The 144,179-nt window shown below is 39.9% G+C and overlaps 1 protein-coding gene and 1 non-coding gene across 3 annotated transcripts; one reads left to right on the forward strand and one right to left on the reverse strand.

Moving 5' to 3' along the window:
• The first annotated feature begins 4,727 nt into the window (after positions 1 to 4,727).
• On the forward strand, positions 4,728 to 4,802 carry Trnas-cga (transfer RNA serine (anticodon CGA)). Its single transcript has one exon. It is a non-coding gene; the product is annotated as a tRNA-Ser (tRNA).
• An 8,312-nt stretch (positions 4,803 to 13,114) lies between these two features.
• Positions 13,115 to 108,730, reverse strand: LOC126355220 (protein turtle homolog A). 2 transcript variants are annotated; one of them, XM_050005481.1, is made up of 6 exons: positions 108,553 to 108,730; positions 108,109 to 108,408; positions 97,635 to 97,828; positions 81,453 to 81,582; positions 62,700 to 62,843; positions 13,115 to 23,707 (listed from the first exon to the last, which is right to left on the reverse strand). In XM_050005481.1, exons 1-6 carry the CDS (start codon positions 108,602 to 108,604, stop codon positions 23,538 to 23,540), a joined length of 990 nt encoding a protein of 329 aa, XP_049861438.1. In that variant the 5' UTR covers positions 108,605 to 108,730; the 3' UTR covers positions 13,115 to 23,537. The 2 variants fall into 2 exon arrangements, with proteins under 2 accessions (XP_049861438.1, XP_049861446.1); XM_050005489.1 differs by lacking the exon at positions 13,115 to 23,707 and adding an exon at positions 41,966 to 44,775 and having other exon boundaries at positions 108,553 to 108,729.
• Between the last annotated feature and the right edge of the window lie 35,449 nt (positions 108,731 to 144,179).

The raw sequence follows: 144,179 nt of genomic DNA on the forward strand, positions 1-144,179 counted from the left end.
GGGCACACAGTTTTAATCTGCCAGGAAGTTTCATATCAACGCACAATCCGGTGCAGAGTGAAAATCTCATTCTGGAAACATCCCCCAGGCTGTGGCTAAGCCATGTCCCCGCAATATTCTTTCTTTCAGGAGTGCTAGGTCTGCAAGTTTCGCAGGAGAGATTCTGTACAGTTTGGAAGGTTGGAGACGGATACTGGCAGAAGTAAAGCTGTGAGTACCAGGCGTGGGGCGTGCTTCAGTACCTCAGATGGTAGAGCACTTGCCCGCAAAAGGCAAAGGTACCGAGTTCGAGTCTCGGTCAGGCACACAAATTTAATCTGCCAGGAAGTTTCATATCGGTGCACACTCTGCTGCAGAGTGAAAATCTCATTCTGGAAACATCCCCCAGGCTGTGGCTAAGCCATGTCTCCGCAATATCCTTTCTTTCAGGAGTGCTAGTTATGCAAGATTCGCAGGGGAGCTTCTGTAATGTTTGGAAGGTAGGAGACGGATACTGGCAGAAGTAAAGCTGTGAGTAACGGGCGTGAGCCGTGCTTCGGTAGCTCAGATGGTAGAGCACTTGCCCGTGAAATGCAATTGTGCCGAGTTCGAGTCTCGGTCGGGCACACAGTTTTAATCTGCCAGGAAGTTTCATATCAACGCACAATCCGCTGCAGAGTGAAAATCTCATTCTGGAAACATCCCCCAGGCTGTGGCTAAGCCATGTCTCCGCAATATCCTTTCTTTCAGGAGTACTAGATCTGCAAGTTTCGCAGGAGAGATTCTGTACAGTTTGGAAGGTAGGAGACGGATACTGGCAGAAGTAAAGCTGTTAGTACCGGGCGTGAGTCGTGCTTCGGTAGCTCAGATGGTAGAGCACTTGCCCGCGAAAGGCAAAGTTCCCGAGTTCGCGTCTCGGCGGGCACACAAATTTAATCTGCCAGGTAGTTTCATATCGGCTCACACTCCGCTGCAGAGTAAAAATCTCATTCTGGAAACATTCCCAGGCTGTTGCTAAGCCATGTCTCCGCAATATCCTTTCTTTCAGGAGTGCTAGTTCTGCAAGTTTCGCAGGAGAGCTTCCGTAAAGTTTGGAAGGTAGGAGACAGATACTGGCAGAAGTAAAGCTGTGAGTACCGGGCGTGAGTCGTGCTTTGGTAGCTTAGATGGTTGATCACTTGACTGCGAAAGGCAAAGGTCCCGAGTTCGAGTCTCGGTCGGGCACACAGTTTTAATCTGCCAGGAAGTTTCATATCAGCGCACACTCCGCTGCAGAGTGAAAATCTCATTCTGGAAACATCCCCCAGGCTGTGACTAAGCCATGTCTCCGCTATATCGTTTCTTTCAGGAGTGCCAGTTCTGCAATATTCGCAGGGGAGCTTCTGTAAAGTTTGGAAGGTAGGAGACGGATACTGGCAGAAGTAAAGCTGTGAGTACTGGGCGTGAGTCGTGCTTCGGTGGCTCAGATGGTAGAGCACTTGCCCGCGAAAGGCAAAGTTCCCGAGTTCAAGTCTCGGTCGGGAACACAAATTTAATCTGCCAGGAAGTTTCACATCAGCGCACACTCCGCTGCAGAGTGAAAATCTCATTCTGGAAACATCCCCCAGGCTGTGGCTAAGCCATGTCTCCGCAATATCCTTTCTTTCAGGAGTGCTAGGTTTGCAAGTTTCGCAGGAGAGATTCTGTACAGTTTGGAAGGTAGGAGACAGATACTGGCAGAAGTAAAGCTGTGAGTACCAGGCGTGAGGCGTGCTTCAGTAGCTCAGATGGTAGAGCACTTGCCCGCGAAAGGCAAAGCTCCCGAGTTCGAGTCTCGGTCAGGCACACAAATTTAATCTGCCAGGAAGTTTCATATCAACGCACAATCCGCTGCAGAGTGAAAATCTCATTCTGGAAACATCCCCCAGGCTGTGGCTAATCCATGTCTCCGCAATATCCTTTCTTTCAGGAGTGCTAGTTCTGCAAGTTTCGCAGGAGAGCTTCTGTAAAGTTTGGAAGGTAGGAGATGGATACTGGCAGAAGTAAAGCTGTGAGTACCGGTCGTGAGTCGTGCTTCGGTAGCTCAGATGGTAGATCACTTGACTGCGAAAGGCAAAGGTCCCGAGTTCGAGTCTCGGTCGGGCTCACAGTTTTAATCTGCCAGGAAGTTTCATATCAGCCCACACTCCGCTGCAGAGTGAAAATCTCATTCTGGAAACATCCCCCAGGCTGTGGCTAAGCCATGTCTCCGCAATATCCTTTCTTTCAGGAGTGCTAGTTATGCAAGATTCGCAGGGGAGCTTCTGTAATGTTTGGAAGGTAGGAGACGGATACTGGCAGAAGTAAAGCTGTGAGTAACGGGCGTGAGCCGTGCTTCGGTAGCTAAGATGGAAGAGCACTTGCCCGTGAAATGCAATTGGGCCGAGTTCGAGTCTCGGTCGGGCACATAGTTTTAATCTGCCAGGAAGTTTCATATCAACGCACAATCCGCTGCAGAGTGAAAATCTCATTCTGGAAACATCCCCCAGGCTGTGGCTAAGCCATATCTCCGCAATATCCTTTCTTTCAGGAGTGCTAGATCTGCAAGTTTCGCAGGAGAGATTCTGTACAGTTTGGAAGGTAGGAGACGGATGCTGGCAGAAGTAAAGCTGTTAGTACCGGGCGTGAGTCGTGCTTCGGTAGCTCAGATGGTAGAGCACTTGCCCGCGAAAGGCAAAGTTCCCGAGTTCGAGTCTCGGCGGGCACACAAATTTAATCTGCCAGGTAGTTTCATATCAGCGCACACTCCGCTGCAGAATGAAAATCTCATTCTGGAAACATTCCCAGGCTGTTGCTAAGCCATGTCTCCGCAATATCCTTTCTTTCAGGAGTGCTAGTTCTGCAAGTTTCGCAGGAGAGCTTCCGTAAAGTTTGGAAGGTAGGAGACAGATACTGGCAGAAGTAAAGCTGTGAGTACCGGGCGTGAGTCGTGCTTTGGTAGCTTAGATGGTTGATCACTTGACTGCGAAAGGCAAAGGTCCCGAGTTCGAGTCTCGGTCGGGCACACAGTTTTAATCTGCCAGGAAGTTTCATATCAGCGCACACTCCGCTGCAGAGTGAAAATCTCATTCTGGAAACATCCCCCAGGCTGTGGCTAAGCCATATCTCCGCAATATCGTTTCTTTCAGGAGTGCCAGTTCTGCAATATTCGCAGGGGAGCTTCTGTACAGTTTGGAAGGTAGGAGACGGATACTGGCAGAAGTAAAGCTGTGAGTACCGGGCGTGAGTCGTGCTTCGGTGGCTCAGATGGTAGAGCACTTGCCCGCGAAAGGCAAAGTTCCCGAGTTCAAGTCTCGGTCGGGCACACAAATTTAATCTGCCAGGAAGTTTCACATCAGCGCACACTCCGCTGCAGAGTGAAAATCTCATTCTGGAAACATCCCCCAGGCTGTGGCTAAGCCATGTCTCCGCAATATCCTTTCTTTCAGGAGTGCTAGGTCTGCAAGTTTCGCAGGAGAGATTCTGTACAGTTTGGAAGGTAGGAGACAGATACTGGCAGAAGTAAAGCTGTGAGTACCAGGCGTGAGGCGTGCTTCAGTAGCTCAGATGGTAGAGCACTTGCCCGCGAAAGGCAAAGGTCCCGAGTTCGAGTCTCGGTCAGGCACACAAATTTAATCTGCCAGGAAGTTTCATATCAACGCACAATCCGCTGCAGAGTGAAAATCTCATTCTGGAAACATCCCCCAGGCTGTGGCTAAGCCATGTCTCCGCAATATTCTTTCTTTCAGGAGTGCTAGTTCTGCAAGTTTCGCAGGAGAGATTCTGTACAGTTTTTAAGGTAGGAGACGGATACTGGCAGAAGTAAAGCTGTGAGTACCAGGCGTGAGTCGTGCTTCAGTAGCTCAGATGGTAGAGCACTTGCCCGCGAAAGGCAAAAGTCCTGAGTTCGAGTCTCGGTCGGGCACACAAATTTAAACTGCCAGGAAGTTTCATATTAGCCCACACTCCGCTGCAGAGTGAAAATCTCATTCTGGAAACATCCCCCAGGCTGTGGCTAAGCCATGTCTCCGCAATATCCTTTCTTTCTGGAGTGCGAGGTCTGCAATATTCGCAGGGGAACTTCTGTAAAGTTTGGAAGGTAGGAGATGGGTACTGGCAGAAGTAAAGCTGTGAGTACTTGGCGTGAGTCGTGCTTCGGTAGATCAGATGGTATAGCACTTGCCTGCGAAAGGCAAAGGTGCCGTGTTCGAGTCTCGGTCGGGCACACAAATTTAATCTGCCAGGATGTTTCACATCAGCGCACACTCCGCTGCAGAGTGAAAATCTCATTCTGGAAACATCCCCCAGGCTGTGGCTAAGCCATGTCTCCGCAATATCCTTTCTTTCAGGAGTGCTAGTTATGCAAGATTCGCAGGGGAGCTTCTGTAAAGTTTGGAAGGTAGGAGACGGATACTGGCAGAAGTAAAGCTGTGAGTACCGGGCGTGAGTCGTGCTTCGGTAGCTCAGATTGTAGAGCACTTGCCCGCGAAAGGCAATGGTCCCGAGTTCGAGTCTCGGTCGGGCACACAGTTTTAATCTGTCAGGAAGTTTCATATCAGCACACACTCCGCTGCAGAGTGAAAATCTCATTCTGGAAACATCCCCCAGGCTGTGGCTAAGCCATGTCTCCGCAATATCATTTCTTTCAGGAGTGCTAGTTCTGCAAATTTCGCAGGAGAGATTCTGTACAGTTTGGAAGGTAGGAGACAGATACTGGCGGAAATAAAGCTGTGAGTACCGGGTGTGAGTCGTGCTTCGGTAGCTCAGATGGTAGAGCACTTGCCCTCGAAAGGCAATGGTCCCGAGTTCGAGTCTCGGTTGGGCACACAGTTTTAATCGGCCAGGAAGTTTCATATCAGCGCACACTCCACTGCAGAGTGAAAATCTCATTCTGGCAGTTCCTTATTGTTTCAAAGGAAATATAGGATGTTGAGACAAATCAGACCTATGAGACAGGTGATCAACCCTACAAGTGTTAACTTACTGCACAATGTTTACTCCATTTGTTAAAGTATTTTATGTGGATAGTCAAACTAAAATGATAATTTTATGCTCACATTTGTGAAAGCAGAAATATGCACAATATGCGCTGCATTCACTTGGTCAGCCGGTGCATTGTGCCAGTGCCAGTGGCAGCTGTAGGTCGAGGAAGCTCTCAAGTATAAACTGTTTTGATCCTGACACAGCTATGAGCTCTTTGAGGATAGTTTTGCTATACTGGTAGGTTAGAAAGTGAAGAAAATTATCCTTTAAGTTCTATCAGACTGATGCCTTTAGCAGATAGCCAAAATGAGGTTTAAAACATAAAGGAATGTGCCACTCTAACTTGTGAATTTGTGCCTACATTGTGCAATAATTATCACTATAGCACAAGCGGATATAGTGTTGTACACCTTGGGCAGAACACATCATTTCCTCCAGATACTTCTGCATCCTACAGTGTTGCCATATTGTGCAAATGGCTGGACTTAGATTTCATAGAGCAGCCAGTTTTATTGGTGGCTTAAGGGAACAATTCAGACTTAATCTCTGTGGCAGCGAGGTTTTACATCTAAGACTGTATATTGAAACCTGAGAAGAATTCCAGGAATATATTTTTTTATTTTTAACAGGGAATTTTAATGAAGTATGCTGTTGAAGCAGAACTTAGAAGTTGACTGCTGTGTAAATGCGGCCTGTAGCTCCATGATAGAAGTTAATGACAACACAAAGTTTATAGTATAGAGTGAAGTCTATAGATTACAATAATGGAGTCATTGTTATTGATATCTTCAGTCTGAGGAATGGTTTGGTGCCGCTAACCCCGTTAGTACATCCTATGCAAACCATTTCCTCACTGCATAACCACTGCACCCTACATACGCTCGAACCTGCTTACCATACTCAAGCCTTGGTCTCACTCTACCATTAATACTCTCTATATTACCCTCTGTAAACAAACTGACAGTACATTCACATATCATTGTGTGTCCTATCGGTGAATCTCTTTAAGTCAAATTGTGCCTCATCTTCATTTTTTTCTCAATTCATCTCAGCATCTCTTCATTGGTTATTTGATATACCCATCTATTCATCGGCATAAACCTGTAAGATTATGTTTAAAAAGCTTCTGTTCTCTTCTTGTCTTAACTGTTTATTGTCCACATCTCACTTCTGGACAATGTTACGGTCCAGACAAATACTTTCAGAAAACATTTCTTAACTCTTTAATGAATTTCTCTTTTTCAAAAATGCCTTTCTTCTTATTTTCAGTCTTCATTTTATATCCTCCCTCCTTAGGCCACTGTGTTATCTTACTACCCATGTAGAAAAATTCAGCTGCCAATGTAAGTAACCCATTCCCTAACATGATTCCCTTGTCACAGCATGACTTAAATGTACTGCATTCCATTACCCTTATTTTACTTTTGGCTATGTTAATATTATAACCTGTTTTTAAGACACTATGTATTCTGTTAAAGTGATTGTTCAAGTCTTTTTCCCTCTTCAGAGTATTAAGTCATCAGCCAACCTCAAAGTTTTTATTTTCTCTTCATGGACCTTAATTGTTTTTCCAAATTTCTTCTTGGTTTTCTTTATTGCTTTATGAATATACTGACTAAAAATGATCAGGGATACACTGCAACCCTGCCTCATTCCCTTCTCAACTGCAGCTTTCCTCTAACATCCTCTGACTCTCAGAATTCTAGTCTAGTTTTTGTACAACTTGTGAATACATTTTCACTCCCTGTATTTTATTCCTGTTATCTTCAAAGTGAGTATTCCTTTGTCAAAAGCTTTCTCTATATCTACAAATACTATAAATGTTGATTTGCCTTTTTTCAATCTATCTTCTGAGGTACAACAGTGTGGCGACCATTGATCACAAGAAACATCATTATTGTACATTGTATTGGTGATTGTTATTCCTTTGTCATTCACCTAAAGAAAGCAAATTACCACAATGGTGACCCCATACTTGTTTTCACATATTATATCAGTGACTGAGTGTTATGTGCATGCTATGAACAATGTGCCATAAATCATACAACACAATGAACCCTGTGTTCTCTTATTTTGTTTCGCCTGCAGACTGTGAATCTCTAGTGCAGCATCGACCTCATGTCACTTTTAAAATGGAACAGGAACATTTCGTTCCTAATCCAACACAACTGGGGCTTCTAACCTATCAAGAGTCACAATGGTGCAAACCAAGTGCATTGTCTGCAGTATTTCCACAAGATCACACTAGCCTTGGCACTTCACGTTTTACAAACTGCTGAACACGCATGTTTTGGACCAGATACATGAATTGGAGTGGCAATCATTACAACAAAAGTGTTTTTCATTGCGAAGGAATCTTCTCATGAAATTTCAATCACCAGTTTTCTTCTCCAATTGTGAAACCATTCTATTGGCACCCACCTACATAGGGAGAAAAGATCAGCATGATAAAATAAGAGAAATCAGAGCTCCCACAGTAAAATGTAAGTGCTCATTTTTCCCTTTGTGCTGTTCGAGACTGGAACGGTAGAGAGACAGCTTGAAGGTGATTCACTTAACCCTCTGCCAGGCACTTTATTGTGAACAGTAGAGTAATCACGTAGATGTAGATATTACCAACTACTGTGTGGATAATATGCATCACAGTCGGAGCTCAGTGGCCACCAGACAGGAAGTTTTTACGCACAACATATAACTCAAGATATGAATGAACACATTCACTGTTCACGTATATTACATCTCTGCTGTTATCACCTTTCACAGCCACATATTTACCTCCCGCAACAACCTGTGCCTTCCACATCTTGTACTCTTGTTCTCCTAATCCCCCCCCCCCCCCCCCCCTCTCCCCCAGTGAGCTTGAGCAACACACCATATTGCATTCTCACAATGAATAAAAGTACTCCAACAATGCATTCAATGACCATGGTCATCACCTGCTGCTTCGGTGAATCATGCTCCCACACCTACTGTGTAATGCATCTCACGTGGTCACCTTCCCACAAAGACATTGGGTGATGCTGCTCACTCAGTCAAGAGTTTGATCTCAGTATCCAGTCTTCCTCAGAGTCTCAGGGGGCAACAATTCAACTTTCTCCAATTCTGGCAGATTTCCTACATTGCCCACCCTTGTTGAAAGACAAGACTCGGACCTAGTTCACCCTGGTTCTTTAGAGTCCAAGCTATGCCTTTCAAACAAGGTTTATGGCATTCTTCAACATAGGCATCTGCTCGCCAAACCTGATGAGTGCATGGAGACCAGGGTTGGTACTACCAGCTACCAGCCCCCCCCCCCCCCCCCACCCCAGCCTCCCCCTCCGCCTCTCTCCATCTGACCCAGCTGGCAGAGGATGCATAAGAGCAAGTACGGCACTACAAGAAGACACTCAACCACCTGACACCAAAATTTGTGTAATACCTACACCTACCGCTGGACATTCCCGAGCATTGCTGTGTCCTCTTCTGAGCACTCAGTTGACTCATCATGCAATCCAACAGACATCGTGCAGGGAGCACAAAGTACCCCTACATCCTATGTATGGCCTCTGCTGATTCCACACTACCTTTGATGATGCTGTGCAGAACTGCTGACCTCCCTGCACATTCCCTAACTCTGCCAGTGGACCTGTTTAGGCACCCTGGTTCACTAAGCCTCCACAGTGTGCCTTACGAAAAAGTTTCTATGTGGTGGATTAAACAGGAGGCATAAGATTTCTTATGAATACAGGTGCAGAGGCTAGGGTCATTCCTTTTGTGTTAGCCCTGGCTCGCTCATCACCAACCAAGCTAACCTTATGTGAGGCTAACAACTCTTGTATTATTGTTCTTGGAACTGCAGAGCTTCAGGTACATCTGATACCAATCTTCATTTTTTATGGACTATCCACATCACAGATGTGGATAAACCTGTGCTGGGTATAAACTTCCTTAAACATTCAAGTTATCACCTAATATTCAGTCAGCTTCATTGCTCCACACCTCCAGCTCCCTAGTCTTGGGCTCATTTGGCTCTACTCCCTATACCCCACATAAGGATACCCCCCAACATCGCTCTCTTTCTCTCTGAATGCTCCAATCTAACAGCCTAAGTCACTGCATCATTGTTTAAGCTTATGCTCGAGCAGTCTGCTTCCAACACTCTACGAGTGCACAACACCCAGGCTTCACTAGCTGATCGATGCAGCACCCATGCAAATGGCTCAAGCTCACCACACTCTGCATATGCTTTCAGCTGAGCATTCATCACGCCCTGACAACACTTCAGCAGCTATGCCCACACTTCTCTGGTGTCAATTCCAACACAGGACTCCAAGGTCGATAACACTTTGTTCCCCAGTGATTCCTCCTAAGGCACCCACTCCCCTAAGACCAACAAAGCTGTTACTATGCAGGTTCACACGAGGCACGCATTGGTACCATTACTAATGGTACTTGTCACAGAATCAGTACTATGTAGGGAGTTGCCACATCAGTCCCAAAAAATTGCACCATGCTAAATTAACTGTTTCTGAACTACTTGACATGGGCATTATTTGCCCGTGAGATAGCAATTGGTCTTCCTCCATGCACCTCACCCAGAAGAAAGATAGTTCATTTCGTCTGTGTGGATCTACAGGGTTATGAACTTTTGCACTATTATGCAGACAATTATCTAATCCTAGACATTCATGACTTTTCCCAACTGCTCTATAGTGCATGTGTGTTCAGTGTACTTGATTGTCGTGAAGCTCACCACCAAAACCCCATGTTCAAGGATGACATCCCCATGACTGCTCTAATTACCCCTTTTGGACATTCTGAGTGCTGTTTCATGTCATAGGTCTAAGAAATGTGGTACAGACTTGGCAGCAGTTTACTGATTCTTTATTTTTCAACCTCCATTCACATATGACTATTTGGATGACATCCTGATTTTTCCTCCTCCACCAAGGAACACAAACAGCATTTGGCACTAGACCAGGACACAATCCAGAACAGTCATGTCGAAATTAACCACTGGAAAACTCAACTGTCTTGCACTGGTGCAACTTTTCTTGAAGGTACAATATTGTCCATCCAACATCCGATTGCAGCAAGTTTATCTGTAACTTCCCTCTACCAGCAGACTACCATGAATTGCAAAGATTCCTAGACATTATAGACTTCTACCATAATCACCTCCTTCACGGTCTCTCCATTTAGTTAATGCTCACTGATGCTTTGATTTCTAAAAACACTTTGAGTATGAGGAAAGTTCATTGGACTGATGATATGATCCAAGCATTTGAGTCCTTCAAGTCTGCCCTCACCCACATCGTCACACTGCACATGTGACTTACGATGCCCGCATTTTTATCACTGCTGACACAAGCGATATGTTGATAGGCGCACTTTTGCAACAGCATATTGGCGATACTACTGCACTTCTCCGATTTTTCTCTGAAAAACTTTCTTCTACACAGCGCAAGTGGTTTAAGTTCGAGTGCGAACTCCTCGCAGCCTATGAGGTGATCAGACATTTTTGTGATGACATTTAAGGGCATGGGTTTACTGTCTTTACCAACCATTGGCCCCTTGCAGATGTCATCAGTAACCTGGGCAAAGATGTCCCTCCCCAATGCCTGTGGCACATTGATGTAACTAGCCAGTATATGCAATATAGGCAGTTCTGACAATGTTGCCACCGATTAACTGTCCAGGTTTAACATTATTATGTTCCACATTGAATTGGAGCAGTTGGTCTGCCTGCAAACCAATGAAATCAAGTTGTCAGACATGCTAAAGGACACAAAATGCATACTGACTGTCGAGCCATGCCAACTACCTGGCTCAGCCAACCCCACAGCATCCAACAGTTCAACAGGAACTCTCTGACCAGTGGTACCTCCCCCACTCCAATGAGCAGTTATCAACTCCCTACTCTCTCTTGTTCATCAAGGCACCAAGGCCACTGCTAAGCTGGTTATCAAACAATTTGTCTGGGTGTGGGGTTAAGAACGGCTGTTGCAAATGGACACAGACCTGTGTACCTAGCCAGAGAAATAAAGTAAGACAACACATAAAGCGGCAGTTTAGCCTCTCCAAAGGATGCCTACATCATGTACACATTGCTACTGTTGGCTCCCTCCCTTACTCCCCTAGGGATTTGATATATAATCTCAATCACTTACCAGGTCATGAGGTGGGTAGAAGCCGTTCCTCATTTCTGATATTACTGGTGATTTGGTTGCCTGTGCCTTTGTCAACTCCTGGATTTTTCATTTTGGTGGCCCTTCTTCTGTAACCATCACACAGTGCTGCAAATTCGAATTCTCACCGTTTGCCAAACTTTGAGGACTGTGCAGTGTTGTTAACTTCAACATCACTGCCTAGCGCCTACACAACAAAGGTCTCGCAGAGTATTGGCACTACACCCTTAACACTGAACTCATGCATTATGGTGGTTTCTGGTGAGAAGCCTCCAGGGCATGAGTGCCTCCAACGAAGAGGACTTTAAAAGTGTCACTTGCCAACATCCTCTACAGTGAACCACATATGCTCTCAGCTGAATTTGTCAAACACTCGTACCTCCAAAACGAGGACAAGCTTCCCACTCTAGTCATTCGTGAACATATTTCACACGTCCATACTCCTCCGCTGCAACCACATTTCTTTCCATGAGTCTTCATTGGTAAAGATCTCACATCCTTCAGTTATGTTATGCTTTGTGACCACTCTGTCCGTGCATCTCTGCAGCCTCCAGAATCAGGACATCACAAAGTCCTCGACTGAGGACAGAACACACTGGACATTACACTAACCAGCAAATGCTAAACAGTCTCAATAACCAGGTGTCTTCTTTTGACTTGTGCCTTTCAGTGTTCTGTCAAAATACTGTCACTGTGACGTCTCCCGTCTCATACTCTTCTACTTCCTATCCCCTTTCTGTAATTCTGAGGTCAAGTTTCTTTCCTTTGTGTATCCATTCAATAGATTCCTTCCAATTTTCAACCTCCCCTTCTTTGCTTAGTACTAGTGTACTATACACACTATACCAATATAGTTGCTTCTATTTTCTTAAAGGATTTCTTTAACTTTTCCTATCTGCAATATCTATCTTTGCCAGTGTTATGCTTGCTTCTATAGATTTGTGTTTCTCCTCTAGCCATTTCCTATCTGTTAATTTGAGATGTCTTCATTTCCTTTTTGTCTGCTTCATTTCTATGTTTTCTTCTTTCATCAATTAGATTTAATAGTTCGAGTGTCAGCCAAGGATTTAAACTGGGCCTTGTCTTTTTGATCCTCTGTTACCTTCAATACTTCACCTTTCAAAGCTACCCACTCATCTTATATTGCTCTCCCCTGTTTCATTCAGTAGTTGTCTCACACTCCTTTTGAAAGTATCAACAACTTCTCATTCTTTCAAGCTACCATGGTCTCATCTCCTTAATTTTGTATGCCTCTGTAATTTATCTCCTTAATTTTGTATGCCTCTGTAATTTTCTCAGTCTTAACTACAGTTCATAACCAATAAATTATGGACAGAGTCCACGTTTGATTCTGGAAATACTTTGCAGTTATAGACCTGGTTTATAAAGGCAACCGTGTACCATCAGACAAGAATCCACTGTATCCACCTATTCATTTCTCAACAAATTCTTTTAGCTATTTACTTGATTAAGGGATCTAAGACTGTTGACTAATGTTAAAAGGCCAATCAGTAAATCATTAACCATAGATTCATCAGGCTTCTCCATAGATACCCAACTGTGATGTGTGCATGTTACAGCTGTGTGTATCGCTGATGCATGCAAGTCAACCAGCAGTGAAAAGGGCCATATTTCGTGGGGGGTAATTTTTATTACATTGTTGGAATTGCAGTTATATTAAAGGGTAGCTCGTGTCTTTCAGTATGAACGTCACATTATCATCATAGTTTCAACCCATGGAGAACAGTATCTTTATCAAAGTCTATTTTGCAACTGGAGTGAATCCTCCAAAATGTGTTGCCACTTTTGATTTCTTTGCTCTTTTAAAAGTAACGAAAGAAATTGACAAATCTACTTCACTATATGGAAGAGATCATCCAAAGTCACTGAATTGACAATACTTTGCATTCATTTTACTTTTACATACAAATAATTTATTTATCTCACATGATATTTTCTTCAAAATATAAGGGACCAGTAAAAAGGCAAACATTTGAAAATTTTATTATAATGTTGCAAAATTTAAGACATTGCCATTACAAAATATGTTACATCGGCAATATTCTTTTTTTTTTTGAAAAACATACCATTGCATATCACTGATATGATGATTATATAATCCAATGCAAATGAAGAACACGCATTTACATTCAAACATGCCTCTCAAAGCTCTCATTCACAATATTACCGTAAGTGTGCGCTGTAAAACCATTACAGAATTATTACCTATAACAAGAACAAAAGTTGTGCCACAGAATAACCTTAGTTCTTCATGACAGGTGAAGGTTCTGGAGTTGTTAAGGGAAGTTACGCGTGGGTACAGAAACACCAAACCACAAAAGACAAACTGCTTCATAATTGAAAGAACTGCTAAAAATCAATGGCAAATACAACAAATTGTGAACCAGAGATAAGATTTAGTACATTATCTCAGCCTTTCACTTGGTGACATCATTATTCTTTTTCTTTACAAAAGAAGGAAAATATTGCTCCATAAGCCAGCTTTACATTTGGTTTTCGGTGTAGCTACAAAAGTTACCAAATAATTTTCAATTATACACAAAAACCTGGCATATTTTTTACATTTACCAAAATGACTGAAGAAATGTTATTACATGCACTTTTGTTGCAGTATCTAAATCGAGTGCCAAGCCAGTACTGACCCTTTTAGTTTTCACTCATTTGAACTAAGGACAATGTTTCCAAGAATGTTTTGTTACACAGCCTGAATTTTTGTATGGTGTGGCACTAAAATTTATCCTAAAGTGTAGTATAAAGATGAGGAGCACCTAAACAGATATCAGGACAGTGTGGAACATCTGCCTATAAAGATCAACAAACAAGTTATTGACTAACAAAGAAGGTGTTGTTATGATATTACAAGTGATAATATGAAGAATGACCACACACAAAACTATTCAGCCTCATAACACACCTAGTGGCTAGTTTAAGGCCCAGGTGGCATAAGTCGCAGCTTAGGGCACCAAGCTGAGAGGGGCACCAGAGATGCCAAAACTGTAAGATTTCTACACAGGAAATGCCACAATTAGTAGTGACCACTTGAGGGGCTGTGTTGAGAGGGGTGTCATAGTGCAAGATTTTTATACAGTGTGTATCACAATTAGTAGTGAAAACTGATGCAGGGGAAAGTAAGTGAAGGTAAAAGGGGGGGGGGGGGGGGGGCAAATGATTTGTCACTTGTGTGGAAAAAATGTTCTCGAACTGGCCCTGAACACACCAGTAGTGAAACTGAATGCAAGATGTAAGTCTCACCAGCCAATAAAGTGGATCTCACAACACAAAGTAATAAAGCACAACAAAAATGGAGAACAATGGCTGAACAAAAAAGATTGAACGAATGAGGGTTACCATGACCATATGGAGACAATAACCAGTGGATAGGCAAATAGACAAGGAACTTAACACAATACAGCTGTTTAAGAATTCTTTTTTTCTTCTGAGCAACAATATATGCATGTCTTTGTGCTTTGTAGAAGAGTGTAAATACATATACTGACATAATGGGTTCAGATTCTTGTTTATGTCCAACAATGAACATCTTCACTGAAAGGTAAGTAGTTTTCTGCACACAAGGCAAAATATTTCAGAGCATGGTATACCAGCAACAACAGGGTGAAGAACTTCTCATTTCTAGTGAAGCTAAAACTGTCATATATAAAACTGAGCTAACAAAGAATGGAGCAGGTAAGTCAATGTAATAATAACAGTAACAATAATAATGACTTGGTGCTCAATTCCTCTTCTTGTACTCAATGTCCTCTTTCTGAACATCGTTAGAAAACTACCTTGTTAGCAGAAATATGTTAATGTGAGTTCTTTGTTCACCCAAACATTATTGAAGCTCATACAAATTTCAAAGATTGTTCTGTGGCAACAAAGTAAAGACATATTGTCCAATTTATGAAGAACTTGGGAAAATCAATATAGAAACACAGAAAATAAAGTGTGAAATATGCTTGACCTGTGAAAAATGAAAATGCACATTCTGCAAAGGTTTCACATCACAAAAAGCACTTTAAGAGAATTAAAAACAGTTTTGTCATTAACCTGTTTGTATTAATAGATATAGTTTGCTTTAAATCCTTGTTTTAGTACTCAACAAAAAACACACACTTTTGTACAAAATTTCTATGCATTGAACTGACACAACACCACAAACTGTGTTTTCTTCTGAACTCACATTCCCCACCAACACACACACACACACACACACACACACACACACACACACACGCACACACACACACACACACACACACTTTTCAATGACACACAAAAACATGTTAAACAACAATATTAACTTCATGCAAACGGTAATGATGAAACATGGTATAAAAAAGTACAAATTTGTTTACATTCACTTAGAAGTATATATGGGAAATCACAACCATATAAATACTTAGCTACGTCATGTCTGCATTTTCATAAACATCAATTTCAGTGAGAAAGATTACAATTGAACATTAAAAAACATAACAAAAACATCTTTGATAACATTTAAAACAGTATACACAAAATATCACGATATTTAAAGCTAAACAGAACTGTCTTTGGTCAAATGATAAATCTTACAATAGTGCATTCTCCTATGTGTTTTTAGAGCATAAAATGACATGCATTTGCTAATAAATATCTTCCCATTGGCCATCAGTTATATGAAGCAGAAAGAGACATGGTACCAGAGATTCAAATTCGTGTATTTAATTATTCCTGACTGCATTTATAGACATACAAGCAGATGCATAGATTTTTGCAGTACTCTTTGAATCAGTTAAGGAATAAAATATAACATTATAATTTTATTGCTGTAACAGTCTTATGAGAAAACACATATCTTTTTTTTAAAATGTAATGAACAATAATACAGTGAGCACTAATTTTTGTTTTGTTTTAGAAAGGTAGCTGGAATTTAAGATCTACACATAAAATGAGACGGAAATTCTCTGACTGAATGATGTATAACAAAGACTACTGAAGGAAATTTACTGAAAATACAGTTTCTGCAATTGATCATAAAAAGGATACTTCTCAATTTCTTTTCATATTTCTGAAATAATAATAAATTATTAAATTTTGGAAGATTTTCAAGCAAGCACATTTTCAACTTTCATGCTATTCAACTGCTTCAGCATTAGAAGCAAGCAAAGCTTTCATTACAGCAGTTACACACAATTCCATTTACAAAATTCATTTACTAGCCTAGTATTTATACCTAAGTATAACTAGTAAAACTTACTAAAAAAAAAATCACCAAACCGAATATGGGGAACGTATTCCTATGAAGATGAACTCAGGCAAATAATGTACAGTCTTCTGTTACCTACTTTGATAGATACATTATATTCCCTTAACATAGAGTTAACTATTAGTTTACCTTACAAAGTTCACAAATACAGCAATAGACATTCATAACACACTAAAGCTGAAGTTCACTCATACAAACATTATATACTTCATTGTGCTTGAAGCTTATTCACTATGGTTAATATGTAGGCACTGGGCATTACCGTCAACAAATTGGTAATAAATGAAAATTACCTTTAGATTAAGACATGCTCCTTTCTTTACATCAAATGTAAAAAATATCACACTCAGTCAGTTTTATTATTTGATTCTTGACTGGCTTCATGCTACAATGCCCATTTCTGAATATTTGTGTGCATGAAGGTTAGTTTTAGTTATATATAGAGCAGTGTTGTTTTGGATTATATCGCATATATGGCTTACAACAACAACTATGGTAACCATTCAGTAGAAGGCCTGATTATGAAAATGAATTGCTACTCTCACAACGTGCAAATGAGCAGAATGCATTTAGTGAACAAATATTTTTAACTAACTCAAAATGCAAGATATGTTGTTCTACATTCTGAATGTTAACTTGTATAAAGATGCATCTTGCACCCATAGTACAGTAGTACACACATGTATGAAACAGTAGGCAAAAGCTTCTTGAATAATTTTTAATGAGATTATAATTATTATTGTTGTTGTTTTACAGATCTGTTACTTAAAATAAGTATTGTGCATTAACTGGGCATTTTTCCACCGTTTATGTTCCAGATTAATGCAGATACAAAAAACCAGAGTTTTTGCTATTGCAGATATGGATGAAAAAAAAAAAGAGGGAGAAGAAATGGGTAAAAGTTATGAATAGTGTCGGCTCAGAGGTTACAAGAGAGGTGTGAGAATTGTATGCACAAAAACCAGCCACTCCTGATTTTGAATGCTTGTAATATCTCTCACTCATTCAAGTCAAGATATTTAGTGGTATGCACAATTCAACAGTGCAAGCAAACAACACAATTATAATGTTCACTTATTTTAATTATTTGTGTATTTTCTGGACATTTATCCAAATGCAATAAACATAATCACCCTGTCAGACTCAGAAAATCTGCCATGTTCTTCAGGATGAAAAATGAAGACACACTCACATACAACAAAAATTTCCCCAGTTAATTCTGGTACTTTCAAGATGTGCATGTATGTCAGAAGATTAAAAGCATAAACAGATCAGGAATTGCTCACTGCATAATAATTAGAGAGCATGTTACAGTACACAAGGATCTGAGGAAAGACGAATCCGCAATGAAACAACAAGAAGTAAAGATTATTCATAAAATGGAATTCAGAATAGTGGTAGTTGCTTCACCAAATAATAGGCGAGCTTTGAGAGAGGAATATCTGCTTCGGCAACTGATCACAACACACAAATATGGATATTTTGAAATTTTCCCTTACATTTCTCATAATATAATCTTGTCACAATCTGTGTCCACAGACACTATGTATGTTTTATGTGCTGCTTGACAAACTGTTGATTGCCAATTTATGCACATTGCAGAAATGCAGCATTTGATGTATTTCACTGTGAGAACATTACGGAAGAAGGAGCAGGCATTAACAACTAATGCCTTACCTGGCTATCCACTAATACTGTTCCACCTGTATCAGCCAGCCATAATGAAGATAACAAGAAAAATCAACAAAAAAACCAACATGAATTATGGCAGACACATCTAGTCAACAAATAGTGTGACAAAAAAGTCAAATGGCTCTGAATGGGAATCACTGCACCTAACATGCAATGCCCTAAAAATTAATGATCGTGTCTCCAGTAAAATTATCAAAATTATGCTGATGTCTCCAGACTTTTTAATTACAAATGTATCTGTGAGTAATAGACTTCCTGGAATGTTGGACTTGGATATGGACATTTCAAACCACTGCAGCCAACAGTGACAGAACAATATCTTTGGTGATAAGCAATGCAACTTGAAATTCATGGACCTAGTGGAGCAGTTAAGTCTCTACACACGTCACGGAAAACTGCTGTGAAAGTTTCATAATGGCAGTTTTCCTCTTAGGAAACTACTATTTTACACATCATTAACACTAATTTTTCTTTAAAACAATATACAAGTTGATTATAGGTCTTTTTCTGTACTAACAACTCCTAACATCCTATCTTCTGGTCTTTCTTTATTTCTCGGGTAAGAATCATATGTCCAAAAATTTAAAAATCAGCAAGGTAAATGTCCTTGTTATATATGTTTGGAATATTTTGTTGATAATTACAACAATTTACTGCATACTCTTATTTGAAGTTTTCACATGTGTTTTTCAAGTTCATACCTCATTCTTATTGTAGCCTGTACTATTATCTACACTTTTCATGGGCATTCAGAAGTAAAAAAAAGTACATCTGATATACCTAAACAATAATCTTAATTTGTTAGTGCCAGTACCAATGATAACAGTCTCAAACTACAAGAAGTATTTAATTTTAAATGAAAACTTGTCAAATTAATTGCTAACAGCAACACAACAGAAAAGCCTGCCAAAATTATTTTTTACTTTTGTTTTAAAAAGACTGTAATTGTATGGTTATTCACCATTTTCTTTTAAATTGCAGAAATATAGTAATACAGTAATTACAAATGCAGCAGATCCTACTAAAAAAAGACTTCTTCCACTAAAAAAAAAGGAAATAAATCAGAACAGTAAAATTTAACTACAGGTGACACCGGATGTAGCATGCAAACAGCCTTGAAAGAGAATCTAATATAATGACCAGGCCCACCATGCATCCTCTTCGGTACAAAGAGAAAAATTGAAGGATACAACTGATACATTTAAAATGAAGCATAGAGAAACGAAAAAGTGGCATTCCATGTATACTTATCAAAAGCTTGTCTGAGTCTCAAGTTTGCAGGTTTCTTACTGTGTCACTTGGAAAATGGACGTTATAAAATGAAAGCTGCATATGTGACAAGTGGAATCTATTATTGATAAAATACAACAGTCATAATGGGCAGAGCAAACTCTGTCAGTCTCACATGCACCAAGTAGTATGCAATGTAAAACTGAGAAGTGAGACACACACAGACATAAACAGTTGACAGAGAAGCACTCAATGTAACTGGTAATTATTCTGTTTTCTAAACACACTTTTGCTCTTCAGTTTAGACAGTGATGATGTATTCCTAAATGAATTGTTTATTAATGTTTCATTTTGATATTTGCTCCTTTGACATGGACTGCATAAATATACAGTTTTTAATCCCAACAGTCACTTTCAGGAAACTTTACATGAATAATAAGGAAGGCAACAGCAAAAACTGGAAGCTAACTGAAATGTGGCCACAGTTTTGTCCAAACCTTTATTTACTCATTATCTGAAATTAATATTTTTGACATTTATTGTGTGCAAGTATGTAGGCAGAAGAAATATTGTGCTTATTAATGGACATGATTTGTACTTTAAAAAATATGAAGCTATTCAGGTACTATTAATATTTCACAGTACATAATAAAACTGTTTCTTAATTGCAAACAAAAATGGAAAAAACAGAAGGATAAGTTACATGTTTTGAAAAGAAAGAAAAACCACTAAACCATGGATTAGGCAGGACTGTGTGCAATGAATAATTCAGTCAAAATAGTGTAAAATATGAAATTATCATTGTTACTTTTGATTGTTTCTCACGTCTAGTATCTCTCTTATTTCAGGGAATATACACATTTTCTTTCAGCTCTTCCTGTCCACCTTCAGTGCTTCTATTACTTGCCTCGATTAATCAATTTAAAAAAAAACAACACTGAAAAAACTAAAAAAAGCTAGAAACTGAGCCATATTATCCAACGATTCCAATTTTGGCAGCTGAAAAGGAGAAGACACTCCTCTGCAGCAGTTAGTATTAGTATTCAACTGTTATTTTTGTTCCAAATAGTATTAGTATGGTAAACATTATGTAGATTCTTCCTTTTAGAGATTCAGTGCCTCCAGATCTCTTCTCTTTTCTCTCTCTCTGCTCAAATAACAATATGCTGGAATAGTGTGTGGAAAAGGTTCACATGAAATAACTAAGAACTATAAGCACCAGTGTAAAGCACCTACATAGAAATTTAAAAAAAAAATCTTATAACAGCACAATCCTTCTTTGTATGAGAAAGCTTACTGCTTGGTTATAACTAGATAAATTAGAATTACAACAGTAACTGTGGTTTCAGTAAAAAAAAAAAAAAAAAAAAAAAAAAACTCACAGATAGCTTGATATTAAGAAGCACTGTGGAAAAGTATCAGAAAATAGAAGAAGTAATATAAATAAAAAGCAGGAGAAGAGTTATTTTTTGATTACTTACACATAATAGATGATAACCTGCCAGAGATGCAGATCATCGAGTAATACAATGTAAAATAAGAAGCAGAAGGAAATGAAAATGTTAAAACTAGAAAGATTTCAAAGCTGAAATGAGACAGGAATGTGATGAAGAAATAGAGAAGAGGGGAGAAAATATGAAAGATAAATGGAAACCATAATACTACAAATAAGAAGGAAGTGAAGGCAGAATTTTAGAAAAAGCACCAAATATGATTAAAGGAAGGTGAATACTGTATTAGATGAACTACAAAGAGAGAAAAAATAACTCTGCAAGAACTTTATATGCTCTAAGTGAAAGTAGAGAATGATTCTATGTCAACTAATGACAGAGATGGGAAACATCAGGTAACTCTGGCAGTACTGACACAACACCAGTGATTTAGTATGTAGATATAAAAGAAAACAAAAAGTAGCAATTTACTGTTCTGCTAAAGCAGATGCTAACTTTTTTAATCCTTTGACATAGATAATGCTCAATATCATATTTTCTATCCATTTTGATGTTCAAGTGTAATATATCAGGTACAGCACACTTCTCAACTTTCAACAACTGCTGCAATATATGTGCACCCTATATTATTTCATTGCTATTAATATTATATTTTATAGCTCTTCTCGTTCACACTTGCATCAGCCTACATCTCTCATTGCTTAACTACTGCCTGCTCATGAGAACCTAGTCAAACATTTGACATGTCTAATGCTAATCAATAATGCACAACCAACATTTAAAAGGGCTGTAAATTTTCTTATCCCTGTAGCAACTGCCCTGCTCTCATTCAGTCTTTTAATCAAAATGATTATTTGTTTTTACTCCCAGTGTCATATAGCCAGAAACTAATCCACTACTGACACAAAGTGCAACTTTTTTTGCCAATCACAATCTAATCACAAGCTAATGTCTGACACTAAGTCGCTAAACACACACAGCACATGTATTTTATAATTACTAAACAATTTTGCAAACTAATTTCTAGTTACATACATTTCATTTCACAAATTATGGGTAACAGGCACTAATACAGTTATCACACGACAGACAGCTTCACAAAAGCCAATTTTCACATGAAATTCAAATCTCCTTTTTTCAGAATAAAATAGCCGTTTATCTTAATTATGCAGGATTTCAACAAGAACATCAACATGTAGGTTGGGAGGATAAATGTGTACTATAACTGAATGCCTTGTGTGCAAGTACACAATATTACACAGCAGAATCTAGCACACACTCATTTCTATGTCATATAAAAGTACGGATGTGTTACACACTATGCATAAAAAACAGGGATCTTTGTAACAGTGCTAGCTAGCTACATTTCAACTGGTGATACACATTGATGGTAAGGAACCGTTCATACATATAAATGTTCTGATTCAAGGCACCTATTAATAACATTCAATTGAAAGCACTACTGAATGTGTCACGGAGATCAGTACTTATGTGGTATGACTACGTAAAAATACTTTTTTTTTTATAAAATACCATGTCAGAGAACAGAAAGACACCACTCCTAGCATAAACTTTGAACTGATCAGGACCCTTCAATGTTACACACCAATGACCCTCCCATTTCCCCCTCCCAAACATGCCAAGGAACATAAATGCCATTTACTGATGAATTTAGCTCAACTGATGCTCCATTTATCTAATACTTGTTTATTAGCTCACCCTGTCAAGATCTCGTGGCGCTCTCCTCAATTACACACAATATTCCAGAAACTCGTATCTGGTGAACACATGTAAAATATTTTGCTGTCATGTACAAAGATGTAAAAATTATGAAATATCATTGGTATGAAACAATAACAACTAAAAACACAATAACAGTACAAGAGGCAATAAATGCACAAATATTAGGACACACAAATTGGAAGATGGACTATATGTCTAAGTGCAAATTGCATTATATCACAACCACATTCTAGATCACAACACAATAAGTTTTCCAAAGACAACCATATGAGTGCGAGTACAATTGAGAACACAGATTATATGTGACAGCAGTGTGCATCAACACTGCTTTATACTTGTTACAATAGCAAATTTTAGAGTTAAATACCTAAGATTACTCATTCCAAATACACATTAAGTGAAAAATACGGAGCGTTATACATTTTTCTTGCCACAATTGACTTTTTCTGAATGCCACACTGCCCCCCCCCCCCCCCCCAAAAAGGAACAGAACATAAGAATAGTCTTACAACAATTCTTTGATAATCTGCCTTTTTAAGGCACACTGCACTGTTGCAAAACCTTACAGAAAATGGTAAAGAAATATTAATTTTCAATGCGTGATAAAAAGCTTTTCAACACAGTACTTACACCCAAACTTTGCACTAGTCTAAGGTTTTTTTTTGGACCATTTAATAAAGACAACAGAAGATCTGGTATTTTACACATGGTCTGATCATTAGCAGGCACATATGACAGATTATATTTCACTTTTGCTGGAATTTCTTCCAGAACTTTCAACATTACTGTAAACCTTTATTACAAAATTTAGAGTAATGCAGCTGCCAGTACGGGCCATTCAGTGTAAACACTTTCAAAACAGTTATGAGAATCAAATCTTAATGACAACCAAGTCTCCCTGAATGGCAACACAATTTTGAGCCAATATAATATACCTGATATAATTTTCATTAAATTTCAGTGTGAGTCACTTCACAGAACTTTTCATTCTGAGAGGACAGAGAAAACTGTTGAAAGTCAATGCTACTATCAAACCCTTATGGGACGTACAATGGTGTTATTATTTATTCTTGTCGTAGCTTGATTATTGGAATTTTCATCAGGCTCTATTTCTTCCGTCCGGGCATCACCGTCATAAAATCCTGGATTAAGTATGATGTTTGGTACCAGCTCTATTATTTCTTGCTCGTCTCGATGAACTGAAACATTTATTTACCCAAAACATAATGACTATTTATAATTATCACTGTTATATCTACAAGCATGTGTTTGTAAAATAAAAATACACACTCCAATATTCAGATGACAATAGAATGTATTGTTGACACAGTTCACTATACCTGCCATATGTAAAAACATCAGCTGGTGCTGATAAACTGTCTTAAAGGGGAAAATGCTGTACTACATGAACAATATAACTTGGCATACTGTGTGGAGGATGCTGTGAACGGGGCAACTGGCAGAGTCTGTTAACAGCTGCTCTCACCACCCCTGTGTGGGGTGCCAAATTGCATTCTGCATGTTGTAGGTAGTCAGTTTCATGTTTAATAAATTATAATTGAGACTGAAGAGGATAATTTTTTACCAGCAACTGAAACAAGCCAACTTAAACGACACACACATTTAAAAAAGGACTGAATTTTTGAGTCTAGATTTTTAAACAACTAATCCCCTATGAGAGAGGGAAGCATATGATAATGAGAAATACAGGGATACCATGAAGGGAAAAACTCAGTTTCCACCTTGCCTTATGAGATTTACATGTAGGCTGGAATAATAAGCTAAAATGGTAAAGATTAATTTTAACACAAAAGCCCATAATATGACTGACATTACATAAGAGAAACAAGATCAAGTAATATTTACCAAATATTATTTTTTATCTTTTCATACCTTTTGTTACACACTTGTCACTCCTAATTTCTTGTTTTCTTTTAAATGAATTTCCATTATTTACAAAACAAATATAATTTAAAAAATATCTTTCTTTTGTGACATGTTTTTCATTTATAATTTTAATACTTCCTTTCTCAGCAAATAAGCACACAGTAAAACCCTTGATGAGACTTCTTCAAAACCCTATATTAAATGTTACATCTAAGTCTAGTATATGTTATTACCAATATATTACTATTATTTAGGTAAGAAATTATATAATTTTGTCAGATTTATGTTTCTTCTGTAATTATGTCTCAAAAGTATGAAAGGAAGGGTGGTTAGAGTAGAGAAATCTATCAAAACATAATTTCAGTTGTGTACAGAAAGGGAAGGATTTTGGCCATGGTCTTGTTATCATGCTGATTGCCATGTCCAAAATGTGAAAACTGGTCCCATAAGGTGCATGGAGTCATTCTTATGTTTTATTGATTACTTTGTTTGTGATCAATATGTATAACCAAAATTAAATAAGAATTATTTTAAGAGGTAAATGAGACCAGCTAATTATTTCATGCTTTGCACATGGCATAGAAATTTTTGGTTAAAGCCCAACTCATTGTCAACAATCAGTAACCAGCATGCATTATTTCAAGCATGTTCAATTATACTGCCCATTTTTTGTTATATCTGGATTAGTAAAAGTTCATGGTGCATTGTATATGATTTACATTTTATTATCAGCTACAATTATATTCTTCTATATTACAGCTAAAAATTTAGCAAACTTAGTAACTAACAACACTAAAATAGAGTGAAAAACAAGAAATTAGGACAGGACAAGTTACAAGTGAAATTTCAAATGATAGAAGTATTTACAGACCTATCAAGAAAAATAAACAAGTGGAAATCATGTTTGTTCAGCTCCTTATCATTAATAATGGTTTAAAACAAAATAAATACCCAAATTATTATAAACTTAACACAATGGATTTTTTATCTTCAAAAGGCTGGAATCTAATATCTACACAAAGCACTTTCTAGCAACTTTAAACTGTGTCGATTCTCTATTTATATCGAAGGAAAATCCTAGCATGAAAAATAATGAATACAAGACAGAACAACTGGCTGTCACTTACCTTCATGAGGCAAAGTGTTTAATACTGCCAATGGATATGCATAAAATTAAAAGAAATGGCATTATCCTAGATTTTGGAACTATGAATTCTTCCCTAAGGAAAGAGGGTGGGGTAGAGTGAGTAATGTAAGAAATGAAAGGCAAGTCATTCTGATCCCAGGACGAGAAGGACCAACCTGTAGTGTAGTTTATAACAATATAAGAGAATTACAATAAAATGGTCCAATTTTGGAATACCAGCTGGATTTTTGCATAAACAATGTTCCCCTACTACCAAAAAAACCTTTATCAGCGTCATTGTGATACATATTTTACATTAAATTCCTAAAATAAAATTATATTTCTGAATTCTCAGGACAGAAATGCTAGTGATCAATTACTGAAGCATTTGTAATAAACTACCAGGGTCTGAAGCATGCCCAAACAGCGGTAAAGCTCACACAATACTACAGAAAGGTAGCTAAAACCTGAAATTGGCAGCAGTGAGATTTTTGAGCTAAATATATATATATACTGATAGGCTAGACCAATGGGAAATGGAAGGATGTAATAGTGGCAATAGACTCATATCCACCACGACAGAAAACAGAAGCCAACCGCAAAATTGTTTGGGGAAGAGTCAGCAACACAGGTAGATACAATGTGCGAATGTCAAAATTGCAGATATTGAGATAACCGGTTGCGGAATTGAAAAGTAGCTACAATCACTAGCTTCAGGACCACATGAGATACCTGTCGGATTCTATAAGAATTATGCAAAAGAACTTGCTCCCCTTCTAGCAGTAATTTATCGAAGTTCGCTTGAGCAACAAAATGTATCGTAATGACTGGAAAAAAGGGCTGGTCATTCCCATTTTTAAGAAAGGCCATAAGACAGAATCCCACAATTATAGACCTATATCGTTTAATATCAATCGGTTGTAGAATTATGGTTGGTTGCTTTAAAAGAGGGGGAAGGGACCAAACTATGAGGTCATCGGTCCTTGTTCTGAAGCAAACAATGCCACAAGGGTGAGAATAAGACAATGAGACAACACAAAACAGAATGAAAGGAAAAACCACAACGACTGAAGGGCAACAAAAACTTAAATGGACAAAAGGGGACAAGAAAACCACAAAGAAGCAAGAAACAGGTAGAAGAGGTCTCACACACACACACACACACACACACACACACACACAGACACACACACACAATCTATCCACACATATACAGACGGTCTGCTTGTGTCGCACGTTGAAACAACTTTGGAAGACCGAATTCAGTATTCAGGCTTCTCTCTGTTATCTTCCATTTCGGTGCTGGTGTGGTCGCTGAGAGAATGAATAGATGATTTTGACCCACTTACTAATTTTAGATATAGCCAAAATCTCTTAGGGTTTTTGCTCAGGTTGGTTGACAACAACTTACTTTTAAAATCATTGAATAGTTCTCTCATTGCTCTCCTTACACTCATTTTTGCTTTGTTCAGCTTTTGTTTGTCAGATAGTTTTTTACTTTTCTTGAATCTGAGATGAAGTGCTCTTTGTTTACATAGCACTTCTCTAAAACGGCTATTAAACCACGATGGATCTTTCCCGTCCCTTAAAATCTTACTAGGAACATACTTGTCTAGGGCATATTGAACGATACCTTTGAATTTTTTCAATTCGTTCTCCACATCTTTGCCCTCATCACCAAATATTTGATGCTGACTGCTGAGATATTCTGAAATTTGTATCCTGTCACCCTTGCTGAGCAAATATATCTTCCTACCTTTCTTAACATTCCTTGTAGGACATGTCGTCATAGATGCTGTCACAGCCTTATGATCGCTGATACCTTCCTCTACGGTAACTGATTCGATAAGTTCATGTCTGTTTGTTGCCAGAAGGTGTAAGACGTTACGCTCACGAGTTGGTTCTCTAATTATCTGCTCAAGGTAATTTTCGGAAAAGTCATCCGGAACAATACCGCAGAATTCCCTGTCATTGGCACCAGTTTTGATGGCATAACACTTCCAATCTATACCTGGCAAGTTGAAGTCACTCCCTATTACAATGGTATGACCAGGAAAATTGCTAATGATATTCTGCAAGTTCTGCCTGAAATCCTCTACAACTACAGGTCCTGATGCAGGTGGTTTATAAAAGCATCTGATCACCATTTTTGATCGTTCTTTGATACTTAACGGGCCTGCCTGTCAGCAAGGAGAAGGTAATTTGGATGCAACGTTTGCAACATAACTGAAGAGCAATTGTACACACCTAATGTGCAATGGAGGGTCTCCGGCCTCCACCAGGATGCTGGTCAAAAAACTTGTCCCAAAAGTTCCTGTCACTAGGCGAACGCCACAGTGGTGCACTGGGTCGAGTAAACACAATGCTGAGGGTGCTATCGAACCATAAACCTGACTCCCATACATAGTCGAGGTGGGATTGAACAAGGGCTCTGTAGAGCTGCAGCAGTGTAGAGCGATCTGCACCCCAGTTGGTGTTGCTCAGGCAGTGGAGGGCATTGAGGTACTGTCAGCACTTCTGCTTAAGCTGAGAAGGTGAGGAAGCCAAGTCAATTGGGCATCGAAAACCAGTCCTAAGAATCGATGTGTCTCCACTACAGTGAGTGGATCATCAGAGATGAAGTTCTGGTTCCAGATGAATGGTACGATGCCGCAGACGTGCATAATACGCGACTTTGCGGCCGAAAACTGGAAACTGTGGGCAAGAGCCCATGACTGCGCCTTGTGGATGGCTCCCTCCCTCTAGGTGCCGCTCAGCAACACCAGTACTGGTGGAGCAGTACGAAATGTAGGAAACATCTGCATACAGAAAAGGTGAGACGGACAGCCCTACAGCTGTTGCTAGACCACTAATGGCCACTAAAAATAGAGATACACTCAATACGGAGCCCTGCGGGAACCCATCCTACTGGATATGGGGCAAACTATGGAAGGCACCAACTTGAACACAGAAAGTATGAAGGGACAGGGAATTTCGGATCAAAATTGGGAGCGAGCCTTGGAGACCCCACTCGTATAATGTGGCAAGGATATGATGTCACCAGGTCATGTCATACGCTTTTCATAAATCAAAAAAGACGGCAACCAGGTGTTGGCATCATGGAAAAGCTATTCGGGTGGCAGACTCGAGGAACACAAGATTATCAGAAGTAGAGGTACCCTGGCAGAAGCCATCTTGACATGGAGCCAGTAGCCCCATGACTCCAGGACCCATCCCAACCGCCGACACACCATACGTTCCAGCAGCTTACAAAGAACATTGGTGAGGCTGATGGTCCAATAGCTATCCACATCAAGCGGGATTTTACCAGGATAAGCACCAGAATGATGGTGCTCTGCCGCCAATGCGATGGAAAGATGCCACTGCACCAGATTCGATTGAAGACGACGAGGAGATGTCACTTGTAGTCAGATGAGGGAAGTTTAATCATCTGATTGTGGATCTGATCTGGAACACGAGCTGTGTTGTGGCAATGTGCAAGGGCACTGAGGAGCTCCCACTCTGTAAATGGGGCATTATAGGGTTCACTGTGGCATGGAGTGAACGAGAGAACTTTCCTTTCCATCCGCCATTTGAGGGTTCAAAAGGCTGGGGGGTAGTTCTCTGATGCAGAGGCTCAAGCGAAGTGCTCAGAAATCGCATTTGCGTCAGTAGACAACACGCCATTGATGTTAATGCCAGGGATACCTGTTGGGGTCTGGTAACCAAAAAGACATCTGATCTTTGTCCAGACTTGGGAAGGTAACATATGGCATCCAATGGTCAAAACATTTCTCTCCCAACACTCCTGTTTCCATATTTTGATAAGCTAGCAAATGCAGGCACAGAGTTGCTTAAAGACTATGAGGTGCTCCAGGGAAGGGTGCCGCTATAGAGCTCGCCAACACTCTGTAATTACCTCAGCGACTTCCAGTGACCAACAAGAGACCACCTTTCACTGGAGGCACTATAAAAAGCAAGGGATCACGTTTTCTGGCACATTAACGATTGTTGTAGTCACCTGCTCAGCCATCATATCGATGTCACCATGTGGGGGAGAGTCAACAGTGGCCAGAGATGTGCAAGTTTCCCAGTCTGCCTTGTTTAAAGCCCACCAGGGCAAGCGTCCATGGGCCTGAAGCAGGGCAGTGACAGGAAGATGGGGAAGTGGTCACTACAACACAGGTCGTCATGTGCTCTCCAGTGGATAGATGGGGGAAATCCTGGGCTGCGAATGGATAAATCAATGGCCGAGTAACTACCACGAGCCACACTGAAATGTGTGGTGGCCCCAATATTTAAGAGGCAGAGGTCAAGCTGATACAGTAAAGTTCGACATCACTGCCTCGGCCAGTAAGCACGGTGCCAGCCCACAAGGGGTTATGGGTGTTAAAATCTCCCAAAAGTAGGAAAGGTTTAGGGAGTTGATCAATCAGAGCAGCTAATACATTCAGTTATACTGCACCACCTGGAGGAAGATATACACTGCAGACAGCTATTTCCTGCGCCATCCTTATTCTGACAGCCACAGGTTCGAAAGGGGTTTGAAGGGGCGCAGGTTCACTACAGACTGAGTTTAAGACATAAATGCAAACTCCACCTGACACACGATTATAGTCACTAGTTCCTGTAATATCCCTTATAGCCACGAAGGGCAGGGGTAAGCACTGCCAGGAACCAGGTTTCCTGGAGAGCAATGCAGAAAGCAGGTGTAAAGCTTAACAGTTGCCATAGTTCAGCCAGGCGGTGGAAGAAACTGCCGCAATTCCACTGGAGGATGACATCGTGAGATGGGACGCCATTAAACATTCAATGAGGCAGTTTATGCCTCAGGGTCACCTGCTACCACCGACTTATTACCTGAGCTGTCTATATCCATTGTGTCTGACGGTCTGCTGGATCTAGGTCCTCATCGGATGCCAGAATTTCCACCTCATCCCCAAACGCAGAGCTTATATGTAGTGGTGCCACCGCAATTTCCTTGGTCTTAGTGGTCTTCTTTTTGGCCTTTTCTCACTGCTCCTTGGGTTTCTTTGGCTGGGAGGGCTTCACTGATTCAGTCTCCAGGATTGAGGAGGATCATGAAGCCCTACAACCAGCTGCTTTTGGGCACTTCAGTCACTGGCAGGTATCATCTTTCCCTCTAGCAGAAACCTGGGAAGGCAGTGACCAAAGGGATCCCTTCCTGGCGAGAGGTGCCAAAGAAGACTGACGCTTCTCTGGATGAGAAGTGGGGACTTTTGTCCCCTATGGTTGGGGAGGGGGGGGGGCAGGGCAGGGGGGGGGGGGGAGCAGTGCTCCCAAAGCATGTGGTGTGGGCACAATGTGGGAGGGGGGGGGATTGACCCCCACCATCAAGGGGGCAGGTGTAACCTTCTGTCACAGAGCTGACCAGAAATTGCGAAGCTGATGGGGCTACAACCGTTCTTGTAGCGGTGGTCATAGCCACAGGATATAGGCGCTCATATTTTCTCTTAGCCTCAGTGTGGGGCAGTTGATCCAGGGTCTTGTATTCCATGGTTTTCCTATCTTTCTGTAAAATCATGCAGTCTGGTGAGCAAGGGGAATGATGCTCTCCACAGTATTGGGTGTCACCCTCGAAGGCCAAGATGACGGCAATGGTGGCAACCTTATTATACCTCGGACCCCAATGGATGCGCCACACGAAATGAACATCTCGCTGCTCTAAACTGGCGTGCAGATTGTCATCAGACTGCAAAAGAAGCTCTGTGGAATATAATACCCTGGACCATATTTAAACTATGTGGCATGATTGTAAAAGAAACATCTCCAAACTTGTTACAAGTGAGCAAAGCCTGTGACTGGGCAGAGGATGTCGATTTTATCAAGACTGCCCCAGAGTGTGTTTTGGACAAGCCGTCCACCTCAGGAGTCCCCATCAGTTCTCGTTCATACAAGGTACCGGGGTGGATAAGGTTAATGGCCATCCTTAGTCTGAAGTTCCTCCCATGATGTGGCCAGGGAGGGGAATGATTTAGGGTCATACTTTCCTGCATTGTACTGAGACTGCTGGTATCTGATCACCAGCAAGTGATGATGTGGTATGCTTCATCGCGTGTCATCTGCCCTGATGTCACCCACTCCCACCAGAGCCGCCCCCCCCCCCCCCCCACAGGTGCCACCTAGCTACAGCAAAAACAAACTGGCAGGATGGCCTTTGCCAAGAGTCCCGATGCCCCAGGGTGACAGGCATCTACTCCTTCATACATGGGGAGTTAAAGGCACAGGCATCAGCAGAGCAAACCCTATGTTGTCAGGAGGCTACAACCAACAGGGTACATGGCAGCCCCACCACAACAGACTGGCTACTGTGCTGGATATGAGGTGCAATGAAGTCCATGATCATCGTTGGTGCATAAAGTGACACTGCATAGTGCGTGGTGGAAAATGCACCCAGGAAGGTGTCCTCGCCCAAGAGATGGAGAGTGAGCTGGACTGCAGTGCAACGATGAGAAAGTGGAACAATGGACACAATGCACTATGTAAAGTGCCCTTCCCCAATTGGCTCGCTCTTCAGCAAAATTTTGAAAATGGAGGTCAAACCCTACAGTGGACCATCACATAAAGGCCTAAATGTCTGAGACTTCTGTTAGTCGCCCCTTACGACAGGCAGGAATACCTTGGGCCTATTCTAATTCCGAGAACCACAGGGGTATAGAATTATGGAACATGTTTTAGGCTCAAGAATTGTGTATGACATTCTTCGAAAATGAACATCTCCTCTATAAAAATCAATATGGATTACGCAAACAGTGATCCTCTGAAACTCAGCTCACTCTGTTCCTCCATGACATCCACAGTGCAGTAGACAACGGCGCTCAGGTTGTTGCCCTGTTCCTCAATTTCAGTAAGGTATTTGACACCATCCCGCACTGCCGTTTAATGAGAAAAATATAAGCTTAGGGAGTATTGGAACAGATCTGTGATTAGATCAGTGACTTTCTTGCAGACAGAACTCAACACGTCACTCTCAACAGAACTAAATCGACAGATGTAAAGTTAATATCCGGAGTACCACAGGGAAGTGTGATAGGACTGTTGCTGTTTACAATATATATAAATGATCTGGTAGAAAGCATCAGATGCTCTTTAAGGATATTCACAGATGATGCAGTTGTTTATACCAAAGTAGCAATGCCAGAAGATAGTAAGAATTTACAGAACGACCTGCAGAGAATTGATGAATTGTGCAGACTCTGGCAGTTGACCCTGACCATAAATAAATGTAACATACTGCGCATTCATAGGAAAAGAAATCCACAACTATACAGCTACACTATTGATGACAAACAACCGGAAACAGCATCTGCCATAAAATATCTAGGCGTAACTACCCAGAGCGACCTAAGTGGAATGACCATATAAAACAGATAGTGGGTAAGGCAGACACCAGACTCAGATTCATCAGAAGAATCTTAAGGAAATGTAACTTATCCACGAAAGAAGTGGCTTAAAAGGCACTTGTTCACCCGATTCTTGAGTCTTGTCTATCTATCTGGGACCCCTATCAGGTAGGACTGATAGAGGAGATAGAGAAGATCTAATGAAGAGCGGCATGTTTCATCATGGGATCATTTAGTTGGCAAGAGAGCATTACAGAGATGCTAAATGAACTCCACTGACAGACATTACAAGAGAGACATTGTGTATCATGAAGAGATTTACTAGTGAAGAAATTTTTGGGGCGGCACTTCTCAGGAGTCAGACAACTTATTACTTCCCCCCACATACATCTTGCATATTGACCACGAGGAGAAAATTCGAGGAATTAGAGCCAATACAGAGGCTTACTGGCAATCATTCTTCCCACGCACTATTTGCGAGTGGAACAGGATTGGAGGGATCAGATAGTGGAACCAAAAGTAACCTCCACCACATAGAATTAGGTGGCTTGCAGTGTATGATGTAGCTGTAGATGTAGATTACCAAAGCACAAACAACATCTTAAACAAAGAGGACAATTTACATGCTCAGTTAATTGCATAAAGAGGCAGTAGTGTCATGTTTCAAGGAAGAACTAAAAACCTTTAGCTCTGGACATGAGCACGTAGGGGGACCAAAGCTCAACCTTGAAAAACAGCTGACCAAGTACTGGATAAATACGTACCCAGTAGCATAGTTCATGGTGATAGGGATAATCGATATACAGTCTATGGAAAGAAACTCCTAATGAATCTGCACAAATGGTGTAAAACAATGGTTAGATAAAAAGATGCTACACAAAAGAATTTAAATGTCAGAAGAGTACTGTGTGATGCCTTCAACAACTTTCATAGCAGACACTTTTGGAAGACCTCTCACAAACCCCTAACCAATTCTGGTCATATGTAAAGGCTGTCAGCGCAATCAAAGTTAGAGTCCAGACACTCATGGGCGACACAAGAACTTGAACTGTGGGCAAAAAAACAAAATTTGAAGTGCTGAAATGTGATACAAAATATTCCTTTATGAAGGAAAATATAGGAGTACAGCCCTAGTCTAATTCTCACACCACTGTCAAGATGAATCACATGTCGGCAATATTGAGCAACAGTTGAAATCACAAATTTTAAACAGTGTTCCAGGGCCCAATAGCATCCCTATTAGAATCTATACTGAATTTGCAACAAGGATAGCACCTTCTTTGACCATAACAGACTGTAGATCCCTCAAATTAAAACTGTGCTCCCACATTTACAAGAAAGCACACGTCACACCTGTCTGTACAAGGTTGTGGAGGGGATAGTAGATAAGTTTTTGATAAGGAACTCGTGTGGAAAAGTACTGTTTGGATATCAAATAAGTTTGAATAACTTTAAATCTCCCCCTTCATGGTACGCACAACATGGAAACAATAAGCTCTGACCTGCAGGCTCTACATGACATGCTCCTACTCACTGGACAAGGTGAATCTGCAACACATGCTTTCATGCACATTTCCACAAAACCCTGTGCACATTTGTGGAGCACCACAATTAATCCTCTCCACATGGGAAGCTTGGTCTGCTTGTGTCTGTGTATGTGCGGATGGATGGGTGTGTGTGCGCGCGAGTGTACACCTGTCCTTTTTTCCCCCTAAGGTAAGTCTTTCCGCTCCCGGGATTGGAATGACTCCTTACCCTCTCCCTTAAAACCCACATCCTTTCGTCTTTCCCTCTCCTTCCCTCTTTCTTGAAGAAGCAACCGTCGCTTGCGAAAGCCAGAAATTCTGTGTGTGTGTTTGTGTGTTTTATTTATTGTGCCTGTCTACCGGCGCTTTCCCGCTTGGTAAGTCTTGGAATCTTTGTTTTAATTGTCTGCTGCACATATGGTGCAGGTAGTTATACTAGGTGTTGGCTGTTTTCTATTACAGTGTGACATGAGTGTTTTGCTGCACTCCTGCATTGTTAGTGACATAAGATGTTCACCTAGAAGTTCTGTAAAGGAAAGAACACTTTTCATTTACAAAAAATCATCCAAAGGCACACCAAGCCTTACATGTCCTTCAGTGTTTTGGAGGACAAAAATTCTGCTATAATGGGAGAATCAACAAACTTTGATCCATTTTTATTTTATGAATAGTTCAGGATAACGAAATGAGGTTCTGTCACATGATAAAAGGCAGAGGGGCATATACTTTTGCTATACAGGTACTACTCTTAATGCTTGTGTCAACTGAGATACTGAAATAAGTGTGGTTTTTTTAATAGCCGGATGTACTTTCTTATGGCATTTGGTACATGAGTACCATGGTATAACACTTGTTAATCTTGGAATTGGAATTTTGTCACAAAAATATCAAAGAAATGATGCTCTCACATACCAGGCTCCTATTATTTACTTGTTTGTCTAAATCTTTTCAGTTTAAAATGAGCATCTACACTCACTTAAAATAGCTTTCCTAAGCATCTTCCGATACACTACAAGTTAGCTCACAGTCCATTTACAACAATCATAGTTGACTCTGTAGCCACACTGTATAAAGTTCATTTACCTTAGAGGCATCGGTCTATCTTCTTGCTGTATAAAACAATGAAGCTTAGCATGAAACAGAGTTTACCCAGCAATAACTGATTCCTACTGCCTTGCCTTTTAATTTAACACACTTTTTGGATATTTCCACAAAATAATGAATGTTATATCATTGTATTTACCTTTTCAGGAGCTTCTGAATGATGTTAAAAAGTATACTGCACCATTTCAGAAAAGGTATACTTGTTTTAATATTTTAATTGACACAAAAGTTACAAATATTAAACACACAACATATTTATATTTCACCCTGCCTACTTTCATTTTCCAAAATTCTTCTTTCATTCCCTTGAACCATTCATAAAATAAAAGGGGTGCAAGTCTTAGGTTGTTCAGCTTGCATACATTGTCATCAGTACTGCTGTTCTCTTTATGTCTAGCTATCATACCATATTAAGGAGAATTCAGTTCTGGCACTGCAGCAGTTAAAAAGTTGTTTCTAAATTACAATGATCTGAGGAAATAGAAATGCAATTTCTTGGATCATATCAAATCAGATGATGAAACATTTGAAGGTTGCCATCACAAACTTAAGCCTATGCAACACTCACATAACAACAAAAAATTACAAACTAACCTCACTACAGAGAACTATAGCAACCATTTTTTGAGTCAGGAAATAACTTCTCAATGAGGACACATTAGCAATTTGAATAGCTTCTATAATATGCATCAATAGCCGTATCACAATTCTGAAGTCAAACACTGAGGTGTGTTATTACACAAACTTAACTGGATGACAAAATTTGTGTGTATTCCACTCACGGCGAAACAGTCCTTTGAGTTAGAAGTTTTCTGAAACAACTATTGTGCACTATAGCTCTGGCACTGATTAAGTTTTAGTAGTTACTTATTTCAGTGCCTGAAACTACACCTGGATAAAAAATGTGTGGGAGGTAATGGTGGACAGTGGGGGCGGGTAACATTGGCAGGCAGCAATAAAGGTCACAGGATTCTAATAAACTGGCTGAAGAAGCACATAGTTCAATGATGCTGAAATAAACATTATCAGTGACGATAACATGGAAAGATAACTTAATGTATGCAAAAGTTAATATGAAAATATAAGGGCTTCTGGAATATTTTGGGCTGTTTCTACTTTTGTATTCTGGATAACCCCTTTGCTTGACATCAGGACAATACTCTACACTACCATTCACCAAGGTGTCAAAGTACAACTTTAGTCTTCAGCATTTTTTTCTCACAAAGTAAATAATTTCTGTTACCAGTTGTGGTTACTGTTTGATTTTGGCAAGCACAATGCCTTTCTAAAATATATTTTCATTTTCTAAAGGTTTATGTAAGTTTACAAAGAAGAATACAGTGTTCCACTTCCCACCACAAACTACTACTACTACTACTACTACTACTACTGCCACCACTCTTATCATAAATAATCTCTTATTCACAAAGTTTAATGCCTATTTGTGACTAATTTAAATGGATGGTCAAGTCAATTTAATGTAATTTTCAGAAATAACAGACAGCAAACTTCTAATTATCTTGGTGCAGATTATTCAGCTTGTGAATTATTCATCTATTTTTCATTTTTTTTAAAAAAAGGGAGAGGGAATGGGAGAGGGAGAGGGAGAGAGAAGGAAAAAAAGGGGGTGGGGTAGTAATAAAACCAAAGTCTGATATAGTATCTTATAAATACAGTAGTGGATATCAGTACAAAGGCATGGTTTTTTGCAGGAAAATTAACTTTGTTGGTTGGAATAGCTATGCACAATCTGTATGCAACAGTATGAAATCCAGTATGACAATATGTGGAGTCAAATGGTATTGAATTGGTGTCAGTAGTACAGCGTGTAACAAGACATCAACAATTCAGGTGGTAGAAGATGGAGCTCAGTATAAAGACAGTCAGCTCTGTTAGGTGTTAATGTGCGTATACATGCCTTTAATGCAGACAGGAAACAGACACCATTAGTGACAGTGAATGTTGTGCACATAAACCATGATTGTGACAATTCCGTGCAGAAAACAATCATCATGGTGATGAAAAAGAAAAAATTAATACATACAAGGAAACAGGACTGTCTAATCATCTAATTGCCAAGAAAAAGAACTGATCAAGTACACTGTTTGATAATTTTGTCAGACTGAGCACGCCATGTGGACAGAATGGAAAATGTGGGCAAAGTAGAAAACTGTCTGAGGCATAGAAAGGGTTACTTTTGCACAAATCAAGAGCCACAAACCATTATTCTTCTCAACTTGTTGCTGATTTACAGTTACCTGTAACTGCCAGACATGTACAACAAATTTTGCCACATGACACAAGAAACAAGTGCAGAAACCCACATTAAAACCCAAATATAAACAGGCTAGATTAAAGTTTACTGAAAAACATATGTCATGAACTTCAGAATGGGATAAAGTGATGTTCAATGATGAGAAGACATTTAATTTAGAGATGGCCAGGATGGATTTCAATATTATTGGATTTTTTCAAAGAACAGAGCAGCAGGTAAGAATGAGGAGTAATTTAAATGTGAAAGTGTCATGATTTTGGCAGCCTGCTGCGCTAAAGATAAATCACGCATTGCTTGGCTGAACACTAGAGTGAACTCTATGTACAACGAAATGCAGAAACAGGATTGATTAGAATGTATGAGTATCCAGGGGATAAAAGTTTAATGTTTTAACATGGTGAAGCATCTGTGTATGGTTCTATTAAACCAAAAAGTGGTTTGAATGTAAAGGTATAGATGTCTTGCCCTGGTGTGCACATAGCTTAGACTTGAAGCTCAATACACTTGAAAGGCATGTTTATTGTAATGAAAGGTAATTTGAGGCTGTGCATGAGCTGAAAAGAGCGATATACGAAGAGTGGGCGACAATCTCACTGCTAAAACTATACACCCTAATGAAATCTATGCCAAAGAGGATTTTTGAGGTAATTAGGAGGTTTCTTTTGAGGCAATTAGGAGGTTTGACAATGTAATAACAATGAAATAACACAACTGGACACTGAGTCCCTTATACGAATTCCCAACCAGGAGACCCAAATTCCTTATATTATTATTGTTATGAAAGAAACTTTTTAGTTCTGTTACAGCTGTTAATGTCTTATATATATCTACTACTTTCATAGTAAATTTGATACATATAAGCTTCAGACATTGTACTATTGTTTTCATGGAACCCCACCTTTACACTGATTTCCACTACTACAGTTCTTTAGTTTATAATAAAAATTTCTGGATGTGAAGACACAGATGAGAAAAACATACTTGAGTGATTTAACAGCAATACCTGTGAACTGGGATGAGAGCAACAAAGAGGCACAATATAGGGAACAAAATGCATTTGGTACAGAAAGGCAGCAAAGATGAGGTGACTAAGGAACCTTTTATTAGGCACACCAAAGCACTGAAATTCATTAATCTGTTATTAGAGTATGCACAAAAATTTCTTCTAAATGTACTAATTTTTTGACTCTCAGGAGAATGATAACCTTTGTCAGGAAAAACAAGTGAAGCAAGACAGAAGAAAATACACAGTTATTTTCTGAATGTGAACTGCAAGTGAGTTAAAAAACGAATTACAGTGTGTCTTAAGTGTCTTTTTGTAAATAAGACATCAGTTTCCTGTGTGTAATGCATAAATAATGCAGTGGGCTTTCAAATATGATATTTAACACATTTTATACATATAGGAAAAAGCACGCTGCAGTAAGAACATAGTATTTGGGATTATCTGTGTTTTTCAATTATTTGTGAAGTCTCAGTTTTGTATTAACCCAGATATTCAGGAGCTTGCTATATTTGTGAGTAAAGAAGCACAATAGTTAGTGTGCAGTTAGAGGGTTAGGGTTCAATGTGCTGTTGGCAATGAGGTCACCAGAGATAAGACAAACACTCAGAGGGCAAGAAAATCAGCCCTCTTCTTTTCGAAGGAACTATTCTGACATTCACTGTAATCAATTTAGGGAAACCACGAGAAAACCTGAATCTGGATGCACACAGAGAGATTTGAACCTTGATTCCCCCAAATGCAAGTCCAGTACCCAACTCCCATGCCATTATTCTCCAAAGTAGAAGTAAGTATAACAAACTCATTAAAATTGGCTTCATAAATAGTAAGCACTAATGACAATTACAGTCTTAACTACCATGTCATTACAATCCTTGAATAGTATTTTCCTCAAACAATATATTGGATACTTCATTAAACAGCTTTACAACTATCTAACTATATATAAATGAATTGTGGAGATTAATAAAGATTGTTATCATGCATTTTTACAACAAAATACACCACATTTTCTCACAGATAATAGAATTGTACCAATTCATAGTACCAAAAAGTGATGGTTTTTATATTGTTCTATAATAGATGCTTTTACCAATTCTAAACAGATTTACTGTGCATTTTCATATGAAGAAACAAATTCTGCATATTCAATGGGATTTTTGAACCCTGTATGGCAGAGATCATCTCAGTAGGCATTTCTTTTAAATGTGATACAGATACAACAGAAAAAGGCCTTTTGTAGTTGACATTGCTTGGCAATGCCAACTGTAACTATTTCATTTAAAGGGCTATAATGTTTGTAATATAAGCAATTTTGTGTTTGCCTTGTTGACCTCACTGATGCAGATGACGATAATAGAAGGCAAAGGGTGAAACTCAGTGCTGGTACTTAGCCTACTCCTCCCAAATAGCTCGAAAGAAGGCATTGAGATTAATATCCTGACCCAGAAGGCTGATCATCAATAGTGTTACTTGCCTTTATCCTATGAGATGCTGTGAAGAGGTTTGGAATCTAACTCAAGCAACTGGCATAACATGAGGTGACAAGGAATTTTACACCACTACCATCTCACCCCCCCCCCTCCCCCACACTGTCCAAAAGATGGAGGTCAGAAATTTTTACATAATCAGGTTTTTAACAGGCTGCCTCTGAGTCAAGTTACACCACAGAAGTGTGAATTATCAACATAATTATGATAATGGAAATTCTTGGGTGGAATATAAATTATGAAATGAGTGAAACTAACAATTCACTGTACAGTTGAGTTGTTGTGTGGGCACGTAAGAAGACTGAAAATACTGTTAAGCTTTCGAAGGAAGCTCATTTTGAGAGTTAGCTACTACAGAATACACAGCCACGCACACAGACTGAGTCCTGTCCAGCTGCAGTGCCAGGGCAATATAGTCGATCAGGACGATGAAGGTGTGCAGTTGTATATATGTATGTGTATGTGTATACTGTGTGTGCTGAGGGAATTGGGTTAGAAAATGAGACACTATAAGTACTTGGTGAGTTTTGCTTTCCGGACAGAAAAATAACTGGTGATTGTCAAAGCAAGATGATACAAAATGAAGGCCTGACCAGAGCAAGAAAAATAAATATTAAAAGGAGGAATCTGTTGAATCTAATATAAACTGATGTGTTAGGAATTACTTTCTGAAAATATTCATCTGAACTTACAACTGAATGAAAATGACTTGAACGAATGATCAACAGTTCAGACACAAGGAGAATAGATTTTCAAATGTGGTGCTAAGAAAATGCTGAAGATTAGATGGATACATCGAGTAATTAATGGTGGGATATTGAACCAAATTGCGGAAAAAAAGATTTAAGGCACAACATAACTTAAACAAGGGATTGGTTAATACAGCATTAGGGAATCATCAGTTTGGTAATGGAGGGAAGTACAGAGAGTAAAAACTGTAAAGCATGATCAAGCAATGAATACAGTAAGTAGGTTCAAATGGATGTAGGTTGCAGTAGTTATGCAAACAAGAAGAGGCCTGTCTTGGGACTGAAGACCACTGCAGCAAACTGTTTACTAGTTAGCTCTGAGGGAGGAAATAGTCCCAAAGCTTTGAAATATTTTCAGTCTCATTTATATCTATTGACCATTCAACACCTAAACTACACAGCGAGTTGTTACTTTTACACTTACCAGTCATCAATCAAATTTGTGGAAGTGAGAGTGTTGGATGATGTCACAGAACAAGTGAGGCAAAGATATGTTTGAAATTGTACAAAATCAACATGGAAAGCCACTCCTGAATTGGGTAGTTTTCATTTGGCTATTCTGCAGATAGTGAGGAAATGTCTTCTTAAACTGTACAGATTTCCACAAGTGCAAGAACTGGATAACACTGATAAAGTAGCCAACAAGGAGATTAAATTGAAATGTTAAGTTGGTTGAAGACAAGGAAATTTGATACATTGAACAAATAAAGCTTATATAGCAATTAAGTGGTTAAAATCTTATTTGTGTGCATGAATAATAGGATTTAATTAGCACTTCAACTATCACTGCCCTGTTAACAACCTATATTCACAATCATTAGCTATTGTCTTTCCAATAAGTTTGTATTCGTCAATCAAGTGAGAATATCTGTGCACACTTAAACATACAGTCTTCAGCAATGGAATGGGAAATAAAGGAGTGTGTTCTGGGTCATTAAAATAAAATAATAAAACTCAGAAATGAAAAAATAATATATTTACTTAATAAAGAAAACAAGAAATATACAACATGATCATAAACTGGTTACTGAACCAAAAGAATCTGTGACACTCTGCAGCTACTACAGTAAAGTCTCTATAACAGACAATTCTTTAAAGCTTATTTTATATTCTGGAATTACTCCAGCACCATTTAGGAGCACATTTCATGTATTTCTATAATAAACTATTTAAATAGCGTAAATATTTAGCTGTACCCTTACATCACTGTCACGGAAGACTGCATTAGTTTCTGTCCTGAACATATATCAACAGAGAAAGTCAGCACTAAAGGCAACGGTGCATCAGGACGGAATATTCAATACTGTTTTGCATGATTTGTGTACAAGATCAATATTTACATATGTTCTGAAGATGCCAGTGAAAGCTGAACATCTCTTTTACTATACAACTCTGATAAATACCAACTAAGTATTTTTGCACGCTTTTTCATCAATCACCTTCAATCTACACAAGATGAACACACTCACAGTGACACACTACATGACATACTTTCACAACAAAGCATCAATAGCTGTATCTTTAAAGGGGATGACACAGGATGATTTGTCACATCTTGATGATATAAGGCAAGGAAAAATCTGACAAAAGGCGTGAGATTCTACTTTTAAAGCTTATACAAATGAACATGCAATGATATTCAGAGCACCACTCTGAAAGTCACATTCAAATCACCAAAACACAAGTACAAAGGAAAATTCAATTCCTGGGAAACTGTGGTATTCAAAAACCAATGTAGCCTGTCACTCAGCTGAGGAATGAAATTGAATAATGAGCAATGTAAGTTAGTATTGGCAGGTTCCATATCTGATTCTATCAAACTATTTGCTTTACTTACTGATAGTGAAAGCGAAATGCTGATTAAAATATGAACCAAAAAACAATGTTGCTACGTATTAACTACTCAACTCACTCAATGATATTTTTTAATACTGAATGTTGTATATTTAAATATTCCACAAATCACACACAAGACGGTGAAAGAACAAGCAATACTAATAAGCATAACTTTAAAAATGTCTGCTGATTGTACGTTTCAGAAAATAAAATACAGTTGAAGTGAACAAAAATAATACATACAGATACAGTTTTTGGTGCCTATTATTGCTGCAGATGTAAAACAAACAAAATGCCAGAATTTCTGGACAAGTGATACAATGAAAAACAAAAAGTTTAACTTAAATCACATCACATACAGTGATAAGGTTATATTAAATAGATGGGGCCAAGCCAGAAGACAACATTTAAGTATAACAGAGATTAACAGAACAAAAAGCTCTCTGTTAGGCAAAAATGAAAGTTTCAAAATATGTACAAAATACCAGCAATCAAGAGAGTGGCATAAAAGACAAGTGAACCACAAAACAGGGAAAACTTTTAGAAGCAAATAATATACTACAATTTGGTGTTCAAATTGATCATAAACAAATATGGTTCAGCAAAAGGCAACAACTACAATTAGATTATGAAATTTTCGGCCTGAAAAACATAAACAAAAGAATGAAACTTATATATTCTTTACCAAAACATCACAACCACCTCCCACCCCCCCTGCACCCCTCCCCATGATAGCAGAAAAACAGCAACAAAATGATTAAGTTAATCCTGCTTATGTGTTATAGGGCTGAAAGAATGAAGAGCAATGTGTATGTAGTCAAAGCTGGCGAGAAGAAAAACAAGAGTCTGAAATCCTAATCAAACAGACAAAGGAAGAAATAGTAAATGAAAGGGGGGACACCTCTTCCACTTCCGGAAATGAAATACCTGGCTTCAAAAGTATGGAATGTCGTCTTACTATTGGCCTTCTTGTCATATTCAATTTGGTAAGTGATCATGTCTGATATGTCACTTTACAGTCTTATATCACATGACAGCAGATAACTAGCAAAATATAAGCTGCCAAAAATTCATTAATTTTGAGAGAACTCTGTGATGGCACAACATTAACAGCAATAATGGTGGTATGAATGAATAGAAAAGAACATTATCACATTACTGACAAAATATGTGGGGCTTTGGATTCAGTTTTACACTATATAACACTTAACAGCTGGCAATGTATATGATACGGAGGCCATTCAGGAAAACAACAGAAAAACACAATATGCAAACGAAACATAATTATGAACACAGCATATTTTTGAGCAGCATACTAAATACAGCAGACCAAAAAATAACAATTTACACGGTGTGATACTTCAACATAAACACTACGAAAGTATAATACCAAATAATTCACTTTCTTTAAATTTAGCTGTCATTACAATCTCAGTCAAATATACAATAACAAAACTAGCAAAACACTTATTATATTCAGACTTACTACATATGTCTACTCTGAAAAAGGAACAAGCATGAAAGAAGCAGGAGACCACCCCATGTAGGCAAAACAGGTACATTTCTTCAGTGATCTTTTCACAACTAACAAGACAACACACAAAATATTGTGTGTTTTGAAATTGAAGTTGAATAAAGTAGTGAGAGAATGTAAATTAACATGATTGTTTACATTTTTAAGGCTATTAGTCACACTAATTACACCAGGACATGCTCAAATCTGTCTACAGAAGCACGAGCCTCAAACTACAACAGTGCAAGAAACTATAAACACAATAATTACATAACTACAATAACAAAATATATTATAACTATAACATTTCTTTGGAATGGAAAAATGTTGGCTACATGTGTACATTCATCTTGCGAGCTGTTGAATCAGAGAGCACTTTCAGTTATCTCTTGTTTAGAAGGTGGTTGCCGATTGGCTGAAATATTCAGGCATTACACATTTCATTCAGAAAATATTAACAAGTCTCTTACAACTTGCAATAATTGGAAATCAATGCCAATAGGTGAAGTTTTAAGAAGTTAGCAGTGCAACATGCAACACAAAATGTTTTCTGCCTTATCAAATGATACAAATATTAACGTGATCTTTCAAAATGTATTGGCTAGATCGAAATAAAAGTATTTACCAAATTCATATTTTTAATATTGATTAGATACTTAAATTATATTTTAATAGTAATGAGATTTTTAATAAGCCAGACATTTTTGACCACAAATTGACACGCACACACACACACACACACACACACACACACACACACAAAATTCTGAAGAGTATAAACAATGGTCAGAAATTATTTCAGGGTTGTTAGCCTGTGCAGTAATTCCAAAAAGAGAGTTCAAATTTTATCTATAAATTAGTGTGAATTTAGAAAGCATCACCCATGCAAAACACAGTTTGCCCTTTTCACATGCAATATCCTGTGAAGATTGGATGCAGATCAATAGGCAGACTGTCCCTCGACACATAAAAAGCTCCAAGCATATGGCACTGTTTTGAAAATACACAAATGGCTCAAATTTTTTTTTAGCCACAGAACCCAGTACTTTACTCTGGATGGCAAAAGTAATAGAGACAAAAATTTTCTCCGGAATGTCCCATGGAAGCAAAACCACATAGCTTAAGGACACCTGTGCACTGCTTACAAACAGCGTGGTGGGTCATAACAGCAGCAAACAACTAGTATTGTGTAGCATTATGCTGAGCCAGGGAATACATGAATGTTACACAGTGACTGTTTTTGAATTATTTTATGTTATTCATGTGATGTGCCAGGTCAAATTTGTGCTCATAACAGACAAAATGCCTTCCATATGTTGTGCGACCAGGTGTACAGGAAATTCCTCACCATGAATGAAACTGGAAGTTTTTTTCATTTCCAAAGAAAGAAACAACTATTCAAAAAATGGGAACAAGCTAGCCCAAGGGAAAGTTCAACTAGTAGCAGAACAACAACAGTAAGTTATATACATTACTACATGATTATACTGCTGTATAACAAATAATGTGAAGCATGATCTTCAATTTACACATAACTTACTACTTACTGTGTTACTGTTTTGGTATTATTATTATTATTATTATTATTATTATTATTATTGCATAATGGGATATCAAAACTGAATAGTCTGTGTGAAATGTGTCCACAGCTCTAGGTAAACTCTATATACAGATTTAATACCTGCTCATTTGAAATTTTTATTTTCCATCAACTTTTCAATATGTTGTCATTGCATTCATAGCAGTTAGAGGACACTAAATGCCAATTTATAGTTGGGCTATGCACGTAACACTTGTCTACAAATTTTAGCTTACAACATTTTATTATTTCCTGTTCCATATCAGTGGTTTGCTTGCTGTGAAGTGAAGTCTGGTACGAAACAAAAGTGCACAAATGTGCGATTTGGTATGTTCTGTGTCGTGTTTAGAGAGATGCTTTTTTTTTTTATCAAATTCGAACACTACCTATGTGGGCTTATTACTATGTCAACTGAGCTACTTGTAGAAATTTAAACAAGGCATCAATTCAAGGGAGTTGGCAAGAGTAGAGGTTGTTCTCTCTACTTGAGCAAAGCTGGAAGCTGTAGAATTGATCCCAAGACAAAGAGACAGAAACTTGAAGAGGAAAATATTCAGGCAGTTGTTCAGTAGTCTGTAGGAGGCGGAAATGTATTTGGAAGGTCAATTCTTTCTACATCTACATATATACCCCGCTAGCCACCAAGCGGTGTTTGGCGGAGGGCACAATTTGCACCAAAGTCATATTCTCCCCCCCCCCCATTCCACGCGCGGATCGCGCAGGGGAAAAATGACTGTCTGAACGCCTCAGTACAACCTCTAATTTCTCTTATCTTTGAATGGTGATCATTGTGCGATTTGAAAGTTGGTGGTAATAATATATGCTCTACATCCTCGGTGAAGCTTGGATTTCTGAATTTAGTGAGCAGCCCCTTCTGTTTAGTGAGCCATCTATCTGCAAGTGTGTCACACTTCAAACTTTCTATGAGATTTGTAACACTTTCGCGATGGCTAAATGTACCAGTCATGAATCTTGCCGCTCTTGTTTGGATCTTCTCAACCTCTTGAATCAGACCCAACTGGTAAGAGTCCCTTACATACGAACAATACTCTAAGACTGGACGAACTAACATATTGTGAGCTATTTCCTTTGTTGAAGGACTGCATTGCTTCAGGATTCTATCAATAAACTGCAATCTTGAGTTCGCCTTACCTGTTACTTGTGTAATCTGATCATTCCATTTGAGATCATTTCAAATAGTCACACAGAGATAACTGCCAGTCATGACACCACACATTTATTTTCTGCAAATCCTTACTGATTTGTTCACAACTTTCATGTGGTACTACTTTCCTGTAGACTACAACATCATCGGCAAACAGTCTAATGCCGCTGTCAGTAACATCAACCAGATCGTTCATTAAGTTGCTGTCTGAGTAAAAGGAACAATTTTCAATGATAAAACTACCTGATTTCAGGGATATTATTACAAAACCTACATCTGTATGGTTTGCTAACATTCAAATAGTTCCTGTTGCTGTGATAAAATATTCTGTTCTTGTTAGTAAAACTCTTTATGTGTCAGTATTTGTTTGACCAAGAAAACAAACAGGGTAAGCCTAAACGGGGATAAATTTTTACCAAGGGTGTCAAGCATGGGTGAATTAGGTAATGTGTTAGACTGTGTGGAAAAAGTTGATATGGACATGAATGCACTAAATGATATTGAGCAAATTTTGAGTTTTGTATGTGAGATTCTTCAGACACTTGTTTTATCTGAGTACAGAAAGAGCAAAAACATACACTTTCTCATTAAACTGTTGAAATTACTATAATCAAAGAAACTTTCACACACTCCACCATACGTGATATTTTATTGTTTATCTTGCAGTACTTCTCAATGTGGTTATACATTTATCAGAGATTCATGTTTTTTGTAGGCCCTCTTCTATCAACAATTCAAAGAGTGTTCTGGTATTATTTGGACCCCCAGAAGGAGCAATGTGAAAATCATTTTTTGCCATATATAAGAGATAAATGTAAATTTCTTAAACTGGATGAATATCATGTCAACCTTCTACAAGATGAAATATATCTAAAGGAATATTTTGACTACAAAGGAGAAAGTGTTGTCTGTATGGTTAATGATGAATGTTTGACAGCAAATGCAGAATATGTTTTCATGATTAACAGTATACTGAGGAATTTTAAATATGTTGTTCATATCTTACTAGCCTAGAAATTAAAAGGTGATAATTTATACCAATGAATAAAAGAATAAAGAATAATACTGTGTCTTGTAGAGACAGGATTCAAAGTATTGTCTGTAATTTCAGATAATAATTCTGATAAGGGAAAGGCACTATCATAATTTTTAAATCCACCTTCAGTTTCTCAAGTACATAACCATCCTAAATATTCAGCATGTGACTTTTTTTTAACTTACTGAGTGAACATTATGAACTGCATCTTGTATAACTGTTTAAAGGACAAATAAAGAAGAAGAAAAAAATTCCTGTATGAACAATGTAGGAAAAGATAGATTGCTACTGACAGTGAAGAAGACACATTAAGTTGCAGACAGGCACAATTAAAACACACTTACATAAAGCTTTTGGTCAGAGCCTTCATCAACTAAAGAGGAACCCTCACTATTCATACACACTAGCAAGCACACCTCATGCACACATGACCAACAACTCCAGCATCTCAGGCTGGCCTGAGGTGCTGGATGATCTTCACGGTGTATGAATGGTGAGTGTTCCTCTTTTGTTGATGAAGGCAGTGACAAAGTTTTATGTAAGTGTCTTAATTGTGCCTGTCTGCAACTTAATGTGTCTTCTTTATGGTAAGTAGTAATCTATCTTTTCCTACATCATTGGTACTCCTACCTGGAATTTCAACTGTTTAATTCCTGTGTGATCTATCCCACATTTCAGAAAAGTGATTCTCATATGCATTATGCCTGTTTTGACACCTCACTGAAGTTAGATGACTTTGAATATGAAAAACTGGCAACATACTGTTATGGTCTAATTTTGAAAGTAATAGGACCAAATAACTTCTAAAAACAAGCTGCTAAACTAGTTCTGCAAGTTTTTGATGATATCACAGCTAATGCCCTTCAAATACTAGGCCCAAAACACTCCTTATCTCATGGTGTAGAAACAGAATATTACATTAGTTTGTCTGTAAAATGGTAGAAAATAATAAATGTGAAAACACCATTAAAATGTAACAGATTAAATGATGCATTCATGGGCCCTTTAAACCAATGTACAGCAGCTGAATTCAAGTATGCATAACTTAAAGGAACAATTGAATGGCTAAATAGATGGTAAAAAATAAACATCCGACATCCTTAGGGCTCATTGGCTCATTAACAAAAGAAACTTGTTCAGCATTAATGCAAACAACAAAGGGTTTTATAAAATTTTCTAAATATTGCATTATTGAGTTGCAGTTTCCCTACTTTCTTCTGGAAAGTTTCAAAGTAATTTGCTAAGGGAGAGATTCATAAATGATGGGCAGTTATGTGGAGGTCAGCAAAATGTATAAGGCATATATATCAGGTAGAGCAGAAGCTTTACTTACAGTTTGTAACTAGGCTAAATTTAAAATCAACAGTTTTCGACAAGATTAGTATACAATCCATAAAAGATATTTTGTCACATGTATCAAATAATGACACTAAGAATTCTTCTATATGATAAAATAGAAGTTAATTCATCATAAATTAGTAAAAAGTGAAAATTTGGCTATTCTTACATACATAGAAGGCTACTGTTGCTATTTTGTTTTGACACACACAAACTGTGAGTTTTGAAAAGATATTTTGCTGTTAGATAACATTTTAGATGACCTCACATTGTATTCTCTAATACAGAATGCAAGTAGAAAAAAACTAATTCCTTGTTCTCAAATTATCAGTGTGGATGTCCTCTTATCTGATTTAAGAAATTGTCTGATAAAAAAGTGGTTCAAATGGCTCTGAGCACTATGGGACTCAACTGCTGTGGTCATCAGTTCCCTAGAACTTAGAACTACTTAAACCTAACTAACCTAAGGACATCACACACATCCATGCCCGAGGCAGGATTCGAACCTGAGACCGTAGCAGTTGCACGGTTCCGGACTGCGCGCCTAGAACCGCGAGACCACCTAGGCCGGCAATTGTGTGATAAGTTTGAAAAGTTTCTTAAAGTACCAAACCAAAAAGAACTCATTTCAAACCTGACTTGGGATTCAGTTTTAATGAATGAACTGCTTTGGGAAAGGAATGTGGTAGTCACAGTGGCCAAGATATTTGCAAAAACGTAATATGGATTTCTACCTACGTATTTCTTAACAAGTAAATGATGAAGATGAAAAATCAAAGCACTGTAAAGGATGCTGTCCCTAGGAAGAAAAACATATCAGCAAAATTAAGTGAAGGCTGAATTGAACTTTTTATTATATACAGTACACTGTATTTATATTGTGGAATGAGGATTGCAATATGCACCACATATATATAACTTATAATAATATATTCATTACTGCTCTGTATTCCTCATAGTTGCTATGATAAACAAAGCTATTATGCAAAAAAGATTCTTTACTATTTTGATTATTAAACAAGCTAGTTATTGTATAGTAAAGAACATGTGCATAGGCCTAATTAAGTCATCTGTTGCTTTATATGTTCTGGATTTTCGGTGTTGAAACAGGTGTTTGCTTTAGTTTGTGTATGAAATAATTGATATTAGACTCATTTAATTGAAATAGTTATGTATGTCACTAGAAATATATTATTTAGTCAGAAAAAAGCATTTGTAGAAATGACTACCAGCAGAAACTGCTCTTGGGTGTGAAAGGAGGGGGCGCAAGCAAGTCTTGTATGACTACTCTTGGTAGGATGGCAGCTCAAAGCACAGGCTTTCTCAGTCTAGATGGCATTGATGGAAGTGTGATAGGACCCCTTTTGTTCTCCATGTCTATAAACGATCTGTCTTTATGTACATGAACTATCTGTCAGATTAGGTAGGCAGCAATCTTTAAGACTGCTTGCTTGTGATGCTGTTGTGTAAAAAAAAATGCTGACTGAATGACCGTAGGGATATTCAAGGTGACTTGGAGGGGGTTGGGTTCGTTGGGGGAAGAGACCAAACAGCGAGGTCATCGGTCTCATCGGATTAGGGAAGGGTGTGGAAGGAAGTCGGCTGTGCCCTTTCAAAGGAACCATCCCAGCATTTGCCCGGAGCGATTTAGGGAAATCACGGAAAACCTAAATCAGAGTGGCTGGACGCAAGATGACTTGGACAAAATTTCTATTTTGTGTAATGATTGACAGCTTGTATAACATGTGAATAAATGGAAGTTTATGTGGATTAACATAAGTTAATGTGAATGGATGGGAGGTACATTCCTGTAATGCTTGAAAACATTGTTAATGATAACCTGCTTGACTCAGCCACCTCAATTAAGTACCTAGATTCAACATTGTGGCGTTGAGCAGACTAAAAGCCATTTCCTTCAGTATTCCTCATCGCCACCAATCATCTGCACATTGCAAGACTTTATGAGAGCTACACCAAATGCACTTGCAGTGTCCAATTTTTGGTCTTCTTTTGTGTAAAATTATGTCAAATATATATACACACACACACACACTTTTGACATGATAATAAATAAACTGCAAAATGACATGACATGCAATGAGCACATAGCATTAGTTTAAGGAAAATAAATGGCAGACTGGTTTATTGGGTGAATCCTGCACCTACACAGGTACCACAGACAGAGCACTTGTTTGAGTACTGCATAAGAGTTACAGATCACCACTGGGCAATTTTGTTACCACAAGAGTGTTGTGCAAATGTTCTGTGATCTTGGATGGGAATCCTGGGAGGGACAAAGACAATATTTTTGTGACACTCTATTGATTTTAGAAAACCAGCATTTGCAATAGACTGCACAATGATTCTACTATCTCCAATGTTCATCTCATGTAATGACAGTATGAACAAAGTAAGGGAGATTAGTACTCTTATGTGGGCATGAAGGTAGTTATTTTTTCTCTCACTCCATTAGTGAGTGGAACAGGAAAGGAAATGACTAGGATTTTAAAAAGTACCACTGCCACACACTGCACACTGATTTGGTGTGTGTGTGTGTGTGTGTGTGTGTGTGTGTGTGTGTGTGTGTGTGTGTGTGTGTGTGTGTGATCAACTGAAGGTATAACACACAGTGATGGGAATGTCACCCCCACTAATGGCTAGGACACTTCCATCAGTGGAGTGCATGCGCTCTACCAAGACACAAATGAGGGAACTGGCCTCAGAAAAGTTTCATATGTTCTTTTACATTCCCACTGGTAGCTTACACGCTGAATCAAACTTTTCTGACATTGTAAAAACAAACACAACTTCCTTTATAGTTAGGATGTAGAGTACATTGTGAAACCAGTTTCAGTATGCAGAGGATGTCTTTTTTATGTGTACAACACTGACATGTCTCCAATATGCTAGTACGTGTGGTGTAGTGTCATGATCATGTTGGAGATGATGACAGAAGGGAGAGGGTGAAACCTGGTGCCAGCACATAGCCTCTCCTTGCAAACAGCATAAAGGGGCCACCAAGCTTAACAGCACTAGCCAACGGACGGATCACCATCAGCAGTATCACATGTCCTCACTTCATGAGACAATTGCGGAAAGGTTTGGAACTTAATCAAAGATATTGGCACAAAAACTGGTGTTCAAGAACCATATGCCACCACCTCTGCTTCCCTTTCATCTATCAACAGGATTCTAACCAGCTGACATCCAAGTCAAGCACTACCACACAAGCGTGCTTTAGCGATCTTGGTGGTGGTGGTGGTTAGTGTTTAACGTCCCGTCGACAACGAGGTCTTTAGAGACGGAGCGCAAGCTCGGGTTAGGGAAGGATTGGGAAGGAAATCGGCCGTGCCCTTTCAAAGGAACCATCCCGGCATTTGCCTGAAACGATTTAGGGAAATCACGGAAAACCTAAATCAGGATGGCCGGAGACGGGATTGAACCGTCGTCCTCCCGAATACGAGTCCAGTGTGCTAACCACTGCGCCACCTCGCTCGGTAGCGATCTTGGTTATGGAGGCAGGTGATACTGAGCTGAGAAGTCCTTGAACGATTTAAATTTTGTAATCAGTGTTCCATCATCTGAAAACACCAAAAAAACCATCTGAGACTGTCTGAATGTTTCAACATGGCAGGCTCCGTACCCTATTTTTTGATACTTCATAATTCCTGAGCCTGAACTAAATCCAATAAGGGAAAGAATACAGTGAAGATCGGTTGCCCAATTGTTCTTGAAAATGGTAGAGCAATGCCTCTGACATAAAACTGTGACCAGTTTTTGAACAATTACAATTTTTCCTCACGCAAACATGCGCAAAGGATCAAGGGAAGTTTATCAATGTATGTGTCTACAAATAAACCCCTGGTGTACGCTTGAGTGACGATTCACACAAAGATAACAACATGTATTTCAAGGAGGATAAGCAGACAGATGCAGCCATGGAGTTTTACATAAATTCAGATGCTACCTAAGTGGAAATATCTCTCAGACATGAGAGCAATGAACATTTATTTCACAAGATAGTGAAGTACAATTTGTTTCTACACTGTCATCTTCTGGCATTTGATACAAACAGAAGACACGAGTCTTTTTTGTTTTCTGTCATTTTTTAGTCGCTTCTACATTCCTTAGATGTGTTTTGGCTAATGCAACTACATGAGAGGCTCTTTTATTGTGCCACATTTGTTTCATTTCCTTTCATTTCTGGAGCCCGTAATACACATTTGTTTTGTATATAATAAATGTATTATGTAATAATTACAGATTTGTCACATGATTTGTGGTCTTACTAATGCTGTCCTGGAGATGCACTTAGATGTTATGTGTACCTAGGATGTCTGATTTTCAGCATTTTATAACATGGTGACTTAGCACTTTACACTGCTCACTGTATTTTGGTTTGGGTTTTTTACTGTTTGTAGTTTAGCCAATGTTGTTCTGTGTTTTCTCTTTCATCTTTTTTTTGTGTTGTGGTGTCATGCCTGTCTGTAGTTTAATATTGTGTGTGTGTGTGTGTGTGTGTGTGTGTGTGTGTGTGTGTGTGTGTGTGTGTTGGGGGGGGGGCGCACGCATAAGAGCGCACTTTTCTTTATTGTTATTTAGTCTTGGTGTGTTCTATATCCTTCCCCCTTTTTTTTGGTGGCTAACATTATCAATGAGTTGTTACTTATATTGATTTGGTCATTTATTACTTTCTTGTTCGCAGTACATACAACATACAGAACAGCAAGACCCATAACTTGACTAACAAAAAGAAATGGTACACTTTCACACACAAAGAGCCCTTGCAACAACAAAAAACTATAATGTAATACCAAACCTACGATTATTATGTAACAAATTATTATCTACAAAAACAAACATGTATTACATTTAACAAATTAAATGAAAAATCTGGAAAGAGCAGCAGCTTCCAGAAGGTTGCACATCGGCACTAATACATATCCTACACACAAGCAAAGCAGTAAGACGGAACCTGGGAACTACAGGGGAATTTCTTTAACACCTGTGGTGTATAAGGTATTCTCAAAAGCACTGCTAAATAGAGTGGAAGAACAACTAAATCCACAGATTGATGAGTACCAAGGAGGCTTCAGAAAGGAGAGATCATGTGCATAACAGATCCTGAATCTAAAACTGATAGTCACTTATCAAAAACAGAGGAGTAAAAAGTTTGTGCTTACATTCACAGACTTCAAGAAAGCCTATGATTCTGTAGACAGACACACACTGTTCCAAATTTTAGGGGAGATGAGTTTTGATAGAAAATCTAGTGAACTGGTTAAACAAACCCTAAGCAGCACAACACCCAAGGTCAAGTTCAGAGGATAGCTGTCGGGGGCCTTTAAAATTACAATCGGGGTGAGACAGGGAGACGGACTCTCCCTCTGCTCTTTAATTGTGTCATTGATAAGGTGATCAGAGAGTAGTGACAAGGAATGAAAGGAATGTGTGGAATACAACTGGGGTGTAAGACTAAAGGAATACGGGTAAATTGTCTAGCATTCACAGATGACATTGTGATCTTGTCCGAATTACTAGAAGAGGCTGTTAACCAAACCTCAAAACTGCAGATACATGTAGCCAATGCAGACCTACAGATCTCTATTGAGAAGATACAATATATGACAAACATCATGGCAGCTCCTAAATGGATGACAACAGAAGGAGGGAAACTTCAGAAGGTGGAGAGATTCAAATGCCTTGGAGAATGGATAAACATTGGAATGACCGAAAAAGAATCAATGGGAGCATGAATAAACAAGATGAACTTAGCTTATAAACTATCAACACCTATAATAAGAAGAATATTTCAATAAATGCAAAATTGAAACATTACCAAATAGTGATCCACCCTGAAGCTCTATATGCAGCAGAAACTCTCAACTTAGCAAGAACCGGAGTGATCAAGAGGCTAAAACTGATAGAATGAAAGATTCTCAGGATATCGAAGAACAGAAGATGGTCAATTTAGAAACCGAGCCAACCAGGAACTGTATACTAAGACAGAAAAAAATCCTGACATCATCAGAAAAGGAGCATGTTCTTCAGACACATCCTCTGAATGGACCAGGTGAGGTTAACATGGTGAATCGCACAATTTCTAATGAACAAGAAAACCAAAGTACGATGGATCCAAGAGATCTGGAAGAAATGAGAAGACACGAATGAGATACACAACAGGGTGATTTTTAAATAAAAAATTCAGGCCTTCAAAGCTTTCAAGCACAGAACAAGACCCAGAACAAAATCATCTTCAACAGAAGAATGAAGAAGTTTGCAAATAATGAGAATGAAAGAATATTGGGAAATAAGAAAGACCAGAAGAAAGGAAGCTGAAGTGAATTACGTAGTCCTAAGATGGCCAAAATGAAAGAAGAAGAAGAAGAAGAAGAAGAAGAAGAAGAAGAAGAAGATGATGATGATGATGATGATGATGATGACGAAACATGTATCGCAGACCACTGAAGATGCTTCACAAATAAGAATAAGTAGAATGTGTATGGCACAATAAAAAGCCTTCCATTTAGCTGCATCAGACAAACTACCTCACAAGATTATATGAGAGTAATCCATAAGGTAACAACCTACACTCCATGCTTACTGTGCAGTGTGATATCAGGCTTCTACACATAGTCAAACTCAACCTCAGCATCTTGCCTCAGTGATATGTGAGTGCCAGTCAAACAAATTATTATTGTGTATTCTGTAACTGTTTAAAATGAACTGTGCAACACAAATTATTTCCAAATGTGAGGTTAGAGATTTATTTGATTTTTGAATGCTCTGAAATTGAAACCTGCAGGAATTTACTGTCAACTGTAGGGAGTGGTGACACAGTAGAAATGTGAGAAATTGGTGTTAAATGTTCAACAATGGGTGAAACTCACCCAGATCTGTGTCAAGAATCATAGCTGACTTGAAGATTCAAATACAGAAAAAACCTGTGAAACACGATGTGTTGCCCTAGAGCAACAACACATTTTTCCCCAAACATTTTTGCAACTGGTGATACTGTATACTAACACATAGGCCCATAGGAAAGTTTTTGCCTGACTAGTTCCCCTGCAACTGAGAATTCGTGCATCACTGATATTTTTTATGTGGTATGAAGCAGATGCAAATGCCCTTCTTTATCAAAAAGTTACTAGAAATAAGACATGGGTATCTCACTTTATCACAGATATCAAGCATTAACCACTCAAGTGGCATCATCCCTCATCACAGAAAAAAACTGTGAAAATGCAAACAAACTTAAAAAACAAAACAATACAATGGTTTTTTTTAGGATCTTAATGGTTTTCTCAAGGTCAATTTAATGCCAAGAATCAACAAAACATACTGAATACAGAACTCAATGAAAGACATACACTGTTTTCATTCAGGAGCACAAAACCATCTAAGGCATTATCACAGTTTGGTAAAATGTATTCTGCTCCAAAACACAAGTGTCAGGTGATACATAACTGCATACATCAGGCATACTATAACACACTATCCAATTATTATACTTATTATTTCTGTAAATAATATTAAAAATTCATTTTTCTTTTGTCATTTTACTTAGAAATTTGTATTTGTTTTTGAACATTTGTGAACTTTCTTGAAATCAAGTGTAGTGTTAATTATATATAAACAAAATCATATATATATTAAAAACAAAGATTCCAAGACTTACCAAGCGGGAAAGCGCCGGCAAACAGGCACAATGGAAAAAAAAAAAAAAAAAAAAAAAAAAAAAAAAAAAAAAAAAAAAACACACACACACACACACACACACACACACACACAGAGAGAGAGAGAGAGAGAGAGAGAGAGAGAGAGAGAGAGAGAGAGAATTACTAGCTTTCGCAATCGATGGTTGCTTCTTCAGGAAAGAGGGAAGGAGAGGGAAAGACGAAAGGATAAGGGTTTTAAGGGAGAGGGTAAGGAGTCATTCCAATCCCGGGGGCGGAAAGACTTCCTTCCCTTAGGGGGAAAAAAGGACAGGTGTACACTCGCGCACACACACACACACACATATCCATCCGCACACACACAGACACAAGCAGACATATTTAAAGGCAAAGAGTAAGGGCAGAGATGGCAGTCATGGCGGAAGTACAGAGGCAAAGAAGTTGTTGAAAGACAGGTGAGGTATGAGCGGCGGCAACTTGAAATTAGCGGAGGTTGAGGCCTGGCGGATATCGAGAAGGGAGGATATACTGAAGGGCGAGTTCCCATCTCCGGAGTTCAGATAGGTTGGTATTGGTGGGAAGTATCCAGATAACTAGGACGGTTTAACACTGTGCCAAGATGTGCTGGCCGTGCACCAAGGCATGTTTAGCCACAGGGTGATCCTCATTACCAATAAACACTGTCTGCCTGTGTCCATTCATGCGAATGGACAGTTTGTTGCTGGTCATTCCCACATAGAAAGCATCACAGTGTAGGCAGGTCAGTTGGTAAATCACGTGGGTGCTTTCACACGTGGCTCTCCCTTTGATCGGGTACACCTTCCGGGTTACAGGACTGGAGTAGGTGGTGGTGGGAGGGTGCATAGGACAGGTTTTACACCGGGGGCGGTTGCAAGGGTAGGAGCCAGAGGATAGGGAAGGTGGTTTGGGGATTTCATAGGGATGAACAAAGAGGTTACGAAGGTTAGGTGGATGGCGGAAAGACACTCTTGGTGGAGTGGGGAGGATTTCATGAAGGATGGATCTCATTTCGGGGCAGGATTTTAGGAAGTCGTATCCCTGCTGGAGAGCCACATTCAGAGTCTGATCCAGTCCCGGGAAGTATCCTGTCACAAGTGGGGCACTTTTGGGGTTCTTCTGTGAGAGGTTCTGGGTTTGAGGGGATGAGGAAGTGGCTCTGGTTATCTTCTTCTGTACCAGGTCGGGAGGGTAGATGCGGGATGCGAAAGCTGTTTTCAGGTTGTTGGTGTAATGGTCGAGGGATTCAGGACTGGAGCAGATTTGTTTGCCACAAAGGCCTAGGCTGTAGGGAAGGGACTGTTTGATATGGAATGCGTGGCAGCTGTCATAATGGAGGTACTGTTGCTTGTTGGTGGGTTTGATGAGGACGGATGTGTGAAGCTAGCCATTGGACAGATGGAGGTCAACGTCAAGGAAAGTGGCATGGGATTTGGAGTAGGACCAGGTGAATCTGATGGAACCAAAGGAGTTGAGGTTGGAGAGAAAATTCTGGAGTTGTTCTTCACTGTGAGTCCAGATCATGAAGATGTCATCAATAAATCTGTACCAAACTTTGGGCTGGCAGGCTCTGCCTACGTAGATCAACACCGTCAACCCATTACATGCAGTCTCTCATCCTTCATCAAAGACACCAACCACTTTCTCGAACGCCTGGAATCCATACCCAGTTTGTTACCCCCGGAAACCATCCTTGTAACCATTGATGCCACTTCCCTATACACAAATGTCCCGCACGTCCAGGGCCTCACTGCAATGGAGCACTTCCTTTCACGCCAATCACCTGCCACCCTACCCAAAACCTCTTTCCTCGTCACCTTAGCCAGCTTCATCCTGACCCACAACTTCTTCACTTTTGAAGGCCAGACATACCAACAATTAAAGGGAACAGCCATGGGTACCAGGAAGGCCCCCTCGTATGCCAACCTATTTATGGGTCGCTTAGAGGAAGCCTTCTTGGTTACCCAAGCCTGCCAACCCAAAGTTTGGTACAGATTTACTGATGACATCTTCATGATCTGGACTCACAGTGAAGAACAACTCCAGAATTTCCTCTCCAACCTCAACTCCTTTGGTTCCATCAGATTCACCTGGTCCTACTCCAAATCCCATGCCACTTTCCTTGACGTTGACCTCCATCTGTCCAATGGCCAGCTTCACACATCCGTCCTCATCAAACCCACCAACAAGCAACAGTACCTCCATTATGACAGCTGCCACGCATTCCATATCAAACGGTCCCTTCCCTACAGCCTAGGCCTTTGTGGCAAACAAATCTGCTCCAGTCTTGAATCCCTCGACCATTACACCAACAACCTGAAAACAGCTTTCGCATCCCGCATCTACCCTCCCGACCTGGTACAGAAGAAGGTAACCAGAGCCACTTCCTCATCCCCTCAAACCCAGAACCTCTCACAGAAGAACCCCAAAAGTGCCCCACTTGTGACAGGATACTTCCCGGGACTGGATCAGACTTTGGATGTGGCTCTCCAGCAGGGATACGACTTCCTAAAATCCTGCCCCGAAATGAGATCCATCCTTCATGAAATCCTCCTCACTCCACCAAGAGTGTCTTTCCGCCATCCGCCTAACCTTTGTAACCTCTTGGTTCATCCCTATGAAATCCCCAAACCACCTTCCCTACCCTCTGGCTCCTACCCTTGCAACCGCCCCCGGTGTAAAACCTGTCCTATGCACCCTCCCACCACCACCTACTCCAGTCCTGTAACCCGGAAGGTGTACCCGATCAAAGGGAGAGCCACGTGTGAAAGCACCCACGTGATTTACCAACTGACCTGCCTACACTGTGATGCTTTCTATGTGGGAATGACCAGCAACAAACTGTCCATTCGCATGAATGGACACAGGCAGACAGTGTTTATTGGTAATGAGGATCACCCTGTGGCTAAACATGCCTTGGTGCACGGCCAGCACATCTTGGTACAGTGTTACACCGTCCGAGTTATCTGGATACTTCCCACCAACACCAACCTATCCGAACTCCGGAGATGGGAACTCGCCCTTCAGTATATCCTCTCTTCTCGATATCCGCCAGGCCTCAACCTCCGCTAATTTCAAGTTGCCGCCGCTCATACCTCACCTGTCTTTCAACAACTTCTTTGCCTCTGTACTTCCGCCATGACTGCCATCTCTGCCCTTACTCTTTGCCTTTAAATATGTCTGCTTGTGTCTGTGTGTGTGCGGATGGATATGTGTGTGTGTGCGCGAGTGTACACCTGTCCTTTTTTCCCCCTAAGGGAAGGAAGTCTTTCCGCTCCCGGGATTGGAATGACTCCTTACCCTCTCCCTTAAAACCCTTATCCTTTCGTCTTTCCCTCTCCTTCCCTCTTTCCTGAAGAAGCAACCATCGGTTGCGAAAGCTAGTAATTCTGTGTGTGTGTTTGTGTGTTTTATTTATTGTTCCTATCTACTGGCGCTTTCCCACTTGGTAAGTCTTGGAATCTTTGTTTTTAATATTTTGTCACTTATAAACAATTTAAAGTGATGAAACATGAAAATCTAGGTATACCATAATAAACTACTTACTTCTGTAGGTGAATGGCATTTTTTCATAGTTTTATACTGAATGCAGCATGACATGTGGCAATTTAAACAGAACACTGCTTGGCAGTATAAAAACTGTATGACATTTTTAGCAATCACTACTCAAAATGGTTGACAGTAAAAGTGTTATGCCTTCAGGGAAAAGAACAAGGCAGAGCATTCTAATACGTACAAGAAAAACAAAAAGGCCTGGGACAGAGTGTTGCAACACTTCTGTAGTAACAGGCAGGGTATTTGATCTACAGTTATTTATGGTAACAACTTGTTTCCTAGCTATGAGACACTATTGATACATTATCCTTGATGCCATATTTTTCAAATTTAGATTTAGGAAATCATGTGAGACAGTTCAAATGCTGTACTTAGATCCAGGAGCACAGTACAGGCAAAAGAATGGCATTCCAAACATTCCACAACATCTGTAACCAGAGATTTTAGAGCTTCAGTGGTGGACAGACCAAGCCTAGAGCTGTATAGCACAGAAGATATTAGCAGATTGTTCGTAATGTGTAGCTTCAAAGTAGTTGTTTCATGCAGTAGTCTATGACAACAGATACAACAGAAATGAGGGAGACTGGCCTATAGCTGTCAGGACTGTTTCTATCTCCCTTATTTTAAACTGGGGCAACAATTGTAAATTTTAAGACACCAGGGAATTTACCAGCTTGAAGCATGCAGTTTATAAAGTAAGTCAGAGGAAACATTTAATTACACGTTTTAGGATGTAATTTGAGAAGCTATAGATATCTTCACTATGTGAGTTACCTTGTTTAGATACAGTTTGGTATACAATCTGGCAATTACTCTGAGTCTACTTGAAAGTAATGTGTCTCAAATCAGGTGCACCTATATTGCCCAAAGTACCTTCAGAACTGTTATCATCTGTTGCTGATGTAGTAGATTCTCCATGACTTGCACCGCTTATGAAGAAGTTATTTAGCACATCAGGTGAGACTGGAGTCACTTGCTTCATTATGAGTTTCCCTACTATGAAGTTTAGTAACTTCCAGGCTCTTTGCATTTCCTGCTATTTGCATTTCTGTCCTCTGTGTGATTATTATTATTCTACCCTATATCTCTGTTTCATAACACAATTGCCAGCTTTTGTCATAGCGTACAAGGCAAAAAGCTTACCTCTTAGTTCTTTTAGATAGGGGAGTAGTTATTCTTACTTGTGGGCAACATTTACTGAGTAAGTTACAGAGACTATCAATAAACATATCAAAGATAGGGCCAATGTTGTCACAGTTACTCTGAATTCCCCTCTAAACCTCGGATAACCCATCCCTCAAGTACATAATGAAATCTGCTTTTAATGTTCTGAACTTCTTAATATAGGAGGGTTGCTGTACACTATAATTAACACTTTCAATAGTCATCCATAAGCCTAGAAGAACTGACAGCACTGGATCTACTACAACACACTGTAGTTCAGTTTCTTCTGTGTTGGAAATTATATTGCCCAAGAACACATTCATGCCTAGTTTGATGTTCATGTGACACACATAATGGGTCATATAAAATGAACTGCGTAGTTGACACAATAATTTGGATGATATATATATAGACAGTTGATAAATATTTGTAAAAGAAGTTAATAGACAAAACTATGAATGGAAAATGAAGCTGATTATAAATTCAGAAATATGCCTGTTCAACAGTGAAGTAGGCCAGTAAGCCTCAACAAAATGATAAACTATGGTGCTGTATAAGAGTTGGAAATAAACAAATTGTGACCAAAGAATAATGTCAAGTACAGTTGATACACAAAATAACTTTAATACAGCCATGCTTATGATATGTTGGTTATGATTCTAACAGTATTCTTATTTTTTACATATCTGGCAATCATTATTATTTACTAGTCATTCACTTTCAAAAGCTGCATGCAGAGTTAACAGACAAAGTTAGTACATGTTACTAAAAACTAATACTGTTGTTCCAGTTACAGAATGGTACTCACTAGATGGAATGTGACATTCCTTGTACAGCAGGTAACAAGTGCCAATAGCAAGCATCAGCAGTGTTCCCATGACGACAGCAACAGCTGCAACCCATACACGGGTGTCAAAGTTCTCAGCTCCCTCCAGCAGATGTCTGGCTAACTCTGCAGCAAACATGATAACTACAAAGATAAGCAATCATAAAGAAATTTCCTAGTCTTACAGAGCTTGCGATTTCTCAAGTACCACAGTGTTGTTAATGAAATAAGCAACTGATTTTTATCATACTAAGCATTATGAAACTCACATCTTGTTTTAATACATGACTCTCAGGTTAACTGTCCATGGAAGATAATCAAATTACATAAAGTTACTTCAGTGGATATGCCTTTCATGACACATACGGCAAAAACATTATAGCTTATAGAAAAGTATTGTGGCAGCTTTTGCACCCAACAAATTAAGTCTTGCATGACAGCCTCACAGCCTTCAAAGTACTGCCCAATCAGAGCATTTTTAGGGGATGTAAACAGACGTACACCACTGGAGGCGAAATCAGGGCTATAAAGTAGATATTCCAAGCACCCCCTATGAAATATCTGAAATAACTTATGTTTATTTTGTGTGAAAGCAGGCATTGTCATTTAGAAGAATCACACCCATTGTCGGGAGCCCATATCATTTTACACATATAACTAGTTGAAGTACCTACAGATCGTTCAGTAAGCTGTGGCATTAATAGTCTAATTATGAGGCTGGAATTTCAACAATATGTATGTTCCAAAAACACAGTCACCCTAACCTTGCAAGACTCATGGAAGTGCTTTGTACATACAAGGGCACATGTGTGTGCATCCTATAATGAACCCTGTTAGAAAATCATCACATTCTTCAATTTAACACAAGAGGTGCTGCGTGGATGGGCCTATTCTGTTCCATTTATGAGATGGAGTCAACCATTGAGGGTCCAACATACACGAGCTACAATACATGAGCTACAACCTTCTAGAAACATACAACCATAAAATTTAAAATAATATGCAGTTCAGTATTACAGCATTTGTGACATATAAAGACCCGCCTCAATATATGTAAGACGAAGCATTATGGCATCTGACAAGAACTTGTCATGTAGACACGCTGTTCATCAATTTCGTACGCAGACAACTTATTGGAACTTCTCTCACCTTTACAATGTATGAAATTTCTTGAAGACATGTTGGTGATGGAGGAGGAAGGATAACTAGATCAATTTTCCAACTAATAGTGCATTACAGTGTGCTGTGATTTACATAGATTCTAATTCTATTCACATGCATCTCCTGCACTGTTGTTGTTGTTGTTGTTGTCTTCAGTCCTGAGACTGGTTTGATGCAGCTCTCCATGCTACTCTATCCTGTGCAAGCTTCTTCATCTCCCAGTACCTACTGCAACCTACATCCTTCTGAATCAGCTTAGTGTATCCATCTCTTGGTCTCCCTCTACGATTTTTACCCTCCACGCTGCCCTCCAATACTAAATTCGTGATCCCTTGATGCCTCAGAACATGTCCTACCAACCGATCCCTTCTTCTGGTCAAGTTGTGCCACAAACTTCTCTTCTCCCCAATCCTATTCAATACTTCCTCATTAGTTATGTGACCTACCCATCTAATCTTCAGCATTCTTCTGTAGCACCACATTTCGAAAGCTTCTATTCCCTTCTTGTCCACACTATGTATCGTCCATATTTCACTTCCATACATGGCTACACTCCAAACAAATACATAAATCTATATTCGATGTTAACAAATTCCTCTTCTTCAGAAACGCTTTCCTTGCCATTGCCAGTCTACATTTTATATCCTCTCTACTTCGACCATCATCAGTTATTTTACTTCCTAAATAGCAAAACTCCTTTACTACTTTAAGTGTCTCATTTCCTAATCTAATTCCCCCAGCATCACCCGATTTAATTTGACTACATTCCATTATCCTCGTTTTGCTTTTGTTGATGTTCATCTTATATCCTCCTTTCAAGACACTATCCATTCTGTTCAACTGCTCTTCCAAGTCCTTTGCTGTCTCTGACAGAATTACAATGTCATCGGCGAACCTCAAAGTTTTTATTTCTTCTCCATGAATTTTAATACCTACTCCGAATTTTTCTTTTGTTTCCTTTACTGCTTGCTCAATATACAGATTGAATAACATCGGGGAGAGGCTACAACCCTGTCTCACTCCCTTCCCAACCACTGCTTCCCTTTCATGTCCCTCGACTCTCATAACTGCCATCTGGTTTCTGTACAAATTGTAAATAGCCTTTCGCTCCCTGTATTTTACCCCTGCCACCTTTAGAATTTGAAAGAGAGTATTCCAGTCAACATTGTCAAAAGCTTTCTCTAAGTCTACAAATGCTAGAAACATAGGTTTGCCTTTCCTTAATCTTTCTTCTAAGATAAGTCGTAAGGTCAGTATTGCCTCACGTGTTCCAGTATTTCTACGGAATCCAAACTGATCTTCCCCGTGGTCGGCTTCCACTAGTTTTTCCATTCGTCTGTAAAGAATTCGAGTTAGTATTTTGCAGCTGTGGCTTATTAAACTGATTGTTCGGTAATTTTCACATCTGTCAACACCTGCTTTCTTTGGGATTTATCATGGCTAATTCTGTCATTCTTCCCTTGTATTTCATTGGACTTTATAAACATTTGTCATTGTTTGCTGTACATTTGTTTGTACATTGTATATTGTTTGTTGTACATGCACATTTCCATCTGGGATGCATCTGTCTCCTTTTAATTCACTTCGATTTGTCCTTGTGCTTATCCTATAGTTCTTCCAAATGAGTGACTCAATGTTTAAGACACTGGATTTATATTTGGTAGAATTGGGGCTATCAACGTTTATGTTTTCCAATGTTTTTTGCAAATCATGTATGGCAGATTTTGAGATGGTTCCTCTGGAAATGAAGTGGTTGATTGTCTTATGTGTTCTGCCGCAATATGAGCTTTTGCTCTGTCTCTCTAGTGATCCAATTGTCAATAGGATATTAATATCCAAAGTTACTTCCTTCTTCCACTAAAGTCCTGTTCCTAGGGGCCACATCAGTAGTATCACCTAAGCAACTAGACCCTAGCTAATGTCATATCATGTTGCGTCACTCCAGCTTCATACTATATTTTTCTGCAGCTCACAAATTTTATTTCTCCACTTTTTTCTATTGCAACTGACAACACTATTTAGCTATTTTATGATAGATGTGCAATGCATTTGGCACTTATGATGATCTACGTAGGTTGAACCATTTGTACTACAGTCTAACTGTGAACTGAAGAGCAAGAAAATGAGTAACCACACAATCTACCAAGCTACATCACAAAGAGCACTTCTTCTTGAAGTCTGAGGGTATTTCGCCTGTTTCATACATCTTGTTCACCAGATGGTATAGTTTTGTCAGGACTGGCTCTCCCAAGGCAGTCAGTAGTTCCAATGGAATGTTGTCTACTCCGGGGGCCTTGTTTCCACTCAGGTCTTTCAGTGCTCTGTCAAATTCTTCACGCAGTATCGTGTCTCCCATTTCATCTTCATCTACATCCTCTTCCATTTCCATAATATTGTCCTGAAGTACATCGCCCTTGTATAGACCTTCTATATACTCCTTCCACCTTTCTGCTTTCCCTTATTTGCTTAGAACTGGGTTTCCATCTGAACTCTTGATATTCATACAAGTGGTTCTCTTTTCTCCAAAGGTCTCTCTAATTTTCCTGTAGGCTGTATCTATCTTACCCCTAGTGAGATAAGCCTCTACATCCTTACATTTGTCCTCTAGCCATCCCTGCTTAGCCATTTTGCACTTCCTGTCGATCTCATTTTTGAGACGTTTGTATTCCTTTTTGCCTGCTTCATTTACTGCATTTTTTTATTTTCTCCTTTCATCAATTAAATTCAATATTTCTTCTGTTACCCAAGGATTTCTGCTAGCCCTCGTCTTTTTACCTACTTGATCCTCTGCTGCCTTCACTACTTCATCCCTCAAAGCTACCCATTCTTCTACTGTATTTCTTTCCCCTGTTTCTGTTCCCTTATGCTCTCCCTGAAACTCTGTACAACCTCTGGTTCTTTCAGTTTATCCAGGTCCCATCTCCTTAAATTCCCACCTTTTTGCAGTTTCTTCAGTTTTAATCTACAGTTCATAACCAATAGATTGTGGTCAGAGTGCACATCTGCCCCTGGAAATGTCTTACAATTTAAAACTTGGTTCCTAAATCCCTGTCTTACCATTATATAATCTATCTGATACGTTTTAGTATTTCCAGGGTTCTTCCATGTATACAACCTCCTTTCATGATTCTGAAACCAAGTGTTAGCTATGATTAAGTTGTGCTCTGTGCAAAATTCTACCAGGCGGCTTCCTCTTTCATTTCTTAGCCCCAATCCATATTATACAAATTACAATGTCAGAATTCTGTATAGTGTTAACACATTTAATGGAAAAAAATGGCCACAATTTGGGAGTGTCTATACACTGTGTCACCACTGATTCAAAAGGTGTTCCATGAAATGGTTGGTACAAGCTTTTCCAGCAGCCGTAAGTGCTCTTTGTGATGTAGCTTGGTAGATTGTGTGGGGACTCATTTTCTTGCTCTTCAGTTCACAGTTAGACTGTAGTACAAATGGTTCAACCTACGTAGATCATCATAAGTGCCAAATGCATTGCACATCTATCATAAAATAGCTAAATAGTGTTGTCAGTTGCAATAGAAAAAAGTGGAGAAATAAAATTTGTGAGCTGCAGAAAAATATAGTATGAAGCTGGAGTGACGCAACATGATATGACATTAGCTAGGGTCTAGTTGCTTAGGTGATACTACTGATGTGGCCCCTAGGAACAGGACTTTAGTGGAAGAAGGAAGTAACTTTGGATATTAATATCCTATTGACAATTGGATCACTAGAGAGACAGAGCAAAAGCTCATATTGCGGCAGAACACATAAGACAATCAACCACTTCATTTCCAGAGGAACCATCTCAAAATCTGCCATACATGATTTGCAAAAAACATTGGAAAACATAAACGTTGATAGCCCCAATTCTACCAAATATAAATCCAGTGTCTTAAACATTGAGTCACTCATTTGGAAGAACTATAGGATAAGCACAAGGACAAATCGAAGTGAATTAAAAGGAGACAGATGCATCCCAGATGGAAATGTGCATGTACAACAAACAATATACAATGTACAAACAAATGTACAGCAAACAATGAGAAATGTTTATAAAGTCAAATGAAATACAAGGGAAGAATGACAGAATTAGCCATGATAAAGTGTGTAGCAGCCCTGTTTTGCAAGTGTCAGTTACTGAGGGAACAAAGATGAGAGTGTTGTTCAAGAAGTTCAGTCCAGGACTATGGAGTACTTTCTTCTGGTTTTTTAATAATCCTAAAGCTACAATGCAACACCGAAATCCTGAACAACTTGCTAAAACAACTTTTGTCATAATAGGTCCATTATTCTGGATGATCACAGGTGGCCCATTTATAACACGCAACCAACCAACTAACTAAATAACAAGGGCTGGTAAGTGCTCAACTCAGGCATGCTGTCAGTTGCAGGGTCAGAATTTATATCGACTACTGAAGTAATGTGCACACACTTGAAAGCTGTGTGCATTAGCAGTGTGTTGTTATCCGTGAGAGTGCACCACGAAAGAGCAATAGTGTGAAATTCCAATAGAGCCCGCCATGGGTGAGTGCCTATTTAACATTTTCATGCTACACTCGCACCGAGTTCTTATGTTATTACTGCTTGCATACATTTGCCTTATCTTACTGTGTTCAGTGTATATTATGGTGACTGGTGTACATGCCACAGTATAATAAAGTTGTACTAACATTCTTGGTTTTTTTGTGTGTCCAAGTTATAATGCAAGTGATGACGAGTGTGGGATTCTTCTCCATGCGGTTTTCAGTCTCTGCTTCATCCTCTGTTGCATCTAAGATGTCTGGTGGTGCTCCTGATGAGATTTTTTGCCAGTTGGTTGATAATAAAGGGGTTCTTACTGCGACATTGTAGCAACTCAGTCAATAGCTGGAGGCGTTTACCACACCACAACACAACCAAACACAGGTATCACAAACACTTGCCTCTGCTTTGGCCAGTTCAGGTCTGTCTCAATCTAAATTACCTGTTGCATCACCCCTTGCACCTACTGTTTTACCAGTTGCTACCCTGTTGTTTATCCCTTGTTTCTGGCTTACGATGAGTCTGTCGAAGAATGGGACGCCTCCAAAAAATTGTTGCAGCAGCATTTTCAAGCATCTGGATAGACCGATGTCACCTTACGCCTAACTTTTTTTTGTTTTGGTTATCGCCTCACATGTGTCAACTCCTCTGCCAAATGGGCCCCCCTGCAGAATACATCTTCACTCTCATTTGATAATGTGTGACACCTTCTTTGAAATACTACTGTAAACGGGTGCATGTCTTTGGCACTCAGGTTGAGTTCCATCAGTGTCACAAGAAACTGAAACATTCCTATAAGACTTAGGTGGCCGAGCTTCACCGATTTAAGCCATTGCTGTCACTTTCGTCACTGATATACATAAGGAGTTGTATGCCGCCCAAACATTTTCCAGCTGGTCTACACTCTTTTTGATCAGGAGGAGTCACTCTGTTTCCACTTTGATGAATGCGCTCAAAAAATTGTCAACCATTTCCCAACCACTAGCACTTGGGTTGCACAGGCTTGTGCTACTGATCTAATTTTATGAAAAGTGATAGACTGCATATAACATGGCTGGCCTGAGGCACCTCCATTGCAGTCACCCGACCCCCTCCGTAACTACTGTGTGTTTTGGCATAGTTTCTCTCTACTCGATGGTGTTCTGCTCCTTGATGTGGACTATTCAGCTCCTCGCATAGTGGTTCCTTCAGCTCTCTGTTTGGAGATCTTACAATTGCTGCTTATTGATCACTGGGGTTGGGGGTTCACGCACCAACTGTTTGCCTGCCATCGTATTTTATGGCCTGGTTTCGACGGTGATATAACTAGTTTGATTACAGCATGCTCTCAGTGCACATTGCAGCACACTACCCTGTGGGCAACATTGTCTCTGTGACTGCAACATTCACAGCAGTGGGACCGTCTCCACATTGGTTTCACTGGTTTCCCACGGCCATTACTGCTGTGGTTCCCCCCTGGTTAACTACAATGGTTGGTTGCTGTCACACAGGAATCGAGGATCTGTTTATGTTGCGGTTTTCTTCTTTCTTGTTGAAGCTATTGTCATTTTAGGAGATATCTATGGCTTCCCTGAGCAATAGGGCATAATATCTCTTCTCCACAGTGAGAAACTTGGTGTCGGTGAATTTTATTACGTGGTTTATCTCATACAATGCCTGCCCAGTAGTAACCAATTTTTCTACCTGTTCAACTTGCAGTATCATTTATATTTGGCGATCCTGGTATTGATGGATTGTCCAACTGTTCCACCATGGGCTTTTCTACATTTACACAGTAAACAGCATATTCCCACACACTGAGACATTTTTTGATCACCTTGATCAGTTTGTAAATAGTCTTTAAACTATGTTTGCGCAATATATGGATGATTCTGCTTATCACCCTGGCGACGTATGAGAGAAATGGCATGCCTGATAATTCTTCTTCTAAGCTGTCATTTCATTGAGTGTTAGGTTTTGTAACATTTCTTATGCAATTAGTGTAGCACTGACTGCTCTTTAGAATGCATTCCAGGTGTTGTGTCTTGGGTCCCAGGTGCTTCAGCTCACACATTCATCTTGTGTGCATTAATCATTCCTCTTTTCTGCCTCAAATGATCTGACAGGTTTGTGCAGATATCAGTTGGTGAGTGCCTATTTAGATACAAGCTGTTTCCTAGGTTCTTACCATTCCTCATAACCAGCATATCTAAAAAGGGTAGCTGTTGTTCTTTTGCTACCTCCAGTGTAAATTTTATGTACTTGCCGACACACCCATAACAAACGTTAAGGACAAACCTACTAGACTAAATGAACTATCAGTGGTGACACCTTCAACCTGTTTATAGAAATCATCTTTCCACATGGTGATCTCCTTTGCAAAAAGGGAACCAATAAACTCCAGAGTCAGTGAGTGGCACTTTGGTTAAAAAAATGCAATGTCGAAACTGATCAGGGTTTTTCAGTTTCTTCAGCTTCTCAGTGAAAAGTCCCAAGCTCTTCATGTATGTGTCTTTCCCACGTGTGGCTGAAGGAGAGAGTACTTCTGTTTTAATAGTTCGTACATTGGTGAGTCAGGAGTGCTCGAAAAGGTTGAGCATAGATTTGATGCAGCTGGTCACATGGAATATTAATTGGTTAATCACAGCATCCTCTCTCCAGGCAGATGCACAGAGGAACCAGTTCAACACAGAAGTCCTATCATCTTGACTGTAATGTGATGTACCATTAAGGTCAACTATAAGCGTTCCAAGCTCATTGACATACATACTGGCGAAAAATTTGCCCCTGTTTCAGCCACATGTGAGAAAGTCCAACACATACATAAACGACTAGAGGCATTTCACTGAGAAGCTGAAGAAACTAGAACTCGGAAAAAAAATCTCACTAACTGTAGTGGAAGAAATGCCTACAGACTACTCATGAGAAATGGTACTACACAGGCAGACAGTCATAAACCATTTCGGGTTTCACTGGATCATATAGTAGTACTAGCAATTAAGAATGCAACAAAACAATAACCATCTGAATGAAAAGTCCACCTACGCACTCAGGTAACTCATGATAATTTCATTAGGCAAGCTACAATTCCTCTTCCTGTATTGTAGTCCAATGCGATATGTAAAGACACCTGAAAATGTCACCACATATGTGCGCGATATGTGCGATGTTGGGCAAAAGTGTTCTCAGTCTGATAGGATACTGTTGTATATTGCATGTCTAAAATTAACTGGAGACACAATATCTTATGTACATTCCATACAATCACTGTACAAAGCCAACATTTTGATGTACTGGCCATAGGGTTAACTGAATGATATATCAACAAAGCTGTGAGATTTTACCGAATCATATTGTCCAACACCTGTCAACAGAAGGAACAAGATTTTGAAGTTTCTGCCGACTGTATCCACTCAGTTTGTTTCAAACTGATGTCCTGGGACCAGACAAAGGGATAAATAATGGGCTTTATGTTGAGGCAGTTTCCAGAGCTGTGGACATGTTTAACTAGGTGATAAATCTGCAAATTAGCAGTGGAATAAAATTTGTGTCACCCCCCACCCCATCTTCACAAGAGGCACTGTTGGGAGAAGAAGTAAAGTATTTTGTCTTGTCTTCCTTTCATGGGAATGATTCTCTACATGTATTCACTGCAGAGACAAACTGGAGGCATTGTAGCCATGCAGCCCATACGCCAATAAATGTTGTGACCTCAGCTATTCTCACTGTAAAAGGGATCGGTCACCTTATTACTGAATGTGATCGTTTGCATAATATGCTAAACAGAGGCTGCAGCATATTTTGAGGGCATGGAGGTAATGGGAAATAGAATCCAGTGTAGCAGCTGCTTCTAGCTCCCAATGAATCCATTAATCTTGTTAGTTAGCAAGGGTTAACTGAGATGGCGAACGTAACTGTGAAAGGCAACTTGAAAGGAAAACCAATGAACAATTTAATCAACACAGATGCTCATATCAGTTGATTACTTTCAGGCCCCGGCGAAAAACGGGCATTAAAGCCACCTTGCTCTCACATCAGTGGATTCAGAACAGAAACTATTAATCCACTGAAAACATGCCATGGTGAGATAGGGATCAGTGAAGGAAAATATAATTTTGACAGGGAGCTGCTTAGGAGAAGAGGACAGGATTTTTGTTATTTCTGGGAATGCTGTGCCACCTTCAGATAATTGTGGACTTTAGGTTGCAAACAGGCCAACTAGGTGACTCAGTGCACCAATTTGTTAACGACAACACTTCTAAGGCATGAGTGAGTCATTCAAAAAATCCTCCTTCCTTAGCTAACACCAAACCGTGTACTTTAGTCTTGAATGCTCACACTTCTGAATTTATCTGTGATGGAATGTGTAACATTCTCTGGATAACAACAGACATTAAAGACCTTGCAGTTACTTCCTGATCAACCCACCCACCACAAACAAAGTGCAAGAACACCTTCAAGTAGATGGGAAACAAAGTATTTGCAGAGCCAAATGTATTAACAGAGAAATGTGTGTTTCTGTGTGCTTATATAACTTCGGAGAACATGAAGTAATAACTCTACATGGAGCAGTAATGGCCAGTGTACAAGAAATAGTGACTCAGGAAATTTATGGGACTCACAATTATTGTGTTAGAAGACACAGGAAGTAGTCCTTTAAGGACCAAAAAATGTTGATGAATTGGGAAGTGTGTCCTTTGTGCCATCAACCCAACTGAGATAAATTATTACATTTTTCACAGTCAGTGAGGAACCCATTGCAGCAGGTATTAGACAAATTTGCATGGTTGTTTAAGGAAATATTGTATTTACACAGACCTAAAACATCATGAAATTCCAACAGAGGATGCATGGGCACCATTTCCTACCACTTACAGTTAGTCACAGACTACAGCGTTCAACAGAAGTCAGATGTTGGAACGAGACCACGAACAACACCCATTGTCATAGTACCTGAAATGAGCATCAATGGGGGAAAACAACTTTCTGCCTTTGTGCTAATATTTGAGAAGTAAAATGTGATGTGTTACAACCCAAGATACATATCTGCCCCCCCCCCCCCCCCAAATCAATGAAACTCTACACCAAACTCCAAACTGCAACTATTTCACCACCTTAGATATGTGGATTGGTTCTCATTAAATACCCACAGCCTCTCAGGATAGACCCAAGATAGCATTTGCTGTGCCTTCTGGACTATATGAATTCCTCAGAATGCCTTTTGGACTGAGAAATACACCTGCTACTTTACAACAGTTTGCACCTTTTCTATTTTGTGGACTGAAATTCACCATGTGTTTGGTACTGCTTAGGATATCACTGTCTTCTCACGATCAATCAAGGAATGTACAGAATGCTTAAGAAGAGTACTGTCACATATATGAAGTTCTAACTTGAGCCTAAAAGTAGAGAAGTCTCCACTGCAATAACTTGGGCCACAAATTATGTTCAGTGGGCATCAAACTCATACCAAGCTTTACAGAAACTGTTGATGACTTTCCTGCTTTGAAAAATGTAAAAGAACTACAATCATTTCTGGGTCTCGCACACTATAATCACAGATTAATGTAAGATAATTCCAAGGACATAAAGCCTATATTACTGAAAAAGGGAGTAACTTTCGATTGGTGCACTGAATATGATGTGGCAACACAACAAATGAAATACATTTTGACAAAATCTCACCTACTAGTTTATCTGGACTTTGAAAAACCTTTCATTCCACTGTATGAAGCTCCTAATTATGTACTGGCTGTGGTCTAAGTCAAGAATAAAACAGTATTGTGAAACCAATTAATTATACAACCTGATAGTTTAATAACAAAAAAATTAATTACAGCGCCACCAAGAAGGAGCTGCAAGCTTTGGCAAGCAGTGCAAATTATTTCATGTGCTATCTTTATGGTAGACATTTTACAGTAACTACTGACCAAGCTGTACTATTGTGGCTTCTAAATTTAAAAGACCCAAATAGCTGATGCAAAATGAAGAATGCCACAGATTTGCCTCCCTATTGACATTTGTGTCATAGTATGGTATTTTATGTATCATAACACCCTACTAGGAAACCGACTGGTAATACCAAAAGCACTTCAGTGTCATATTATTGCACAGTATCATGACAGTATTCAAGCTTGTGATTAAATACTGGCAGAAAGGTCAACAATGTGACACTGAAGATCATATTCATGCCTGCATGTCTTGTGCACAGGATGCACAACAAAATAAGCCTAATATTCCACTGCAAATACTACCTGACATTTCAAACAGATCCTCTGAAATAGTAGCTTTGGACATCCTAGAAACATTTCCATAAGAGAGCAAGAAAATAAACAGATACTGTTGATCACTGATCACCACTGCCAACATGACAGCAGAAACTGTGGCAAGAGTACTACTTACACACTTGGTTCTACCCTTTAGACATCATGAGTCAATACTTTACAGTTAAGGAACAAATTTCATTTTTCATTATTTCTTCAAGTCTGTAAAAGTTTAAGAAATAGGAAATGAATGTCAACACCGTTTTGTTCTACAGTGAATGGAACACAGTCTCATTACATGACTGAAACCCGCAATGACTGGGAAAGATATTTGTTGTAATTACATATGCCTATTATACAGTTGACTCAGTACACTCCCTTCGAGGCAGTTTAGGGGTGAAAAATGAACTCCCTTTTTAATTAGAAAAATTAATGGCAGGTGTTAATTCAAGTGAAGTTAAAGGACTAACAAGGAGACTGAAAGTCGTATAGAAGACAGTGAAACAGAATAACTCTAGGGTGGTCACTCGGCAACTAATAAGAGGTAATAATGATATAATTTTACCATCATATCAGATGAGAAATCCTGCAATTAAAAAGGGAAGAATGATGAAATTCTCCCCATCTTACAAAAGATCATAATGGACTTTGCAACTCACATCACCTGTGAATGCTGCACCACAATTGTCTGAATGCACTGCATCATGCATTTCGACACGCTACAGTATGTGACACCACCATTAGCGGTAAGCTCTGTCAATCCTCTGCAAGCCACACCTGGTGCTTCACAAAGGATTAAACAATATAACAAGTTTTCACTCCCAGCACCCAACAGATACGCTCTGCACCCCGATCACCCGTACGGATTAAGATTGATGACTGAACTCTGTTTCTTCTAACTGTGTTTTGATAATGATGATGAAGGAAATTAAATTTTTATTGATAAAAAATTGAGAAAGCTTTTATTACAAGTTAAAAGTGAACCTTGCACTAGTACTTTCTGCAGGCTTGTAAAGTTAACACTTAGAATGAATTTCTGCAATAACCAACCAAAATACTTGAACAACCACTGAAAAACAACTTATTCTTATTGTTTTTTATTCAAAGGTGTATTTTATGCATGTGGTCTGTGGCTTTGTTCATAAATGTGAGTAACACTCACAGATTAGGCCCTTAAGCCTTTTCCGACTGTCTGACTGCTGCCTACATAGTAGTACAAGGAGCAATCTACGACATGGAACATGTGATCAGCATGTCGCTTATTCCTCCAGTCATTATTCCCTACATCAGAAAAATCTGAGGAGGTACCAGGAATTGAATCTGGCTCCTTTTGCATCGAAGGCAGTGACTCTAATCACTTGGCTATGGAGGTGGTGGGCTTTGTTGGTACCATGATTGTTTTGTTCATCTAACTGTCTTGTTACTTCACGTGCCTTGGACATGGACATACAAGCTCATGCTGTTTTAAGCTCTATTTAAGAAGTGCCATGTAATTTAGAGCTGAGGTGGCTGTCTCTTTGTATTCTCTTTTGCCTTCCTTTCGATGAGCTTTTTGTGAAATGTAGTTTACCCTGGTAAAAGCTACAAGCCCAGTCTTTATTTTAACCTACGTAATGTTGGACAGATATTTTCTGAAGACACTCTGTCTATTTTTTGATTCTGAAGATCAGCATCCAACTTCCTGTGTTTTACACTCTATGTTTTCCTTACCACTAAAAAGAATGTATCAGGTTCACCTTATTATTTCCATTTATTGTACCTGTATGACATTGTCACTGAACATCCTGTCGGCGCACCACAATCTTTCTTGCAGTCATTACACTGGCAAAAGGTGAAGTAGGAATCCAATTAAGTGTCCAACACTTTGGCTTTTGATACACCACCACGAACTGAACAGGCAGTCACGTCCTTTAAAACCCTTCCTAAAAAGCATCTGATACAACGTGTCCTTTTATTTAGTAACATACTCAAAAAATGCTCTGCTTATTTCTCTGCTACTGCAATGTGAATGAACCCTTATATTTAAAGTTCTACTTCCCCTTGTGTCATGTATTTTCTCATGCATTTGTTATGGGCAGGCTTGAAAGAGTTTTCTACAGCAGCTAAGCAACAGTGTGGAAGATGAATCTAAGATGTGGTAGTAACGATATTCCGTAGTTCTAGCATAATTTGTTCACACAAGATAGCAGCCTGGTGCTTCTGCAGTGAGCATCTCGAGTCGGCTCATTGTCGGTGTGGGCAACGAGTAAGTATGACACGTGTTACAGCCTTGGTACTCATGAGGCAGCCAAGTGTGCTACTCGCTCCTGTTTCACGCCTCCTCTCCCAGAGAGAGGGCTTATGGTACCAGGTTACTTCTCCTCCTGTTGCCTCTCCTGGGCAGCCATCATGTATTAGTGATGCATCATGAGCTCCATCCCCAATCTCTGCTATTCTGCCTCAACATGGTTATCTGCTGAAGAGCTTTTAAATGCCACATGTGAATTCCATGTACAGAAATACTTTAATATTTTCTTTCCTTTCGTCTATATAACGTTTATAGTGCTATTTTGGCACTTTTCCTTGGATTTTAGGTAAGAAATATTTTTCTAAGCTTTATTTTTCAAAGAGAGTTTAAGACGACACTTAAGTTTAACTAGCATGTTACATTTCTTGATTAATATATATTTCTTAAACTTACACTTTAATTTTGAAGATGAAAGAGAAAAAAAAAATACATTTAAAGTGTACTTCAAGACATAGCTAGCCACTGAGTCTGTTCACTAACTTAACTCTCTATGCAGCCATAGCAAGGAACAAAAAACAAAGTTCACTATCACAATTTTGCACTCCGTCTCTTCATCAGTTATTACATTTTTTTAGGAAAATTTATAGGATTTGCTTTATATAAACAAGGGTATTAGAAATGTTTTTGTGATCCTAAGAAGATGGTAACCTCATCTCTCTGGTAATTATCATAGACAGTGTTTACCTTATTGCTTATTTTGCAACTATATACTTTGCCTTAGTATTTAAAACAATTTCAGGTAGCTGAAATACCTGTTTAATTTTATATTTGCTTTATATTCTTGTATCATATTTTGCCAGTATTCTTATTTCTCAGTAATAGGGCGAGAGTTCATTTCTTTGGACTCTGTATCACTGTTTAGATTAAATCATATGATGAATTTAAGTACACAGCCTTCAGTAAACAAACTTTCAATAACACGTGACAACTGTGACTTATTTCATCACTTCCATAATTCTAATGCACGTACGACATGTGTAACAACCACATGAAAATCACTAACAGATAAGATGATGAAACAAGCAGTTTTGGTCGCAAGGTTGTAGTAACTATTTACTTACAAATGACGCGTTTTGCCTGATTCAGGCACATTGATATTGGTTAATACGGGATGGTGTCAGGTACATGGGATACCATGCATACCGAATGCCCCAACAAATAACTGCCCTCGACGAATGTTTGGAAACATTGGTGTTCTTGTTGAGGGACATGATGTACTACAATGAATGCAACATACACAGATCTGTCACCATGCGAAAATGTAGGAAGTGTACCTGCTCATCCCTGGGCTCTGTACATAGTACTGTGCACGGGAACACACTGAAGCATGTGCCAAGTATCTGCAGCCCATATAATCTGCTGTGTGCTGAGGACATTTAACACATGCCTAAGTGTGTTCTCATATCCAGTACTCTGTGCATAGTTTGGATATGGGCAACTACATCTCTACAAGTGGGGAAAATCAGCTAGTAAATAGCAGTTGAAATACATGGTGAAAATCTTCAGCTGTTTTTTATTTTGCACAACACTACCAGTTTCAGTCATAGATCATTTTCAAGCTTAGAAAGCATTAATGGCAGGAATGTTACACCATGAAGTAAGCAATTAGAAGTCAGTAAGTTATTGACTTTCAACCATTATTATACTGCTGACAATTTTATAGACTATGGTTGGCCTTTAATACAACTTGTAATTGTTTATATTATGGTATAACATTCCAGTCATTTGTGCCTGCTAAGCCTGAAAATTGTCTACGACAAACTAGTAGCAGTGTGTAAAATAAAAGACAGCTAAAAGTTTTCACCATGAATTTCAAACATCTATGTAGATCTAATCCTCTTTTGCATTCATTGGACTATGTTGCATATTTCAACATGTGCACCATGCAATGTTCCCAAATATTTGATGAGAGCAATTATTTGCTGGGATACTCTGTGTTCTCGGTATCCCATATCCCATGTGCCTAATACCATCTAATATGAGCCAATCCGAAGATGTGTGGATCAGGAAAAATGTGCCACTGATAAATAAATAATTATGACAGCCCTGCAACCAGACTATTTGTTTCTTCATCTTATATTACTTGTTGACGTATCATCCCTGCCATACATCGCAAAAAGTTTTACTAACAAGTACTATCATATTGCAGCCATCTTATCACCATATGTAATTTTAAATTTAAAGAAAAGTCTATGTCACATGCTATGTGCCACACACATGCTGACTTTTCCTTAATTAACGGTGAATCAGCTTCATTTATTTTCACGAGATGATTTCCCCTTAGCTGGTAGTTTCAAAAAGCTGCTACACTTCAAGAAGTAACAATGCCTACAGTTTGCATAACATCCATTCTGAGGTACTTTCAAGTCAAAATCCCTATTACAACACATTTTTATGTTTCACATTTATTATATAACTTTTATTGTATATATGTACTTATAGTTTAGCCTTGTGAAAGTATAATTTTGAGTCTGAATTTTGATTCATTCCCAGGCAAATTTTGTCAGCTACGTATACTTATACCCTGACTGCACAAGTTTGTATGACTACAGACATGGATTTTATTTTCAATTTTTGAATGATCTTTCTGATTGTATTTAATATGCATGCTATTTAGAGAACATACTTCATACATGAGGTCCGATATACCACCATCATTAGAGCTCTTATTAACTAATGAACTTAATTACCTGTTTCTGTGAGTTGTAGTGTAACAAGGCATTCTTAGGAATACCCTGTTCCACTACTGTCCTTCAGGATACCAAATGATAATTTTGTCATTTAGTAACTTATTAAGTAATATGTAAGTGGGCAGCATGCACCAATATTTGGTTTGTGCAGATGGTGCATGAACAGTAACAGTAAAGAGCAGCAGCAAGCTGTGACATGAAATAGAATAATTCACTTGCTGTATGGGCCCATTTACGCTTTGGCACTATGACCTGATGGTGTCATGCACTTCTGGAAGTAAGACAGCAGCTGACAATGACAATGGTGATCCCAAACAAACGAATTACTGTATCACTAAATTCTAACTTTGATATACAAATAGAAAGTCGGGCATCATATATGTTATGCTGAAGTTGATTTATAAAGCTATTTGTGAGCTACTTGTTTTGGGATCTGTCTATTAGTGAGCTGAACAGCTAAAATACAAAAGAGTTTTTTGTGGAAGAGCCTACTTCATTTAGTAGCTCAGAATAGTTAGTACTTTCTGAAAGCACCATCCTGCAAGGAAACAAGGTCCATAGGAAGTAGTAGTTTGTGCACGGCTGTGGGACAGATTAGCTAAACCACAAGAACAATCAAAAATGGTGACTCTATATTTGCAAGATATATTAAAGGTACCATTCACTGAGAGAGTGACAGATCTGTACAACTGTGACATACCACACACATCTTTACAAAATGTATTACAGGAAAAAGTTAAGTTTAAATACCAAAAGATTTAAATCACCACCACAGAATTTTGTCCTCAAAGTTACAATTTTACAGACAACTAATCAACTCACTTGCCAGTACTATTCCACAGTGAATCTTTACATTATAAGGTCAATTCCAGCACTTTGTTACATGATATTGTGCTAACTTCTATTACACTCATTGTGAGTATTGGGTTTAATTGTAATAGGTTTTTAAGAGGAGACTACAATGGTTGTAATCCTCTATTTTATACTGACTTCATGAGAAAATATACTGTCATTTTCTCTTTATATTTCTAATTTCTATAAAGCCACTGCATTTAATGCTATACTGTGGGTGTTATAATGCTGGACAAAAGTGGACGCTCCCTCTGGCTACAGCCTTCAGCCTAAAATGATGTGAACATCCCCTCTCATTCTTCTTACTGTTTGGGCTTTGTTATGACACCAAAACAGCATCTTTTCATGATAATCTAGCCTGGCTAATGGTCTGGCATTCCAGCTTGGGCACAACCCATTGTAGTGTGTACACCGCAATACTGTTACCTATTTTCAAATGAATTCTTTTAATTAAAGCAACAACAACAAAAAATCACAACCAGGTCCCACTGCACTTGATACCGTCATGGAAACAAGTCCAGTATCTTAAGCACACTCCATCAGTTGATAATAGGCAAATCTCACCTCCTTCTCCTCATCCCTTTCCCTCTGATACTCACAAGCCATCTGGGAATCATTATGTTTCAACTGTCAATAGCAGTGTAAAACCTATCTGATGTGACCGATCAATAAAATTGCTATGTATTAAGGTTCTTCCAAGTTAGCTTCAGTGCTTCCTCTCAAACAACAAAGTTCCTTTTTGATGCTCTATTGCAGAACAACAGTATATAATTACACTAACCCAAAACAATTTTTAGAATTTGCTCTTTGTCCATATGTGAATTTAAGTCTCAAAAATTTAAGTGTGAGCTAATTAAGCGCAGTTCAAATATTGCTACATTCTATTGAAAGCAGACTCACATAGGTGCCACATGTAACAATCGAAGACATTCTTTTATTGAAATTAAAGGGAAGTTGTATGAGTTCCAAACCAACTTACCAATCTCTTGTGTATCATGTGAAGTAGTTGCTTCCATTTCTGTCACCACTCCTTTTCCAAGCTGATTGTTTGCCCACAGTCTAAATATATATGTAGTATTTGGCTTCAAATGATAAACATCTACTTGCCTCTGAAAAAACAAATCCATAGCCTCACTTGCCTGTTTACAAGAGAAAGCAGCTGGTGGAGAAAGAGCACTCATGCAATGTGCTAAACATTAGAAAAAATAATTAGACTTAAGATAACTTTGAGAGTGAAACTTCAATGCCATTGTCAAACTTATTTAGAAGTCACAACAACTACCAGCTGTAGCACAGTAGTAACAAAAGGCAGATTAAGTGCAAATTTTTTTTTTTACAAACAACACTGTTTATTGTTTATAGTTGTTGTCCTGCTGAAGATAAAGTATTGCTTGTTTCATTTTGTGTTCTGCCATGGAAAGATAATTTGTTGATTCATTCTCATACTGGACTACTGTCACATTGTTATAAATGGAGCATATTTAGCTACTTTGAAAATAGTTATTGTGTTAAACCACATTAATGATACTAATTTGTGCTCATTACTGCACCTGTAGCACTTCATGTCAGGTGTAAAATAAAAATTCGACATTGAGCTACTTATATTACAAAATTAATTAAGTTTGCATGCCATAATTTGGAGGGAACTTCATAACCTTTGGGCAAAAGCTACTGCTTATTGTGTACAGATATATTCTGTCACTTTACATGGCTTTAATGACAAGTCATTTCAATTTAGTCTCGTGGAACAAACTGGAAATAGAATTCAATTCACAACCATACTATGTTTGTTTGATCCCTTTGGCAACACCCACACATATAGAAGTCACTGGCATAAATTGGCTGTAATATTTACCAGGTCAGTAAACATTTTTATCTGGATATCACCACTGAAAAGTATGCCTTCCAAGATCATAAATTGTGATGCACACAACTCAGCTACATATACATACTGTTCTGGTAGATGTAACCATCAAACTGAGGATAAAAATCAAAAGAAATAAATAGAATGGCTTGTTGAAGAGGAGAATGATAAGATGGTATGTTGTTCATCTAAACAGTAAAGACACAATGTGAACAAACACTGAAGAAAAGTTATTTTATTCAGAGTTTCCAATACTGCCACTTATTCTTTTGCCCATGTGACATGTTATGCTGTACTCGGTTTTAATTTTAGGTAAAGTGAATTCAAAGTAATTTCTACTACTTCATGTTACACTAAGTGCTGGGTAACTAAATTAAAACTGGCCTGAAAAACATTTAGTGGTACATCATGACAATATAATCTAAACAATAATGAGATTATGTATCAACATCAATTGTAGTCATTTGAAGCATCTTCCATAAAGAGTAGTTTTCCTGTTTATTGACTATAATTTCATGCCAGATTTATACTGACTAATTTGAATTAAATTCAGGCTGCAATTGATCTTCAGCATGGAAGAGAGAAAAGAACAGCTGATTTTTTTTGCCAGCTCATTTTTTTGGGTGAAAACGTTTTGAACAAGTAAACAGTGGTCAAATGGTGTTGCATTTTAAAAATGTCAGTAACGATATTCAGAAGTATCAAAGAAGGGAGTGCCACCTTTAGCCCTGACAACAAAACGTGTTCAAAACATACACATTAACAGATGAGAAACTGCGGCCAATGTCCAGATGTGTCAAAAAGGGTTCATTAAATGGATAGACATGCTGCGTTAGCAGAAAATGTGTGTATATAAGGTGCCAGACATAATTGTACACTGCTACAATAACTTGGGCTTTTCAAGCAGCCAATACATCATGAAAAGCTGAAATTTCACATACTGGTTGAAGCTCACAAATGAAATTCACTAGCTATCATCCCAGCATTTATGTAGAAGCCAATCTGTTTGACCACACTGTAGTAACATATGCCTAGCTCACTAAACTCCAGAACAAAAGTGACAATCAATAGAATGACTCCACTCTCGAAATATTACGGAACATGCAAATGAATTAATAATGATAATCATTTTTTTGAGACAGGAAAATCACTTCTTAAAAAATACTTGGCTATTGGGTACAATATGGTGTTGATGTCTACTCTGAGACATTAAAAACATGTATTTTGTGACTGCACCCATGTGTACACTGTGTGTGGCACCAAGGAACTACATTCACATGGAAAGTATACACACACTATTGTACAATCCAAAACATGCACAATGATCATTTCTCCACTTATTTCAGTGTTGCATGAAAAAACTTTTGCTGATGATTATGAGGTTCAAGAGGCAGTGGATAAAAAAATATGAAAAGCACTTCTAACAGTGGGATAAAAAAGATGGCAATCAGGGTCTCATAACAACAGGAATCAGTGCTGATTGCAAAGAGAAATAAATAAAAATGTTCTCAGCATGTATCAAGTTAAAAGAAAATTAGTGCATCAGAAATGATTTCTGCCGATTGCATCTTAGCAGTCTCATTTCTCTGTAACTCTCATACAAATACTCTAGCTTCTAAACTCTTTTGTACTGTACATTAAAGACGCATGGTATTATTGGCTGGGAGACCCCAAGGGTTAGAGCTTGCACAGGTTTACTTGGCTGGTGCACAGAAGCACATTCTCACTCTCCCCGTTGGGTGAGTCCACCCCTCTGTTCCGAATGGATGGCTGCCTCAGTTGGTTATTGGTTACACAGCTGTGAGCTTCACCTGTTATGAAAAAGACATTCTCTGACTCCCTTGGCTATGTTGGAAGAATATAGGTGTTTGCTTGGCAGTTGCACCTCAACCGTTCAAACAATTTTAAAGAAACTATTCCATAAATAATAATAATAATAATAATAATTTTGATTCTCATAGTCTCATTTGTTAGCTTCAAGCTGGAGTGCCTATCATTTTGTTAGTGGTCATACATATTGCGATAATTCTATGTTTATATTAAAAACAAAGATTCCAAGACTTACCAAGCGGGAAAGCGCCGGTAGACAGGCCCAATAAACTAACACACAAACACACACACAAAATTTCTAGATTTCGCAACCAATGGTTGCTTCTTCAGAAAAGAGGGAAGGAGAGGGATAGACGAAAGGATGTGGGTTTTAAGGGAGAGGGTAAGGAGTCATTCCAATCCCGTGAGCGGAAAGACTTATCTTAGGGGGACAAAAGGATAGGTATATACACGCGCACGTGCACACACACACGCGCCAACACACACACACACACACACACACACACACACACACACACACACACATACAGACACAAGCAGACAGATTTAAAGGCAAAGAGTTTGGGCAGAGATGTCAGTCGAGGCGGAAGTGCAGAGGCAAAGATGATGTTGAATGACAGGTGAGGTATGAGTGGCGGCAACTTGAAATTAGCGGAGATTGAGGCCTGGTGGATAACGAGAAAAAGGGCAAGTTCCCATCTCCGGAGTTCAGATAGGTTGGTGTTGGTGGGAAGTATCCAGATAACCCGGACGGTGTAACAATTGCCAAGATGTGCTGGCCGTGCACCAAGGCATGTATAGCCACAGGGTGATCCTCATTACCAACAAACACTGTCTGCCTGTGTCCATTCATGCGAATGGACAGTTTGTTGCTGGTCATTCGCACATAAAAAAATTGAACCCTGCCTGGAACAGTTCCGCCCTCCATCACAGCGGGACCCACCTCCTCTTCCTCAAAATCACCCTCTCCAAACCTTCCAGGAATTTCTCACTTCCAGCCTTGCCTATCAATCTTTCTTGAAAAACCTTAATCCTACTCCCAACATCACCACAGGCGAAGCCCAGGCTATCCGTGATCTGAAAGCTGACCAATCCATCATCATTCTTTCGGCTGACAAGGGTTCCATGACCGTGGTACTTGATCGTCGGGAATATGTGGCTGAGAAACTACATCAGCTTTCAGACAACTCTACATACAAAGTTTGCAAAGGTAATCCCATTCCTGATGTCCAGGCGGAGCTTCAAGAAATCCTCAGAACCTTAGGCCCCCTACAAAACCTTTCACCTGACTCCATCAAACTCCTGACCTCACCGACACATCGCACCCTTACCTTCTACCTACTTCCTAAAATTCACAAACCCAAACATCCCGGCCGCCCTATTGTAGCTGGTTACCAAGCCCCCACAGAATGTATGTCTGCCTACGTAGATCAACATCTTCAACCCATTACATGCAGTCTCCCATCCTTCGTCAAAGACACCAACCACTTTCTCGAACGCCTCGAATCCTTACCCAGTCTGTTACCCCCGGAAACCATCCTTGTAACCATTGATGCCATTTCCCTATACACAAATATCCCGCACGTCCAGGGCCTCACTGCAATGGAGCACTTCCTTTCGCGCTGATCACCTGCCACCCTACCTAAAACCTCTTTCCTCATCACCTTAGCCAGCTTCATCCTGACCCACAACTTCTTCACTTTTGAAGGCCAGACATACCAACAATTAAAGGGAACAGCCATGGGTACCAGGATGGTCCCTTCGTATGCCAAACTATTTATGGGTCGTTTAGAGGAAGCCTTCTTGGTTACCCAAGCCTGCCAACCCAAAGTTTGGTACAGATTTATTTATGACATCTGCATGATCTGGACTCACAGTGAAGACAACTCCAGAATTTACTCTCCAACCTAACTCCAGAATTTACTCTCCAACCTCAACTCCTTTGGTTCTATCAGATTCACCTGGTCCTACTCCAAATCCCATGCCACTTTCCTTGAAGTTGACCTCCATCTGTCCAATAGCCAGCTTCACACATCCGTCCACATCAAACCCACCAACAAGCAACAGTACCTCCATTATGACAGCTGCCACCCATTCCATATCAAACGGTCCCTTCCCTACAGCCTAGGCCTTCGTAGCAAACGAATCTGCTCCAGTCCTGAATCCCTGAATCATTACACCAACAACCTGAAAACAGCTTTCGCATCCCGCAACTACCCTCCCGACCTGGTACAGAAGAAGATAACCAGAGCCACTTCCTCATCCCCTCAAACCCAGAACCTCCCACAGAAGAACCCCAAAAGTACCCCACTTGTGACAGGATACTTCCCGGGACTGGATCAGACTCTGAATGTGGCTCTCCAGCAGGGATACAACTTCCTAAAATCCTGCCCCGAAATGAGATCCATCCTTCATGAAAGCCTCCCCACTCCACCAAGAGTCTTTCCGCCGTCCACCTAACCTTCGTAACCTCTTGGTTTATCCCTATGAAATCACCAAACCACCTTCCCTACCCTCTGGCTCCTGCCCTTGTAACCGCCCCCAGTGTAAAACCTGTCCTATGCACCCTCCATTCACCACCTACTCCAGTCCTGTAACCCGGAGGGTGTACACAATCAAAGGCAGAGCCACGTGTGAAAGCACCCACGTGATTTACCAATTGACGCTTTCTATGTGGGAATGACCAGCAACAAACTGTCCATTTTCATGAATGGACACAGGCAGACAGTGTTTGTTGGTAATGAGGATCACCCTGTAGCTAAACATGCCTTGGTGCACGGCCAGCACATCTTGGCACATTGTTACACCGTCCGGGTTATCTGGATACTTCCCACCAACACCAACCTATCCGAACTCCGGAGATGGGAACTTGCCCTTCTTCTTGTTATCCACCAGGCCTCAATCTCCGCTAATTTCAAGTTGCCGCCACTCATACCTCACCTGTCATTTAACATCATCTTTGCCCCTGCACTTCCGTCTCGACTGACATCTCTGCCCAAACTCTTTGCCTTTAAATATGTCTGCTTGTGTCTGTATATTTATGGATGGGTGTGTGTGTGTGTGTGTGTGTGTGTGTGTGTGTGTGTGTGTGTGTGCGTGCGAGAGAGAGAGAGAGAGAGAGAGAGAGTATATACCTATCCTTTTGTCCCCCTAAGGTAAGTCTTTCCACTCACGGGATTGGAATGACTCCTTACCCCTCTCCCTTAAAACCCACATCCTTTCGTCTTTCCCTCTCCTTCCCTCTTTCCTGAAGAAGCAACCGTTGGTTGAGAAAGCTAGAAATTTTGTGTGTTTGTTTGTGTGTTAGTTTACTGGGCCTGTCTACCGGCACTTTCCCGCTTGGTAAGTCTTGGAATCTTTGTTTTTAATATATTTTTTCCATGTGGAAGTTTCTTTCTATTTTATTTACATCATTAATTCTATGTTTAGTAATGTACTGTGCTAAATTCAAAACTTCGCAATGAGAAATTGGAACCACTACTAGTTTGTGTTTGGTGCATGCTAGTCCACACATTGTTGCTCATGAAATGGAGTAACATACTGGATTTTTCTTTAAACTTGAGACGAGATCTATATCTGTCACCAATCTTGAGGAAACTGACTGTTTGAAATGCACTCATTTCTGGTCGTGTGTGCAAATATCATCCTACAGATCTCATACGTGGTTCGAAATATTGCAATGAATTTTTGGTAAATGATAGCACAAAAAGCGGAGGGTATTAAGTTATATATCCATCATGTGAAACTTTATTATCTACTGTGATATACGAGTGACTAGAGATGTTTTTTTTTTTTCAACGAAATAATGTAATGCTTTGATGGGCTATCGATATCTGGTGAAATGAGAGTTAGTATGGATTTTGTAACACCATAAATGAAGCAATCACACTCTTATTTTTATAAAAAGCACGAGCTTTTCTTAAGTTACTGACCTTCATTTGTCTTTGACAGTTTTCTTAATAGTAGACAGTTGCAGGATTCTGTTGCAACTGCATTAGCATGTCGTAGGGTGAAACTGTGTCAACACTGTTTTGTTTTGGGAAAAGAAGCTAATTTTAAAATGGCAACATGATAAAGAAAATAAGGTGAACAAGAAAGGAGAAAATAAATTGCCCTCTCTGATCAAATTTCAGCATTATCCTGTACCCATTGTGGTTTTAATAATAAATGGTCAGCTTGTTGGATTATTTGTCATACTGGCTTAACCTGTTAATATGATCATTTTCAGTGTCACTAGCTGTAGCTTACAAGTTGTGTGAGATACGTGTTTGCACAAAGGCTTTTGCTGTAGAGTAACAGCTCTACCACTGCGCTGTCCTGTCCGCAAGGGAGCCCCTACCGCTACCAGTGTCCCCTCCCCTAACACGCCTTCTGTGCAACTAGTGGCCAAGTAATATTGTATCCATTCTAGGTTCAGCCAGCTAACTTGAAAATGACACCGTTCCTTCACAAAGTGTGAGAGTCGTGTCTGTTGAGTGTAGGTGACTGATTCAAGTATGTACAGTGTAGTGTTTGTGTTGTTGATGACAGAGAGAGAGATGACATGGTGAAACCCAGTGCCAAGACACAACCAAATAGTATCAACAAGACCATCTGTTGGATGGTTCACCATCAGCAGTATTACATACTATCTATTCATGAGACACTGTGGGAAGAAATTTAACACAGGACAGTGATATAAAGCCACGAACTCCATGTCACCATGTTCTTCCATTGCCAAGTCAGGTAAAAGTGATGAAAATTTCTTCCACCACCAGGATTTGAACCAACTACTTCTACGTAACGTGTCATCACACACATTTTGGGTCCATGCTTCCGAGTGATTATTCCTTTCCACATTATTCTTGTAATTCTTTTAATCTCCTTCTCTGGCCTTTACTTCTGTTAAGCAGTTACCATACATTTATTTAATAACTTTTGCATTTCTATCACTTCTGTTCCAACTGCTTGCATTTTAAATATTGGTAAATAGCCACTTTTTTCTATTGCGCATGGTTTTAAAGGCCTTTGGTTTTATTTACAGTGTTGGACAAAATATCAATGCCTTTTCTTTGTCCCCTGCCCTACATCTGACAACTACCTTCAGGATCTCTAGATTAAAAGAATATGATACAAATAGAACATTGCAAGGTTACCAGCCTAGTCATGCATTTCAATTACTTTCCCACTTCTCACTTTCAGGCATTTTGGCAATATGATGCCATGACTAGACTGATAACCCAAGAAGATTTCATCAATTAAATCCACTGAGAAAACCTGCATTTCCATAAGAGCAGGATATGCCTGGATAATTGCAAATAATTTCATCAATTAAATCCACCGAGAAAACCTGCATTTCCATAAGAGCAGGATATGCCTGGATAATGTGATTAACATACACAACACTTTTAGTTTACTTTCTTTGCTGGTATGTTTTGTGCACAACTCCATTTGTAACACGAACATACTGACAATATCCATAACAAATCAACAGTAACTATTACTGGAGCGGCTGTGAGTGGATGTGTTTAGTGGCTCATATGTTGTGGTTATCATTTCCAGTCTGTAATTTTCATTATTGCCGTAAACAAATATATCTAGAATACCTACAGGAACAACTTTATTCTTTCCAGATCACATAAACAAATGTGATAAACATGTACTTCAGAAACACCAAATACATAGTATCTGAGATGCAATTCCTTTTTGTGAATTCAAAAAGCAAACAATTTGGTAATTTTAGATATAGCTTCTATGAAGCTACAGAAACTGATTAACAAAAATTAATCACAAAAATGTTCAAGCCGCTTCTTATTAATAATTTCTGACTACTTCCTCTTGAACTATGTTCAGCCAAAACATATATGATGATATGTCAATATTGGCCACTGACGAAACAGTACCTTATATTAGACACTAATAAGCAGTGTAAAGTAACTGACCTAAATGTTCAAGGTGAGGGAGTACCAAAGATGAAATGTAGCACACGCTAAATAGTAAACAACTGTTCAAAGTAAACAACTTGTCTATTTCAGTATGAGTTTTCAAGCAGAGTGGGTTCTTCTTTGTTGAAAACAAGTTGCAGCATATGTTAAATTAAACGGTGTGTGTTTCCTGTACATTAACTTAAAAATCTGTAGTGTAGTACAGTGCAATTTTCAACAGGCACAATCATTATGTGCTAACACTATTTCTTCCATTAATAAATCACTGTGCTCACTACAGTGCAGAACTTCTGTTTGCTTCTGTCCGTACAAGACAAATACTCACAAGTGACAGCTAACACACCACACATTTAGGAAGAAGACAACTGAAGTAAATAGGTAAGATCCAGCCACTTAGGAATAATTTCTGAAGCCTGCAGAATATAGAGGAGACTCTTGTTTCCACAATAATAAACTAACTGTTTTGGAAACTTACATTTAATTTTAGGACTAATGTTCCTACAACACACCTATATGTTTAGGTCTCTTGAATATTCTGACAGATGGTTTCACCTATGCTTTTAAATTTTCGGCACAAGATTTTCTTTATTTTTGAATTATAGTTTTATGTGGCAATAAAGTAAATTAATCTGGCAGAAACGAGATGAATTTCAAGGTACATAGGTGTTCTAATAACATGCACATGCCAATAAAACACTGTACTTAAAACCACATTCTGAAACTTACATAGACCTGGCAGTAAACTGCAACTGATACCTTGAAACTGACAGAAAAGGACCATAGATATTTTGGGAAAGAACTCTCATAAACAAATTATTTATAGTTTTATTCATAAATTGCCTACAGACTGAGTTTAGTACAAAAACAAAAAAACTGACTTCAAACTCCGTTTTTAGGAAGTCTTGAGTTTCTCACTCATCTGCCAAATTAAATCATCTATAATGAAGCAAAAACAATGCAACCATTTCTATATAGAACACTCAAATTCCATCAAATAGACAATATAAATTTCATTAAATTCAAGACAAATTTTTGGAAGGAAAATCAGTGTCTATTAACTAATTTTTCAGTCGTTTTAACCCCACTTTGGCCAAGTATCTAGTAAATATTTGTTGATGGAACACCTAGAGAAATTTAAGGACTAGCTGTACGTAGGAACCCTATAGTTCTCTGTAAATCTGCATAAAACAATAAATGAAGTAAAATTCTTGAAACAAATCATTCTTCAGTGCAGACAGATGATTAGCTAGGGCCCATCATTTTGGACTTCCAAAAGGTGTTCAACACTGTACTGCATCATCAACTACTAACAAATATATAATCATGTGATGTATAGTATCTTTGAAGATATGCAACTGAGTATTTGACTACACACCCAGTTCATTATAATGGATAGAGAACTTTCAAAATGAACTAAAGTAACAATGGGTATGTCCCAAGGAAATGTAAGAGCATTTTGAATCTCTCTCTCTCTCTCTCTCTCTCTCTCTCTCTCTCTCTCTCTCTCTCTCACGCACGCACATATGTAGATTTCTTGTTATTGCATTTTTAAGATGCAATGTTATAGGAAATGCAAATAGTGTGTCATAATGCTAATATAAAACCAAAGTCAAATGTGCAGCATCTAGCAGTGTTACAGATGATTCACAGGGAAAGGAGGGAGGGAGGGAGGGAGGGAGGGAGGGAGGGAGGGAGGGAGGGAGGGAGGGAGGGAGGGAGGGAGGGAGGGAGGGAGGGAGGGAGGAAGAATTTGAAAGAAATTGAATCCTATACAGTTACAATTGATGGTGAAAGCAATCTGAAGAATCGCAAAACATTAAAAAAGCCTAAATTTGAACTGCTTGATAACGCATTGTAGATGTGGTTTTCTCAAGAAAGAAGAAAAGGAACTCCAATATCCAAGCCAATTCTGAAAGAAAAAGTGATAGTTTTGCACAAAAAACTGGAAGCCGAAAGTAAATTTGCTGTCAGTGAAGGCTGGATTGATCGCTGGAAAACTCATCATGATGTCCGATTTGTTTCTATTTCCGGTGAAAAGCTATTTGCCGATGTCACAGCTGCTAAGGAGTTTTCTGTTAAGTTTCAAGAAATTGTAGAAGAAAATGAACTGTTACAAGTGCATAACATTGACAAGACAGCGCTGAACTTTTATATGTTGCCGACAAAAAACGCTCGCAGCTTCAAATAAATTCGTGTTAGGAACGAAACTTATAAAAGATGGAATAACAGTCAATCCTTGTAGCAACGCAGATGGTACCCACAAGCTCCCCTTGTTCGGCATTGGCAAATCTAAGAAGCCAGGGGCATTCAAAAGTATAAACTTATATTCCTTGCCGATTTATTACCGCAATCAAAACTTTGCTTGGATGGACTGCAACCTATTTAAATCCTAGTTTTTCAACGAGTTTGTGCCATTGGTCGAAAAAGACTTGAAACAAAAATATCTAACTGTTCGTGCTCTACTGCTGTTGGATAACACACCATCACACCCATCTGAGGAAGATATGGTGAAAGGGGACATAAAACTCTCTTTCTGCCTCCTAATGTGACCTCACTCATCCAACCAATGGATCAGGGTGTCATCGAATGGTTAAAAATGCGATATCGCAGAACGTATATAAGCTCAATCTTTGAAAAATCTGATAGAGGTCATAACTTATTTGAGACAATGAAATCCGTGAACATCGAAGATGCTATCTACACAATCACTGCAGCATGGGATGAACTGAAAAATGACACACTGCGGAAATCATAGCGTAAGCTTTGGCCACAAGGTATGACTGAAAATGAGCATACCGAAGATGAGCAAAACAATGATGCACTGGAAATCGTTAAAGACCTACAAACACTGGAGCCGAGCGTATCAGCCAATGAAGTTGAAGAGTGGATCAACGAATGCGACACTTTTGAAGAGCTCAATGAAGATTAGATTGTTGCTGCTGTTAGCCAGGAAACTGTGAATGAGGACTCAGACAGCGAAGACGAACCCCCAGCCCGGATTTCACACAGTGATGCAAAAAACTCTTTTTGACATCGCTCCTCAATACATCAAGCAGAATCCAACTTCAACTCCAAAGCACGTTTTGTGGATAAAAAAAAAATGGAAGGACACTGCAGGTAAATCTAGAATAAAATCTGCTAAACAAAAATGTATCACTGACATTTTTTCCAAGTAATTTGTTTTTGTTTTATAATTTCTTTTTTATATATAGTGCTATAAACATTTTTTAGTTTACAGTATATATTGTTTATACGTTATTAAGTACAATACAGTACAGTACTGTAATTTGTTTTTCCTTTTAAAACCAATACATATTATAGTGTGTGTAGACTTTTTTAGTTAATATTTTATATATTACTGTAGATGTCCTTTAGTTCTTAAATCGTTTAATTTTTTGCATTAAATGTCTTTTCATATTTTTGGCAATAAATATTAGATTTTTCAGATAATCCGACCTTTTATCGTGCCGACCATGGATCCGCTCCCGAAGGTGACGGATTAGAGGGGTTCTACTGTATGAGGATAATCTCTCAGCGTCAAATCTTCTTAGAGGTAAGTAACTTAAAACTCAAGTGAGTGTTGATCAAGGTAACGTCACCACCAGTGGGTTCCAGCTCAGACACTGTAGCGTCTAGCCATTTGATCAATTTCACTAACTCCACCCTTAGTTTCATTATTACAAGACTTTACAGTTTTGTGAAAGTTTCTGCTCAATATTCTCATTCACCTGCCATCCAGCATGCATGTTAATCAGAATAAGGACATCTTTTCCTTTTTCCCTCGGTATACTGAGAAAAGATTGTCACCTGACTTGTACAAGTGTGTTGCATACAATGCATCTTCTCCACTCTGCACTGCACGATGAACCTCCTTCAGTGAACTTGAAAGCATGCCAACTATTCTTGTTCCTTTTTGTTTCAGCTCATCCGCCTGTTTCACAGAGGTGATGAAGTTGTCAGTTGCTGATGTTACAACCACAGTTGGGGAATGGCTGCGCCACTTTCATACCGATATGGTGACCAAGACTCTTGCTTGGATCACAAGTTTCACCTTTGCCATGGTAAGGGAATCTATTCAGGATGTAGCAATTGTCAGCATCACACAAAATCCAGTATTTTATACCATACTTATCAGGCTTACGGAGCAAGTATTGTATGAATGGGCACCTGCACTCACAAGGATACAGCTGGTCGTCGACAGTCATTGTCTTGTCTGGCTTTTAGCAGACAAAGCAATTGTCAGTAAACAGATTCCTTATTTCTGAAGCAAGGCAAAATTTATCCGTTTTCTTATGTTGTCTTCTTGATGACACAATCACACACAAATGACTGCATATTTCTGCAAATTTGTTACTTGACACGCTGCTTTGAAAGAAAGGTGGTCCCGGCTTATTGCTTCATGTCTTTGTATGAAACACCCAAAGCACCCTATGCTCCACAAGTCTAAATTAATCCAATAAAAGCATCTAGTTCTTCCAGGCTTAGGCATAACTCATTATTACCAACTGTGCTGTGAGCATTTTCTTCAATGTACTTTATCAGTTTAAGGATTGGATCACTGACAGAGCTGTTGCACGACGTGTGGCACCCAGTATACTCTGACTGTGACCATGTCCTCCTTTCGCTGCTCCATGAATTGCACCAACTGCCAAGCCATTGCTGTCTTGTGACATGTCAAAATTCTTTGTAACCGGTGAAAGAGTGGGAACAATGGCAAAAGACCAGCCACGACGCAATTTGACTTAAGTGTTTACATAAGATTATCAGTGATATTGCATTTGAGTTTTGAATAAAGTTTTATTTATCAGTGACTTGCTGACTCCATCAGGTAGCTGACCAATAACTCCTCTGCCCCGCCATCCTTGTCCCTGTTGAAGGCCTTGTCTTACATTGCATGCATGTTTGGCTCATCATTGAGAGGGATGTTCACACCTTCGAGTAGAATCCGTGAATCTGACATCTGAAGAATAGAAGAAAAAAAGCTGTACAGTTGACTGTGTGCTCTTTGGTTCAAAAATATAGCTAGAATGTTTCACACTTATGTTGTGTATGAATTAGGTCATCATCAGATGGATCAGATGCTGCCGACTGTTCATCCACTGCGTTTGAATCACTTGAGTCAGCGGTTTTCACTGGAACAAATTGTCTCACTACTGGATTCATCACTCGATTGCATCAGTAAAATGTTCTCCAGACAGTAGAGAATCTCGCCCTTCATAATGCCACATCGTCTTGCAATCACAGCTTCAGTGACACAAACTCATGAAAATAAACTGCAAGCTTACATTGTTGGTGTCAGGTCTGCCTCAGCCTGCTCAGGTCAAGTACAGACAAAGATGTACTGACAGGAAACATTAAGTGTGACACACCTGGCATCTGCTATTATGTATGGGAACTATTAGCAGTGCCCCAGTCTGCAATGTAGGATGTTATTCTGTGGCTCATCAGTGTCACTTTATAGGTCTGCATGTTGCCAGACCGTAGAAAATGGAAAGCCGCACTGATATAAAGTATCACCTGACCTTCAAATTCTATGTATTTCAAGGTATTTTTGGCCCAAAGTGTCGTAATACACTCCAACATCTCATGAATTGAGTTAAGGTATGCTCAGAAACTATTTAGTGTTATCGATATCAAATTGCGTTAAAATGTGTATGGGTCAGAAATCATCCACATGGTGGTACCGGAAGAACAGATAAATTTTTCATACTTCTAGGTGGGCTAGAGGAATAAAATTTTAGCAAGTTGTACAACCACAGAATGATGAAAAGTAACAGGGGCATTTGGTCCTGTGATGATCATGGAGGGGGTTAAGGACCTTGAAAAACTCTTGTGGGTAAAAAATTACCCACATGGTACTTCTGGTGTTCATGACGTTATACTAAACTTAGATGATGTTAAGCGCGCGCGCGCGCGCGCGCGCGCGCGCGCGCGCGCGCGCGCACACACACACACACACACACACACACACACACACACACACCATTAAAACATTATTATTCCTTGCAATGTGGAAATAATTAGTCCTAGTGAAAAGATGAATAGGACCTTTCTTTGTACAAAAATTAATATAATTTAATTTCGTACTGCGAAAAAGTTTCACTTGAAGCTGCGGCTGTCGAGACATTTATGAAAAACCTACGAAAGTGACCTTCACGCTCCCCCAGCCTCGAGCTCACACTCCACCAGTCAGGATTTTTAAGATGTTGTTCACAACACTCCCTCCCTACCACTGCACAAAAATTTGGACTATATAAAATTTTCCCCCTAACTTTCCTTCACTGACTAGACTGTAACAGTACTGTCACATCTCAACAGCACCATCTAGTTGTCATTTGTAAAAACTTAGAAGGCTATTCTCATAGACTGTTTACAGTACACTGTAGCCTAATGTGTGATGAGAAAGTTCTCACAGTAGACCAAAATTATCTGTGAAGAGTGTTTTGTTTGACTACTATGCAGGATAACTCAGACACCCATCACAATTCTTCAACATTCTGCCTCTCCTTACTTAACAACAGCTGTGAAGTATACATCCACTTGACATTCACACATTAAACTCTTTCTTCTTGTTCTATAATCTGGACAGACATGGGAGGCACATCGCAATGACAAGAACACAATAAAAGAACATACAAATTCAAATTTTAAACAAGCTCATTGATGTGACAACAGTTTAAAGCATTCACTAATATCACGATACAAAATGTGGATTTATCATTGACCAGTTCACTAAAACATATAGCCTGAGTTTGACAGTTTTATGAATACCTATTGTTTGGTCACATTTCCTACACACACACACACACACACACACACACACACACACACACACACACACACACACACAGAGAGAGAGAGAGAGAGAGAGAGAGAAGCTAATGCAAACTGTCTGTGTTCTTACCACTCCATGGTTCACTGTAGTTACAAAATAATAGTAAAATAATGGCGAAAATTTGGAAATGTCATTAACTTATGTAATTTTACAAAAATTGTTGGGACAATTTGTCCAAGAGGTGCACACCCAAACAGACAATTTCTAGTAAGACATAAGTCTACGTCAGTTTACATATTCAACCCAAATAAACTTTGTCTAAGGATAAGGAATTAGTAGAACAATGATTTTTACAATCTGTACAAAGACCCGCTGTACTCATCAATGAAGTTTATCAGCTTCCAGGTAAATATTTATCTAGAAATTTCAGTCACAAACTAAACTATGCAACTAACAGATGCAGTGAACCTTCCTATTAGTAAACCAAAAATCAGGAAAACAACTTTTCTACAGTAAAATATTCTGCACACTCCATTCTGTGGCACTACAATGCAAGGATAAGTGTTTCATAGCACAGAATTACTTACTTCTCTGTCAGAAGATACAACGATCTCAAGAACATTTCTGAAATATAGAAACGAGAGTAGCTGTACTAGAAAAATGTTCTTTTATTGGCATTATTAAGTAGATGTGACTAAGAAACCATCCAAGTCACTCAACAGAAACATTATCTATTTAAAATTCTCTGAAAATAAACTAATTACTTACAGCAGTTGGACTGATATGTTCAGGAAGGGTTGAGCGCCAGGTGTTAGGTTGGCCATCATCAGAGGCATACTTCTGGCGGAATCGAATAGTGAAATGTGTGATTTCGTACCCTCCATCTTCAGCTACATCCCACATCAACAGCGCCAATACAGTAGAGGGACGAACAGTGACATTAACTAGTGCTGGTGGAGGAGCTGAAACATATTATTATTAAGCCAAACTTCAATCCGTAAGCTCCCTGCCCCCCTACACACACACACACACACACACACACACACACACACACACACACACACACACACACACACACATTATTCAAAAGAAAGAGATACATATTGCCTACCCCTAACCTCCTCTCTCCAAGGCATTCCCCACCATTACCAAACTAACAAATTCTGGAGGCCTTAATCCCACATATAAAATCTTATATTTTTTTTCTTACAGTGACTCAGTTCCTACATAGTATCACATTTCAAACGCATTAAGTCTCATCCTATCCACAAACTTCTTTACTCTGTTGAGTCTGCAACACAGTTCACATTTTTAGATATTAGGTCCGCCTAAAGTAAAACAGCTTTGTTCTATATTTATCATTGAAAATGTTTTGTATATAGCTGATCCAAATTCCAAAACTAATGGCAGGAAAATATGCAAAACACTGAGTGCCATTAACATTATAAGTTTATACAATTTAATACACATTCCTTAATTACACAATGGGTATCACCACACATTTTGATGTTCGTTGAAGGAGGTATTTTATTGCTTTTACCTCTATGTATGAATGAAGGAAGGAAAGAAAGAGAAAAAGTAGGTAAATTACAAACATTTTATTATAACCACTGATCCAGTGTTCTCTTAACAGGGCACGGACAGAAAAGGACAAGGAAACGGGCAGGTCTGATAGAAAGAAACATCCTGGCATTACATTGTAGAACTAAAGCTGATTGTCTACCCAGGAATTTGAGCCATTGTACCTCAAAATGTGAGGTCTTTACTGTCACACCTCACTCAGCTTGAGCAGTCTGCTTTTCTTGTCTTTCTCATTTCAGTCATTATGTAAAGTAATTCTACTTCAACAGTGGGAATTTTTATTTCTGCTACTTCAACACTGTCCTCTCAGATTTGAGTTTCTTAAATACCAGTGTTCTAGTTGTAGTTTTCAGTCGAAAGACTGGTTTGATGCAGCTCTCAACACTAGTCTATCCAGTGGAAGTATTTCATTTCCACAATAGCGATATAGGCTGAAGCAATGAATCAAAATTTTTACCATTGCCAGGATTTGAACCTGGATCTCCCACTTACTAGGCAAATGCACTAACTGCTGCGCCACACTGGCACTGCAGCTAGTACAGCTGCACAGATTACCCTAGTATGTCTTCCTTTCTGATACAGATTATAGTTCAGGCCTCAGCCTACTGCTATTGCCCTTCTAAACTCACATCAGTGCTGTAGAGGCTCTCCAATATTGGGAAAGCACCTTAGCAATGAGCAAAATGGGGTTAATGCTGGCCAAATATTACTCATAAGTGGTTGATGTTCTTGAGACATATTGAGTTTGACCTTTCTAATTAATGGAAAAACTCATATAAAGATGTGAAACAATTACTAACAAAGAGATAAGAGGGGCTGGCCAGTACTTACCTCAGCTCAGTACAGCCGAAAGAAACACAAAAAACAACCGAAAATTTAAGTTCCTAGCTTTTGGAATAAATGTTCCTTCATCAGGGAGGAGAGAGGGGAAAGAAAGGGAAGAAGGGAAAGAGGATTTAGTTACTCATAACCCAGGTTATGAAGCAACAGGGAAAGGAATACAGGGAGGGTAGCAAGGATGGAGGCATAGTTGTCAGAGGGAAGCCAAAGATATTCTACTGTAGGTACTGTGGCAGCTTCAAACCAAAGAGGATGCATACAGAAGTAAAGAGGTGTATAGTATAAAGATGTAGGATGAAAAGATGCATGAATGGCTAAAGAGGAAAGGAAAAGAGGAGAAGACTGAAAAGTAAATAGGAGTGAGGTTGTTTAACGTAGGTTCAATCCAGGGGGATGGCGGGATGAAAGGATGTGCTGGAGTGCAAGTTCACATCTCCACAGTTCAGAGGGACTGGTGTTGGGTGGGAGAAGCCAAATGGCACATATGGTGTAGCAGGTTCCTAGGTCCCTAGAATTATACTGGAGGGCATACTCCGCTACTGGGTATTGTAGGGACCTAGGAACCTGCTACACCGTATGTGCCATTTGGCTTCTCCCACCCAACACCAGTCCCTCTGAACTGCGGAGATGGGAACTTGCACTCCAGCACATCCTTTCATCCCGCCATCCCCCTGGACTGAACCTACGTTAAACAACCTCACTCCCATTTACTTTTCAGTCTTCTCCTCTTTTCCTTTCCTCTTTAGCCATTCATGCATCTTTTTATCCTACATCTTTATACTATACACCTCTTTACTTCTGTATGCATCCTCTTTGGTTTGAAGCTGCCACAGTACCTACAGTAGAATATCTTTGGCTTCCCTCTGACAACCATGCCTCCATCCTTGCTACCCTCCCTGTCTTCCTTTCCCTGTTGCTTCATAACCTGGGTTGTGAGTAACTAAATCCACTTTCCCTTCTTCCCTTTCTTTCCCCTCTCTCCTCCCTGATGAAGGAACATTTATTCCGAAAGCTAGGAACTTAAATTTTCGGTTGTTTTTTGTGTTTCTATCGGCTGTACTGAGCTGAGGTAAGTACTGGCCAGCCCCTCTATCTCTTTGTTATGAGTTTGACCTTTATCTATGATAATGATGTAGGCTGAAGCAATGAATTAAAATTTGTGCCAGTGCCAGGATTTGAACTTAGGCCACCTGCTTACTAGCCATATTAGCTTACAACTGCACCACATTGGCACTGCAGCTACCACGGCCCAGCAGTTTACCCTAGTATGTCTTCCCCCTCAACACAAATTCCATTTCATGTCTCAACCGATTGCTATCATCCTTCTAAACTCACAAAAGCTGCACCACCAGTGTGGCGTGGTGGTTAGTGCATCTGCCTAATAAGCATCTGGCATGGTAGCTCAACGTGTTTGGTGTCAGAGAGTTGGCTGCCCTCTGTAACAAAAGAACTGAGTTAATAAATCAACAACGAACTTAAAAGGGTGTCTTACGACATCCGCCCCGATCAGATTCAACGAACGAAAACGGACAAAATGAAAAAAATATATATATATAAAAAAAGTAAGAGACCTGTGTTCAAATCCCAATGCTGGTATAAATTTTAATTCATTGCTTCTGCCAACATCGTTATTGTAGGTAAAGGTGAAACACAGTATGTCTCAGGAACATCAACCATGTATGATTAATATTTCATTTCTTGGTACTTTCCTAGTTTAACACCCCCTCCCCATACACACTTCCCTCCATCACCAAATTAACTATTCATTGATGCCTCAATGTTTCCCATCAATCAATCTCTTCTTTTTGTTAAGTCAGATCACAAATTTCTTTTCTCTTTGAGTCAATTCAGAAGCCTCTTCATTAGATATACCAAATTGTTGAACTTCTTTGTTAACTCCATATTTCAAAAAAATATTCTCTACTTGTCTGCAGTGTTCATAAACCACAGTTTGCATTCATATAATGCAATACTCCAGAAATATTTTCAGAAAAAATACTTCCTGACAAATTTCATTTTGTCTTAACATATTTCTCTTCCTAAAAAAGTCTTCTCTGATTTTATCAATTGGTATTTATGCCAATCTTAATTCTACCATTGTGAGATAATTTGCTGTCCAAACAGCAAACTCATCTACTATTTTTAGTGTCATTTCGTATTATAATATCTTCAAACCACCAGATTAAATTTAACAATGGAAAGTCTTGGACAAAATAAATGCATCTGATGTGACCAGCAATCTGAGGTGGATTGTGGGGGTAAGGTGATGGCATTGGACGAGGAGGGTAAAAGATAGCAGGGTACAGGTGGGGGGGGGGGGAAGGTACTGTGCTGCCTCTGAGAGCATGCAGGGACGTGGTGGGAACAGGATAGGATTGCTGTTGCAGAGATGGAACACTGTGCTGGAGGTGGCAGGGTTGAGAAGTAGAGATGAGGAAGAATCATTTTGGCAGAATTGAAGGTAGTGTTGGGTAGTGCTGGAGTGGGAGCAGGGAAGGGTTAGATTGGTGGACTAGACTAGCAAAAATAGAGGTCAGGGAGATCACAGGAATGAAGACTATGTTGTAAGGAAGGGTCTTGCCTACGCAAGTCAGAAAAGCTGGTGTTGTTAGCGAGTATTCAAATGGTGCACGCTGTGAAGCAGTCTCGAAGTGAAGCACATCATGTTGGGCAACATGTTCAGCAATGGGTGGTCCAGCTGTCTCTTGGCCACAGTTTTCACCCATTTCATACCAAGGAGTCCCTTCCATACAGCCTAACTACCCACAGTCATAGCAACTGTAGGGATGAGAAGTCCCTCTCCAAATAAGCCAAGTGTCTCACTGAGGCCTTCATAGACTAAAATTATCCTCCCAACCTTGGTCAGAAACAGATACTTATGCTTTGTCTCTCCATTGGCCTAGTATCTCGTACATACCCAATGTGTGGCAAAAAAGGAGCACTCCTCCCATGAGTCAAGGACTGGAGCAACAACCACATTCTCCACCAAGATTCCAACTACCTCTCAGGTATATGCACTCTCTGTAACATGCTCCCATGTTGTCCACTATCTTCCTCACCCGTATCACAGCGGTGTTGTTCTGCCCATCAAATCTGCACAATATCCTTGTAGATCCCTACTCCACCCTCCTAACCCATTGCCTCATGGCTCATATCCCTGCAATAGACGTAAGTGTAAGACCTGTGCCGTACAACGTCTCACTACCACATACTCTCGTCCTGTCACAAGAATCCCCTATCCCATCCAAGGCAGGGCAACCTGTAAAAACTGTCATGGACCCTACAAACTAAGCTGCAACCACTGTACTTTCTACATGGACCTGACAACTACCAAGCTGTCTGCGCTATCACAAAATTTTGGCCACGAGAAAGTTGGACCACTCAGTTGCTATATATTCTGCCCAACACACTGTGTCTCACTTCATGACTGCTTCACAGCCTGCACTATCAGGCCCTTCCTAATGCCACCATCTAACTGAATTGTGTAGGCAAGTCCTTTCGTAACAACATATCCTTTGATCTAGCAATCCCCCTGCCTCCATTTCTGCTTGTCCCAGTCATCCACATACCTACCCCCTTCCCTGCTCCCATTCCAGCACTACACGACACATACCTTCTACTATTTCTCTCCTCTACCTTTTTTGCCCCCACCCCTCGAGCACAGCCTTCCGTCTCTGCAACACCAACCCTACCCTGTTCCCAGCACAACCCTGCATGATCTCCTCCCTCCCCCCAATTCCATGCCACCTCCTTACCTCCATCACCCTACTCAGATTGCTGGTCTCATCAGATGCATTTGCAGCCAGCAATCTCTCTCTCTCTCTCTCTCTCTCTCTCTCTCTCTCTCTCTCTCTCTCTCTCTCCGTGTGTGTGTGTGTGTGTGTGTGTGTGTGTGTGTGTGTGTGTGTGTGTGTGTGTGTGCGCACGCGCTTCCTATTTCCACAGAAGGGCTCAAGGCAGAAGGTTTAAATGTTTAGCAATCTTTTGATTGTGGCTGCAACTCAACACCAACTCTGGGTAATGAGTAGAAATCTGCCTTTTCCATAATACTGTCATTAAATTCAGCAACACATTATCACACTCATTCTAGCCTACTGTGTAAAACGTAAGGATGATAGCAACTTTTGCATGATGTGCCATTGGCAAGTAACATAGCTTGATGAAAAAAATGTACACAGAAAGAACTGCTACAGTACAGCATAGAAGGCAACCAAAATAAATACGCAATGAGATGAACAGCAATTATACTTTTATTCAAAGATGACAATTACCTTGGAACCAATGCAATTTACGATGGCCCCCTGGACATTACAAAAGGCATGACATGGTTCTCAATAGGGCATGTGTTCACCACAGACAGCATTCTCTGCCATGTGCTTCTTGTGATAGGGCATTCCATCCCTCCACCAGTGTAGTTGATGACTGCTGGATCATTGTTCATGCATGTAAACATGCTGCAATACATTTCACCAAAGCATCCCACATATGCTCGATGGGATTTATGTCGCGAGAGTGGGCAGGCCAATTCATTCGTTGAATATCCTCTTGTTCCAATAGCTCCTCCTGTCAGGCCTTGCCATCCATATAATGAAGTCAGGACCAAATGTACCTTAAAAAGACTCATGGGGAAAGACGTCAATGTCACAATAACGTCGGAACAGTGAGTGAGTGTGACATGTTCAGAGGATTGGAGTTCAGTGTGCCCATGCAACATTATGCCTCCCAACACTGTAACAGGCGGACCACCACAAGCATCACACCCAACAATATTCCTGAGTGCTTTGTGTGTCCCTCTACCCATACGAGTGTTTGTAATTCACCCAGGAATATTGTCGAACACGATTCTTTTGGTTGTCCAGGTGTTATGGTGTAAGGAGGTACAATGCTGCATGGGCGTACTGACCTCCAAATCTCTGAACAAGGTACAATCACCGTCAATGTTATTGTGACATACACACCTTTTCGGGAGTTCACTCATTCCTGACTTCATTTTTATAGACAACAATGTGTGACCACATCGAACCACACAGGTGCAATAGTTCTTGGAATGACATTGTATATGGCACACAAGCTGGCCTGCCCAATCCTCTACTTACATCCCATCAAGTGGGTGTGGTATGTATTGAGCAGCACGTCCACATGGACCAACGACCGTCCAGTAGTTGTAAACCATACTGGTGGAGAAATGGAATTCCCTACCACAAAAACTCCTTGCCATCCTTGTGGCCAGCACAACAGCACTTAGGAGAGCATGCATTGGCATCTGTGATAATTATAAATCCTATTAAGAATCATGTGTCGCCTTTTGTTGTATCCAGGAAACCATTATAAATCACAGTGACTTCAGTATAATTATTGTCTTTGTATAAAAGTGTCATTTCTGTTTGTCTCATTGCGTATTTCTTCCAGTTACCATCTCAACTGTACAGTAGCAATTCTTCTTAAGTGTGGTTCAAGTTCATCAGGTTACGTTACTTGGCAGCGACACATCATGCCTGCTTAAGTTTTGCGCACCAATGTACTTTTGTTAATGTTGATCTTGGAACATATTTTCAAGACTATTAATGCTGTTCAGTCTGTCACTGTTGCTGATTAAATTACAAAGTCACCAGCAAGTATTAAAGTGTTCATTTCATCTAGTACTAGTAATTTACTTGTCCAAGAAGTGTGTTACACCGATACAGAATTTGTCAACGTAATAGAAGGAAACATGTCACTTGTAAAACCGCATGATCTCACACACCTATTTAATAAGGAGATAATAGGGGATATTTTTAACCATGACCTTATTGATGGACACATCCCTGCATTTGTCTGAAGCAACTTAGGAGAACCATGAAAAATCCTAATGAGGATTGTCAGACAGAGAATCAGCCTCCATCCTCCTAAATCTGAGGCTAGTGTCTCAACATATGCACTATCTTATTTGGTTATAACTAATTTACAAATTTTGACAGACTATGTTCAATACATAGCTGCACTATTTCTTTGCAAATACACACAACTTCAGTTTCAAAACTTTTACAGAATGTGCCAGAAAACCAAAGATTATAGGTAATCTGGCATGTGAAAATAATTAAAAATGATAATGGGGTCCCATACTCCGAGGAGTGTAGGGGACGATGCAGGAGACCCGCATCAGTGTACTAGGCAAGGTCCTAGCGGAGGTGGTTTGCCATTGACTCCTTCCGACTGTAATGGGGCTGAATGATGATGATGAAGACGACATTAAAAATATCCTTTCTGAAAAATAGATTAACAGCTGTTAAATAATTTTTCAGTTTTTTTAAAGAGTGTGTTTGTGGTTAAATAAATCTAAGTGTAGCAGGGAAATAGGAAAACCTCATGTGAAAGATAGGGTCTGATAAAGTCTTATGAGTCATCATTCACCTTTTTCCACTGGTTAAATGCAACAAGTTGGCTGTTGCATGATGTTCGCAGGAGGCATAGCCAAAAATTCCACATAGTCAAAACATTTTAATTTGTGTAGTGCACTCTACATTTTAACCATGCAGTCTGCTATCCAGTGGTGTCAACATGCAACCATGCAAGTTTAATGAGAAGTAATGCTGAATAGTAAAAATTACCCAGCCCCTTACCGCAGAAATTTCAGCCACTGAGCAAATGTGTCATCAACCTGCAGTTTAACATTCTATAAACAGTGAATTCAACAAATAATATCATTGAGCAAAGTAAGGGAAGGATGTCTGATGGCATCATTCGTGACCTTGTTAAAGGAACAAATCCACTTGCCATTTAATATGAATATTTAGGTATAACCTTGTCACTTTTATTATGAACCCAATGCCTAAGCCATTACATTGCCTTACTGAGGGAATATCAAGTGCAGTAATGTACTACTGACCAATCAGCCTAATGGCTCATGTATCCAAGTTGCTTATAAGAAAATTATACAGAAGAAAATTGAGAATCTATTAGATGATAATCAGTTTGGCTTTTATAATGGTGAGGGCACCACAGAGGCAGTTCTGATATTGCGTTTGACAGTGTTGACAATAAAAGCAAAAGTGAAGAAAAATCAAGACAAGAAAGGATCTGTCGATCTGGAAGAAGTGTTCAACAATATAAAATGGTGCAAGATGTTCAACATTCTGAAAAACATATGAGTTAACTATGAGGAAAGACAGACAATTAATATGCAAAATGTACAAGAACCAAGCGGAAACAATATGAATTGAAGACCAAGAATGAAGTGTTTGGATTACAAATGGCGTAAGACAGGAATGCAGCCCTTCACCTTTACTGTTAAACTGAAAAAAACAATTATGGAAATAAAAGGAAGGTTGAATAGTGGATTTCAAAATCACAGTGAAAAAATATCAATGATAAGATTCACTGATTACATAGCTATCCTTGGTGAAAGTGAAGGAGAATTATAGGACACATCGAATGGAATGAAGTCTAATGAGTACAGAATATGGATTGAGGGTAAACTGATGAAAGACAAAAGTAATGAGAAATAACAGAAATGAGATTAGCAAACACACTTAACATCAATATTAGTGACCATTAACTAGATGAAGTTACGGAATTTTACTATCTTGCAATAAAACCATACAAGAGGTGAAGCAAGGAGGACATAAAAAATTGATGAGTATAGGCAAAGAGGGCATTCCTTGCCAAGAGAAGTCTATTAGTATCAAACAGTGATCTTAATCCAAGGAAGAAATTTCTAAGACTGTATGTTTGAACCACAACTATGTGAGAAACCAGGAAAGTGGAGAATCAAAGCTACTGAAATGTGGTGCTATAGAAGAATGTTAATTTGCTGGACTGGTAACAGAAGGAATGAGGTTTTCCGCAGAATCAGCAAAGGGAGGAACATATGGAAAACACTGCCAAGAAAAAGGGACAGGATGATTGAATATGTGTTTAGACATCAGAGAATAACTTCTATGATGCTAGGGGGAGCTACAGATGGTAAAAACTGTAGGGAATGACAGACACTGGAAAACATCCAATAAATAATGGGGGCATGAGGTGCAATAGCTACTCTGAGATGAAGCTGGCACAATGGAGGAATTTGTAATGGGTAGCATCAAAGCAGTCAGAGGACTGAGGCAGTAAATAAATAAATAACTCATATTATTATGTAATTTATGTCTCCTTACAGTGGAATATCACTGTCAATGGAATATGTGTTTTTGACTTTGCACTAAATCAACAGTAGACAAAAGCATTCTAAAGCAGAAACTGCTGTAAACTGATGTTGCATCAACTGCCTTTTCAGTTATGAATGTAAAGAAGGTAATAATGCTAATTAAATTCCGAAATTTTAAATTTATTGAAAAAATGGTATGTGTATTCTAAGATAGTGCTTTTCCACCAATGAAGCATCTAAGTGTTGAAAAGCCCAAGAATACCGTTAACAAAGAAACAGATACATACTCTATGCATGTCATTTGTCATTGGATGGTAGCTCCTGCATTAGAGAGAATATAATGTTCAGATTTAACTGTAGATGCACAGAACAACGGACAATATGTACACACACAAAATTAATATCAAAGACCACATGTCTCAAACTGTAATAGAGACATGACAGTTTTGATGATGCCATGAACCTATTTAATTCACCTCTAGAAACAAACGAAAAAAGATCAATTTACGGACAGGAATAATTTAACTGGCAATAGGCGATAATTCTACAACTTTTGCAAAAAAGTAAAATCATTAGACTGTAAACATACACAACTCTCTATCTGCCTTGCAGAGGGATGCAGGCTAGCATGAAAGGGATTTGTGCCATTTCATGGGGTATATATCACCATGCAGAAAACATGCGAGGTATTTAACTTACTTCTAACTTCCACTCTGATTCTAGCCCTGACATCTCCGTTTTCTATCGAAAAACCAGGCCTACTGTCAACAGTGCATAAATAAATTCCAGCATCTTCTCTTTCCAGATCTGTAAGAACAAGAGCTCCATCTGGTTGAATTCTCCTCCGTCGAATTTCTTCTCTTCCTTCTCTCACCCAAGAAACAATGCTGTCATTCACTGCCGAGGATTCATCAGACTTTGTACAAGGAAGAGTGATGTTCCCACCGAGATCTACAGCACGTTCTTGTAATTCCGGAATGTCTGAGGCATAGCAAAATCCTAAACACAGTATCAACAATACATGAAAATAAGTACTTCACTTATCAAACATTTACATATCATAAACATGTAGATGTCACATTCAGCGTGTAATTATATATTTAAGCTAAGCAAAACTTCGTTTGTATTCTTTCCAGCACGTACCTTCAGCAAAAACTGTCAAAAGAAATATATCAATTATCCTACGTATAACCATCCTCCCATTCTACGACATAAATATTTCGAAAATAACAGAAAACAACATGTTTACTTAGATCCTGTCATTCTTCACAACCTTCCATATTTCTAGTCACTGACATCCACCCACCAAAGATGTTACAACACCGGCTCCCAACATTTGCGGCGTATTATTACGATACAGATTGCGTAATCTGTTACCTGTCAAAATCATACCGGCAGCGAAATTTAGTGTGGTTTAGGGATTTTTCTTCAGATTACGTCTTCAAAATGTTATTAGATTTATCTGTAAACAAATAATTACAACGAATGTGGAAACTTGAAAAGTCATCTACGTAATAATAAAAACTGTAATGAGAACCTTAATATGGTATGTTTGAAATATATTGTTGTTACATTATCGCCAATATTTGGCGATCAGGCTCTGTTTATTGCAGCGCACGAAATAAAAAATAAAAATATATGGATCTTATTTCGTAACGAGAATTGGCTCAAAAGCTTTTTTTGGGTACAATTGTGATGTTTAAAGAAAATAAAAAAATATGATTACACGGTCGATATATTCCGTTAAATTATAGTACTCTTTCTAGCAGGAGCGTGTGAAGGGGAGACCGGGGAAAGAAATAATATTTTGCATATTGAAAAGTAACATTTTGCATATTGCATTTTTTAAATCCTCCCTATAAACTTTTGAAACAAAAGGAACTAATGTGTGTGTTCTCTGAAGCGTTCCTAACACAAATGAATTTAGTTTCCACAAAATCACATATATTTTGTATTTGTAAAACTAATTTTAAGGCATCAGTGTACCTGTTACTTTTGTCCTCGTTACCTGAAACGATAGTAACATAGGTAGGTTATGAAAGTAACACAATAAGTTAAGCCACATTTTATTACCTAAAGGACTCAAACAGTAACTTAAAGTACATCACCATTACAAAACATTAATTAAACATCAATAAACTTCCATTTTCATTCTTTTACAATTATTATATTAATTGTAATAGCGATTAATAGCACTGAACGAATTCAAGCTGTATGAGTAAATGTTCAGCGAGTCAATAAAAGAGATTCAGATTCACAATTGTGGCACACGTAAATATCTCCCCCCCCCCATCTCCCCCTCCCCAGTCCCTTTGGTACAAGGAACATGAGACCAACCTTGACATTCCCAACACTGAATCCATTTCTCTTTGGGACGACTGTGGCGGAAAGGCTCGACACATACAAGGCAGTAGTTATCATGGTCTTCCGATGACGATTCTTCAGGTTTTTTCTGCTTTCGCACTCTTGGCCAGCTGCTTTTTAAATTTAGCTTCTCCCGCTTTTTTTCGTCTGGGTATGGACCTTTAGCTCTTTTCAGTTTCTCTGGAGTGTTGGTCAAAATTGCAGACTTTCGCCTTTTTCTTCCTTTTCTTGTTTCTTGACTTGGACCTGCTTTTGGTAACGGACGAACATCATCGAGTGAAAAGGATGCGCGAACTAAAGAAGATGATTGTAAACCACTAGGTCCTGTATCACAGGCTGTGACATTTGAAAGTGTTTTCTCGCATGTTGCTACTGGATCAGGATTAGATGTCCTCCTAGCTTCAGATGGGTCACTAGGAATCGCTAATGATTCCACTAAGGACATAGTTTACTTTCCATAATTGGAAGCTTGTGCTGGGCGATCAGTGACACAAGATAGTGCAAAATCGATTTCACTGAACGCATTCCTATTAAATGGTGTACTATGCCTGTTCAGTGAAACACTGCTGCAATGTTTTTGGTAGTTGCAGCAAGTGGAAGTGCTTCCCTTACAATTGAAGGGAAGTCATAAATTGATATGGTCTTTCCCAGATGATTCTTGATCCAGTTGTCAGCAAAAGCATTCGCCATCTTTTTAAATGGACCGTAAACTGAACGATCTAGAGGCTGCATCCTGTGTGTACAGTGTGTAGGGAATGACAGCGTAAGAATCCCTTTGCTTTTGCAAAAATTCAGGCTCCTGATGGATATATGAGACTCGTGATTGTTGAGAAGCAGTAAACATTTGCTCTCAGAAATTGGTTTAGCAAATTTTACGAAATGGTGCAAGAATAACAAAAGTTCTTCCTCTGGCATCCAGCCACTCGCATTTCCTGCTCCAGTGCAACCAATAGAACCGTCTCGAATAAAATGGTCATGATACCTCAAGCGAGGAAATACAAAGACAGGTGATATTGATGGCAATAGCAACAGTGACAAGAGCGCCACTTTCAGCCGGCTGCTGTGACCGAGTGGTTCTAGGCGCTTCAGTCCGGAACCGCGGGACTGCTACGGTCGCAGGCTCGAATCCTGCCTCGGGCATGGATGTGTGTGATGTCCTTAGGTTAGTTAGGTTTAAGTAGTTCTAAGTTCTAGGGGACTGATGACCACAGATGTTAAGTCCCATAGTGCTCAGAGCCATTTGAATCATTTATGGTCTTCATTTTACCAGGTCCTCGTTTCTTCTTTCCTATGAACCAGTCTCCCGCATTTGTCGATCTGGAGAAATAACTCTCCTCAGGTGTTAAGTGCTCAAAGCCATTTGAACCATTTTGCCTCTTTCAGCCGACGTAATAACTCTTACCTGCTTTATTCCCCGATTAGCAAAAATCCTGTTTGGTTTCTGAACATTGGTGAGACTTGTCTCGTCCATATTCTAGAATCCATGGGCTCTAACTAGTATCTCTCCATAACACTAGCAAGGTTGTTGAAAAAGGCATTCACATTTGTTGGATTAAAGCTCGTTGCTCGAGCAAGACTTGTGGGTTGAGGCGACCGAATAGATAACTGGGGATTCCTCTTCATGAATGCTGAAAACTAGTATGGACCAGCAGTTTGATTGTCCACCCAAGTTGATGGAATTGGTGTATTGGTAGTCGTTGCCAGTTCGTGAACTAATTTACGGATATCCTTAGGACAAAGTCCGTAAAATATATCCGACGCTTTAATCACATATTCAGCTATAATTTTTTTATTGTTCATCAGAGAACACTCGTTTTACACTTCTATATCCAACACGAGGCATTGGTGTGCTGCTATCACTCATAGGTTTCTCTTTCTTTTTAATGTACCGATGCAAAGTCACATGGTGTACATTGTGTTTCTTTGCTGCTGCTCTAATATTTATACCATAATTTGCAACATTATCTGCCGCAGTTTGGTATACAGTAGTAGGAGTTAGTCCTCTTGTAATCGTCCTAACCCGTGTTCGTGGCATAATTCCCTGTAACGAAATAACTAAGTAAATAACGTGTCTGATCAGTAACAACGAGTTTTTTCAGCAAGACACTGCTACTCCTAACAGTATCATACCTAATTTACTGTTCGCTAACGAAAAAAAAAAAAAAAAAAACAGGGAACCTGCAGCTAATAATATTTTTTCAGTAACGGGACGAAAGAAACACTGTTACTTTCGTCCCTAGAAGTAATGTTTCTTTTGTCCCCGACTAAGATTTTCTGTTTAATTGATATTTTAGACACAATCTATACCAGTAATGAAAAAGTTGACAATTGTGGCATAAAACTGAAAGTTTCACATAGTTAAATTATTACAGTAGACTTAAGTTTACAGCGTAATGCCACCGTTATCACAAAACTAAGAAAATTGAGAAAACTTACGTGAGACACTGAAAAAACGTTTTACGGCGCCACACCCAACAGAGACTCTCCAATACTGGCCAAGTATTGGCAGTTGGGAAACATGAAGGGAATACATTGTTTGAATCACGTTATTTTCGGAGCTACATGCGAAGTTAGGGGAGGGATGTTACTTTCGTTCCCAGTTACTTTTGTCCCCAGTCTCCCCTATAATCATGGTGGTCCCTGGGCAAATACGGTACATAAAAGTGGGGCCCCCTGCCTGTGCGTGATCAATCAAGCGACTTCTTTCGCTATGTTCAAATAGTAACAAATGGGTCTGAAAATCTTTAGAGACACAGATTCACAGATTCGCGAATCACTTACTTTCTTCACGCAGGTCAAAGATCAGGACACAGTACTGTAGGACTCAAACATCAGTTAACTGAATATAGCAAACAAAAGGACCTAGATGTAAAGAAATATTGCGGCCAAGGATAGCCGACGCGTCCGTCACTAGTGGAGTATAAGTTTGATTTTCTATCACACTACATTTTATATTTCAAACTAAATTCTTTTTTGCACACAGTCCTATACCCCATTCGCGGCGGACGCCTCCCCTTACTCTTGGGCGCAGTATTTCCTCACGTCTAGGCCCTTTCATTCTCTGATTCAGTTAACTGACGTTCTGGTCCTACAGTCTTGTAGATTGACCTTTGACCTGAGTGAATAAAGTAAATGATTCGCGTATCTGTGTCTCTAAGGAATTTTCAGAACCATTTGTTACTATTGGCGAAAGAGGTCACTTGATTGATCAATTTTGCTGTTTTTCACTTTTCCTTTCCATCTTAATTTTTCTTTTCTTTCCTTCCTTCTCTTTGTCCTTGGGCCTAGTTACACCCTGCTATTGTCGCTGGATAGCTACCTTAGAATGCGATGATTATTTTCCGTAAGTAAACAAGGAATCGTGACGTAACGCACTTCTCAACAAGAAATGGGTCCCTGCGTCAGCCTACAACTTTGCTTAGCAATCTGAGACGAGACGCTTGACGAGCAACATGAATGTATCTGTTCCCAATTAGCAAAATCTTAGGGAACCTATAATGCAGTAGGAGTGTGGAGCAATGGTAACAGTCAGTAGGTGAACCATCAACAAACATCTGAGTTCCTCCAGTCCGTGGCAAATTGTCAAGGCGGCAAATCGATTGCAAGTTTCTGCAGATACACAACATAAATTCTCAGTGCCATACAACTGCAATGAATACAGAAGTTATATTCAGAGTAATCTGAATTTGCAAACCAGCCATGCAGACTACCGGAAGCAGTTTTTGTTGGAGAAGGTAGACTATTACAAATCTGGTAATTACAGGGAATACTACAAATTCCACATTCTCCTAAGCAGTTCCTGTGCAAAGGGCACTTTTACATTCGTTCATACAAATCATGTTCAGAAAGTTGAGTGTATCAGCATCGCGTTTCCAACCATAAGTTTTCTATACATATACCTAATAAACGATAGATTTTTTATAAGATTTATAACACTTTTTAGACGGATTTCATATATATTAAGCTGTTTCTTTTGCATTAGAAAACTTATTGCCTATTCAAACCAGAGGAGTCTTTAAACCTGTGGACGCAATGTAATACAATCTGAAATTATTGTTTATGCTGGGATATAATTAAATAAGACAGATCAGTTTTATCGCCATTGTACCAATGCAGAGCAGTGCAGTGCGCCCAAATTCTTGTCTCACTGTTACCGAATCTGCAGAGGTCGCTGGAGTTTCAGCTGCTAATATTTTGGCAATTTGTGTTGCTAATATTTTGGGTATTTGAGTTGCTAATATTATGGTTTTCCTCGATGAAATTTTGGTAATCAGACAATCCAGTGAGCTGTAGACCTGACAACGTAGGCATCACTGCTTAATGTCAGCTTTCGAGACCTCGAAATTGTAAATACTATGTGTCCTTCATTTTCCTCCTTAGTTATGCTTATGATGTCGAATAAATGCTGTACCAATCTTCCTCATATGATTCATTTCTTGACAGAATGGGAAATGAATCAAGGTCCCTGGTGTGGCAACCGTCGTTAACTGCACTTTGAGTTGAATTGTGGAGGCCCTTCCTCTGCTTAATTTTCTAAGATTAGGAATTGCAGTTTTCATAAGCAAAGCAGACACAACAACAATATTGCGTGACTATTGCTGCAGCAAGATTGCGTTGCTGTAGATGTTATTCTGTGTAGTCGTGCTGTCGACATTGGCAGCGTGGCAAACAAAAGACTATCGGCCCCAAATTTTCCAACTATTATACGGACACTATATCGTGGCAGTTTTAGGTGTGGAGTGTTTTGACCTGTGGCTGCGTAAGATACCGGTAGAGGTCGGGCCTGAACTAACACTGGCGACCGCAGCAAACAATTGCGCTGTAGCCACTGCCAAATGGTTTGTGTACTTCAGTTTGCTTTGTGTTGCGGATTGCTTGTTTTTATTCTTATTTTGAAATGAGCGAAGAGACTAGTCCTCGTGCATAAAGCGATCTGAATGCGATTCTCGCTACAACAAAAGGATCAGCTATCCCTATGACTTTTATGTCAGTTCTGCTTTCGTGGAAACACAGGACGCGGACGTACGATGGCAGCCCTTCGAGGGGGAGGCGGGGCTTATTACTCCGGACCGTCCTCTCCCCACGAGCAATCGTGGTTCTCGTTTGTTTACGGTCGCGGGGGGCTGTCACGTTAGACTGCCCGCCTAATACTACATAACAACTTCTATCGAGTCGGAACTTAGGTGTGCGTACGCAATAAAAGTTTGGCAAATAGTATTTCTTAAGAAGTCACGATTGTTTGTGTTCAAGATCATCTGAATTAACGTTTTTGGCTTATGATGAACGAGATTTTCACTGCTGATGGAAGGATTATTCTATGTCGAGGATGCGCTAAGTAGATCGTGAGCTCAATCGTCTAAGAAGCAAATGTTATTGCTACAAATGCAAATGACTCCAAACACCACAAATGAAAATTCCTGTAAGATGTACTCCGCTATGGTAGCTGCGTGTAATCCGTGGTACGAACTTCAGGTGCCTGAAGTACTGTGGCAACAGAGTCCCCATTAATCAGTATTAAGGAAAAACTATACACATCAAAAAAAGTTGTGCATCACCATGGTTCCGAGAGTTCCGGGACATGCACAGAAAATTGGAATAGAGGTCACATAAACATCATTTCCGCCCTTTCCATTGCTCATGAAACCCACACATTGCATGTTGTACCACCATACAGCGAGACCTTCAGAGGTGGTGGTCCAGACTGCTGTACACACCGGTAACTCTAATACTCAGTAGCATGTCTTCTTCCATTGATGCATGCCTGTATCCGTCGTGGCATATTATCCACAAGTTCATCAAGGCACTGTCGGTCCAGATTGTCCCATTCCTCAACGGCGATTCGGCGTAGATCCCTCAGAGTGGTTAGTGGCTCACGTCGTCCATAAACAGCTCTTTTCAATCTATCCCAGGCATGGACGATAGGGTTCATATCTGGAGAACATGCTGGCCACTCTAGTCGAGCGATGTCGTTATCCTGAAGGAAATCGCTCACAATATGTGCACGACGGGGGCGCAAATTGTCGTCCGTGAAGACGAATGCCTCGGTAATATCCTGTCGATATGATTGTACTATCGGTCGGAGGATGGCATTCACGTACCCTACAGTCATTATGGTGCCTTCCATAACCACCAGAGGCGTACGTCGGCCCCACAAAATGCCACCTCGAAACAGCAGGGAACCTCCACGTTGCTGCACTCGCTGGACACTGTGTCGGTCCGCGTTCCGCGCGCGGTTGGTAGTCACGTATTCGAACAGGGCACCACACAGTTACGCGGACGTTCCGCAAGCGGCGCAGCTGTCCGCGCAGCCCTTCCGCAGCCCTTGCCCAGCCCTTGCGCGCCGCGGACCGCCCGCGTCACTTGAATACACAGAGACAAGTTGGCGCGTGCACAGTCCTGCGGATACCGCGCGCGCAATAGAAGCACAGTACCTCATTCCAGCCGTAGCATTCGACTAGTGTGGTAAATGTAGGGGTGAATTAAGAAGTTTCCAGAATATCTTGTGAAATCCACACAGACATGATAATTGCCGAAGTTGAAGGAAGGCCTCACATATGGGATTCATCGGAAGGGGGCTACAAGAACCGAGAAATGCTATTGAAGGCGTGGCTAGACGTCTAAACGAGGCAGATCAGAAAAAGTTTGGTAAGAAGACGCATATTTTCCTAGTGTTTTTGTTGTAGTTCTATAAAAAATACAATGCGACGAACGGTCCTTTCTACATCTTTGCTCCACCATAGGATGCACCCAAAACCGTCTCTCGCGCGTGGAATTGCTCTTTTTGTATATCATATAGGCTGAAATGAAATTTTAGACAAGTGTAATGTGATGCGAATACATAGAAAGATAGGTCCCTTATCATTTAGCTACAAAATAGCAGGTCAGCAACTGGAAGCAGTTACTTCCATAAATTATCTGGGAGTACGCATTAGGAGTGATTTAAAATGGAATGATCATATAAAGTTGATCGTCGGTAAAGCAGATGCCAGACTGAGATTCATTGGAAGAATCCTAAGAAAATGCAATCCGACAACAGAGGAAGTAGGCTGCAGTACGCTTGTTCGCCCACTGCTTGAATACTGCTCAGCAGTGTGGGATCCGCACCAGATAGGGTTGATAGAAGAGATAGAGAAGATCCAACGGAGAGCAGCGCGCTTCGTTACACGATCATTTAGTAATCGCGAAAGTTTTACGTGGATGATAGATAAACTCCAGTGGAAGACTCTGCAGGAGAGACGCTCAGTAGCCCGGTACGGGCTTTTGTTAAAGTTTCGAGAACATACCTTCACCGAAGAGTCAAGCAGTTGTAAGTAGGCTGTTTAGGTTTTTTTTATTGGTAACGCCACATAGCGCACTGTATGAAAAATCACTGGCTGTGCTGTGTGCAGTCAGTGGCTGGTTAGCATTGTTGTAATACTCGCCATTGTAGTGTTGGGCAGCTGGACGTTAACAGCGCGTAGCGTTGTGCAGTTGGAGGTGAGCCGCCAGCAATGGTGGACGTGAGGAGAGAGATGGCGGAGTTTTGAAATTTGTAAGAATTGGTGTCACGAACTGATATATATAATGACTATTAAGGTAAATACATTATTTGTTCTGTATTAAAATCTTTCATTTGCTAACTATGCCTATCAGTAGTTAGTGCCTTCAGTAGTTTGAATATTTTAGTTAGCTGGCAATAGTGGCGCTCGCTGTATTGCAGTAGTTCGAGTAACGAAGATTTTTGTGAGGTAAGTGATTTGTGAAACATATAGGTTAATGTTAGTCAGGGCCATTCTCTTGTAGGGATTTTTGGAAGTCAGATGGCGTTGCGCCAAAAATATTGTGTTTCAGTTTAAGCACAGTCGTGTATATATTTTTCTAAGGGGACGTTTCATATGTCGACCCTTAGCCAAAGATACCTCACTGGAATCTTCTGATTTTTTCTTGTAGTTTGTGTAGTTAGTGTAGCCTTTGTTTATTGCTAGCGCGTAATCATAGAGAGAATTTCCTTTGTAGTTGCAGTCTTTCATTGTTGTACAGTAAACAATTGTGACATGCATGTAGATTTGCACCAAGTATTTCGCAGCTTCGCTTGCAATTAACTAGATATTATTTTCAGTGCTATGTTAATGTGTTCTCTTATTTTTGCTCTTCAAATTGTGCTTTTATGTGTTATCGTGTGAAATATTGTGACAATAATGGCGCGTGAAAAACGTAACACTAGGCTCCAAGGTAAACTGAGAAATAATAGTGACGACGAGCGTCGCTTATCAGCACCACTGTGTAGTGAATTAACAGACATTCGAAGTAGTAATTTGGTAATTGTGCATAGGGAAATGGAGCGGGCGGCAAATAATGGTGTAGACAATGAAACAAGTAGTGAACAGGGAACAATTATCGATCGATCAGTCGGCAACAGCTCGCCTCAGGAATCCGAAATGACAGAACACAATTTTGCAAATACTGTAGACTTAGGTTATGGGTGCTCACCGTTTTCTCAAATGAGTCAAGACACATTTTCTGCCTGTCAAAATGTAAATATTGCCGGTGAAAATGCACTGCCAAAAAGCATAGAAAAACAGATATCAGACACTAATACACTATTATTGCAATTAATGCAACAAATGGAACAAAATCAGAGACAAACACAGCAAAAGCTTCAAAAGTTAGACTCAGTGGAACATACGCTTGAACAAACACGTGAAGATTTAACTACTGAATTACATAAAATCGAATCGAAATGTCAAAAAGTCTGTAATGACGTAAAAACACAAATTTGTGAGCATTTCCAACCTATTTTTTCGCGTCATGAAAATGCATTACAGAATCACGAAGCAGCCATAAAAGAACTGCAAACAATTGTTCATGAAAATCATGAGACCTTGCAAGCTAAAATTGACTCAGTTGCATCTACCGATTCGGTTACACAACTTGCAAAAACTCAAGAAAACTTAAAGGACACAGTAGATACTCTGAAAATTGGTTTAGAAAGACACATGGAGGACATTAGTTCATTATCAGAGAAAGTAGTTGAACTTTCGGATCAGATAAATAATTTATCTACGAAGGTAGATGATAATCTGAATGACACAAAACCGGTAGTCTTTAATGACACAGAAGAGTTCGAACAAATTAGTAAATTCAAACAAAATCAAAATCAAATTAATACGCAACACCAAAGAGAATTCCGGGAAGTACAAGATCAGCTGACACAGGTAATACAAGAATTACGTATTTCAGAGGACTGTCGCACACCAATACGGGAAGAGGGACATAAAAATACGGAACTGACACAAAATAATAACACAGGGCACTTTGGAGATTATGAAAGAAATTGGCAAAGTACACCGAATTTTGAGATGGAACCGCCGAAACGACGTAACAATGACCGACATGCGACCCGCCGACACGATGATTTTGACTATAAGCTGTTCATTACTACACGCAAATTCAAAACATTTAAGAATTCTGGCAACGACATTCATCCACAAGCGTGGCTTCATCAATTCTCTAATTGTTTCCCCCCCAACTGGTCATTAGAGCACATATTAGAATTTATGTGTGGCTATTTAGAGAATGAACCAGCTGTAAGAATGCGATCGGTTATTCACGATTGCCACAGTGAAGGAGAATTTTACCATGCCTTCCTCTCAGCGTATTGGTCTCAAGCCACACAAGAACGAGTAAAACATAGCATCATAATGATGAAACGTTTCGAACAATCTGAATTTTCCAGTCTTTTCAAATATTTCGAAGACATGTTACGTAAGAATCAGTATCTTTCAAACCCATACAGCCCCTCAGAACTCATCTGCATTTGCTTAATCAAATTACCTGAACATTTACGACAGATTATTTTAGCAGTACGATGCAAAGACGACATTGAAGCTTTTCAGGGACTCTTACAAAAATTAGAAATGGGCACTGACAATCGCGGAACGCGAAAACAGGAACACAACAATTACAGGTCACATCTGTCGCTATTCCGCGATGAAAGAAATAATAACTGGACACGACAAGGCTATTCTCACAACACAAATCGTGACCAAAACAGACACCACCCGTATGACAACCGTTGGCAGAGTAGTAATAATTACAGGGAAAGATCACCTCTCCGCAGTAGTGACTATCACAGAGACAATCAGAGAAACAGACAATATGGGAACCAAAATAATTATTATCAAGGGAGACAGAATAACTTAAGATGCAACGGTCTAGCGCGCAGTTACGATTCAGAGAGAAATTCTCCACCACGTGACCGACAAGAAAGAAACTATGGAATCTACCGACATGACGACAGACGATATGATCGTAACGACAGACCTGAATTGCAGCAGAACTGGCGGGATTCAAACAGAGCAGGGCCCTCTCGGCAAGGTGAATTTGTAGAAGTTAGGTCTCCTAATCCCAATAACGACGCACGCCAACAAAGAGGCAGACAATGACTCGCACCGCAGGCAGCCGCGTGCGCCGGCTGGCTCAGAGAAAAATAACATAGACGCTAACCTTGAGAAAAATTTTAGCATTCTTTACAGACGTATACGACATGATAATTCCGTTGAAGCTCGAGCTTTGCATAGTAGGAAGAGTAAAGGGTTACACCACATTTCACATGAAAAATCGTTTCTTGAATGTTAATCTGTTTTTTAACTTAGTCTTTGCTATACAATTTTTTACTTCACGTTACTGGTACTCTTTGTCACACTTAGAAATTGTTAACATGCAACTATGATTTAAAATTAACTGTCAAGTCTAGCACCAAGTAACATATTTAGACAGTAATTACGATTGTTATTGTGAACAAACGACACAGTGTTATTGTGCGTGTACATTCTTGCTTGTTAGTTGCACGATTACGTAACGACTATAAGGCTGACATACTTAAAACAGTTACCAGTACTGCAAATGAGATTTTAGTGCAACATTTTGGTTTACTTGAAAATAAATTCTGGATTTAAAGTACTTTCTGTGAGATACCAGATGACTCAGTGGTTAGTTTATGTGACAGCTACACGATCTTATCACGACGCTACTAATGAGTGACAATTTACAATGTTGCTTTTGCACTGTATCTGTTTTATATCTGCACAGTTTTTCTGTATTATTCTGGAAAGTAAAACATGTTTTAGTAGTAACTTTGTGGTATAGCTACAATGAGACAGCCTTTTCTGTAGCACAACAATACGTTACAGTACAGTACTTACTTCATCACGGCAATAAGCGTAGTAACTACGATATCTATACGTAAAGCATTTCACTTTTGTTTATCATGATGTAAGTACATTTACTTCTGCAGAACTTAACTTTCGGAGAACGATAACTACGACACTTCCACAGAGATTATCGTACAACACGACGCACAGTTTAGCGCTACAGTACACGTAGTTGAGTGATTAATTTTGTACTTAAAACATTTATTTTTAAAGATATTTGAAGTACAATGATACAATGGTTTTCCGTGATACATGTCATTCCATTGCTGTAATCTGCAACACCTGAGGATATAATTACATTAATCCTCAGGGGGGTACACGCTTACTTTGTGTACCATGTGTTTGGCAAGCACAAGGAGCCCTAGCTAATATGGTATTTGCTTATACAACTTTACACATCGGTACCATATTTATCTAACACATAAATTACACAGCTATCTGATTATTTAACTGAGAGACAAACTTTTTTTTTTACTACATCAGTGACACAAGTTTACGTAATTACACTGTTGGATAACTTCACACTTACGAAATTGTATTTTGTCTGTACTTTGTGAACTGTTCATACATTTTCGGAACCATTGTGATACTATGAGAGCTTTGAATGAAATAATTGGGTATGAGATCACGATTTTTAAAGTACGGTTGAGGTATATGACACTTTTGACATGAGCAGAGAATTTTTTTTAGGTTTTGAAATTATTGGAAGAAGCTACGACGATTTTGAGATTTGGCTGAGGTTTTATGATGTTATGATGACGATGTGTATTACGCTGTTGCGGTATGTTTATGATCAATAAGCTGATGCTATATGAGTTATTTGATTATGCTACTTATCTGTTATGATGGAATATTGAAGAAGTGTCGACGAATAAGGTAAGAAATAATGAGTAGAGGTTAGGGACTCTGGTTTGTGAAAAAGGTTGTTGGAAACCAAGAATCGTACTTTAAGAGTTATGATATGTATGTAAATGCGTGAATGTATTACAATGGCGACGAAAATTTTTGGACACTGTTATATCAATAGGATTTTGTTTCTACTGATGTGTAATGCAAATTCTTGAACTGTGAATTTTTTTATATGAGACTGCCACTGTAGCGGAAACTGGTGTCGTAAATATTTCGATAAGACAGTTAAGTGACCACCTGCACGTAATGCGTCGTGGGCACCCAGCTACGCGTCAACCACCTGACAAAAAGAAAGCCATTAGTGTGTGCCTTTCAGAGACACAGGTAAAAAAAAAAAAGGCCATTATCCTCGCTATTGACATTCATTCCTTTGTAGAAAGCATCGCAAATACGACACGCTCAAACTTGAAAACATATGATTATACTGTGGAGCTCTTAATTTATGATATTTACTAAAATGCCTAATGAAACGATGAGAAACATTACACGGCTATTGTCTTGCTAGTTGAGAGAAATGCCATATGGATTGCTTTATATATTTATTTACTCATTTTGTTTAATATCTAGTTTCTATCTGCACTGCAGCATTGGTTAAAATACAATTTAATAGATGTACTGGTATAGTTATTTTATGCCTACAGATGCAGTAAATAATAACTTTACGATGTACTTAAAAAAAACGAAGGAGCACCAAGAAGACTTCCCTTCACAGGAACTGCATACATAATTTTCTTTTCAAGTACTTGGTAATTTTTATGGTAGGATAACTTCTTGTGGTGCACCACTTTAATGACATAGATATTAATATGTGAATAGACATTTCCCTTTTCTGCATTGTTGTCTTTACTGTAATATTTTTTCTGCTTGACCTTTGTCATGTTTAGTTATAAGCTATTGCATTTGCTGCTGCTGTGTGCCAGGCGTAATGTTACTGAATTTGACTTTGTATTACTCTGTTAAGCCAGTTTTACTAGGGATTTGTTTTTCTTGTTTGCTGCACAGCGCCTTATATTAGTTGTAATATTGCAATTGCTTTACCAATTTCCATTTTTTTGGGACATTGCTGTTTGTATTAATTTGTTTTGTACTGCTGCTTTGCCTCGTCCCTTAGTTTAGCATCTGAGCTCAGTAGATTTAAGTTAGCTTAAGAGGGGGTAGACTATATAAGAATCTAACTATGATGAATTGGAAGAAAAGCATTGAGAAGCTATAAGAAAATGGTTTGGCCAAAAAAGTAGTGTACAGTGGAGAAAAACTATTTTTGAAAGAGGATGTGAACAGAATACAGAAAGCATGCTTGGATAGGATTTTTCTGGAGGAAACAAATGTTGAGATACGACGAAAGATCTACAGAATGAAGTTTTGGGTTGAACTGCAGTACCAAATGTTACCCTGAAAACAAACCCTGTCCTTTCCTTTTGTGTTATCCCACTATGTGTTTGTGTACCCTTGTGTATTTATTTTCTTCCTGTCTCTGTGTACTGTTTCATAGAATTTTTTCTGTTCTAATACTAAGCTACATTCACTATGATGAGAAATACTGTTATCCTCAAATATAATTTGCATCAATAATACGTTATTTACTTTGTAAAGATGTTTAGACATTATTTATTCTATTTTGTTTTAATGCTCATGTGTGAAGTTGATGTTTCGAAATTTATTCTGATTTTTTATGTATGTGCTCCTGTCATAATTCCTGTAACACTGATGTATATGTTATTTCGATTCTTTTGTAAAGCCTGTATTACTGCAAATGTTATCTGTACTATTATGTTCTTTAATGATATATTTTGTACCTTTGTTATTGTATTCTCATGTTATAAAATTGTAATTGACACCTGTTCATCAAATTAAGTAACTTGTAAGTTACATTTCACTGCACACATTTCTGTTGGTCATAGTATATGGACAATATGTGAGAAGTAGGGACTGATAGTGTTTGCACGTGTGTTAATAATTTAGTAAGGTACTGGATAACAGCATTGCTGGTTCTAAGGACATTTCAAACACGTTCTTTGTAAGTGGACAAGTGGTGGTTTATGGACTTGCTATATTATCCGCAAGACTCTTCAATGGTGATTGTGCACCTGCACAGTCAAACAGATGGCTGCTGGCCATCTCTACAAGGACTACAGTGGGTCTACACCTTTGATGACCCACCAATACCATTATTTCTACAAGGACTGCAGTGGGTCTGCACCTCTGGTGGCCCACCAATACCGTAATCTCTACCAGGATTACAATGGGTCTACTCTGTGATGACCTACCTACCAATATTCTTTAAAACTTTGACTGACTCTGCTGTGGGTTTGCTCTGTTGTGGCCCATTACCTGTCTGCATGTCAAGAGTCAGCACTGTCTTTCCGTTGGAAGGACAACACTACTTCTTCAAGACTGCATGGATATCCACTACTTCCATGTGCATTTTCTTTTACTACTCAGACTTTGAGAAAAACACTGCAATTTTACTTTGATGAATGATCAGGACTGTCTTTATGGACTGTGAGAAAATTTTAGCTTTTGACCAACATTGTATCGATAAGTGTGTGTATTTCATTTCTTTGTCATTGTAATTATGAAAAAATTTTTCAAGTCTGTATTGGCCACTGCCCAAAACAATTTGTAAATTTTTTGTGGGGAGCATGGGGGCTATGTATGTAGGCTGTTTAGGTTTTTTTATTGGTAACGCCACATAGCGCACTGTATGAAAAATCACTGGCTGTGCTGTGTGCAGTCAGTGGCTGGTTGGCATTGTTGTAATACTCGCCATTGTAGTGTTGGGCAGCTGGACGTTAACAGCGCGTAGCGTTGTGCAGTTGGAGGTGAGCCGCCAGCAATGGTGGACGTGGGGAGAGAGATGGCGGAGTTTTGAAATTTGTAAGAATTGGTGTCACGAACTGATATATATATAATGACTATTAAGGTAAATACATTGTTTGTTCTGTATTAAAAACTTTCATTTGCTAACTATGCCTATCAGTAGTTAGTGCCTTCAGTAGTTTGAATCCTTTAGTTAGCTGGCAGTAGTGGCGCTCGCTGTATTGCAGTAGTTCGAGTAACGAAGATTTTTGTGAGGTAAGTGATTTGTGAAACATATAGGTTAATGTTAGTCAGGGCCATTCTTTCGTAGGGATTTTTGGAAGTCAGATTGCGTTGCGCCAAAAATATTGTGTTTCAGTTTAAGCACAGTCGTGTATAAATTTTTCTAAGGGGACGTTTCACAGTATATTGCTCCCTCCTACGTATATCTCGTGAAGAGACCATGAGGATAAAATCAGAGACATTAGAGCCCACACAGAAGCATACCGACAATCCTTTCCACGTACAATACGAGACTGGAATAGAAGGGAGAACCGATAGAGGTACTCAGGGTACCCTCCGCCACACACCGTCAGGTGGCTTGCGGAGTATGGATGTATATGTAGATGTACTTGCAGCGAGCTCATCTCTATACATCCGATCAAACAGAACGATGTGTTACGCCACAGATGAGATCCAGCACAGTGCAGGGAAGACCGCGCTCAGTCGACTGCACAGAACCGCGAGCATCCGCCCGACTGTGTAAACCATGACGAGGGTCCACCAACCGCATGCGGAATGCAGAGCGCGGACCATCCACGTAAGTGTGCAACGGGCCTAAGGCGCTCAGCCTGACCGGGTTGCATCCAAGCACGTTGAAGGCATATGCGACACTCATCGGTGTACAGAACGTGATGCCAATAATGAGCGGACTATTCGGCATGTTGTTGGGCCCATCTGTACTGCGCTGAATGGTGTCGTGGTTGCAGAGATGGTCCTCGCCTTGGACGTCGGGAGTGAAGTTGTACATCATGCCGCCGCTTGCGCACAGTTTTTTTAGTCGTAACGCTATGCCATGTGGCTGCACGGAAAGCATTATTCAACATGGTGGCATTGCTGTCAGGGTTCCTCCGAGCCATAATCCGTTGATAGCGGTCATTCACTGCAGTAGTAGACCTTGGGCAGCCTGAGCGAGGAATGTCATCGACAGTTCCTGTCTCTCTGTATCTCCTCCGTGTCCGAACAAAATCGCTTTGGTTCACTCCGAGGCGCCTGAACACTTCCCTTGTTGAGGGCCCTTCCTGACACTAAGTAACAATGCGGACTTCATCGAACCGCCATATTGACTGTCTAGGCATGGTTGAACTACAGACAACACGAGCCGTGCACCTCATTCCTGGTGAAATGACTGGAACTGATCGGCTGTCGGACCCCCTCCGTCTAATAGGCGCTGCTCATGCATAGTTATTTACATCTTTGGGAGGGTTTAGTGACATCCCTAAACAGTCAAAGAGACTGTGTCTGTGATTCAATATCCACAGTCAACGTCTGTCTTCAGGAGTTCTGGGAACCGGGGTAATGCAAAACTTTTTTTTATGTGTGTACATAACAACTTCTACCGAGTCGGAACTTAGGTGTGCGTGCACAATAAAAGTTTGGCAAATAGTATTTCTTAAGAATTCACGATTGTTTGTGTTCAGGATCATCTAAATTAAAATTTTGGTTTACGATGAACGACATTTTCACAACTGACGGAAAGATTGTTCTATGTCGAAGATACACTAAGTAGATCGTGAGCTCAATCGTCTGAGAAGCAAATGTCATTGATACAAATGCAAATGACTCCAAACCCCACAAATGAATTGTCCTGTGATATGTACAGCCCTGTGATAGCTGCTAGCATTCCGTGGTACAAACTTCAGGTGCCTGAAGTACTGTGGGCATCAGATTCCCCATTAATCGGTATTAAGGAAAAACTATATTCTTTCTGTTATGAGGAGGTTCTGAAAACTGTCCGGCGCAACACAGAGTCGTGAGGCGCATTCCCTGTAGTGTTTCGGCAGAGATCAACAATTTCGTTTTTGCAGTGTTTAGCTGGAGTCAGCCCAGTAGCGACAGCACTACCATGGCTCGCACTGTTACCGCCCGCCATACTGCAGCACTGTTCAGTTTGTGCTGGCGCACTGGTTATTCTTCGTGTTTTGCTGTCCATGTTAACATATATCGATAAAACAAAAATCGCTCTAAACTAATATTGAACCGCTCTAGCGAATGTGCACGCAAAATTGCGCTTTAAAAGTCATGTCGTTTATAACGGGAAACAAACCGGCGCTATCCGTTGACACTGGACGTTGGTTGAAAAGATGTGAAGAGCAGCATTTGTTTGGGGTGAATCCACCTACACGTCGGAAAAAACGGAATCGCAAATCTCTACCGAAGCATTTCTTTGGGCTGACTCCACCTACACGCCGGAAAAACTGAATTGTAAATATCTGCCGAAACACAAGAAAAAAATGCACCTAATGACTGTTAGAAAAGACACTATAACGTCGCAATCTGGCTTACTCTCGATAGAGCTGTATATATTGACGTTATATAAAAAAATCTTTTTGGGCTGCGCTGAAATCCCACCGAGTGCGTATTTTTTGTTCCGATCAGGTCAAGCAATTACGTGCTCCCCGGCATATTTAAACACAGCTACACGTAGGGATATATCAGTTCCTATTCCGGTATTAATCATAGCTTCAGTACATACACAACACCAATATTCCACTAAAGTTTTTCAGTTTACTAGGGCCTAATAGTTCGTAACAGAGCGATAATTTGTTTATGCGGCAAACAGTACTTATGCACGCCGCGTTCCTTGGACAGTCAATGTCGTTGCACAGATAATAATACTGAGTACACAATACTGAATGGATTAAAAGAAGTTAGTAACGCAGTAATAACACTGAATGCTGGTTCATTGCACTATTTTCACATCCTAACATTGCCGTAAGGTAGTAGCTTTTCCTGTATGGGTGGAATTAATGACGTACACTTCAGTCCAAGATATTATACAAGTTTCAGAGTCCATTAACTGGTTTTACGAAAGTTAATTCTTTTCTCACAATTCGGTTTCAAACTTTAGTCTCTATATCGGTCCATCATTAATAGTTTCTAACTTTGGCTAATGTCCAGTCTTTTATTGAAAATATTCAATTTAAGACAATTTCGAATCTTTCACTATCTGGATTCCACGTGATATCCTATTTGAAGTTGCTGATTTACTTCTTACAAGTTTAGTGCATCGTAGTAGATCGCAAATCTTTAGCGTTGAAAAAACGATATCGTCGCGCCCACGTATACGAGCACACGCTGAGGTAACGACGTGCTCCGGCAAACTCTCGTAACATAGTAACAATGCATGGCTCTTTCTTAGGTATTACACACGATTCTCAAAGAGTACTCATAAGGAGTATTCTTTGAGATCGTTCGTCCTACTCCGTCATTTCTAATTACGGTACTTTGCGATCTACTATGATTTTATTATGAAACTAATGGGATTCCATCTTTTTTATTTCTTTCTTTTTCAAAACACTAAGCTACTTGCTACTGAATTTCTTTTCTATATACGTGCTACTATTGAAGCAACATTATTCCAATAGGGACTTTGTTTTTTTCTTTTTTTGTGAAATTTGGAACTTGATTTTTGGGGCTTTTGGGCTTTGGAGTACTGTTTTTTATACTTTTCATTTTTCGTCCAAAGGAAGCGGCGTTACAACACCCTGAGTAAGTCACCAACACAGGTAGATAGCCGTCGAGGAAATAAGAGGTGTACTGGGGAGGGAGTAGACAGAAATTTGGAAACACCAAAAACACATTACGACGTCTGATAGGGTCTAGGAGATCCGTTGCCTATTCAAAACAGCTTCCAGTCGTCTCGGAATGGATATAGGTCCCGTATGGTTCTCAATGGAATCTCATATCATTCGTCCTGCTAAACATTGGCCAATTCAAATAAAAATGATGCAAACGGACAGCGATCGTGCCCCCTTCTCTCCAAAGTGGACCACAAAGGTTTAATAATATTGGAATCTGGCGACAGTGGTAGCCGAAGGAGACGTGACAATTCATCCTCGTGCTTTCAAAAGCATTGTTGGACGGTGCGAGTGTGGGGCGGCGGGTAAATAATCAGTACGGTCATTACTTTTGTTATGTCTTTATGAAAAATACTCTTAAATTGTCTGTGCGGGCTACCCACCTACCTTCACCGTTTACAGGAGCCTGAAAATTATTTTTACGGTCAGCCAGAGCAAATTAAATACGTAACTTTTCATTTGGTTCACGATTATTTAAAAATTCATTTTATGTGTTACTACTATTTGCGTATTACATTCATTAGAACCTGCAGTCATTTATTTTTCTCGAAGTCCGATAATTTTTCTGAGTGCATTTATTACGAAGGTAAAGTTCATTTATTTTTGTAGTCGGTAAAATACCAAACGAATTATTTCCAAGGTAACTTTGGGCCGTAGCTATTTTGTAGTTTTAAACTAAATGAAAATCGACATGTATTATTATCACTCTTGATTTTAACGAAATAGATGACAGTAAACCAAACATAAAAATAGGCTCCAGTTTTTCTATATCACCACCAAAGATAGAATTCCGATAAATAATGTCTCGAAAAATTTATGCTCTTGATTATCAGATTCAGAATATAAGGGAAGTTTCGAGAAAGTACATGCAGTAATATTATAATTGGCGACTTCAGATGAGGATTATCAGTAAAGGATAAGATTTGTATGAAAATATAATTATACTGTGTACAAATTGTAAAACTGAATGCCCCATTATTATTTCGTTGTGTGTCTTCTTTTTCATGCAACACCAATGAATGAGCCAAATCACAGCAACGACAAAAAAAAAAAAATAACGAAGGGAAGGAAAGTAACAAAATGCAAAACATCAGGAAAATAGTGTGCGATTGTTGATCGCAATGCTTCAGGTAAGGAATCCACGGTTCAAGAGAAAAATCCCTGTGCTCTGAAATTAAGGATAACAAAGTAGATGAAAGTGGCCTTTTCTTTTTTCTTGTGGTTTCTAAAAAGAGTGCGAAATTTTAATTACCAGGAACTGTCTTTTATTGTTACGCGCCACAAGACGGCGGAGTTGTGTTAAGCCAAAAGCATCATGTCGAGTCGTCGTTAGATTTTTGTGTTTTACTGAAGTGAAATACACTACTGGCCATTAAAATTGCTACACCACTAAGATGACGTGCTACAGACGCGAAATTCAACCGACAGGAAGAAGATGCAGTGATATGCAAATGATTAGCTTTTCAGAGCATTCTCACAAGGTTGGCGCCGGTGGCGACACCTACAACGTGTTGATATGAGGAAAGTTTCCAACCGATTTCTCATACACAAGCAGCAGTTGACCGGCGTTGCCTGGTGAAACGTTGTTGTGATGCCTCGTGTAAGGAGGAGAAATGAGTACCATCAGGATTCCGACTTTGATAAAGGTCGGATTGTAGCCTATCGCGATTGCGGTTTATCGTATCGCGACATTGTTGCTCGCGTTGGTCGAGATCCAATGACTTAGCAGAGTATGGAATCGGTGGGTTCAGGAGGGTAATACGGATGGCTGTGCTAGATCCCAACGGCCTCGTATCACTAGCAGTCGAGATGACAGGCATCTTATCCGAATGGCTGTAACGGATTGTGCAGCCATGTCTCGATCCCTGAGTCAACATATGGGGACGTTTGCAAGACAACAACCATCTGCACGAACAGTTCGACGACGTTTGCAGCAGCATGGACTATCAGCTCGGAGACCATGGCTGCGGTTACCCTTGACGCTGCATCACAGACAAGCAAACTGGACTCGCATTCGGGAGGACGACGGTTCAATACCGTCTCCGGCCATCTTGATTTAGGTTTTCCGTGCTTTCCCTAAATCGTTTCAGACAAATGCCGGGATGGTTCCTTTGAAAGGGCACGGCCGAATTCCTTCCCAATCCTTCCTTAACCCGAGCTTGCGCTCCGTCTCTAATGACCTCGTTGTCGACGGGACGTTAAACACTAACCACCACCACCACCATCACAAGCAGGAGCGCATCAACGACGAACCTGGGTACACGAATGGCAAAACGTCATTTTTTCGGATGAATCCAGGTTCTGTTTACAGCGTCATGATGGTCGCATCCGTGTTTGGCCACATCGCGGTGAACGCATATTGGAAGCGTGTATTCGCCATCGCCATACTGCCGTATCACCCGGCGTGATGGTATAGGGTGCCATTGGTTACACGTCTCGGTCACCTCTTGTTCGCATTGACGGCACTTTGAACAGTGGACGTTACATTTCAGATGTGTTACGACCCGTGGCTCTACCCTTCATTCAATCCCTGCGAAACCCTACATTTCAGCAGGATAATGCACGACCACATGTTGCGGGTCCTGTACGGGCCTTTCTGGATACAGAAAATGTTCGACTGCTGCCCAGGCCAGCACATTCTCCAGATCTCTCACCAATTGAAAACGTCTGGTCAATGGTGGCCGAGCAAATGGCTCATTACATTACTCCAGCCACTACTCTTGATGAACTGTGGTATCTTGTTGAAGCTGCATGGGCAGCTGTACCTGTACACGCCATCCAAGCTCTGTTTGACTAAATGCCCAGGCGTATCAAGGCTGTTATTACGGCCAGAGGTGGTTGTTCTAGGTAGTGATTTCTCAGGAGCTGTGCACTCAAATTGCGTGAAAATGTAATAACATGTCAATTCTAGTACAATATATTTGTCCAATGAATAGCCGTTTATCATCTGCATTTCTTCTTGGTGTAGCAATTTTAATGGCCAGTGGTGTATTATATCCTTTGCGATAGATTTAATAGTGAGAGTATAAGTGTGTTTAGGCATAACTGATGGAAATGGGAAAAGGGAAAAAATGACCACAAATACGGAAATCGGCTTGTATCCTCCTACAGTCACTCAACGACGATACCTTCTCGTAGACTACTGCAAAAAGCCGCAGATTGCTGCTCATCCTGTCCATCAGATTATTTACCTGTAAGGAGAACAACAGTGGTGCTATACACTTTACTGGTGCATTCCTGATGATACCCCTGTCTGTGATTAACACTCGCCGTCGAGTACAACGTACTGGATTCTATTATATAAGAAGTCTCCAAGCCACTCCCATTTTTGGGAAGCCTGCATTTTCGTTGACAGTCTGCATGGGCACAAGTCAGAACCTATACGGAAGACTAAGAGTATGGAATCGGACTGGTGCTCTTCAGCCACTGTTCACAGGATATTAAATAAGAAAAGGGAAAGGTAAGATTTTCACGAGTGACGTCCCAAGGAAAATTAATGTATTCGAACTCAGACTGTCTTCAAGAAATCTGCAGCAAACCGATGTAATTTTGCGGGTCCGTATTTTATCCTTCTAGTACACAGGAGTCTCCTGTTTGTTTTTTCCACTCACCTGGAAACTTGCACGGAGAGAGAGATTAGCGATAGATGCAAGCTAAATAAGGGGCAAGTGCTAAAAAGTACTCTCTGGTAAACTTAATTAGAATTCCATCCGCACCTGGAGACTTATTTGCTTTCAGGCCTTTCCATCGGATCCCTAAGCCAGTGGTTACTATGTGCTCCATACGAGAGTCTATCTAACAGTCAAACGACGGTATGTTTATACGATCGACCTGCGTGAATGATTTCTTAAAAGCGAAATTTAAAAATTCAGCTTTCCTTTTGCTGCCTTCTATTTCGCACCAGACTTGTCAACCTCGCCTCCCTGTAGTTTGCCGTTTACACCCGTCGACTCACGAATCTTGTGTGACTTGCCGATGGCAGAAGGTAGGGTGAGCCAGTCTGTTTTCGCCTGTGCCTGGTTGGAACGTTACCTGCAACCGGCCGGGTCTGAAACCTAGCCATGTGGGTAAGCCATCAGGCAATCAAGTGAGAAGGTTGGACATAGCTTGTTATTTCGCAGAATTCTTTACCGTCTTAGAGAATTTTAATTATTATCTGTAATTCGTGGCGTACATGGTATTTTGCATTCTTATAAAAATGGGCACACAGTTTTAATCTGCCAGGAAGTTTCATATCAGCGCACACTCCGCTGCAGAGTGAAAATCTCATTCTGGAAGCATAAAAATACATTAAACAAAGATAATAAAAAAAAAACATTCGAAAACTTAACCAGTCCACAGACCTTGGTGTCACCAAATGCAGTTAAATGTGTCCACCGGGAAATTTTCGTCATTAAAATTTTTGAGCCAGCTGCTGTGTAGCTTCACAGTGACAGCACAGTCGCACGTCGGGGCATCCTGGAACCCCCAGTCATACAAACAGGCACCACACCTTCCACACCCTATACGAAATCGGTTGAGAGCTGTCCGTAATTTACATGCTTTGTAGTCGAGAATTTGCTGGAGGAAACTTCTGCAAAACACACCATATCCAAGAGGCGCATCTCTCGTTGGCTTGGGATGATTTTCGGGATTTAAATATGCTGTCCGGCATATTCAGTAACTGGATATAAACAAATGAGTTTTGATGAGTAGCACTCATCTGGAAGTCTCTTACAGCTACTGCATCTCGTCTAATTCGTGCTGGTGCAATATTACGTAATGCAGGAAATTTTGGAAGTGGTGTTGATTTAGTAGTGCCACTAATTATTCTCATTGCTTGATTTAGCTTAACAAAACTTTGCATGCATGTGCACTTATTTGCACACTGGAGCACAGTACTCTACCACAGAGTAAACTAATGGCAACGTAGCAGTACAGGTAGTATGTGCGTTTGCACCCCATCCTGACTCAGCTATTTTCTGTTGATATCAGTCGTGATGTTCACTTTTTCTGCTGTACTTTCCAAGTAGTTCTTGAAAGCAAGGGCTCAGTCCAAAATGACTCCACCTTCCCCCAGTATTTTGGATACACGTTATGTTCCATAGGAACATTCTCATACGCGGCCGCAGTGGTAACACCGGTTCCCGTCAGATCACCAAAGTTAAACACTGTCGGGCTGGGCTAGCACTGGGATGAGTGACCATCCGGTCTGCTGAGCGCTGTTGGCAAGCGGAGTGCACTGAGCCCTTGTGGGGCAAACTGAGGAGCTACTTGACTGAGAAGTAGCGGCTCCGGTCTCGGAAACTGACGTACGGCCGGGAGAGCGGTATGCTGACCACATGCCCCTCCATATCCGCATCCAGAGACACCTGTGGGCTCAGGATGACACGGCGGCCGGTCGGTGCCTTTGGGCCTTCATGGCCTGTTCGGGCGGAGTTAGGTTGAGTTATTTTCAAATACTGCATATAATTTGCGATTCGCTTCATGGCTATTAAGACGGTATGCATTTACCTCTGTTTTAGATGGATATGGCTTCTGTCACCAGTCTTGAAGTAATCACCCATTATGTGTAGAGGAAGGAGACTTCCCAAAGAGTACGCTAAACTAGGGTGACCAGATGCAATTGTTTAAAAAGGAGGACAAACAGCATCAGAAAGGAGGACAAAGGAAGAAAAAAAGAGGACACATCAAATGGGTCAACTGCAGATGAGGATACCACCCGTCAGCTTTGGAAAAGACACGTGACTGCCGAGAATTACCGGTAAAACTGGTAATTAATTGTTAGTGGTGGTCAGGTGGTGATTCCCAGAACAATATCTTTTATTTTAAATTAAAAAACATTGATTGTGATGACAGTGTGGCATCAATTGTTTTTATATTTACGCGTAGTTTTAAGATTTAACGAAGACAGCTGCCTAAACGCCACTCCTGATTGGCTACTTTCATGTTACTTGTCCGACGCTGACGGGTGGTATCCTCATCTGCAGTATTCCGCATCAAACATACGTTCAATTTTAATAAATGAGTTTATTATTTATAGACATAACATACATACATTCTTTGGCGTACAATCCATTGATCTGTAGCTAAAATGATACCTGACATTATGGAATGCTAATGGTCCTTCTCCAGCAAGAACTCTGTGGCTTATAGCATAAGTAGATTGTTGTTGGTGAAATAATGTCTCTATCCTAGACACTGAACTGGAAGCCTGAAGGGTTTTTTATGCTTCTGAGTGGCAATGTGATGTTCAAGATCTTGGCCACCTGTGCAAGAAATTTAACATTTCAGTGACAAACCAACATGCATTTCGTTTTATAGCGTTCAGGCAGCCAATAAGATTGCGTATCTCTGCCCGGTATTAAAACTAGCAGTCAATTGTTACTGATGGTCCGGTGGTAGTTAACTGAGCAATAAAAAAAATTAAAAACATTGATTGTGGTGACTGTGTGGCGTCGATTGTTTTGTTGTGTCAACGACACTGAATTGTTTACAAAGTGAAAAAAATGGTTCAAATGGCTCTGAACACTCTGGGACTTAACATCTGTGGTCATCAGTCCCCTAGAACTTAGAACTACTTAAACCTAACTAACCTAAGGACATCACACACATCCATGCCCGAGGCAGGATTCGAACCTGCGACCGTAGCAGTCGCGCAGTTCCGGCTGAGCGCCTATAATCACGCTAGACCACCGCGGCCGGCTTACAAAGTGAAAAACGTAAGACCATTCACCTCCCTTCATTCGGCGCACCGCTACCAACATCTACAATTCAAGCAGCAGCTGACGACATACACTCCTGGAAATGGAAAAAAGAACACATTGACACCGGTGTGTCAGACCCACCATACTTGCTCCGGACACTGCGAGAGGGCTGTACAAGCAATGATCACACGCACGGCACAGCGGACACACCAGGAACCGCGGTGTTAGCCGTCGAATGGCGCTAGGTGCGCAGCATTTGTGCACCGCCGCCGTCAGTGTCAGCCAATTTGCCATGGCATACGGAGCTCCATCGCAGTCTTTAACACTGGTAGCATGCCGCGACAGCGTGGACGTGAACCGTATGTGCAGTTGACGGACTTTGAGCGAGGGCGTATAGTGGGCATGCGGGAGGCCGGGTGGACGTACCGCCGAATTGCTCAACACGTGGGGCGTGAGGTCTCCACAGTACATCGATGTTGTCGCCAGTGGTCGGCGGAAGGTGCACGTGCCCGTCGACCTGGGACCGGACCGCAGCGACGCACGGATGCACGCCAAGACCGTAGGATCCTACGCAGTGCCGTAGGGGACCGCACCGCCACTTCCCAGCAAATTAGGGACACTGTTGCTCCTGGGGTATAGGCGAGGACCATTCGCAACCGTCTCCATGAAGCTGGGCTATGATCCCGCACACCGTTAGGCCGTCTTCCGCTCACGCCGCAACATCGTGCAGCCCACCTCCAGTGGTGTCGCGACAGGCGTGAATGGAGGGACGAATGGAGACGTGTCGTCTTCAGCGATGAGAGTCGCTTCTGTCTTGGTGCCAATGATGGTCGTATGCGTGTTTGGCGCCGTGCAGGTGAGCGCCACAATCAGGACTGCATACGACCGAGGCACACAGGGCCAACACCCGGCATCATGGTGTGGGGAGCGATCTCCTACACTGGCCGTACGCCTCTGGTGATCGTCGAGGGGACACTGAATAGTGCACGGTACATCCAAACCGTCATCGAACCCGTCGTTCTACCATTCCTAGACCGGCAAGGGAACTTGCTGTTCCAACAGGACAATGCACGTCCGCATGTATCCCGTGCCACCCAACGTGCTCTAGAAGGTGTAAGTCAACTACTCTGGCCAGCAAGATATCCGGATCGGTCCCCCATTGAGCATGTTTGGGACTGGATGAAGCGTCGTCTCACACGGTCTGCACGTCCAGCACGAACGCTGGTCCAACTGGCGCCAGGTGGAAATGGCATGGCAAGCCGTTCCACAGGACTACATCCAGCATCTCTACGATCGTCTCCATGGGAGAATAGCAGCCTGCATTGCTGCGAAAGGTGGATATACACTGTACTAGTGCCGACATTGTGCATGCTCTGTTGCCTGTGTCTATGTGCCTGTGGTTCTGTCAGTGTGATCATGTGATGTATCTGACCCCAGGAATGTGTCAATAAAGTTTCCCCTTCCTGGGACAATAAATTCACGGTGTTCTTATTTCAATTTCCAGGAGTGTTTAAACTGCACTTTAACCTTCTGAATACAAATAAATAGAATGACTATGAAACAATGAAATAAAACCATGACAGTTAATCTGTCTAGTTGTTTCTTACCTTTATTGGCCACTGAGACGTACGTTCCAGCTCCACATATCTTACATTCCGCTTCAAATTCATTTCTCCCTTTCTTGAAAGCCCGATATTTTCAGGAAAGGACATCAGAAAATGTACACCTTCGTTCAGGCGTAGCCAAATATTTTACGTAACTCACTCGGCTAAAAATTACGCTCACGAATGACACGTGCACTACATGAATCCAAGCCAATACAAAGCGAAGATACGAAACGAAAATTTTAAATAAACGATATTTGCATTCGCTTATAGGTTGATCAACGGTAACATTGACGATCCTGGTGCCACCTACTAACACCGCCTTCGTGCGTGTTTATCACGAAGGCTGTGCCAATGATTAAAGTATTTAAGAAAAGAGCAATAGAACAGGACGAATTATGAATTTAACTATATTACGCTCAACTTTGCGAAAAATCCGGACACTGTAAAAATCTGCCTGGACTCCGGACAATGATCTAAAAAGGAGGACATGTCCGGATTAATCCGGACGTCTGGTCACCATACGCTAAACATAATATTCACGTTCGGGCTTCCCATGGGCAACACTGAATCACTGGCTAATCATTCCAACAGCTGCACACACAGCAAACTTGGTCACTTTTAAATTTTTCGTGCTACTTTATTCTCCCAAAGCTACCTAAGAATTTTAAGAATTTTAGAACTGGTGCATATAGAAATACAAGCGCTTTTAGTAGAATTTTCTTGGGGACTGGGTGGAGGGTCATGACGCCCCATCCCCTCGTCCTCCACCATGTCCCTCCGACCCAACGACACAGCCCTCCTGCATCCGCGCCTGTGTGCATCCGTGATTAAAATACATTTGTAAGTATATCCCCGACGTTGTGGACGTGTGAATATAAAGCAAGTACACGCAGAGCAACGAGCAGCGCAATTGCGCCGCATCGTCGCGCGATGCATTGTAGCACGGAATCCACAATGGCCGGTGTGCTTCTTTTGTCTTGTCAGGGACCGTGCGCGCTTCTGTTCTGGCAAGCTGTGACAGCTTCCCCCTCCTCCTTTCCCCTTCCTGCCGCTGCTGCCCAGCCTGGAGGCGCGACGGTCCTTCCCTCCTTTTAATTAACCGTAGCCCGCGACGAGCTCTGAGCGCGGGCGCGCGAGTGTGTGTTTTTGTTTGTGCTAGTGTGCGCGAGAGCGAGCGCGCTTTGAAGAGCGCGCTGGGCTGGGACGTCACTCACTCGCCCCAGGCCGCGTGACGTCAGAGTGACGTCACGGAACCGCGGCGATCGATGCCTCCGTGGCCATTCCAACGAACTGCGGAAGCACGAAAAGATACCGAAGAGACTTCGGAGTTACAGAAGAGATTTTCTTCGAGGCAGAAGTCTATGAGACACACTGATTACAACTACTTGTTATCTTACATTTGTCATGAGTACCTATTGCATCGACGTCCAATAACTTCTCAGTCCCCTTAGAGTTACGGAAGTATCGAACTGTGTAGAGGAAAATAATCAGGCGCTAATGAGGATTAAAAAGCATGAAATATCTCTTAAGTAAGAGGGAAACGAAGTTGGCTAGCAAAATACATACCACGCACTTACCATCTATAGTATACCTACACACATATATACTATGCAAATCACTGTGAACTGCGTGGCAAGAAGATACTTGTTATTGTATCAATTCTTAAAGCTGTTGTCATTCCATTCGCATGTGGACCGACAGAAGAATGGCTTATTAAATGTCTCTGTGAGAGCCGTAATTATTCCACTCTTGTCTAAGAAGTTTCTACAGGAGCTATACATAGGAAGCGGCGCGTGTTCCTAAATTCCTCTGGACTGACGATTTTTTTGGTGGGGAGAACGCTGCAAGTTACCTTGTATAGAGAGTCAACTACAGGTGTAGAAGTAACTTCTGGTGCGCCCAGGGAAGAGTGTTGGGTTGGTTCAAATGGCTCTGAGCACTATGGGACTTAACATCTTTGGTCATCAGTCCCCTAGAACTTAGAACTACTTAAACCTAACTAACCTAAGGACATCACACACATCCATGCCCGAGGCAGGATTCGAACCTGCGATTATAGCAGTCGCGCGGTTCCGGACTGCGCGCCCAGAACCGTGAGACCACCGCGGCCGGCGAAGAAGAGTGTTGTTTATTTCCTACAGGGCGGTTCCGTAAGAGTGTGTAATTATGTTTCAGGACATAGAGAATGCTCCATTGAACAATCTGAGGTATGCAAGCCGGGGTCGGAGAAGCCAGTTTAAGAAGATATGGAAGTAAACTTGTCTACAGCATTGTCTAGTAATTCCGTTTTCCAACTTGTTTACAACTAATATGCATACTAGTTTACACGTACTGTGCTGTTTATTTACAAGTACATTCATTATTTCCTGCAAGGAAACAAGGACGACAAGCCTTATTACTAAGGCAGATTTTGTATACTTTACTTGTCCATAAGGTGGCTTGTTGTATCGTGTTTAAATTGCCCCATTACAGAGCGTGCTGTGAATCAAAACAACAGATGCATTCATTACTCGGTGCTATACACAGACGTACAGTACAATACGATGGAGCAGTACCAGTACAGTTTCGCAGAACTCACTGACGTGCATCATGTGCCCGGGGAAATACGTTGCAAAGTTCTCGCTGCTGAAAGGCTGTACGGGAAACGATTTCCTAACAGGCACCATCCGTCACGAGGAGTGTTTATTTCTCCAGATCGACGAATGCGGGAGACTGGTTCATAGGAAAGAAGAAACGAGGGACCTGGTAAAATGAAGACCATAAATGGTTCAATTGCTCTGAGCACTATGGGACTTAACATCTGAGGTCATCAGTCCCCTAGACTTAGAACTACTTAAACCTAACTAACCTAAGGACATCACACACATCCATACCCGAGGCTGGATTCGAACCTGCGACCGTAGCAGCAGCGCGGTTCCGGACTGAAGCGTCTAGAACCGCTCGGCCACAGCGTGAAGACCACACCGGATATATTTGTCAGGTTGTGTCAGAATGTTGCTCACTGATATTATACTTACATTGAGGCTGATAGCCGTCATATTAAACACATTTCGTAAGACACAGTACAAATGGTGCTATTGTGTCAGTGCTTATACCTGCAGTTAACTATAACTATCGTAAGTAAAAAAACTACACAGCATTCACAATACACATAAATGACCTGGTGGATGACATCGGAAGTTCACTGAGGCTTTTTGCAGATGATGCTGTGGTTTATCGACAGGTTGCAACAATGGAAAATTGTACTGAAATGCAGGGGGATCTGCAGCGAATTGACGCATGGTGCACGGAATGGCAATTGAATCTCAATGTAGACAAGTGTAATGTGCTGCGAATACATAGAAAGATAGATCCCTTATCATTTAGCTACAAAATAGGTCAGCAACTGGAAGCAGTTAATTCCATAAATTATCTAGTGTACGCATTAGGAGTGATTTAAAATTGAATGATCATATAAAGTTGATCGTCGGTAAAGCAGATGCCAGACTGAGATTCATTGGAATAATCCTAAGGAAATGCAATCCGAAAACAAAGGAAGTAAGTTACAGTACGCTTGTTCGCCCACTGCTTGAATACTGCTCAGCAGTGTGGGATCCGTACCAGATAGGGTTGATAGAAGAGATAGAGAAGATCCAACGGAGAGCAGACACTTTGTTAAATATGCTTTCGTGGAAACGTTGGTGTGTACGTTCAAGCGCCTACCGTTCCAAGTTTTCAGCGTTTCCGTGTATCTGTGTGAGTCAAACAAACTGAAGAAACCCGTGTCCGTCCGTGTCAGCCTTCTACGAGGGTAATTCTAAAAGAAAGATACTGAAAGAAAACTTATTTTATGACGTCTTTTGTTTCCTTAGCTTTTTTTCTACATGGTTACTGTTCAAACTGAAACACTTATCGTAGCTTTGACAAGCTGTTCTATGCTTTCTGGTTGCTCAGTTACCGCCAAATTGTCAGATCAGCAGCATAACGTCCACTTTCATTTCATTGTCATTCCTGGAGTGCTTCACGTCCAAAAGTCCTTCGATTCGGGAAAAAAGATGGTTACACTCGGGGCCAAGTTCGGGTTATAAGACGGCTGTTAAAAATGTTTCCGCTTAATCTGTTGAAGCAAATCTTCAGAACGCGGGCGAACGTTGTAGTGCTGTTGGACAACAATCCACGTGGCGGTGTGGTCGGTGAAGGGTCTGACAAGTAGCCCACTGCATTTATTGTCTCGTCTCTTGGCGTGAGGCAGATGAGTATGACGTCATTTCGGTCCCAAAACAATGTGGCCCCAACCTCGTTGGTCCAGAATTTTTTTTAGGACTGTGAATGGCAACAGTCCTTTGACTGGCGCATTGTTTATGAACTTTTGTGCGAAACACAGATCTCGAGTTCAAAAATTCCTCGCCATTCTTGTACTGCCAAATGAAAATCAGTGCAACTCTCACTCGCTGTTTTTTGTATCTGTTTGTCATGAGTTGAGAGGAACGCATCCGGCAAACATTTCTCTACAACCCTAATCACCACTAATATTTGACAAATAACTGATCCTGAAATTTTAATGAAACGTCTCTCCTGTTGAATCTTTCCTCGATTCTTGACTTAAGTTCATTAATCACAACTATACACTGGCCTTACCGTTCTTTCGAACGGAAGTTTCATGCATCAGATTTCCATAAAATTCGATTATTCATCTGCAAATATCGATAGAGCATACTTTTTTGGCATTCAGAAACCGTATTACACAACGAACCTCTAAAATATATTAAAATCGCAAATATAAACAGCAAACGCCCTTTCCTACTCGCTGTTAGCATCGTATTGGCACCGCCTGTTAGGAAGGTCTACAGCTCGTCGTGGAATGATAATACTGCGGGTTGTCATTTCAAAACGTTCTTTACTTCTAAAATCACCCCCGTATGTGAATCTTCTATTTGGTACAGGCTCCTCACACTTAAGCGATGTTTTACGTTGGGTTTTGCAGACAATCTACTATGTAGATTGACTTCTTTTTTGTAGTATCCTACCTCTAAACCAAAATGTGTCAAATTTACTTACAATTGAAACTATGTGATAATTTCATTTGATATCAGTTGATTGTTTCTAATTGTGTGTGTAGTTTTGATTCTGTAGCAATAGGATTTTACGCTTTTAGGTTTTGTGGAATGCATGATTTTACATTACATGAACTTTTAATGCAAGTTTCCAATCTTTTCTCCACTTGGAAATCTCTCCAAGATCTTACTGGATATTTATTCAGCTCTTTTCAGATAGTACTTGCTAGACGAAACAAAACTGGCTTAGAAAATACTTCATAAACCTGAAGATAGGCAACCTAACTTACATCATTCGCTGGGGGCCAAAGCCTTCCAGATACACCAGGCCGTGCCACCTGGATGCGAATGAGTTGCCATCTTAAGATGCAAGAAGGATATTCCACGTCAGTTTTATTTGGTCCTCACTGTACTTCATTACAGGAAATTACATCATATGTAAGAAGTATAAGTTTTCTATTAATACTGTGTGCCAAATCATGAATACAGAATATGAACAGTAATGATCCGAATACACTTATGTGCGGCTTGACCGAAGTTACTTTTACACCTGGCGGTGCCTACGCGACTAAAATAATAGGTAGCGTCCTCCCTGCTACGAAATCCTCAGTCTAGTCACAAATTAAGTTTGGTGCCCTATATGTTTTACTTCTGCTAATTAGACGTTGTTATGGCGCTGAGTCAAATGGTTTTCAGAAGTCAATAAATACTGCATCCACCTGTATGCCTCGTTCCATCGCTTTTAGCATATATCAGAAGAGCATGAGTCTGGTTTCAAATGACCGGTGTTTTTGAAATCCATATCGAATGGCACGACAATAGATCATTCTGTTTGAAATGTCTTATTCTGTATCATGAAAATAACTGATTTCCGCAACGTATACCAGTAATATTCTTTTTTTATAAATTCGAATGACTTTTTCGTGCTGCAATACTCTACTGCGATTTGAAGGCGAAACACATCTGGGACGCAAATAAATTTTACATTGCAGCAAGAAAAAGGCGTCTAAGTTTATAAAATAATATTTATATATTTGCTGCCAAACCTAATAACTATTAAAAAACAAGCATGCACTGATTATCTTGGAAAAGCTATTTGGCTGTTGGTTTTTTCTTTATTGAGGTCAGTTTATGCAAACAACATGACATATTTTTCCTTATTTTCAAAGTGAGTACTTCTTGTCTTTAAAAAAAGAGTCATTATGAATGAGTGCTTTTGATTTAAATTAACTTGTAATAGGTATTGTAATAAAGCCACAGATGCGTAACATACAATTAGTACATAAAGCATATTTTATTAGTGTGTTTATTTGTCCTTTTATGTTTACATTTGTATTTGACTTCAGACGCCATCATTTATGCAAACATTGCATTACATCCATATTACGCTTTCTGCTCAAAATAAGTATCTTATCGTTAGAAATGCTTTAAATCATATATAAAAGTGCTCAGTACTCTGCAATATTGTTGGTAATGATTTCTTTTTGCTCCAGTACTGTCGAGGTATCTATATAAGTTTAGATATTGATATCGCCGCCACATACCGTATCGAATCTAGTATTGGAACATCGCTATGGAAACAACAACAAGGTGCAGGCTGCCAGCACAAACAGTACGCGATTTTACTTACTGCACCCGTGGACAGTTACACTGACTTCCTGCAGTGCCCTATACCGGATTGCTCGAGCACGCCACGTAACTCGACAACTGCAAGCGAACTCACACTGTTTTGCGTCTCACTGGCAACTGCGACAGTCCACGTGTGACGTTGTGAGCTCTGACTGGAGAGGCCAAGTTCCAAGGCACGAATTGTCTGCTAACGCACAATTTTAACAAGGCTACACTCCTCTTCGGTAGAGGAAGCTTCCTTAAATTCGGCTGCGACAGAAACACAAATAAAGGTATCGACGAGCTTTATGCTATTTTGTCAAAAACTGACATTCTGAGACTGTGGGTGTGTACAAAATGTAGGTTGATTCTTCGACCAGTCACTTTTTACAATGCCAATTATTTATTTAAGTAGCCGGCCGCGGTGGTCTCGCGGTTCTAGGTGCGCAGTCCGGAACCGTGCGACTGCTACGGTCGCAGGTTCGAATCCTGCCTCGGGCATGGATGTGTGTGATGTCCTTAGGTTAGTTAGGTTTAAGCAGTTCTAAGTTCTAGGGGACTAATGGCCACAGCAGTTCAGTCCCATAGTGCTCAGAGCCATTTATTTAAGTAGCGCCGTTACCGGTTTCGAACATTACAGTTCATTTTCAGACGGCTAATTCACGTCAAGATACATTTTACATTAGATTTCACTTTTTGTTCATTTCATCAT

This window comes from Schistocerca gregaria, chromosome 1 (assembly GCF_023897955.1).
Source record: "Schistocerca gregaria isolate iqSchGreg1 chromosome 1, iqSchGreg1.2, whole genome shotgun sequence".
Classification (NCBI taxonomy): domain Eukaryota; kingdom Metazoa; phylum Arthropoda; class Insecta; order Orthoptera; family Acrididae; genus Schistocerca; species Schistocerca gregaria.

Excerpts from the sequence above, each read along its gene's own strand:
- LOC126355220 (XM_050005481.1), bottom strand. The coding sequence starts at position 108,604 with ATGGTTATACGTAGGATAATTGATATATTTCTTTTGACAGTTTTTGCT. Across the intron at positions 108,409-108,552 it reads TTTGACAGTTTTTGCTGAAG|GATTTTGCTATGCCTCAGAC; the intron begins GTACGTGCTGGA and ends TACTGTGTTTAG. Across the intron at positions 23,708-62,699 it reads GGAATGTCACATTCCATCTA|TTCATCGAGACGAGCAAGAA; the intron begins GTGAGTACCATT and ends TAAATGTTTCAG.